The 144,179-nt window shown below is 35.4% G+C and overlaps 3 protein-coding genes across 5 annotated transcripts in view; 2 read left to right on the forward strand and 1 right to left on the reverse strand.

Moving 5' to 3' along the window:
• The first annotated feature begins 19,378 nt into the window (after positions 1 to 19,378).
• On the forward strand, positions 19,379 to 66,645 carry LOC126971767 (uncharacterized). 2 transcript variants are annotated; one of them, XM_050818163.1, is made up of 12 exons: positions 19,382 to 19,707; positions 29,683 to 29,839; positions 41,731 to 42,015; positions 42,730 to 42,847; positions 44,711 to 45,158; positions 46,111 to 46,353; positions 53,223 to 53,417; positions 54,574 to 54,763; positions 57,523 to 57,660; positions 62,611 to 62,797; positions 63,313 to 63,419; positions 64,000 to 66,645. In XM_050818163.1, the coding sequence occupies exons 1-12, from the start codon at positions 19,583 to 19,585 to the stop codon at positions 64,291 to 64,293; spliced, it is 2,487 nt and encodes an 828-aa protein (XP_050674120.1). In that variant the 5' UTR covers positions 19,382 to 19,582; the 3' UTR covers positions 64,294 to 66,645. The 2 variants fall into 2 exon arrangements, with proteins under 2 accessions (XP_050674122.1, XP_050674120.1); XM_050818165.1 differs by lacking the exons at positions 62,611 to 62,797; positions 63,313 to 63,419; positions 64,000 to 66,645 and adding an exon at positions 59,704 to 62,582 and having other exon boundaries at positions 19,379 to 19,707.
• Positions 66,646 to 67,889: 1,244 nt separating this feature from the next.
• On the reverse strand, positions 67,890 to 74,348 carry LOC126971811 (protein YIPF6). Its single transcript, XM_050818243.1, has 6 exons — positions 74,163 to 74,348; positions 73,852 to 73,971; positions 73,694 to 73,772; positions 71,577 to 71,754; positions 71,040 to 71,197; positions 67,890 to 69,520 (listed from the first exon to the last, which is right to left on the reverse strand). The coding sequence occupies exons 1-6, from the start codon at positions 74,187 to 74,189 to the stop codon at positions 69,402 to 69,404; spliced, it is 681 nt and encodes a 226-aa protein (XP_050674200.1). The 5' UTR covers positions 74,190 to 74,348; the 3' UTR covers positions 67,890 to 69,401.
• A 5,427-nt stretch (positions 74,349 to 79,775) lies between these two features.
• Positions 79,776 to 144,179, forward strand: part of LOC126971777 (anaphase-promoting complex subunit 11-like) — a 66,718-nt gene continuing 2,314 nt past the window's right edge. The window contains exons 1-3 of one of the 2 annotated variants that reach the window (XM_050818176.1): positions 79,776 to 79,944; positions 80,035 to 80,274; positions 90,635 to 90,784. In XM_050818176.1, the coding sequence (XP_050674133.1) occupies positions 79,926 to 79,944; positions 80,035 to 80,270 (255 nt within the window). In that variant the 5' untranslated portion in view covers positions 79,776 to 79,925 and the 3' untranslated portion in view covers positions 80,271 to 80,274; positions 90,635 to 90,784. Of the gene's footprint in view, positions 79,945 to 80,034; positions 80,275 to 82,808; positions 84,209 to 90,634; positions 90,819 to 144,179 lie in introns of those variants that run through there. The other variant, XM_050818174.1, reaches the window with a different exon arrangement.

Genomic DNA, 144,179 nt, shown 5'->3' on the forward strand with positions numbered 1-144,179 from the left:
AAATGGATGTAGGCAGGCAAAAGAGCTTACCGTGAGTAGACTTAAAACTCTCGTGCAGGCTGGTAAAATAATTAATGTGATAACGGGTCACGGCCCTTTTAACTAGCCTCTAATTAAAATAGGTGTCACCAATAGTCCCCAGTGCAGGGTTTGCATAAACGCAGAAGAGTCGGCCGTACATCATTCTATAATTTGCAAGTTGGCTACATAAAGGGTCAAACGCCTGGGGTCATCAAGTCACATCAGATTGATAAACTACCTTGAAAAGGTCGGACATTCGCCTACGCCACCACGCAAAATAGGCACACTGTGCTAGTGGAGTTGCGGAAGGTACCAATGATTTAAATAAAAAAAAGTGTGTGCGTGTAATCTTTACCCGTGATTGAAGTAAAACTTAATAATAAACCTTAGGAATAATTAACAGACGCATTAATATATTACATTAAATTTACATTAAATAAAGCCGTGTTACCAACTAAGCACTCACGTATTACTGAAGAGCTAGGAGCATTGTTACATCTTTTGCTATTTTTTTTCTCGGAATAGCTTACTATAACTTCTTCTTTTGAGCAAAGTTGGGATTCTCTCTACTTAAAATAAAAAAAATCCTTTATTAATATATAATATAATTAATGTTATTTTGTCAAGTGAGGTTTTATATATTTTACAAAGAATGATATTATGTTATATTTTGATATTATTATTCATCAGAATATAAAAACTTACACTTATTACAGGTCAGGTCATTGTCAGGTTCTTGATTTTCTCTTTTATTCTTATTAATTATTGATGAAAGAGTAAAATGTTCCTGGGATTCCGCCATTTTATTTGACTGATTATTATTTTCATTATTCTACTTATAAATCATTTCATTGTCCATTCGCACATTTTGAAATTTTAAATCATTTATAAAATAATTGATAATAAGAAATTGAAGGTTATATTTTTATTAGCACATATAGATGAATTCGTTGTTATTGAATATTAACAAATATGGCTGTATGCGCTCGAACCCTTTGCCTATCCTAATAATGAAAACGAAAAACAAAAACCAAGAACAAATTAATGAATGTGAAAATTTCTGAAAACTTATATATTTCTAATTCTAAGAATCTAATTCCGGAGGACGCTTCATACCAGGTGCAACTAACCAGAATTGAGAATATGCTGTCCCCTCTCACTTCACTCCCAGAACATGTCGAAAAATTACGCAATGAAATGTACGAACTAACCTCTAAGATAAATACGAGTGTAATTGAAGATATTAACACGAGGCTGGCAGATATTGATACAAAACTCTCTGTTGTTGAATCTCTAAGTCAAGAACTCGACCGGGTTAAGTCACAGATTCTCAACGTCGAGAATAGATTAAAAAGTTATGATACTGAACTTGCGAAGAAAGATGCTGCTATCTCTAATCTTCAAAAAAATATTGCTGCATTTGATTTAGAAAACAAACGCGAGCAGCAAAAATCCCGCCCGGCATACCGGAGAAATCGAAAGAAAATTTGGTTGAATTACTTCTTCTCTTAGCTACGGCTATTGGTTCCGACCTTAGAAGAGACGACATTGAATTTATAACAAGAGTTCACTCAATTCGTCAGAAACAAGGACACCCAAGGAAAATTGTGGCTAAACTTAAGGATAAGAGAGGTAAAGATTAACTCCTAGCTAACTTCAAAAAGCATAATAAACAAAAAGGGATAACCTCACGTGATCTTGGCTTTGATGACAATTCCATGAAAATCTTCATCAACGAAACACCTCACAGTTGCTAATAAGATGCTCCTTAATAAGTGCAAACTAAGAGCTAAGGAACGTAATATCAAATTTGTTTGGGTGAAGAACTGCGTAATTTATTTACGTCGCAATGAAAAATGTCCACCCAAGGCGATCAGGTCAGAAGAGGAATTGAACGATTTTTTAGACACTTCGCAGGTTTAATGCTCAGTTACCATTTTTTATTATTAGAGTTCATTGTACCAGAAATACGTATATTCATCACACACACACATATTCATCACACACACTTTTACCACTCAAAAAAAATCAAACTAATTATATTCATTCACACTTACACATTATTATTAATCTTAAGAAACAAAAACTTAAATTGTTTAAAACCTCTGACACTCAGTACTCACATCACTGCCGTACAATTTTTAGTAAATGATTTTATATCTACCCTCTTATCTGTTATTGTTTTTAGCCATGTTATGCATTTAATAAGTTATCAATTGCTTTTTATTGCAACAAATTTTTATATTAGAAATTATGTAATTGTATTTACATTATATTGCGTAATAGTGTTCTTTTTGACATTTCCTTATATTTTAAATATTTTTACTTCATAATAATTAGGTTTCTTTATGATGGATTTAAATAATCTCAAAATTTATTATCAAAATACTCGCGGGTTACGCACGAAATTACACTCACTTTATAATAATATAGAAACAAGCAATTATGATATAATAATTTTAACAGAAAGTTGGCTATGTGATGGAATTTTAAACACGGAAATATGTGACAGTCGTTATGATGTATTCAGATTTGACAGGAAACACAAGAGAAGGGGCGGGGGCGTTTTGATATGTATTAAGAAATTACTTGCTGCGTTTATTTCACATGACTCAAACTGCGAGCAAGTAGAATGTATATGGCTAACTATTCCGAAGGGTATATATTTAAGCAATCGCTCGCTACGTAGTGACAAGGATTTACATATTATAGCGGCATACATCCCCCCTAACTCGGATGCGAATAATTTATTACGTAACTTTAATAAGACCCTAATATCATTTTACGATAAACATTCGAATGATAATTTTCTCATAATAGGAGATTTTAATTTTTCTTTCATTTCATGGTATGGTAATGATAATAGTTACAGCATTACAAAATACTGTAACTCAGAATTATTAGAATCGGCATTGAGTTTACTAAATACTTACAATCTGATGGGATTAAAACAATATAATTTCAACAAAAATAGCTGTGGTAACATTCTTGATCTTGTCTTATCAAATATTTACTTACAGTGTAACATATGTAGCGATTCACTTGTAAATATTGACCACTTTCATAGTCCCCTGGTTATCGTCGTAAAAGACCTTTTTATGAAAGCCCTACAACCACATTTTTGCGTGATAAAGAAATTTTTTAAGGGTGACTATGAGACGATAAATTTAAAATTAAAAAATACAAACTGGTCCGACATCCTAAATGGCTCCGTTGAAGAGGCCGTGGATAATTTTTACAGAATTATTCATTCGCTCATAGAATCTCATATACCTGTTATAAAAATCTCCTCACGTCATCAATACCCGAAATGGTATACTCCAGCTCTAATTAATTCAATAAAAGAGAAGTACAAAGTTCACACTAGGTGGAAAAAGTTTAAAAATCCAGGAGACTATGCCATGTTCTCCTTGCTGAGAGCCCGAGTAAAGAGGTTGCAAATCGAATCATATACAAAATATATGAATCGTTGTCAGAGTAATATCAAAACTTCGCCTAAAGAATTCTGGAAATTTATTAAAAATAAACGCACTGATTCTGGTATTCCTCACAACATGTACTACGGAAGTAGTTTACTTACGAATGGACATGATATCTGCAATTCATTTAATGAATACTTTCAAAGTGTATTCCAACCTAGTGACCTAAATGATGAGACCCTGAACGAGGAATCAAATATTTCCGAAAATCTTCACACAATTGAGATCGATGAAAGAATACTTAGGAGGTTGTTTAGTAAATTGGATATCCGAAAGGGCGCCGGTACTGACGGTATACCAGCTATTTTTATAAAGAAATGTGAATCGGGCCTATTACCTCCGCTACTAACACTCTTTAAGCGCTCCATTAATGAAGGGACCTTCCCTAGATGTTGGAAGGAAGCCCGAATAGTACCAATACATAAAAAGGAATCAAAAACAAATATTAGTAACTATAGAGGTATCTCCATTTTGAATATATTTGGTAAAATGTTAGAAAAAATTGTATATGATCATATTTATAGAAATTGCCTACAATGCATCCCTATCAACCAACACGGTTTTATTAAATCTCGTAGTGTCCTTACTAACTTGCTTGAGTTCACTCATACCGTTAAGTGCGACATGAATGATAGATCACAAATAGATGTAATATACACAGATTTTGAAAAGGCTTTTGATAGAGTCAACCACAGTATACTATTAAAGAAGCTTTACGCAGTTGGAATCAGAGGGAACCTTCTTAGATGGACAGAATCGTATATAAGAAATCGCTGTCAGGCCGTCGTCCTCGGTGGTTTTAGATCAGACTTTGTTGAGGTGACTTCTGTTGTACCTCAGGGATCGCATCTGGGTCCTTTGTTATACAATATATATTTATATGACATCAGTAATTGTTTTGCTAGTTCAAACTTCTTGCTGTATGCTGACGACAAAAAGATTTATAAAAAGATTTCACAAATAGACGATTGCTTTATGTTACAAGATGACTTAAACAGACTGTCACAATATTATAAAATAAATAAAATAACAGTTAATATTGCTAAATGTCAAATTATTACATTTTCACGAAAGCATAATAACATAAAATTTGATTATACTTTAAATAACGAAATTATTCCAAAAATTACTCAAATAAGGGATTTAGGTGTGATCCATGATAGCAAACTAACCCATAATAACCACATCGAAATAATAACACAGAAGGCTTATAAAAATCTAGGGTTTATTCTTCGCACTTGCGAACCTTTCAATGACATCTTGTGCCTAAAAGTGCTATATTATGCTTACGTGCGAAGCATCCTTGAATTCGCAAGTCCTATCTGGAGGCCTACATATCAATGTTATATTGACCGCCTTGAAAAAATACAAAAGATATTTATAAAAAAATTGAATTTTAAATCTCAATTCATTCCTATAGACTACAAAGAAGCCTGTAATTATCATAAAATCGATACCTTGGAAGATAGAAGAGATGTAATTGATATGTTACTCCTTTATGATATATTACATAATAAATTTGACTGTCCAGATATCTTAAATAAAATATCATTCCAGGTACCAACATTACGTACTAGGCATACTAATTTATTTAACATTCCCTTTGCCTCTACTAAGTATCTTAAATATTCACCTCTATTTCGAATTCCTGACATATATAATAAGAAATTTTCTTCCGTCGACTTTTTCAACTTATCACGTCTGAGGTTCAAAAAACTGATATTAAACTGTTTAAATTGCAGGAGTTAATCATCAGTATATTCAGGATAAATTATTAGTCTCACATCGTAATTTAAACATTATATTCGAACACTCACATTCACTCACACCACTCACATTCACTCACACCAATCACATTCACTCACACCAATCACATTCACTCACATTCACTCACACTACTCACACCACACAACCTACTCACCGTTTCAGTTACTCAATATGGATACGATTCCTTCTTTTCTTTCTATGTAATTTTTTTCTTGTAAGTTTTTCTAGTATTTTTCGTTTTTGTCTTAAACTACTTTGTCACATACTTATTGTACTGTTAATAGTATTCCTTTTAATTGGCGTATCTATTCTGTATAATTTTTAATATACTCTTTTCATTTTGTTAGCTGTAAGGAATCATAAATAAATAAATAAATAAATAAATTATTTACTGCAATAGTAATAATAAATGAACAATAAGAACACTTGAGATTTTTAAAAAATATTAGTGAGCAGTCACGGACTACTAAAAAAAGGACTTTATGCTAGTGTGTGTGCGGTTACGGGGTATATCAGATACACAATTTTTTCTCCCTTAAAGAATCATATATACACAAATCGCGAAAAAACGCACGACGGCATTATTAAAATATTTTATTGCGACGCAAACTGATCTGTCACAGACGATGGCAATTCTCATAATGGCGATCGATCGGCTTGTATTAGTGTAAGTGTATGCGTGGGGCTATATATTTACACGTTTGCCGGCTTGTTTTGGTGCCTCACTGTTATGTAAGGTGACACGGAGTCCTTCTTATTTTACTCATCCGTGTGGGCAATTTGATATAATTTTCAGATGTAGAGCAATTATAATTGTCGAATGTGTTAATGCACATAATTCCATCAATGCTATGTTGTGGTCAAGGCTTGTATAGTAATTTTCTCTAATAATGAGCGGAAAATAAACTAAAGTTCTAAGTAAGTAAACTAGTAAGTTCATCACCCTCATTTTCATCACTCGAACCCCTTTTTGTCAAATACAATTACTTCATTAAGATCAATGATGCACAACGAAGAACAATAATTTTTGCTATGTCTTCATTTGTTATAAGCAGCTTTCTATTTGCAAGCCAGTTCGAAGTTGAAATAAAACTTCAGAGATGATTTATAAGTTACACGACAAATACGAGGTATAATTTAATTATGTTAACGGCCGTTTTCAATAACCTATCTATATTTAGTTTAACTAACTAGAGGTAGACAAATCTATCCTTTTACGCTTACTTGCATTCCAATTACCTATTGAGAGATAGCATTGGACTATAACTATATTGGACATGACTATGGATAGATAAGATCTTGTCATTAACCGGTGATAGCAATATATCCGTAACGGCCGTAAATGTTGTAATTGTAATTATCTTAGATTAAGGATTGGTCTCCGCGGCTCTCCTACTAGATACCGTACTACCTAAGAACGATTGCTTTTTTATTACGGCAATAATTAGATGCTTGTGTGCGTGGCATCTTGTAACATACGCCTCGTCTTTTTACAATAAAATTTATAAAATACAAAATACTTACTGATGATATGTGATCCCAGTGTCTTTCTTATTTCTTGTAGTATTATTTTTTCAAAGTTTTAATACTCCACCCGGTACTTTAGTTTCAACTATTAGAAAAGCTTAACAGAACATGTTGCAAGTCAACGTCACACATTGTTCGAGACTGGCTCGATTACTCCCATTTGGTCGAAGTATTAGTTTCCGCACTTTTGACTACGCCTGCGGTATCTAGTTGGAGCGCAGCGGACACCCATCCTTAATTTAAGGTAATTTATTTGTCCGCCAAACCACGATAGAAATGTATTTTTGAACAACTTTTGCCGGCTGTTTCTCGCATGTATTTGGCCAGAATAGAAATCTTAGATAATACTTTTATTATTAGGTCACACTTCTAGATAGACTATGACAACAGTGAAAACGTCGAAAAGACTTTAGAACTAAACCCTATTTTGAGCAATTCAGGCACACTGGCACACAAACAAAGTGTCATACAAACCTAGAGTGTAAGACGTACCTTGCCCACTAAAGTATTATTCCTGGCCTGTTTTTATCGGTCGGTAAGAGCCTCTATCTAGATGTATAAATCTAAGATCGAAAATTTGATTAATTTCGAAGTTCAAAAACACTATTTCATAACAATAGATATAATATGCACTAAAAAGTATAAAAATAATCTCACCTATAACTATGCATGTAGTTACAAACCTATCTTGGATGACACCGACTCCAAAAAATTACAATAATCGTAACTAGAATTAGATTAATTAATTAGATTGTATAAAAATACGCAATTTTTTTTTTACTTTTTTTTTGCATATTATATCTATTGTTTTGAAATAGTGTTTTCTAAGTCGGTTGTTTGTTTGTTAAAATATTTTTTGATTTTTAGTGAATTTGAAGTATACTAAGTAAAAATTTGTCTAAATATGTGTAGATGTACAACATTTTTCAATGATTCAATGAACGTAAGCGCTTTGCAGTTTGATTACAGACAGTAAGAATTTCTGCTACCGATCGCACCCTTACTGTCAGTCGTTAAGGAGTCTACGATATTATCTAGGATATTCGACTACGACAATTACTTGAGTACAAGTATGTTATGGTAGATGACTTAAATATCCGGATACCAAAAAAAAGATTCAGCCGAGTATCACCAAACTATCTTTGAAATATATCCTATCCAATAAAAAAAGAATCCTCGAAATCGGTTTGCGCGATATTGAGTTATTCGTAAATTTATCATCCACTTTGCTATACGTATGTATAGCAAATTTAAGACTTTTATGGTTAGTAGCCAAATTACAATGGGACCACACGGGAAGCACCAGCTTTCAAATAAAGAAAGAATTATAAAAGTCGGTTCACCCAGTCGAAAGTTTTGAGGAAAACAAAATACCGACGAATTGAGAACCTCCTCCTTTTTTGAAGTCGGTTAAAAATTATGCTCATATTTCTTAGCATTTTTGAGAAGAAATTATAATCGCTTTCAGTAATATTTATTGATTTTTATCTTATTGATTATTATTATTGATTTTTGATAATCTTAATATGAAGAACTGGTTTAGTTAAAAAGTGATTTCCCGGTATGCATTTAATATTTGTATGGTGAGTAAGAACTATTACAATTTAGAAAAAAAGTAAGTACAGATAACAATAGAAATGCAAATGCGTCATGCTAATAATACATTATTTCAAAGGTTCATTCAAGGTTTGGGGGAGTATTGCTGTCATCTCTGGTCTGGCGCACCCCAGTATCAGCTCGATCCATTTGACCGCGTGCAACGCAGATCAGCTCGAATTGCCGGCGACTCAGTGCTCTGTGAACGGCTGGATCACTTGGCGTTGCGTAGAGACGTCACTTCCTTGTGTGTCTTCTACCATATTTATCACGGGGAGTGTTCCGAAGAGCTGTTTTACCTGATTCCTGCCGCCGAATTCCACCTTCACACGACACGCGACAAATTAGGATATCATCCCCACATCTGGATGTGTGGCGGTCCTCCACAGTGCGGCTTTCAAGGAGCTTTCTTCCACGTACTACAAAGCTGTGGAATGAGCTTCCTTGTGCGGTGTTTCGGGTACGATACGACATGGGTACCTTCAAAAAAAGTGCATACACCTCCCTTAAAGGCCGGCAACGCTCCTGTGATTCCTCTGGTGTTGCAAGAGAATGTGATCGCTTAACACCAGTACGCTCATTTGTCCTCCTTTTCCATAAAATTTAGAAAAATGTTTGTTTTTAGATCTTCGAAGTTTATAAGTTTTTATTTTCTCGTTTATTTTAAGCGAACTGATTTATACCAACGAAACGTTTAGACGAATGTTGCTACTACTTACCAATGACGTTCTATACTGACTATAAAATAAAGTTAAATTAAAAAAATACTGACTTCAAACTAGATATCCCTCCTTCCGTAAATGTTAGTTTGTTTGTTACGCTTTCACACCTAAAACACTGAAATGATTTTGATGTAATTTAGTGCAGAGCTAAGGCAACTTAAAATTGACAAATAAATTTTCTCTTGGTACCAACTTAAATATAAAAATCACGACACCGTTTTTAAGATAACTTGGGAATTCACTTAGTAACACTTAATAATAATAATAATAATATAGCCTTTATTCAGATCCTTATATATCCATAGATAACTAACAATACTCAAACATAAAACATTAGAAACAAAATAACTTATTCTAGTATTTGTATTTTTTTTTATTTTTTGTGGATCTGTTTGCCAATCGGCAAAGGCCTCCTCCAACCGTTTCCATTCGTGTCTTTCTTGAGCCACTCTGTTCCAAGTTACTCCTGCCACTTCCCTGATATCGTCCTCCCATCTTTTCTGGGGTCTACCTCTTTTCCTTTTCCCTTCCCTGGGATACTATCTTGTCACTTTCTTACTCCATTTGTCATGTCCTCTTACCATGTGCCCAGCCCATCTCCATTTGAGTCTTCTAATTTTGGATTTGACATCGATGACTTTTGTTTTACTTCTGATGACGCGATTTTTTAGTCTGTCTGATCTTTTCACGTTCAGAATACTTCTCTCCATAGCATATTGGCAAGTTGCGAGTTTGGTAATAATTTCATGAGTTAAAGTCCATGATTGGCAGCCATACATCAGAACGGGTAAAATACAGGTGTTACACAATTTGCTCTTGATATTAATATAAAGTTTTTCGTCTTTCATAACCTCTCTCAAACTCCAATATCTTCTCCAGCTGTTCGTAATTCTTCTCTTTACTTCCTCGCGCATAGGTTCTTTTTGAGTTGTGAGCTGTCCCAGATATATGAATTCATCAGTATAGTTGATTTCAGTGTTTCCTAATTGTATCATGTATTTTTTCCCATTTGTCATCACTCTAGTTTTGTCTGGATTGAGTTTTAACCCTATTTTTTCACTTTCTCTTGCAAGTTCTTCTATCATAGTTTTCATATCTTCGGATGTTTTAGCGAATAGCACTATATCATCAGCGAATCTCAAATACGTCAATGATTCGCCATCTATATTGATCCCGAAATTTTGCCAATTGATTCGTCTGAAAATTGATTCTAAAACAGCTGAAAACATTTTTGGAGATAAAGGATCTCCCTGTCTAACGCCTTTTCCTACTTTGAATGGATGACTCTTCTTTTCTAGTTGTATTCTGGCTGTACTTTGACTGTATACGATTTTTATTAATCGTATGTATTTATGCTCAATCCCTTGTTCTGCTAATGCTTCCCATATATTTTTGTGTAGTAGGGAGTCAAATGCCTTACTGTTGTCGACGAATGCTATATAGTATGTAAGCTGGTATTCATTGTACTTCTCTAAAACTTGATGAACTACATGGATGTGGTCAATCACTGAGTAGTCCTTACGAAAACCAGCCTGCTCTATGGGTTGATTTTCGTCCAATGTCCTTTCAATACGCTTTAAAATGATCTTATCGAAGATTTTGTAAATATTTGACATTAGGCTGATAGGGCGATAGTTACCAATATCATGTTTATCTCCTTTTTTATAGAGCAGAATAATGTTAGACTCTGTCCATTGCTGAGGTATTATTTCAGTGTTTAAGATAGTGTTAAACATCTCTGTAACTTAAATTAAAACTTCCTTGTAATCTCTCAGGAATTCGTTGCTTATGCCATCAGGACCCGGTGTTTTATCTACTCTTTGGGTGACTATAGCTTTTTCGACTTCAGCTTGAAGAATGCTAGAAACGCTTGAAGTACCCACCAGAGTGTTTTCACATGTTGTTGGGTTGCTTTTGTACAATTTCTTGTAATAAGATGTTGCAATTCCCAATATGTCGGTTCGGCGATAATTCCATTTTCCAGTATCATCTTTCATTTTAACGATCCAATCATTTGAATTCTTCAATTCTTTGTATGCTTTTTTGACTCCACCCGTTTTACTTATATACGCTTCTATGATTTCCATTCTACATTTTTTCTTAACCTTCCTTATGCTATCTTTAATTTCTTTACTAATCTTCGTTAAATGTTTTCTTCTATCTTGTGTATCTTTGGCTTTGATTAAGTGATTTCTCTCTTCTAGCAGTCTTACGGTATCTTTTGTCAGCCATTTTCTTGGTTCATCTTTGGTATTTGCATTTAGTTGTATTTGGGTTTTTATTGTGTTTTCTATACAGTTGTATTTTTCTTGCGTACCCATCTCCTTTGCGTTAGATTGAAAGTCTATGAATTTCTCCCTTAGATTAATTGTTATTTGTTCTAACTGATATTTCCCGAGCTTTATATTTCCCGGGCCTCGTCTTGGTCTAGACTGTTTTGGTTGATTTGCTACCAGTTCTGTTCTAATTAATCTATGATTAGTGTTAAAGTTCAATTTGTTAATGACGGAGAAGTTAGTGAAGTAGCTATTTCTGTTAGTCATTATAAAATCAATTTGATTTTTTTTTACGATCAGGTGAGATCCAGGTCCACATGTTTTTATTGTTTTTCTTGAACAGAGTATTTAAGATGGTTAAATTGTTTTGTAGTGCAAAGTTAGTGATATGTTCTCCATTTCTACTTCTAGTTTTGTCACTGTACTGTATGGTCCTAGTACCTTTTCTTCTCCTGGGCGCCTATCTCCGATTTGACCATTACAGTCTCCCATTATTATGAGGTTTTTATGGCCATGCTCTTGGATTGCATTGTTTAGATCAAGGTAGAATGTGTTTATTGTTTCTGGATTAGATTGTTCGGTTGGAGAGTATATTTGTAGAATAGACCAAGGATTTTTATAACCAGGTAATTTTATATTCAGCATGGCAATACGTTCCGAAATACCTACAAATACCAACACGTAATTTGATATATGCTTTTTTACTATGAATCCAACCCCGTGAAGGCCCGGGGTCTCGCCTATATGGTAAAACAAGTGTAAGAAATGATATTTTCCCCCATTCTTCTCACTTCACTTAGGCTAATAATGTCCCATTTGATGTGTTTTAAAGCATACATTAGTTCTGTGAGATTTTCTTCATTTTTCAAGGTAAGTACATTGAGGGCTGCGATGTGTATTTTGTAATTATAATTTTTATTGTTATTTCTTATTGTTGGAGGGTTGTGGTCTCTATGCCCCACGAGGACGGCTTGGGGCAGTTTGATGAATTTTTGTTTTGTTGTTAGTTTTTTTGGTTGGTTTTGGTTTCCGTTTGCCGATTTTTAATTGTTATTGTTTTTTTATGTTAGATATAGTAGAAAGTGAGTTGGATCTCGACCTCATCATATCAAAGGCATTTGTCCTGTTTGACTTGATTGAGGAAGTAGTCTGTTGTTTTTTATAATCTTCATTATAAGCGGCGGGTGAAGCAGATAATTCTCTTTTTCTTTTCTCTTGGCCATGTATGTTCTGTTTCACTATTAGTTTGTCATACTTCAAATATGCTATATTGCCTCTTTTCCTCTCTTTAGCTAGCTCTGCTTGCAAAGTTTTCCTCTTTTCCAAAACTTCCTTTGAGTAATCTTCACTAATGTTAATTGACTTCAAGTTCTTTTTATTTTTAATTATTTCGTTCTTTTTCATGTTGCTTGTAAACTAACATAGTACCGGCCGCGGCTTGTTGTAATCTCTGTTCTTACTTCCTAAACGATAAATTTTGTTGACTTCGTAGTCTTCTATATTGATATTTAGATCATGTTTCAGGTTTTCCTTTATTTTTTGCAGTAATTCATAGGTTGACGTTTCTTTTTCTTCTAGGCCAAATACAATAATATTGTTTTTCTTCTCCGCTCTTTTCAGGAACTCTGTTTCTTTTTCTAGTTTTTCTACTTTTATTTTTAAGATTTTATTTTCTTCCACTAAAGGAATTAATTTCTCTTCCATTTTATCCATAATACTTTTTGTAACAGATTCCTTCAGTTCTGCTGTTTGGCTTTGCATCTCAATTTTAATTTTTTCAAATAATATTTGAAACTGATCTTCCATTGTATAGCTATGTAGTTGTGTTTGCGTATCTTAAAATGTAATAGTAAAGGTGGTAGAAAGATTGAAAGTTAATTTCGTAGTTGGTAACACTGATTACTAAACTAAACGCAGCACGGCGCGCGGTCGCGAGAAGCGAGCGGCGAGACGCGAGGCACGAACGAATGACTCACTGCGACGTTCTAGGCTCTAGCACTGTCACTGGTTTAAAACTTGTTATGGTTGTTTGCGTATCTTAAAATGTAATAGTAAAGGTGGTAGAAAGATTGAAAGTTAATTTCGTAGTTGGTAACACTGATTACTAAACTAACGGCAAGGTGTAAACGCAGCACGGCACGGTGTAAACGCAGCACGGCGCGCGGTCGCGAGAAGCGAGCGGCGAGACGCGAGGCACGAACGAATGACTCACTGCGACGTTCTAGGCTCTAGCACTGTCACTGGTTTAAAATTTGTTAACGTTGTCTTATAAAATTTTATATTTGTGATAAATTTTGTTTACGTTGAGTATATGAGTTGATTTTTCAAACACTGATAGAACTAACTATACACTTTATAGTAATGTTTAGATTTACACTTAATATCCACTTTGTACAGTATTCTTTATTTGTTATTTGCGGAGCAAAATAAAACACGTCTTCACTTTACTACAATCGGCAAGAATAGTAACACTTATGATAACAAAAAGAAATGCCTGATTTTAGGATTTGTTAAAAACATAGCTGTGCCCTTGCAGGGCGTCACATACCCATTAATATACCTACCACCCTATTGTAAAATGTGACATGCAATGAAATATTTTGATTTGATTTGATTAATCAGATACTTTGACAGAATTTCACACAGAGAGTTTTGTACAATTCAATGTAATACTTGGGCGCGGAGAACGACGCAACGACATTTTGGTTTCATCTCATGTCAAAGATACGTAAAGTACTGGGACTGTTGTTTCAACTGCCGGAACAGCAAATTGTCTTCCATATTTGTGCCGTATGGTGTCAAGACCCTTGGTCCGTGGGGCCAGAGGCACGGAGAATGTACAAAGTGCGCTTTAATAGGGCTACTGGAAACACATGCACTGGCAGCTATTTCAGCCAGCGGATAAACCTAGCTATCCATCGCGGAAATACTGCCAGTATTGTTGGTAATTCCCCGTAGTGAGAGTTTTAATTTAATGTTATCATAGTATTGTAAATATACACTGGCCTGCAAAAGTAAGTATCACACTTTTCAAATTAAATTTTTTTCTTAACTATAGAAGATTAAAAACCTTTTTTTGCAAATTTTATAGGCTTTAATTCTCAGAAACTAAAATTATACATTAGTAACATTTTTAACTTAAAAAAGATAAAACAATGAAAATAGACATTTTTAGTTTAGTGTAAAAAAATTCAACTAAAATGTATTACATGTTATTTAATTTTTAATAACTGGTATTGCCTCCTCGAGCTCTGATTACAGCTTCGAGCCGGTTTGGCATACTGAACACTAGGTTTCGGAGCTGATGTTAGGGAATATTCTCCCATTCTTCTACCAGGGCCTGCTTTAGTGCCCTGAGGGTAGTAGGTGGTGGTCTGCGATTTCTGCCTAGCCTCCCAAGCTCATCCCAGGCGTGTTCAATCGGGTTGAGATCAGGACTTCTTGATGGCCAAGCCATCACGCTGATATCGACCTCCTGAATATACTCTTGTACGATATGAGCCGTGTGTGGCCGGGCATTATCATGCATCAGCATCAATCCATCACCCATATTTGCTAAATACGGCCCTGCATACTCCTACGATTGAGAATCTCTTGAGCATATCTTTGCCCAGTGAGGGTGCCATTTTCTATGGCTACTAGCTCTGTGCGACCTTCTGAAGATATGCCAGCCCATACATGTACACTGCCTCCACCGTATTGGACTCTTTCTGAGATGCAGGCTTGAAGGGATCGCTCACCAGGTCGCCTGTAAACACTTCGCCTTCCATCAAAAGTGTAAAGGGAGAATCGAGACTCATCTGCAAACAAAATTCTTGACCATTCTTCTTCATCCCACTGCATGTGTTCACGGGCGTATCGCAGTCTCGCTTCTCGATGCTGTCTCTCGAGTTTTGGTCCACTCGCTGGTCTTCGGGGTTTCAAATTTGCTTCAGCAAGTCTTCTTCTCACTGTACTGTCACTAATGTAGTCCCTCCGGGTCTGAAGTAGCTGTTGATGGACTTCAACTGCATTTTGGTGGTGATTTCTAAACACAGTGAAAATAATATAACGATCTTCTCGGGCACTGGTACACCTGGGTCTGCCATTACAAGGTCTCCTCATATGGTGTCCAGTCTCTTCGTACCTTCGCTTTACCTTCTGGACCGTTCGTACCGTCACACCCACCATTCTTGCAGTGCGACGCATACTGATGCCTAGTTCCAGAAAAGACATGATCCTAGCACATTCTTCAACTGAAAGAGCCATGATAAATAAATGTTATGTGCTTTTTCGCATAAATTTTTAAAACAAGACCCATCGATCTTGAAAAAAATTTAAAACAGAAAGAAAAATGTGAATGGTAAAATTGTAATTCGGAAATGTCCACTTTGAAAAAGGAATGGTTTTATTTTTGAAGTTTTTTTCAGCCAATTCTTAAAAGAAGGTTACCGACTATAAAGTTTTTATGTACAAAATTGAAATCTCTTTGGGGTCTTTTTTATTTCGAAAGTATATCTTGTGAACTTAAAACGTTATCCCAATTTTAAAAGTGTGATACTTACTTTTGAAGGCCAGTGTAGTTATTACATTTGTATTGTTGGAATACATTTATATGGTTTTATGTTATAACACTTCAAATTTATCTCACTTCTGTGTTACTATGGTTCATGTGATAACAGCTCGTTGTGCTATAAAACAAAAATGTGCTTCTAAATTCAAAAGTCTTGTAAATGTTGTATAGCATAAATTGCGGTATAGTGCGACCGCCTTCAGGCTATCTACTAATAATCTAAAAGAGCACAGAAAAGAATGCTGGGAGATTGCTTGCTCCGCTTCTTCTCTCTCAGAGCGCCATTTGGTTCCAAAGCGGTAGTAGTAACTAGTATATTAGAAATGACATCAAAAAGAATTCTAAAGGAATCAATTTTGAGAAAATAAATGCCTTTATGCCTTTAATAGTAAACTATTAATTTTAAATCAAATGAGTTTCTTGTCAGTTCTGAAGCATAAATTTTCGAATGGGTGCTAGTTTTTAACGTCCAATAATTGTTTTAAAATCCTATTTTTAATAAATACATTTGAATCTGGAATTGTCGGGCAAACGGATCGCAGAGTCTTCATATTAGTGTTCCTATCGATTATTTTAGGTGCGGAGCCCTTATACATATGAGACATCTGATTTAACTAGAATGATTCATAGGGAACGTGCAGATAGGCGTGATAATGACCATCAGACATAGGACACGGATGGTTCATTCATAATAACACTTGGTCGTTTGTGTTGTCGTAACCGTTCATGTAACCGGCGCGTGCGCACCATGCACGCTGCACGCCGCCTTCGCATGGAGCGAGATATTGTGCGCATTGCTTGGATTAACCCATTTGGAACTTTACTGAACACATTATATTAACTTACACAGGAAACAGTTGTTTTGTAAATAATAATAATAACATTGAGACACTTTTACACAAATTATCTTGCCCCAAACAAGACAACGGTATATTTAATACAATACACTTACTTAAACATACATTAATACATGTAAGCTTAAATGACTCGGAAACAAACATCCATATTCATCATATAAATGTTTGCACCTACCGGGATTCGAACCCGGTACCTCTGGCTTAGTAGTCGGGTCACTAACCATTCGGCTATATGGGTCGTCAATAAATAAATCGTTAATTAATAAGCTCAATTGAACAACTTTTCACGTAGTATTTTCTTTGATTATCGCGAGTATTACACATTTAAATAAAACACTAAACATGTACCTAATTGTAATTGTGTTTTTACATTAGATTTTTGCGTAAAAGTTACATTTTTATTATTATTTTAGTTAATTCAAAGTTTCGAGGCTTTTCCAAATCCAGTTACAATTACTATCCAGTCCCTGTTAAAATACCACGCATTTTAATCCTTTAAAAGTGTTTTATTTAAACTTCACTTTCACATTAAAAATATTTCTTAGTTCCCCAGAACAGTCGGAAAAAGTAAATGCAAAATTTGCCTTCTAATTTCGTATAACTTTTGGTAAATATTTATATATTTTTTTTAATCATGCACAATATACATATTTACGTCTGTATTAACAATTTTCGACAACCTACATAGATATAACTAATCTTTACGTAACTTATCCAACCAAATTTCTTATCACACAAAATTTATTAATATTAAATAAATACCGCTGTTTCATTAAAACCTTCTTAGAAAGAATCTTATCAACCTCACCTCTACATAAAATGCCTTATTTTGAACACCTTACCCGACCAAAATATTTGGCATATCGCAAATTTTCTAATTCCTTTACACTCGCGAATTGTATGTCACTTTGTGTTAGTGTGTGTTCACTGATAAAATTAAAGGTTAAATGTCAATTTTTTGACGTTTTCACAGCTGTCACAGTCTATCTAGAGCTAGACAAATTAATGATCTAAGTGGAGAATGATGCAACAATAGATACCCTAACTTATGTGAGTAAACTTTTTATTGCCAACAAAAGCAGAGTTCTCTATCGCAGGATCTACCATTCACCGCAAGCAGGTCGGTTTTCCATCCATATTTTTTGAAGTTATACTTCTTTAGGCGCATTATGAAAAAATTATGAGAGTGTAAACACAAAAGTAACAAGGTGAAGTTGGTTCCTAAGATTTTGTGACGTTTACGACAGTCGTTATTTTTTTTTTTTGGTTTCTCTGTCAATTATTAGGGTAGGCAAAGGGTTCAAGCCCGTACAGCCATATTCGTTATTTAATAATTAATTGTCAAAGCCATCGTTGCAAGATTTTTACAGTATTGTTCTTTCTACACACTTAGAATAGCACGAAGAATAAATAATTTTAAGCATTTTTGCTTTGTTAGGCCAAAGAAGTATAACTTCTTGTGTGCATACATAATTACACACACTTTTTTTGAAATATATATTATAAGGTGGGCAGACGGGCAAAGGTTTACTATTATATTGTTAATATTTATTTAAGGAAAATTATCCCGCACAGTCACTTTTTCAATCAATAATTATCGGCCCCAGTTTTCCCCAACCGAACATAAAAAATCACGAAAATAATAATCGAAACGTGTAACTTGTCAAGATGAATGAAGGTGCCGATCTAACACTGACACATAGGCAGTAAGGCCCCTGGCTATAGCGTGTTCAGACACATCAGACATAGTTCTATCTATAGTTATTTATATGTGTCAGGTTGACGGGCGCAGAGGGGTGTTGCTACTCATGAACCTTAGTCGTTATATGATGCGATACCACACAGATCATTAGAACAGCTATCGGCAGATGATGCCGCCATCAGTACTAAAAGGCTGGATAAGCAAATAATATTAAAATGTCATCGCTAAATCATCCTAGAATACAGGAACTTATTCTTGTTGAAATATAGGCAATCAGTAATTTTCAAGTAAAATAAAAAAGTTCCCCAGATGACCGTGATACCTATGTGGAATCTACGATACGGCGTCAATGAAGTTTCGCAGTCAAATTAATTCGTCGGAATAAAAATACATCATATCTTTACAACTATCGATCGCCATTTTCTAAACACATTACTCGAACTAACAGCATAGATAAAACAAATATTGACAAGTTTTTGACTGAGAGAGATATTGAAACTTACATACAAATGTATTTTCCGAATATATCTATAGTATATTACTTGTATTTATGGTATAGTATGTACCTTTAATAATTATCATCCTCATTATAATATTTAAAACGACAAGGAATAATAGTTGTAGAGCAATAATTTAATTTCAATCGAACTGTCTTAACGAGGAAAACGTCAGTGATAATTTACGAAGCAGAGATATTATTTATTCAAAATAAAAAAAAGAAGAGCCGATTGGCTGAGAACGGAGACAAGCCTCGTTGGGTCAGTGGAGTGATAACCTCTCGACGTCTCGCAGACCTCCGACACACGCCGACGCAACTAGAACTTATCCTTCGATGATGCGCCACATGAGTCTATAAAGGCAATTGGCGCAAACAAAAGAAACAGTTCGCCTTCGATCTTCTTCGATGATGTTTAAGTCATAGTTGAAAATAATTATAAATATTCTTTATACACAGGCCCTTGCGAGCGATGACACATAAAACAAACGTAAATTAAACGCGACGTTTCAAATTTCCCGCTCTTTCTCGCGCATGCGTGTGGTTTGTGCTGTGATTGGCTGTGCGACGATACCTTCGAAAAAATCATGAGTGAATTCAGTGTCAGTCGATCTGCGTGCAATAGCAAAGGTAGCATGATTGTTGTATCGAACCGGTTGCCGTTTGTTTTGAAAAGAAATGAGAAAACCGGCGAATTGGAGCGGAAGGCCAGGTTAGTACGCTTCGTTGCTATAAATACCACACACATTTGCATCATAATATTTTTCAATCGTTTCGATATACAAATGGTAATTTACTTGAATGCTCTTTTATAGTACTTTTGAACCGTGCTTTTGAATAACCTTTTCATTCGAATCCTATAAAACTAAAAATACCATAACGGTCTTAGCTGGTCATTTCATTATAATCCGTAATTTGAATTGTCACGAGACTAAAATCGACAACAATTACCATAACAAATAAAAAATATATTGAAATATTAAACAAGATAACATAGCAACTAGCAAGGCTAGGCTTTGTAAATTTTATTAATAACAACTTTTGAATAATTTAAAGGGCGAGGGAGCCATACATTTTAGCCATTGTCGATAATAGGTATCTACTGTTATTAAGTGAAGCGCGCAATACGCTTTGCCTGAAGCATCGAGCCTTTTCGGGAACCTTCGCGATGTAGATACCTATACTTTAGATATATAAACTAAAATATGATAAATGATTAAATATTGTACCTACCACGAATCATTTTGTTAAGAAATTTATGCTGTGTAACGTTAAGTTATTGTAATGATCACTTCATGTTCTTTTGTTTATTCGTTGTATCGATTTTAAAAGACCCTGATCTTGAATTGAATTTGTGCCAAGGTCGCCATGTTATTGCAATGAGATTTCTGTATGTTTGCACTATTTATTGAAGTCGGTAAATATTGGGTTTGTTAGGTAGTAACCTAGTAGGGTACTGAGTGTTTAGTTAATTAATTTTTTCTCTTTTCTGGTGTTTTTATGTAGCGTGATATATATAGCTCAATACGTAATAGGTACATTATCGTAGTGGTCATAAAACAGACATCAATACTAATTTAAATAAAATACCTAATTTTTGAAAGATTATAATGCGTTTTTTTATCGTTTGGAAGACTGTTGGTCAACGGTGGGACCGTAAAATAAAGAAGTAACTTGTACGCAAAAACTTATTAAAAAAAATTGCGTCGATAGAGATTCATTACTAATGGATGTGGTTTTATTTTTCTTTTTGTGTAGGCATAATAAACAAATATTGAGTATTAAATTTGGCTGGTTTACTAATTGCCTACTTAAAAATGTACTTAAGTATATCAAAATTGATGTTTATAAATTAAAAATTTCATTCAGTAATGTCTTTTTTCTTCGTACCGTGGTTTTGTCTTACTATCCTTATCACCCGTTGTTTTTCTTGAAAATTAGGCATTTTTATTTCATAAGTCAGAAGTCATCGATTTCTTTAAAGATAGTGTAGTCATAACCGGACATATCTTTTGTTTTGTGATAATTACGTAAATACCTCCAAAAACAAAAATATACTATTTTATAAATTCTAATAATAATAATGGAGGTACCTGTAATGTATGATAAGATTATTCTGAGTATTAGCAAATTCCTTCCTTATTTTCACGGCGTCTTATTTCTCATTTAATATATATATAAAAGTAGCTGACCCAGCAAACGTCGTATTGCCATATAGGTAATATATTAAAAAAAAATTACTAAAATTTTGATGCAACCGAATCTCAGACATACCAAACCTACATCGGTTTGGTGGATGGGACAGAATAATATAAAAATCGTGATACAAAAATAGCTGTAGATCGTAGGAGGGCGAAAATTTAAATTTGTATGTATTTTTCAATGCTGAATCATAATAAAATAAAAAAAATTGTCAAAAAATAAAAATTTGGGGTGGACTACCCTAACATTTAGGTGGGATGAAAAATAGATAGTAGCCGATTCTCAGACTTACTGAATATGCATATAAAATTTGGTAAAAATCAGTAAAGCCGTTTCGGAGGAACATTGTGACATGAGAATTTTATGTATAAGATTGACTTGTGTCCTATGCATAATAGTAAGTATATATGTATAATAGTATATTAAAGCAAGATACTGGAAAAATAACTAATTAATTTTAATTTTCACACAATAACTTATACCTACATTCATTGCAAATAAAATATTTTCCAGAACGTGTGAGTTAAAATAAATGAAATGTAAACAAACCAAGCTATAATAGCCTAAAATAAAACCACATTTTCCTGACTGATGTATAAATGGTAAAGTATTTATTTGCAATGAACCACTAAGATTGAAAGATTATCAAGTTGAACAAAAGTTTTATACCAATATCTGTTGATTCAAATAAATGTTATCGGGCTACACATAATATCTTTATCTGTGGTATTGCGAATCGGCGTCGTTTTTACTTACAGTCCGGTAGGCCAAGTGTCCGTCAGCCGTGTCCAATATAAAAAAGGCAGTGCGTTTCTGCAGCAGCTTCTTTTTTTTAATGAAAATAAGGGACGAGACGAGCAGGACGTTCAGTTGATGGTTATTTATACGCCCTACCCATTACAATGCAGGATGCCCAGGATTCTTGATAAACTTAAAAATTCTGAGCGGCACTACAATTGCGCTCGTCACCTTGAGACATAAGATGTTGTCTCATTTGCCCAATTATTTCATGGGTACCCTTCAGGCCGAAACACAGTAATGTTTACATATTACTGCTTCACGGCAGAAATAGACGCCGTTGTGATACCCAATATCTAGCCGGCTTCCTGTGCAAAGGATCCTTCCACAGGTAAACTGGTACTTCCTGCAATCAGAGTAATGGAAAACAGGTCGATGAAGGAAAACGGATACTATCGCCGGCCACAGTAGCGGTGATCACAAACATCACATGACCAGCAAAGTTGTTTATCTACGTAATATATAAACAGAACCAAATCTCTATTATCATAACTAAAACCGAATGCTTTAGTTATAAATATTAACATACTTATCCTTTATATAGCGTCCTTCAAGATCTAATTAAATCTACATTGATCCAGTTAAATCGAGATGCAATATGATCAATGCTAAAGTACACAATTCTATGAATTTATCCCGGGTCAGAAGATTATCAGCCCAAACACTATCTATATTGTGAAGTTAATAAATTTTATAACATAATTTGAATATTAAATTCAGACCATATTCCCGTATATATAAAAATGAATTGCTGTTCGTTAGTCTCGCTAAAACTCGAGAACGGCTGGACCGATTTGGCTAATTTTGGTCTTGAATTATTTGTGGAAGTACAGGGAAGGTTTAAAAGGAAAATACTCGGAATTAAATAAAAACAAACAAATTTGTTTTTACTTTGATGCGTACCCCGTCGAATTTATTTACGCAACGTTTTGACAGTTATGCTGTGAAACAATTTTATTACAACAACAGGGTGCATTTTTACGAAGCAATTCTTGATTTTATGATAAATTAGATTGACAAATTCATAAAAAAAAACATTTTTTTTTTTATTATATACAGAACAACGTCTGTTGGGTCAGCTAGTAGAAAATAAATGTTTAAGATGTTGGATTATATAGATATGGATGTATTACATGTCATACAAAATAAATGCGACTCATTTAGAAAGTAAATTGATGAGGATATTTATTTATTAAAGCAAACCACATTATATACAATACAATTTTCTTAATCTAATGTTACAATTGGTAGTTCTAAAGTATAGAACAATTATGGTAAACATAAAAATTACGAAAACTACTCCCTAATTGCTTCTGAATAATAGAAATAATACTATCACTACAATTAAAACAAAATAAGAAATGAAAGTACAAAATATAAATTTAACTTATTTATTGAAATTCTGGAGACGAAAAACAAAGAAAAACTACTTCCAGAGTTCCAGCTAAGTGTTTTAACAACACTTTCTTTGAATTGCCCACTACCGAATATATCAAGTTCTGAATTGCTATCGTTTAACTTATTGTACTCGCGAAGAATTCGAGTGTGAGGTGCCTGAACGGATATTGATTTGAAAATTGAAATAAAGAGCACCAGGAAACTATGGAAAAGACAGCTTAAACTTTCCACTTAGAACCTACAAGCCTAATCAGAATAAGGCTATTGTAGATTAATTAATAGATTTAATAATATATATATAACAGGTGTTAAAAATTTCATCTGCTACCGCTTCAGCAGAGGCGTCGTACAGCAGATTTGCCAACTTTCCAAAGGTTACTTAGCATGCTTGGACTAGTAGCGCATGCCTTTCCAATTCGTAACCCTAGCCTTTTACATACTACCATGGCGAGGTGTAACTATCGTGCAAATAGCTTCATTACTAGATCCTGCAGAAGTTATAACGACTTGTCAAATGACGTAGATCTAGATTTATTTTCTAGAACTAAATTAAAAATAACCTTAACTAATAAGTTCTTACAATTTAAATAATTGTATTAAGATTAAGTTATATCAATAGTTCTTCATAAATGTGGAAACTTTTAAGTAGCCTTCATTAGTTTTAATTATTTCATAAGTTATTATTGGAAGCTACCTGTAAGTCTCTCAAATATTAATAAATAAAATAATTGGTAACGAGAATTATGCAACACCGAAGCCGCAAGTGGAGTCACTTACACTTAACTCTCGTTACATTTTTCTATTGAACGTCAGAGGACCATATAGTAGGCCACAAACTAGTGTAGAACCTACAAGAAATAATGTTGGGCAAGGACGGTTAGTGAAAAATCTGATACATTTCCTGGCAAATGCATTTACTCCAAACACGTAACATTCGTATTAAGTGGCGATGCTACCAAAATCTATTTATTCATTAGGCCCCTCACAAGAAGGACTGAATATCTGGTGATCGCCGCGCGCCGGAATAGCTTGGATGAGGGCAGCGCAAGACCGGTCTTTGGGGCCGCCCCCAAAAATCTCCACGACTCCTTTGTCCAGCAGTGGACGTCTTTCAGCTTCGTTAAAAACATAAATTCTAATTTATACGATTACAAGAAAAATTAAAGAAATTAGCCCACGAACAACAATTTTTCCTTGTACTCAAGGCTGTTTAGGTAAATATAAGTACAGAGTGGTGTATCACATCAAATTTCACAATGCTGCAAAGACTTCAAAATATGACTTTGGGAACAATAAGCAACCCGAACTGGTATCCATAATATGAGAAAAAGAAATACATAAGCACCTGCAGACGAGCAGTTGCTAGGACATATCAAAAGAGGCTGTCTATAATTGTCAAATCACTGGAATTGGCACCTACTCCCGTTGACACGCCAAAGAATAGATGAAAAATTAATAATATAATACAAATCAAACGAAAATGCACAGAACTCATTATAGTCAAAGAAGATCCGTTGCAGATTCATGAAGAATAAAATAAATAGTACCTAAAAGATGGTTTGCTTTTTAGTCGTTTATACTATCACTTTACCGAAATACGAAAAAATATTTTGAATAATCGTCAAAATAAGTTCGCTTAGAAAATTATTATTTTGATACATATTATGAATATATACAAAATACACCGACTAACACAGTGTTAGTTTCAATGTATTCAACGTTATCATACTTCAACCCGTTTTGTTTTTAATACATACATTTAATATTAGGTGATGAGGAACTTAAATGACGTACAAAAATATATCAATGCATTTATGAATTATTAGAAACTTTTAATTAAAAATATATATATATATTACTATAGCTCGTCAACGTGAATATCTGTTTTTCACAAATCCCGCGGGAACCAATAATTTTTCCGGGATCAAATGGCCTAGCTCTAGTCAAAATCGGTTCAGTAGATTTGGCGTAAAAGCGTAACAAACAGACTTACATTCATATCATTTATAATATTAAGTAGGGATGCTGAACATTTGCATAAATGAAATCATTTTTTTTTATCAAATCTATTTAAAAAGAGTTAGTTCCCTGCGTACTCCCTAGGGATTAAAATTGTGAATGAATGCATGGTTTCAAATACTTTATCTACACCCATGCTTTAAATCCTCTATTAAAGATTCTGAAACAGTTAGCTTATTGCCAACATTAAAACACCCAATGTTCTAATAACCATTACATCACCCAAAAGAGTGTTGTAATGTTGTACTGAATTTCACAACAACACTCCTATGTTTTTTTTTTATCCCTTCATGCGCAAAGAGTTTCAACATACAGCCACATTCTTATTGCTCGATGCGTGGTATCTGTATGAATTTCAAAAAAAGAAAATTTTCGTTTACGCGCACTCCACACTCCCAGAACGTCGCGCGCCGTAAAAAAAAGTAGTTTATTCGAATCCCCGCCATTTTTCTTCGATATTTTTATTGTTTTGTTTACAAAAAATGAGCGATTCATTTTAAACGCTGCAAAAGAACATTATATTCGAGTGAATTTTAATCATTGCACTATACAAAATGTAAATTACTACTAAAATAAATAATTGTTTCATTAATACTTATTTTATTTGTATATAATCAGTAACGAATGATATTAGGTTACTACTAGGACTGTTGTTTTAATGTTAGCAGTAAGCTAACTGTTCCAGAATCTTTTAGAGGATTCATATTCTGGGTGTAGATAAAGTCTCGTATGCAACTGTTGATAATTAGGTATTAAAACACTCATGTGATACTATTATCACACTCGGCTTCGCCTCGTGAGATAAATCCACATTTAATACCCCTTATTACACAACAGTTGCATAAATAACTATTACCAATCACAAACATTATATGGACCAAGCTGCTTGTTACCTTACAATTTTATGATTTTTTGTTGTATTAATAAGTTCCACAAATTTACAAGTGCTATGAAATCATAACGTCATTGAATTGTTTATAAAAACAGACGATAAAAATGTGCGTGTGGCCAACACTAAATTCACTAGTTTATCTCTGAATGGAAGGTCAAACGTGAAGTATAATCACCAAATATGTGGATCATTATTACATATTTTTCTCGACTTAAGTTTACTTAAGTTACTTACATATATACAATTTAGAAATATTTATAATATTGCGATAACCAAGTATGGAAATCACGAGTAAAGGCACAGACGAACATGGCTTGTCTAAATCGATAGAGTTTATTACCCAAATTAAACATTGTATTAGGGTGAATGACATGGCGACACTATATGTCTGGAATTTATTCTTAAGCTCATAATATAGTGAAAACTAGAGAAATGACGAACTTAACGACAACAACGTTTCAGCTTAAAATAATAATATATAGTTTTAAATAAATGAGAAAGTTGATGTTAAAGGGCTTAAAGGGAAGGATCAAACAATTTCTGGAGTAGGAGTACCAGTGGGAGGCTCCTTTGCACAGGATGCCTGCTAGATTATGAGTACCACAACGGTGAATATTTCTGCCGTGAAGCAGTAATGTGTAAGCATTACTGTGTTTCGGTTTGGAGGGCGCCGTAGCTAGCGAAATTACTGAGCAAATGAGACTTAACATCTTTATGTCTCAAGGCGAAGAGCGCAGTTTTAGTGCCGCTCAGAATTTTTGGGGCTTTTCAAGAATCCTGAGCGGCACTGCATTGTAATGGGCTGGGTGTATCACTTACCATTAGCTGAACGTCCGGCTCGTCTCGTCCTTTGCTTTCATAAAAAAAGTAGGTTCTCGACTTTTCGAGGTTCATCCCAATAATGTTCCTCAAGCGGTGGCAGTGTCATGATAAAGTATTCGAAATAAATCAGTTTTGAGGGAATAAATACCATTTAAAAAGCCTTTATATAATGCAACATGTCTAAATACAACAGTGAGTCCGATCTATCTTGAATGTGTCAATTAGGGGACAAATCAAGTTGTTGTTTCAATAATTAACAGTCAATTAACGATGCAGTATGCGCAATAACAGAGATACATCCGACATTGTTTATTTTCATCCCGATAATTTATGATATTGTCTGACTCGCAGTACTTCTGTCTCAAATACTAATATAAGCATTATAAAGAGGAAACATTTGTGTTTTTGTATGTATACTTGTAATGTTTTCACACAAAAAATACTGGACTTATTTAAAAAATTCTTTCACCATTAGAAAGCTGCACCTTTACTGAGTGACATAGACTATATTACATTTAAAAAAATAGGGATCCTAATAAAAAAGTTTAAAACACGCTGTGACAAAATTTGTCAGTAAAAATCGCGTGCGCTGCGGAAATCTTTTTTTTTTAACGCTGGTATATCCTCATGGATACCCGACAAGCGCGAGGGGGCGCTTTCGAGTTATGCCGGACTCTTAGCGGCTAAAAACCAGCGGTGTTCTTCCTCACCGTCTTCTGGTGGAGCTGCGGGAACGCTTTCGCACACATCCGCTGCTCCGCCGACGGTTGTCCGTACTCGGAACCATCTTGTGGGGCGCTCACCCGTTCATTCAACCTGGCGTGTTGGAACACGGGACACGCCAGCCGTCTCGGGGGTCTCCTCCAACTGGGCGATGGTACTCCCTGGTTCCACCGCCCGGAGACCCACATTAAGTACAGAGCGCCTCCGTCCCACTCTCTTGCGACGGATTGGGTTCGTCTTCACCCGCTCCGCCGGCTCCGTCCGTGGTAATTTTTTAGAGAGGTTTTCTTCCTCGCGGCCCCCACCGGAGTAGCGGCCCTCACCCCTGACGCCCACGGGTCAGGGAGCGAGTTGGCTGACGGTGGCCTAAGCCATGCTGCCAGTCTCGCGACCGACAGGATAGCGCCCCCATTCTAAATAACCTTTTATAGGGGATACCTATCCTAGTCCCATCCACAGTGCCCTCTGATAAATCAGAGGGTCACGCAGAGAGACACCACCCCTGTGCCGCTCTTAGTCTGGTCCCTCTCTCCAAACCTGTCCGTTATGGGTAACCCTGTACGGCATAGCCATGGAGATCATTGGGACACACAAGCCACCACGACAAGGTGGCAGCACGATCGGGGGGGGGGGGCGCTGCGGAAACCTAATCTAACCTAACCTAACCCAATGGTTCGAACCCAAGCGGGCAAGCACCTACAAACCCTATCAATAGATAGTATTTTATTAATTTTAAAGGTTTGCATAAGAGGTGTATTAAATTAAATCTTTATTAAGTGTTTTTGTACTTATCTGTTTTTGAAGTCGGTTTTATTAAACATAGTTTTTTTGCCATAAATATTTAATTCACAAATATTGACTCTATCATTTTGGAGACATCCTAAAATGGGGTGTTTTTTAAGATTTCACTTTTTTACGATAAAATGCATTTTATTGTTATTAAAAATTACTGTCTACTTTTAAGTTTAGCTTTTTTTAACAGCGTTTTTTAGTTTTCTAACTATTATTTAGTTTTGATTTTTGTTTTTGATTTGATTTTGTTTTTGTTCTAATCTGAAGCTGACCACGAAAGGAATATCTTCTACCTTATTTCAAGTCTCTCGGCTTTAAGCTTTATTTATTTATTGCTTCTTCTCAGGTGCATTTTATGCGCTGACAATCAAGAATCGTGAAAATACACAAACGTTTTTTTTTTTATTTCATAAAATCTACACCATATTACATCAGCTATTAGCTAGATAATCTTAATATATTAAATTAGGTGACACGTTGTTTGTCCGCGATGGACTCTTAAACTAATGAACGGATCTTAAAGTTAAGGGATTACTTCATGGAGTGCAGTTTAGTCCAACTTGAGAGATAGGATAGTTTTTATTTCGAGTAGGGATCCATAATTATTTATGTTTTTTAATATTTCGTTTGTATGGACATATTTTCTATGAGATAATTCAGTGACGCACGGATTGACAGTTCCGCTGTGAAACAGTTTCATTATAACAACAGGGAGCATTTTTTACAAAATAATTCTTGATGTTTTGAAATATTATTGGCAAATTCCTATAACACAGTATATTTTTTTTATTATCTACAGAACAACGCGAACGTCTGTCGGGTCAGCTAGTATAATAATATAAAATATTGACCAACAGTGGTTGGCATTCGACGAAGTTGAGTTTCAATTGATTGAACTCGGAATTTCCACGGAGGAACTAGGAACCAATAACTTGCCAAATTTTCGAAAATTTTTAATTTTCTTAGCGGGAAGTTAAAATTTTAAAGATTATGTCAACAACATGCTTCGCAAAAAAATTGCTGACCTCAATTTTTTTCCAGTGCTGGTGGACTGGTGACCGCAGTAGCGCCGGTTGTCATCAGGGGCAGTGGAATCTGGGTCGGATGGCCCGGCATCCACCTCGACAATCCTAATGAAAAAATACCTGAGTCAGATCCTTTGGATAAAACACCAACAGCTGGACTTCGATCAAATAAGGTAATTTAATGCATGGTAAATTTGGAAGACCCCACTATGTAGCAACCCTGCAGCAGAGTGTCGAATTGGTTCGAATTCAAATAAGATGTGATATCACTTATTGAAAGTCAAAAACTACCACCAATTCCAAAAAGAATACCTCAGACCTGAGAAGAACGGGTGCAACAAACTCAGCGGGCTTTTCTTTAAATAATATTACCATTAGGTAAATACTATTACCTACTGGTATGATACAATCAGTAGATTTCTCTACTATACTACTATAATCTACTGATTGTATCATAAGGGAGCAAAATAATATTTTAAGGTGAGGGCGGTTTTTTGAATCCAGAGCAAAGTGATCCCTATAGTTACCAGGTCTCTGTCGACGCCCCTCTCGGAACGTCCGACCATTGCCTGGTCAGGAGTGTAGTGGCTATCCGACGCCAACGTCGCAGACCACCAGCGACCCGCCGCGTTTGGCACTACAAGACAGCAGATTGGGATAGGATGCGTTCCTTTTTTGCATCCTACCCTTGGGGCAAGGTTTGTTTCCCTTCGGATGATCCTAGTGCCTGCGCCGTTGCAGTAGCCGATGTGATACTGCAGGGCATGGATATTTTTATACCAAGCTCTGTAGTACCGATCGGTGGCAGATCACAGCCCTGGTTCGATGCGTCAGTTAAAGCAGCATCTGACTGCAAAAAACAGGCGTATCGAACTGCAAAGTTCTTAAGAGGAAATATAACCGCGTATCGAACTGCAAAGTTCTTAAGAGGAAATATAAAAGACACCCTGGCCCATACGGCAAAAGAGAAAGCCGAGCTCCTTTGCGCTCTTTTCGCCTCCCAACTCGACTCTTGACGATACCTGAAAAACACCGCCGACCATCCCGCGGTGTCAGAGCTCTATGCCTGAAGTACAGTTCAGACAGAAAACTGTTAGGCGAGCTCTGTTTTCGTTGGACGTCAGGAAGTCGAGCGGGCCGGATGGCATTTCTCCAATCGTGCTTAGAACGTGTGCCCCTGAGTTGACGCCGGTGCTAACGCGTTTATTCCGGCACTCTTATTCTAAAGGCGTAGTCCCTGACTCATGGAAGTCAGCCCTGTCCATCCGATCCAAAAAAAAAGGGAGAGCCTATTGCTATTACCTCCCTGCTCTCCAAGATCATGGAGAGCATAATTAGCCGCCAGCTCTTGGTATACCTAGAGGGTCACCAGTTGATCAACGACCGACAGTACGGCTTTCGCCATGGTCGGTCGGCAGGTGATCTTCTGGTACACCTAACACATAGATGGGCGGCGGCTATTGAAAGCAAGGGGGAAGGCCTGGCAGTTAGCCTGGATATAGCGAAGGCCTTTGATCGTGTATGGCAAAGGCAATCCTCTCAAAACTTCCATCGTTTGGGCTTCCCGAGAGCTTATGCAAGTGGACCTCCAGCTTCCTCACTGGACGTAGCATACAGGTCGTTGTCGACGGATATCGCTCGAACCCGAAGCCCGTGAACGCTGGAGTAATACACTCTACTTTTCACTACCCACTATGAGGAAATATAAAGCCCCTCATATTTTATTGTAATATTATTATTTAATAAAACATAGGGTGCATGCATTTGAGACATTTTCGCAATATGAAAATTTATTTTTACAATTTTATAAGAATAGAGATTGTTGTAGATTTTATATTCTGCGTGTTTGAAATAATGTCCAAATCTTTAATAATTTTGAGGAAAATGTGACGGTGACTCTCGTTGTTTGAATGTAGATGGGCGCGACAGTGGCATAGATGGATTAACTGAAAGTTGCAATTTAATGTTTTCCACGATGCGTTCACGTTTTCGCCTTGTTATCAATGGAATCTTCTATATACCCCTCTGCTACAGCACTCGACTTCCACCATCCATGTCGCTTGAGAACAGTTAAGTCCGCTCCAGAATCTGCCAAAAGGGTAGCAGAAGTACGACGAAAAAATGTTCTGTATAGAGCTTGATATCTGGTAACTTCAAATAAGTAGCGAGTTCTTGTGGCATGTCCAGGTATTTCTGTACAATAGTTTTGTATTCTTCACGGATTACGAAGAATCGGTCAATTTTTGTTTTTGTGATTGTCAGTTTTACTAACAGTAAATCATCCGAGTGATTTTCGACATCATCAACAGTTATTTTTAAAAGTTCATTGCCACGGCAAGCTCCATGTTCTCCGAAAATTAAAGCCACCTCTAACAAAACCGAATGTGAATAAGACACGTATCTATCAAGGTTACGAAAAAATGCGCTTTTAAAAAAACACTATGATTATACTCAACTAACGTACCATATACATAGTTACTTACTTTTATGGCAAGAAATACTCTGTCGGGTGCCTGATAAAGGAAAGTCTCCACATTTTTGACTGAGAACACTTTGGATTTTTTAGGTTTAAATTTATCAGACATCCTCTTCAAATACGCCATTAATTTCGAATATGTGTCCAGTTTTACGTCGTTATTAGAACTGACTGTTGATTTTAGCATTGAGTAGGTACTCCAAAGAGTGGAAGGTTGTTTAGTTACGGCTAAGTACTGGTAGTAGGCCAAACCCATAGATTCTGAAAAATTCTTGGCGCTTTTTGCATTTCTTCATTCAATAAAATTACTATTTGCTTTCATATATATCTCCTGGGATTTTGCAGGTAATAGATTATCCATCACTTTCATTGTCACTTGAAGAACTCATTTTTCAAAACAAAACCATGAATTTCTAACAATCCGTGAAAATTGACGAAAACGCGGGCTGTACATCGTGCATTTTAATTTGATTTCCTTTTTTTTATCAGCCGTCGTACCAGCCAGTCCTTATTCAAACAATATTTGCGTTCGATTTCTTTGGCGCTGAACACTAAGAATGTTCCAAATTCAAAAATTGCGCGGCTAACATAATTGCGGCGCACTTTAGAGGATTAAAAACTCATTACTGTCCGCTAAAAGTTTCTTATAGAAAATACCATCGTTGGGTGCACTTAAAGGCGAACCAAGTCGTCCTTTTCGGATAGATGGGATGAAAACACATTTGTTGGGTGAATACGAATGTTTTGTCCCTGGCGATTATGTTTTAATGTACTGTATTCAAGTATGCATATTTTATTAAGTTCTGTCTGGCACCCATAATACAGTTTCAATGTTAGAACAATTCCATTCCGTACCTTTGTACATACAAACATTTCAATATGGTATTTGATTCATTATTTTTTGTTAAATCATTTATATAAAGGGTGGGCAATCTAGTCCATTTTAAATTTGAAGTACCTACCGCGGTTACTTTGACTTTGAAAGGTAGAATGACATTCATTTTTTGACAGGAAGTTAGTTTATTGTTTTATTTTTGACATTTGCAAAATGGGACACTATATGCTCGAACAAAATTGGGAAACCAATCAAATAACACACTATACTTGGTGGTCTACTGAAACGTGTCATTGGCTCAGTGGTGACCTTTCCACAAAAGCCACAATATAAAGAATAGAATAGAAAATTGGGAAATATTAAAAAATTACTTTACTTTTTCGGGTTGTTTTTGACTTTTAACATTATATCCTATTTTGAATAAAAATATATTAAATTTTTAATTGTCGCACTGTTTTTGAAAATCGAATAATCCAGAAAAGAGATTCCATCCGAAACAATCGAATGCTTAGTTCAACTCTCAGGTTGTGGCTTCATCTACAGGATCTACTTTAGAGTTGATAACCTGCTCATGCCCAATATTTGCATACTAGTAAAATTTACTTGAGATATCGCTTTTGCAAATCTAAACAATTTGTTATGTTTTAAAGGGATAACCCTAATGGACGTAGTATCTTGTAATTTCTTCTCTACTTTTTCTCGGCTGTACTTTTTCCGAGCATTTCCAAATTAAATGAAAACTGTACTCACCATAGAAATCTAAATAAGGAGTTAAATCCTTACAGTAAGTCTATCGCCTATTTTTACATACTTTAAGTTTGGCTACGGACGCTTGCAACGCTAGATAGGTATACGCATTTTCGTGTTCGGGTTTCGAACAATAAACTGGCACACACAATATATCTTTAACGTTCGGAAAATAAATCGAATCGAACTCTCCGAATGTGATATTTTTTTAACATGATGATGGATACGCAGGCCCAACACCGCTAAACCTGCATACGTTGCCACCACGTACCCCGACGTAGTGCTGATCGAGCACCCATTGTCTTTTAGATTTCATTAGTTTAATTATGATATTGTTTAATCAGTCTTGTTCAAATTTACCTGTGAGTAACATTAAATATTGTTAAATAAATTGATTTTTTAAAACTTAATTCCCGACGCCCGATACATAACTTGATCTATTCACATATTTGGTATAATGCACGTTTAATGCACGCGTAATATAATTCATTTACGCAATCCGTAATGTTTATTTTTTTAAATCATAATGAGGCCTAGGCATATACAGGTTTGTGTCAATTCACACGCAAACATTGGCCGAGCGCCCTGGTCCAACCGCTCGCCGAACATGAAGCCGAATATAAAATATTTACTTATTACACTTCTTTGACACCACATTAACAAAATATAACTCAATTATTAACATACATATTATCATAATTACATAATACACAAATTTTATGTTGTGCATTAATCCTAGAAGTGAGGGTTATCACTTTAATAACATAACAATTTGTTTGGATTTGCAAGAGCGACATCTCAAGTAAATTTCCTAATATGCAAATACTGGGTTTGAGCAGGTTATCAACTGTAAAGTAGATCCTATAGATGAAGCCACAACTTGAGAGTTGAACAAAGCACACAAGATTTTATGACGATACGTCACTCGAACGGTGAGCTCAGCTGGAAGAGCACTCGCACGGAACGCGAGAGGTCGTGGGTTCGAGTCCCGCATCGTTCATAACATTTTGTTTTCAAATTTTATTTTGTGTATTAGTCCTAGAAGTGAGGGTTATCACTTTAATAACATAACAAATTGTATACATATTATATATATATATTTACTGAATAATATTTTAAAGCCAAATATGATAAAGAAAAATATGAAAATTGCAAAAGAAACTAGCTTTCAATTTAGCCACTATGTTTGTTTTCGACATACGTATGTGAATTTCTGAATTTTATTTGAAACGATAGAGTGAATAGGTAGCAGTTAATTATTATCAGTTGTTTTTTTTTTCTGGAACTCGTTAAAATTTTCTCACAGTGTCAGTGTGACCCCACCTTTTATTACTTCTAGACACCTGATCTAGAAATATTAATTATCTATGTAATAACCGTAAAAAGAAATGAAATTATTTTATTTTTATGAATCGTGGTAATACAATTCGTCAATATATCGGCATACAAATATTTGATTGTCAATACTGGTATTTTTTATCTGTACGTCATTAATCACAAATCAATAATCTTAATATATATATAAATTACGTGTCACGTTGTTTGTCTGCGATGGACTCGTAACTAATGAACGGATTTTAATGGGGATTACTTCATGGAGTGCAGTTTAGTCCAACTTGAGAGATAGTTTTTATTTCGATTTGGGACCCATAATTATTTTTATTTTCAATATTTGTTTTGTATGGACATATTTTCTATGAGAGAATTAAGCGACGCACGTTTTGACAGTTCCACTGTGAAACAATTTCATTATAACAACAGGGACCATTTTTTACGAAATAATTATTGATGTTTTGAAATATTATTGGCAAATTCCTATAAAATAGTATTTTTTTATTATCTACAGAACAACGTCTGTCGGTTCAGCTAGTATAATATAAAATAAACATTAGTTTGCCTCTCAAATAATAACATTTAAATACTATTATTGTTGGATAAGGAATTCTTTTAAGAAGCATTTATCTATTAGCCATAATTTTAATTTTTTATGCATTATTGTTTTAGGTATCTCTCTAATATTTTTTGGAAGGAGGTTAAAGATCCCAATACACATAACATTTGCGTTATTTTGATGAAGCGCTGTTCTATACTATGGCAACAAAAGGCCAGTTGGATCTCTTAATAGTTAATCTTAATATGGAATAGTCCTTTGCTGGTTTAAAAAGTTGAACATGTTTTTAATGAACATACTAATTTCTAATATACATAGACCAGAAAGCGTTAACAGACGGTACTTTTGAATAATGGTCTACACGATTCTAGAGGAGACTGACATTGCATAATCTTATACAATTTATTTGTGCCAGAAAAACATTTGAAATCTTAGTGGAGTTTCTCCATAGTATTAACCCGTACCGTAAAACTGAAGCAATATAACCATGGTATCAGTAACCATAAGATAAATGAATAATATCGAGGTACATATATATACCATTGACCCAATGAGTACAACCGTAGTTCTAATCGACACCTGCAGTCGCCAAAGGTATACTCCATACTCATTCAATTAAGGTCAAAATGTTTTATTGTCATGACACTGAGCGCTCTGGACACTAGTTACTTTGTTTATATAACCTCTATAATGGTTTTCCATTGACTTACTTACTGTTAACGACATCACTGTAATGTTTATATAATTTATATCACAATTGATGCACATATAATCTAACCTCCTTATTCATAATGGTCCGCTAACTTTAAACAGCCGCTAAGGAGTGTTTTTTCTCATTCTGACTTAGGTCAGTAGAAGAAGACAGAGTGAGAATTAGCAATGCTTTAAGTTAGCAGACTATTATGAATAAGGGGGTAATCATATAAATATTATCTGTGATTAAGACCAAAATTGGCTTCGATTTACTGAGAATGGCTGAGATTAACGATCTTGAGATAAGGCCTATAATGTAAGCATAATCTTTAATTTCCTTTAAAGATGCAAAATTCAAGCTCGCGTTTTATTTACATTCAGCAAAGTTTTACCTTAAGTAGAGTCGGAGTACCACAGTGTCTGAAGACGAAGGATTCTGCGTACCGTGAGTCATCACTGGTTCGTGATGACTCACGGTACGCAGACGTGGTCGCTAACTTTGGGCCTCATGAGAAAGCTCATGGTCGCTCAGAGGGCAATAGAGACGGCTATGCTCGGAGTTTCCCTGCGAGGTAGTATCAGAAATGAGGAGATCCGTAGGAGAACCAAAGTCACCGACATAGCCCAAATGATTGCGAAACTGAAGTGGCAGTGGGCAGGGCACATGGTTAGACGGACAGATGGCCGTTGGGGCAATAAAGTCCTCGAATGGCGACCACGTACCGGAAGACGTTGAAGAATCTAGTGTTGGTTGGGCCCCTACTAGATGGACCGACGATCTGGTCAATATCGCCAGAATACGTTCGATGAGGGCAGCGCAGGACCGATCGTCGTGGAAATCTTTGGGGGAGGCCTTTGTCCAGCAGTGGACGTCTTCCGGCTGAAATGATGATGAAAATGATGATTTTTTTTTGTTTTTATGGAATAGCAGGACAAACGAGCGTACGGGTCACCTGGTGTTAAGTGATCACCGCCGCCCACATTCTCTTGCAACACCAGAGGAATCACAAGAGCGTTGCCGGCCTTTAAGGAAGGTGTACGCGCTTTTTTTGAAGGTACCCATGTCGTGTCGTTCCGGAAACATCGCACAAGGAAGCTCATTCCACAGCTTTGTAGTACGTGGAAGAAACCTCCTTGAAAACCGCACTGTGGAGGACCGCCACACATCCAGATGGTGGGGATGATATCCTAACTTGTGGCGTGTCGTGCGAAGGTGGAATTCGGCGGCGGGAATCAGGTTAAACAGCTCTTCGGAACACTCCCCGTGATAAATGCGGTAGAAGACACACAATGAAGCGACGTCTCTACGCAACGCCAAGTGATCCAGCCGTTCACAGAGCACTGGGTCCCCGACAATTCGAGCTGCTCTGCGTTGCACGCGGTCAAATGGATCGAGCTGATACTGGGGTGCGCCAGACAGATGATGGCAGGCTTATGCAAAAATCAAGTTGCGTTTTTATTTACATTCAGCAAAGTTTTACGTTAAGTACAGTCTGAGCTGAGTAAAGTCTAAGTAGCGCTGTCGCACTACGTCCGATCCGTATCCGTGAAAACACGGTCCGAAGTAGTCGTAGAACTATCTCTATGGTAGTTTACGCACTAGATCCGGCTACCGTCATCCGATTCCTTTCCGTCAACCGTAAGAAATTGTTCAACGAATACACCGGACCGTATTTTCACCGGTACGGATCGGATTCGGATCGGACGTAGTGCGAAAGCGCTCTTAAGGCGACACTAAATGCCGGCGACCTTGAGCGATATGAGTTCACAGCTCCTAGGTAACAAAGCCAATATTTTCAAAATTCTTGCGTCGAAAATGTTACGTTTTAACAGCCGCAAACAGTTTAATTGCTTATAATCCTCATTATTGATTACTAATCTGAATAAATCTACCAACACAAAAAAAAGTAAAAGCTATAAGAACAACTTTTATGAAAGTAGTATACTACTTTTTTAGTATACTAAACAAATTCATCATGCCGAGAAAAAACTTGTTAACTGCAAAGAAAACTGGTACGTCGTAATAGCTCTGAAGTATTAACTTTAACCAACAGCAAGCATTAGCAACCTACAAGTAAGATTTAAGGGTATGTGTAACAGGATAAAGTAGTGTTCATAGCTCCAAATGCTATATTTTCACCGCAAAACTTGTCTAAAAACACCTTGTTTGTGTGTTTTGTGTTTACCCTTCGCCTTAAAGCTCTATCTAAGCCTTATTGTCACACATAACGTATAAATAACCAAACCTTGAAACGCTGAAGATTCAAAGTTAAACGTTCCATGTCATTTCAGTAGTATTTGAATATCAGCTAGTAAGTTAAATAATCTCCTGAATCTAGTAGAATGAACAACATCATTTAGATTATTATCAGACGGTCCGTGCGTCACTGACAATAATGTTTATGGCGGTATTATGTCCTTCCAACTCCCATGGAGCAATTATGTTGAACTAGCTTCTATTATGAGATTTAAATGTCTTTAAAGTACAATTGTATATAAGTGACAGAATACAATAGAAAACATTAATAAAGATGAATATATTTGTGTTAATTAATAGATTTAAATTTCGTTTGCTATTGAATTGAATACATTAATGTGATATATTAGTTTGAGCTCCATGAACAATTTTTCATACATAATTTATACGATTTCATAGACATACTTGTTGCTAGATGTAAGCGGTAAACAAAATGGCGCATACCAGAATCCATCCACGGTGTAAAGTCCATTGTTAACAAAGTTTACGGCGACATTTAAAGTAATGGTATTTTAAATAGAAAAGATTCAACATCCAATTATAAATCAAAATGCATAGGTCGTAGCCAGATTCTTTCTAATTCTTTTTTTCCCGGTGTTTATTACCAAACTCCTCCAAAACGCCTGAACCGATTTGGAACTCGCTGAAAACAGGCCAGATTTACTACTTTAATGTTTTTTTATAATAAATATAACAATAATAGACGAGCAGGACGTTCAGCTGTTCCTATTACAATGCAGTGCCGCTCAGGATTTCTGTCAAACCCAAAAATTGTGAGCGGCACGACAATTGCGCTCGTCACCTTGAGACAAAAGATGTGAAGTACCATTTGCCCAGTAATTTCACTAGCTACGGCGCCCTTCAGACCGAAACACAGTAATGTTTACACATTACTACTTCATAGCAGAAATAGGCGCCGCTGTGTATCCATAATCTAGCCGGCATCCTGTGCAAAGGAGCCTCCCTAGCCTAGTGTGCGTGACAAGCTACGTCTTACATTCGCGATTCGTATGTCACTTATATTGTTAGTGTGTGTGCATTGCTCAAAATATAGGTCAACTGTCAACCTCAAATTTTTTTCGACGTTTTCACAGCTGTCACAGTCTATCTTGGCATATAAATTTTTTTTATCCTGGTTGTCAAAAATTTATAATACAACTAAAGTCCATACAATAACGCTTTACCCTCGAGAGGTATAACGAAGGCATGTCCGTTTATTCTTACTCTTACGGCCGTTCCCAATATACTATCTACAGCTAGAGATAAATTACTACTTTCTACTGTCCCAATATACCCGATAAGTCATTCTTATCGCCTTATATTGGGACGCGTGAATTGCAATTTCCATACAAACTTCTATCGCTAAGCAAAGCTATAAGTCGTCCCATTGACAGACAGAGTGTATGGATAAGGTGAGTTACCGTCAATTAGTTTATTGGGACAGAAAAGTCAACGATAGTTACGATTTTAATCTCAAGTAAGATATAGATTGAATATTGGGAACGGCCGTCAAACAAGCTTGCTAGTCACTCTTGGCGTCTTTACAGAAGGAGAAAAAATAGCTATTTGTGGATGACACTTCTCTCATATTCAAAGTGAAAAGAAGCCGCCTTGTCGTATGTCGACGAAGTAAATAATGCTCTATTTGATATTATTTACTGGTTAAATGCCAAGGAGGTGAAGGCTGAGACCTTTTCCCAGCAGTGGACTTTGTTGATGATGATGAGGAAGTGCCAAAAACCTAATAAGCGTTCTAATAACAGCCTCCGTTTGGTTACTCGGCTGCAGATACCGATGAATTTTCGGTTTTATTTCTTTATCTCATATGTACGTTTGCTCGACGCTTTATAAGGTCGGCAACGCTCCAGTGATTCCTCTGGTGTTACAATAAAGTCACAGGAAAAAAACCAAATAGGTCTTTAGAACATAATATCAAAATATATAGTCTGAATCCATTAGGTAACATTTTTCCTACCAACGGCCCCCAGTGTTTTCACACTAATATTAATAATGATGGTATTAACATACCATACCTACTGATATATTCCATATAGAGTGGTCGTTAATGCAAGTTTTTTTCTTAAGGCGCTATAGTCCTAAAAACTAACATTTTTGAAAATCTACAAAAAATACTTCTACAAACACTACGGTTCCAATTTTTTGACATGTTTATCTTCATTTCTTTATCTAAATTATAGCAGTTTTGAATACGATTACCAAAAAAATCTCGATAGATTTATCTATACTAATATTATAAAGCTGCAGTGTTTGTTTGTTTGTTTGAACGCGCTAATCTCTGGTACTACTGGTCCGATTTAAATGATTCTTTCAGTGTTGGGTAGTCCATTTATCGAGGAAGGCTATGTTTTCAAAATTAGGGATCCGTAATAAAATTGCTATTTTGTAACACAAGGTGTAAAATCGAAAACCTATTTTTGCGTGCGCTGCAAAAACTATTGACAATAGAACAAAATGATGTACAGGATATAATATAGGCAATATTTTATTACTTATAAAACTATCGCGTGAATTATACTTTATATGGCAAAACAACGTTTGCCGGGTCAGCTAGTAAAAATATAATACCGCACCCGCTCATTGTATTGATAACATACAATAAATATCCGGACGAACGAGCCTTGCTCGGATTTTTAAAAAGGTACAAAATTGAACAAAAAAAATAAACTAATAGGACATCTGGATTCAAACCGGGGTCTTCTGCTTTCCGGATCACCCAATGTCCCATCTGAGCTATTATAGTCTAGTATATAATGGCGAAATTTACCTTTATATTCTAATGTTATTGTAGTTGTTTCTCTTTAAAACACGGATAAAACTACTGTTTTTTAAATTGAAACCTAGCTAGATAGATTTATCGCCCCCGAAATCCCCTGCATACTAAATTTTATGGAAATCGTTGGATCCGTTTCCATATACGTATATGTGTATATACAAGAATTGCTCTTCTAAAGGTATAAGATATATCTCTAAGTAAAAAAATATACTTTCCGGATAAGTAATCACAAACATATACACTTAAACCTTCTCCGGAACACGCTGCATCTTATGGTATAAGAATTATTCCGATCGGTTTAGTAGTTTTTGCTAACCTAAGGAAAAAACAGGCTATCCATTCATTATTAGTAAAGATTATGCATCTTTCAGATCGTTGCCATCCACTCAGATCCGAAGCTATTCGACAGCTACTACAATGGCTGCTGTAACGGCACATTCTGGCCTCTGTTCCACTCCATGCCAGACCGGGCCACCTTCAACGCCGACCACTGGCGCGCCTATATGAAGATCAATGAAATATTTGCGGAGAAGGCCGTGTATGCCCTCAAACTACTCAATGAGAATAAGGAGGATAAGGAGAAGAATGGAAACTCGCCGCCCATTGTCTGGGTTCACGACTACCATCTTATGCTGGCAGCTAATTGGATCAGACAGGTAATCATAGGTTTATTGGTATAACAACATGTTGAGGCAGAAACCCCGCCATCTTAGTTAGTTGTAACGTAACGTAACGTTATGACGTCACATCAAGGAATACACTTCAAGATCACCAATCAAAAGCCGTTTGCAAACCACGGACTGCTAGTCACGCAGACGATAATATGACAGGGTTCCTTCCCTATGCGACGACGTGCAGATTAAGAGGCATAAAAGGCATTTATTTTCTCAAAATCGATTCCTTTAGAATTCTTTTTGATGTCATTTCTTATGTGTAAGATACTCTGCGCTCTGAGAGTGAAGAAGCGGCGCAAGAAACTCTTCCAGCATTCTTTTTTTGCGCTCTTTTTAATGAAATATACAATATTGTACTGTTATTGCTATCATAATCTAGTCCCAGGCTGTCGAATCACTCAGATATTCAGCTGTGTAGTAGAAATTACGACAGAAATTTAATTAACTTTGACTTTGAAAAAAATTATTTGCTTTACGCCCAGTAGCAAAACTATTGTTTATGCATACAATATTCTTGTAACAGTACCTCATTTTGATATGAATTATAGTTTTGAAAACTTAATAAGGTTTTTTTTTTATTTACAAATGGAAAATCTTTCATAATTGACCAGCATATTTATAAGGCCTTAAAAATCAATCGAGATCTTCTTTATTTTGTTCGGATTCACTGTTAATCATATATCATTTTTTTATTAGCGCGCTGAAGAAGACGGTATAAAATGCAAATTGGCGTTTTTCCTTCACATCCCCTTTCCTCCATGGGATATCTTCAGACTCCTGCCCTGGTCTGATGAAGTTCTTCAAGGTATTTTAGGTAAGTAGTTTACGAATGATTTATTTAATTTTAAACAGAATAAATTGAATTTTTCTTTATTTTTATTCTGTCATATTAAATCTTTTGAATGTTTTATTTGTTGCACGTATTATGTGTTTTTATTGTAATAATAATTATCATGCCAATGATTTCTGTCGCCCATATAACTATATAAATTATAGGAATATTTTATATTTAATTAACTTACACCTACATGTTAATAATACTTATTTACCTTCCTTATGCATTTATAAATGTATTATTTAATTTTGTTATTGAATATAAATACGACTGCGTATATCCGGGGTGCTCAAACGGTCGATCGCGAGTGCTTTTTGAGTCGATCTCCAGAAAAAAATCCGATATAGAACTATTCACAGATTTTGTTTTAGGTTACTAAAATCGGTAATTTCCGTACTATCTTATGAAAAGTATGCTCAGGACATGCAGATTCAACATCCAAAGTCAATCTTTAGTTAAGTTTAGAACTCTAGACACTAGAACGCGTTTCTTTTATAAGAACCTACAAACTCGCAATTTTGAATAATTATGAGTTTTTTCATTGATATTTTAGAGCAGCAAAACTAATATCTATGTCATCGTGACACTCTACATAGACGACAATTCTTCATCAGACATACTTGATGCCTCTCAGAATCGATCAATCGTAGTCTAACAATTTTGAGGTAGATCGCGAGAAGTTCAAGCTTGAGCACCCCTGGCGTATATTATCTGAGGTCTGCTCAGAAGAAGATCATTCTTGACACAAAACAATGAAAAAAATCAAGCTTCATGCAAACAAAGAGTACCTACATCTGTTTTTCTCCTCCAATTCATATCACACAAGAATGTTTTAGGATTTAGGAATGTTAGGTTATTGAAATGTAAGTAAGTGTAAAAGGATAGATTTGTCTACCTCTAGTAAGTTAAACTAAGGATAGATAGGTTATTGAAAACGGCCGTTAATCGAAACAAAAATAATGTTTGCCCTACTGATGGACGATAGAAAAGGGGCCTGGAAGACTGTGCCATAAAACCTACCACTCTGTAAAATACGCTAACTATATATTATTCAAATTACGATTCAAATGTTTTTATTCACTTGTAGATATTTTTATCACTTGGAGCATGAATTTTAAAAAATGTGTAAGGTAACGCCTCATTTCCCAAGTGTGGTATATGGTAAAAATATGTCTATGTCTATGGTAATGTTTATAGACTTTAATGTTTGTAGAATACATTTTGCTATAACCATACAACATTCTATGTGTCCTCCAGCTATTAATCTATGTGTGAATTTTCATTGAGATCCATTCAGCCGTTTTGGCGTGATTTTGTATCATACAAAGTTTTATAATATCAGTATAGATAACCTACAACTACTTATATAATATACTAGCTGACCCACCAAGCGTTGTATTGCCATATTATAATGTAATAAAAACAATTTTGGGGTATACAAAATAGATGACGATCGATTCCTATCAAACATATCAAAATATATGTACAATAATCATTACCTATATTCGATTGCCATCTTGCAACCCTATTGCCAATCTGTGGATGGAACAGAATAAAATAAAAATCATGATTAAAAAACAGTGGTAAGAATTTGAAATTGTATGTATTTCTTAATGCTGAATCATAATAGAATATAAAAACTGTTTTGTCAAAAAAAAAAAAAATTTAGGTCTCCCTTATCATTTAGGGTTATGAAAAATAGATGTTAGCCGATTCTCAGACCTACCCGATATACACACAAAATTTCGTACAAATCGGTTCAGCTGTTTCAGAGATGTTTGGTAACAAACACACGAGTATTTTATATGATTTTATAATCTAATGCATCGTTCTAATTTCCAGGATGCGACATGGTTGGTTTCCACATAACCGATTATTGCCTAAATTTCATTGACTGCTGTCAACGAAATCTGGGATGCCGTGTGGACAGAAAAAATCTTCTTGTAGAACTAGGTGGTCGTACCATCTGCATCAGACCACTCCCTATAGGAGTACCATTTGATAGATTCGTAACTTTAGCACAAAACGCAAAACCAGTACTTTCAACCATTCAAAAAGTAATTTTGGGCGTTGATAGATTAGATTATACCAAAGGTCTGGTGCACAGATTGAAAGCCTTCGAAAGATTGCTCGAAAAACATCCTGAACATATCGAGAAGGTTGTGTTACTCCAAATATCTGTGCCGTCAAGGACCGACGTTAAGGAATACCAGGATTTGAAGGAAGAAATGGATCAGTACGTTGGAAGGATCAATGGGAGATTCACAACACCAAATTGGTCTCCTATAAGGTAAGACTATTTTAGTGCAGCATAGTTATGTTGTTAGCGAATAGTTACCTTCCCAAATTAGTACTATATACAAAAAAAAACAGAAAAACATTTGTGCAATGCAATTCAGAAGTGAAATCTTCAAAAATTTTGGCTTCAAAATGGTCAGCACTTGTTTAATCATTTTAAGATGAGCATTGTGCATGAACCTCAAACTGCATATGAAGTCCTGGTACATGTTGCTAGGATGACACATGATTTCAACCGCTATGAAAGACATTACTATCACTGCTATCATATTTATGTTCTCCTGGTGTCTATGTAATAATTCGTCGTGTGCATGAATATATTAAGGTATATATACTCGCGTCAAACATAAGACAATCTCTTCTTCAGCTATGATCGCCTGGTACCAGAACACTATAATGCTTCCTGTCTCATTCTCTCGCTGGCTGAATCCTATAACATTTCTCTGATGGTGTCTCTATAGTCTCGCTTTTTCGTTTCATCAAGTTTCAAGTCACAACGATTCTAAAGAAGTTTCACTTCAAAAATGTTTATTGTTACATTGATTGTTACGAAAGTCCTGTACCTATTTTGTTGAAAACTTGCAGGCATTTTTTTATTCTGTGAAGTTTAGTAGCAGTGTAATCAAAACGCAATTATTGATTGGTTGGCTAAGTCTTAAAATTATAACGTGTTTACAAATTTTATGGAATAACTGCTAAAGTGCAATCTGCACTTAATGGCGATCAGTGGTTCGTAAACCCGTTGAAATTTATTAATTTAATGTTCCTACTTTTCTGTCTGTATGTCCCATAAAGCAATTAATTTATACTGGGTAATTTATATATATTTCACAATGTAATTGATAGTCAGTCTTGCTGGCTAAACTTTGTATTTTGTAAACCTCGCTGTACATCTCGAGCCAATGTGAAAGGAGCCCTATACTTTACTCTGTAATTAATTACAGATATATTTACGGCTGCGTCGGGCAAGATGAGCTCGCAGCTTTTTACCGAGACGCAGCCGTGGCGTTGGTTACGCCTCTACGCGACGGAATGAACTTAGTGGCGAAAGAATTTGTCGCCTGCCAAATAAACAAACCTCCGGGAGTGTTGATCCTGTCGCCGTTCGCCGGTGCTGGAGAGATGATGCACGAGGCTTTGATCTGCAACCCATATGAACTGGATGATGCTGCCGAAGTTATCCACAGGTACACAATAAATAACATACAAGTCTCATGTCCAAGTTACGTCAGTTGGTGCTGGGGCTGCTGCTTCGACTGCCGAAGACAGCAAGCGTCGCAAATATGTTGGTCTCAGTGAGTCATACATCTCTGTGCCGTTTGGTGTCGAGACACTTGGCCCGTGGGGCACAGAGGCGCGGAGAATGTTCAAAATACTATCTTCGCGCCTCAATAAGGCTACTGGAACCCCAAGCGCTGGCAGCTAATTTGGTCAACGGATCAGCCTTGCTATCCAACGCGGTAATGCTGCCAGTATTCTTGGTACGCTTCCACGTAATGATAGTTTTAATTTTATGTAGTCATAGTATTGTAATATAGACATACAAGTTATACATATGTTAGGTATATCTAATTAATTACAGGTCGACTATTACCTTAATTCACAATTTTGCTAACTCCGTAACAGTTAATTTTATGGGGGGAAAAAAAGTATTTTGAATTTGTAAAATTTAAAGATGCCATTTCAAACTTATATCATCGCGGAACTTAAAATTTCGGCAATTTCGGCATCAAATTAATAAAATATATATCGTGATCATTACAATGTTTAAAGATGCCGTTGGTAGATAATAATTCAATACACAGTTAAAACATTGAACGAAAAATAGTGTGCAGAAATTGCATAAAAACTTCTTCCAGAAAATACGTGGTTTTGAGTAATGCTTACATAAATAATTTTCATACAGAATCTCCACTACATGCACGAGGTTTCTATCGCAATGTTTTCTTTACTTTTACAATTTATGAGTACATCATGAACTGCCAAAATTCAGATAAAATTTGTCCAAATAAGCAGACATTTAGAGAGTTATACTGAATTTAAATAAAAAACTTTTAAGTGAACATAATGAGATCAATTAATTAATTAAAATAACTATTTTAATTGACCTGGATAGTTTAATCTCGACAGTTGGTACGAATAATATATAACAAAGAGTAACATCATTTTACAATTCAATGCTTAAGATTACCACAGAATATCTAAGTAAAAGTTTGACAGGCGTTAACAACGCGTGTAATTGTAACTGTTGATCTTGAACTGTTGAACAAAAACTAGCCGAATTGGTCGAGTCGTTCTTGAGTTTTGCGCTAAGCAACATTCATTTTTATTTATATTTAAATAGATAAGCCAAATATATGCTTTGTTTAATAAATACTGTCAAGCAGTAATCTACGTATGCGCCGACAAACTTATTTTTTTGGGTAACAAGCAGTGTGCAAACTCTATTTAAAATAAGTGTAAAGAGAGCCGTAGCCAGTGATATCTGTTATTACTGAGCTCATGAGTAAGAGCGGCCAATCCATCATATTTTTCAAACCAACACTCGTGATTATGGCATTTTAACGTACCTTTGTTAAAAAAAAAAGGTAACTTGTGCTTAGTATTTAGGTTTAATATAATATGTATAATACAAATTTCAAGAAACAAATTCGGTATATAGTATTTTATTTAGATTAACGCCAGTTGCATATTTAAATAAAACACTTTTTTAAATGCTGAGATGGGTTGGACATGTCGAGAGAATGAATGAAGAACGATTGACGAAGAAAGTGTATAAGGCCAGTGTGAATGAAAGTGTTGGAAGGGGTAGACCTAGGCGGACGTTTCAAGATCAAATCAGGGACGTCTTGAAAAAAGGCCAGGTCAAGAGTACCCTAAACCGGAGAGCATGTATGAAAGGAATAATGATAGTGGACGAAGCGAAACTAGTATGTAAGGATCGTAGCAAGTGGAAAGAAGTGGTCTGTGCCTACCCCTACAGGAAAGAGGCGTGATTTTATGTATGTTAGACTCAAGTTTGCGCGTTTACCACTAAAAAAAACCCCATTTGTCGCATCACCGCTCTTCGACAACACTTCCCTAAAAGCCTCGCCTAGTATCGGAATACTGGGTCTCGAAATCTCGAGCGATTGCCAATTCCGTGGCGATCTGGAGGGCAAAGCCAAATTGGCTTCAAAGAAACTGGGCGTCATTAATAGAGCACGGCAATACTTCAAGCCGGCCCACATTCTAGCGCTGTACAAAGCGCAGGTCCGGCCACACATGAAGTATTGCTGTCATCTCTGGTCTGGCGCACCCCAGTATCAGCTCGATCCAATTGACCGCGTGCAACGCAGAGCAGCGCGAATTGTCGGGGACACAGTACTCTGTGAACGGCTGGATCACTTGGCGTTGCGTAGAGACGTCGCTTCATTGTGTGTCTTCTACCGCATTTATCACGGGAAGTGTTCGGAAGAGCTGTTTTACCTAATTCCTGCCGCCGAATTCCACCTTCGCACGACACGCCGCAAGTTAGGATATCATCCTCACCATCTGGATGTGTGGCGGTCCTCCACAGTGCGGTTTACAAGGAGCTTTCTTCCACGTACTGCAAAGCTGTGGAATGAACTTCCTTGTGCGGTGTTTCCGGGACGATACGACATGGGTACCTTCAAAAAAAGCGCGTACACCTTCCTTAAAGGCCGGCAACGCTCCTGTGATTCCTCTGGTGTTGCAAGAGAGTATGGGCGGCGGTGATCACTTAACAACAGGTACGCTCGTTTGTCCTCCTATTCCATAAAAAAAAAATGTACTTTTTTATAGGATTAAAACGTATGTAATAGTAAAAATATCACTGTTATTTTCAAACCAATTTTAAATAAATATATATGCTTATCCTAGCTTCTGTACATAAGTATGGATAGCGTTGTGTAGCTCCTATGACACAGTTTGTGTCAACATTAAATAGGACCGATAACATTAACAGAAGTAACTATTTACGTGGATGTTTACATAGTAACAATAATTATGGCGCCACACAATATAGGCATTCGTTTGTTTGCGAACTAATTACCTACTGATATATAATTGTTTTGTTGCTAGAAGTAAATATTTTGTTATGTTTATACTTGCCTACCTGCAATGAGGTAGCATAGATTAATTCTTATTAAAAATACTTTTTTTGTTTGACTGAATCAGAATTTTATACTTAAAACTAGTTGACCCGACAGACGTTGTTCTGTATATAATAAATAAAATAATGATTTTTATGAATTTGTCAATAAAATATCATAACATCAAGAATTCTTTCGTAAAATATGCTCCCTGTTTGTTGTATTGAAATTGTTTCACAGCAGAACTGTCAAACCGTGCGTCAATAAATTTCTCTCATAGAAAATATGTCCATACAAAACAAATATCGGGCGACGGGGGACACATCAAAGGAAAAACAAAATTGTTGGTTTTATTTAATTCCGAACACTTTCATATTTATTCACCTTTTAAACCTTCCCTGGACTTCCACAAATAATTCAAGATCAAAATTAGCCAAATCGGTCCAGCCGTTCTCGAGTTTTAGCGAGACTAACGAACAGCAATTCATTTTTATATATATAGATAACGGCGCTGGACAAGTGCGAGTTGGCCTCGCCGACCAAGGGCTCCGTACATATTATAATTATTAGTAGGTAAAATTCGTACATATACTTATAACAAGGGATTTTTTTTTCATTCTTCAATTTATTGAAGTAGACGTTATTTTGCGGAAATGTATACCTAAGTATCCACATGTTTTCAGTTTTCTTTAGTGTTCATTCCGCCGATAGTCTTCAAACAATTCGACACAAAAAACTCCAGTGTGGCGAGTTAATATCTCATGTGTTGCATCCAAAATACCTATGAATCGAGTATTCATATATTGGATGCAACATCTTACAAACTAATTTGTTATGTATTAAAGCTATTGTAAGCACATAAAATATTCATTGATTAGAAGGGTGACCGTTGAGTTTTTCTATGAAAATAAAGGACGAGGCGAGCAGGACGTTCAGCTGAGAGTAATTGATACGCCCTGCCCATTACAATGCAGTGCTGATGGGATTATTGAAAGACAGCCAAGTAATTTCACTAGCTACGGAGTTATGTGTTTCTAGTATGTTCTTCACACGAGCTCCACTTTTCCAAACATATGCTAGATTCAGTAATTTAAATGATATGTACCTAAAATGCGCTTCATTTACAATACCAAATTCTCTTGTATCAATCTACGAACTTCATTCCAGTTTGTACGTGGAATTAAGTTCCTTGGAAACCACACTGGAAAGGAAGAGCCAGCCATTCAGGTGGTGAGAATGATAATATAATAGACGATGCTATTAATTCAGAATATCCAACAAAAATGAAGTCAAAAATGAAAAAGCATTAATTTTGTGTAATAAATACCAGATCTCCTGATCTTTGTTAGTTTATAAAAAAAAACGGATAACTTCCTAAATGGTCGCATCGAGTTGGATGTGGTTCATGACTCTTTATATAGTTTTAAGCAAAAGATTTGGGAGCATTTCAAAATTTAGTAATATTATTGTTATTAATTATTTAAAACTATTTAGTATTTTTAGTATCTCATAGTTATTTGGCAAAGTTATGTACACCGTAATTGTTACACATATCAGACACAATACCCTGTAATATATTAAACTACACTGCCCTTCAAAAGTAAGTATCACACTTTTAAAATTGGGATAACGCTTTAAGTTCACAAGATTTACTTTTGAAATAAAAAGGACTCTAAAGAGAATTTAATTTTGTACATAAAAACTTTATAGTCGGTAACCTTCTTTTAAGAATTGGCTGAAAAAAAACTTCAAAAACAAAACCATTCCTTTTTCAAAGTGGACGTTTCCGAATTACAATTTTACCATTCACATTTTTCTTTCTGTTTTAAATTTTTTTCAAGATCGATGGGTCTTGTTTTAAAAATTTATGCTAAAAAGCACATAACATTTATTTATCATGCCTCTTTCAGTTGAAGAATGTGCTAGGATCGTGGCTTTTCTGGAACTAGGCATCAGTATGCGTAGCACTGCAAGAATGGTGGGTGTGACGGTACGAACGGTCCAGAAGGTAAAGCGAAGGTACGAAGAGACTGGGCACCATCTGAGGAGACCTTGTAATGGCAGACCCAGGTGTACCAGTGCCCGAGTTATGTTATTTCCACTGTGTTAAGAAATCGCCACCAAAATGCAGTTGAAGTCCAGCAACAGCTACTTCAGACCCGGAGGGACTACATTAGTGACAGTACAGTGAGAAGAAGACTTGCTGAAGCAAATTTGAAACCCCGAAGACCAGCGAGTGGCCCAAAACTCGAGACAGCATCGAGTAGCGAGACTGCGATACGCCCGTGAACACATGCAGTGGGATGAAGAAGAATTGTCAAGAATTTTGTTTGCAGATGAGTCTCGATTCTCCCTTTACACTTCTGATGGAAGGCGAAGTGTTATAGGCGACCTGGTGAGCGATACCTTCAAGCCTGCATCTCAGAAAGAGTCCAATACGGTGGAGGCAGTGTATATGTATGGGCTGGCATATCTTCAGAAGGTCGCACAGAGCTAGTAGCCATAGAAAATGGCACCCTCACTGGGCAAAGATATGCTCAAGAGATTCTCAATGAGTATGCACGGCCGTATTTAGCAAATATGGGTGATGGATCGATGCTGATGCATGATAATGCCCGGCCACACACGGCTCATATCGTACAAGAGTATATTCAGGAGGTCGGTATCAGCGTGATGGCTTGGGCATCAAGAAGTCCTGATCTGAACCCGATACACACACGAACACATGAACACGCCTGGGATGAGCTTTGGAGGCTAGTCAGAAATCGCAGACCACCACCTACTACCCTCAGGGCACTAAAGCAGGCCCTGGTAGAAGAATGGGAGAATATTCCCCAACATCAGCTCCGAAACCTAGTGTTCAGTATGCCAAACCGGCTCGAAGCTGTAATCAGAGCTCGAAGAGGCAATACCAGTTATTAAAAATTAAATAACATATAATACATTTTAGATGAATTTTTTACACTAAAATAAAAATGTCCATTTTCATTGTTTTATATTTTTTAAGTTAAAAATGCTACTAATGTATAATTTTAGTTTCTAAGAATTAAAGCCTATAAAATTTGCAACAAAACGTTTTTAATCTTAAATCTCTACCTTCTATAGTCAAGAAAAAAATTTAATTTGACAAGTGTGATACTTACTTTTGCAGGCCAGTGTAGTTGGTAAGGATAATGTGTGTAATGTGGTTGTACTTATTAAATAAATAAATCATATAGTATAAATATCAAAGTGTTAAACTGCATAGTTACTAAGAAAAACTGCGGATCGGACGTAGTGCGAAAGCGCTCTTAATGCTAGCATGGCTGACTGCTTAAAATCGAATGCAGTAACAATGGAGTCGCTTTCCTTTTCTATTTCTTGCTGTATGCCAGTTAAGAGATTTATCTAATCATTTTCCAATTAACACGGCAGTGCCACTTACACTAATTAGACGAAACACATAAAGGAAAAAGTTACAAGCAAAAAAAGGAATATTAAATAATAATTGAATTAATTATACAATTTCAATGCTCTCCGTGTACCTTAGTATTTCAGAAACTAGGGAAGTCCACACATCATTGTATGGATCCCATTGAGCATTCTTGTCCAAGAGCGAGTTGAAACATGCCAATGAATGCGGTTTGGGTGGCATGGCTCGGGCAAACGGTGCGATGAGGCAGCACCACGAAAAGTCTATTTTTTCGTCGTGAAGATTATTGAATTGTTATTGAAATCTATGTGTAACTTTTCCAGCGTTTAACAATAAGACAATGTAAATGGAGAAACACGCAGTTGAACTGCAATTATCTTATTATTGTTACTTGTACTATTATATATTCCATGTCATCTCCATATTTATCTATGTGACTTTGTGTCTGTGGAATTCGGTAATGACGCGCACCCCGGGGCATGTTTTAAAGTTAGGACCGTCCCTTAAACTAATTTATTACGACAAGTAAACAGCTAACTCGATTTTTCAGAGCGCTTATAATGCCCGAGGACGAAAGGACTGTGCGTATGAACCACCTGAGACGACGTGAACAGCTAAATGACGTCGACAGTTGGATGAAGGCGTTCCTCAAAGCGATGGACTCCCTGGAGGAGGAAACTGATGATATTGGAGCGACATCCATGCAGCCTGTCACCATAGATGACTTTGATGAATATTTGTCCAAGTATGTTGGTTGCCATTAGTATTTTTTTGATTAACGCGAGTCTCAGGGCTACATGCCACCGTGGTGTCCGGTGACTACCAAACTTGACACCAGGAGGTCGAAAGCCGAAGTTTCGGTCCGAAACGAAAGAACGACGTACTTCGAAATATATCCTATTATCAAAGTATTTTGGATCCGACTAGTGCGGACGTATTTCGTTTCGGAACCATAGGCATAACCATAAAAGGTGAGGACGACGGAAAAACAAAATATCTAATCGCGAACTTCGTATCAATCTTCGGATTGGGAACACTTTCGTAATAGGAAAATGTGCAATCTGTCAACCGAATCTTCGTATTTCCATTTTGATAATAGGGCTCCAGAGTCATGACGCGTCTGATCTGGTCGCGCCACCAAATTGGTGCCAGCGGCGACTGGTTGTGCCACCGTGGTTGTAGCTCACATTTCACTGGGACACCACGATTTCAAATGTAGCCCTTATACATTTATTTAAGTAAAATACTTTTTAAAAGATTAAAACGCGTGTATTAAATAGCTGTGTTTTCACATAAGGTTTTTTCGTAAAAGTTTAATTTTTAAAACTATTCAACTAACCCGACGTTTCGTGACCTTTGCAGGCTCACATTTTCAGTTTCACTATAACAACTACTATGTTGACTCCTATCAACCATAGTTTCTTTGAAGACATATTATGGCATCCCTTTACTTTTAAAACCAGACAATTTTCAGATATAAATATAAAATAAGCCCTATTGCTGTTCACAAATATTATAAATGATATTTTACTAAAAATAAACTTAAATCTAAATTATATGTTCTGTTAAACAGCTTGTCTTTCGACAAAGGCCTGCTTTAAAGATTTCCACGGCTCTCCATCCATTAAGGTCCAGCGACTCTTTTAACTTCGTCTTTCCAACATTTTTTTTTTCATCTACCATCTCTTGGATACCAATCTTTTATTCTTATTATATTTTATAATTATTATTTTAGTTCATTTTTATTGTTTCTTTTATCGTTTTTCTCTTAACATTTGTCCTATCCATCGTCATTCAGTATTCTGCCTATTGATTTTGCGTCCTCCACATATAGGTACTGGAGAAGTATAGGTATGACAAAGACTCTTAGCATTAACATATACTAACTTGTTTTTTTTTAGATACATAGGCTATACACAGAAATTGGCTCTCCTGTTGGACTATGACGGGACTCTGGCTCCTATAGCGCCGCACCCAGACCTGGCTACTCTTCCACTTGAAACAAAGCACACCCTTCAACGTCTTTCTAATATGTCCGACGTTTACATTGCAATCATATCTGGGAGAAACGTCAATAACGTCAAGGAAATGGTGAGTGTTTGGTTTGATATCACCGAGTGGGATGTGACCTTTTGGAACTGAATCACCCGTTAATATAACCTCGGCATAGCAAGCTCGCATCAAAGCTTGTGAAGCGATTATACTTTAATCGGTTTTAGATTTTCCTTTTTTATACTTTCAAGACTTTTTTGCTGACGCTACTTCACTCGAATTTTATTTTTAATTACTTTGACAATAATAATTATTATGAGAGAAAGTTTTCGGGACGATGTGGATTGCAAACTACCAGTGGGAAGCTCCTTTGCACAGGATGCAGGCTAGATTATGGGTACCCCTACTGTGTTTCGTTCTGAAGGGCACCGTAGCTAGTGAAATTACTGGGCAAATGAGACTTAACATCTTATGTCTCAAGGTGACAAGCGCAACTGGAGTGCCGCTCAGAATTTTTGTGTTTTCATGAATCCTAAGCGGCACTGCATTGTAATGGGAAGGGCGTATCAATTACCACAACCAAAACGTCCTGCTCGTCTCGTCCCATTTTCTCATTAAAAAAAACTTTCACGCTGAAACTTTTCATAAAAATTTATGCCTGAAAAACTTTTTATTTAGTTTCACTTTATTGCCGAGTGTAAAACTTTCCAAAATAGCCGGAATTACGAGATCAAAGATGAGAGCAAATTGGTAAATAACCTGATGACATTTTTGTTCACAGTTTTAACAAGTGTCATTTGCCAATAAATATTATTACATAAGCGGTTAAAACAACAACATCGTTAAAATTATTAGCGAGTATAAACAAAATGAAAGATAGCGGCCTATCAATGAACTCATACTAATAATTATCAATGTTAATATTTTGATGACCCTATATAGGACTCACGCAGCCCAAATAATTATTTTGTACGTTCGTACATTATAAGGCATAGAATTATAATACATTTCCATGGAATTCCAGACGATATATTCGATTTATTTTCCTAAATAGGATTCAAAATGACTTATTGAACGTCAAAAAACTACCACTCATTCAACATAGAATGCCTCAGACCTGAGAAGAACGGGCGCAAGAAACTCAGCGGGCTTTTCTTATATGTATGGATAACAATGTAATATTGTACAATAAAAATTTATAATTAAATAGCCTGAGGTGTCATTAAGAATTCATTCCCAGTCTGTGGTGTCATTAAGAAAATAGTTTATGCTATAGTAATCTTTCCCCACACAAACGTTTTTTAACAATTCTTTTAAATTTCGAAATACATTTGTTTTGTACATTTTCTAGGATCAAATTGTAGAAGCATATACATCGCCAAAGAAAAGACTTACTAACTCGATTTAACCGAGTAGTTCGCAAAACAAGTATATGTTTGTTCCTCGTGCTAACGTTATGATTGTCACAGGTTGTAGTAATTCTTCAATGTGCTTATCAACATACATAACATTATCAAGAATATATTGAGAAGCAACAGTCAAAATGTTTATTTCTTAAAAAAATTCTCGTAACAATTCTAGCTATCCTTTCTCTCAAGTTGGATCAAAATCCACACATAGTGCAAAATTTGATTAAAATCGGTTCAGTAGTACGATGTTCATCGTGGATAAACATTGACACGATATTTTTATATACATACTAGCTGACCCGACAGACGTTGTTCTGTACATAATAAATAAAATGCTTTTTTTATCAATTTGTCAATAATATTTCATAAAATCAAGAAAAATTTCGTAAAATACGCTCCCTGTTGTTATAATGAAATTGTTTCACAGCAGAACTGTCAAACCGTGCGTCAATAAATTCTCTCATAGAAAATTTGTTTATATTTTATATGGAAATAAAACTAATCATGGATCCCAAATCGATATAAAAACTATCCTATCTCTCAAGTTGGACTAAACTGCACTCCATGAAGTTATGCCCATTAAAATCCGTTCATTAGTTTAGGAGTTCACTGGAAACAAACATCAGGACACTAGATTTATATATATTAAGGCGACACTAAATGCCGGCGACCTTGAGCGATATGAGATCACGGCTCCTAGGTAACAAAGCCAATATTTAACAAAATTCTTGCGTCGAAAATGTTACGTTTTAACAAGCGCAAACAGTTTAATTGCTTATAATCCTCATTATTGATTACTAATCTGAATAAATGTACCAACACAAAAAAAGTAAAAGCCATAAGAACAACTTTTATGAAAGTAGTATACTAAACAAATGCATCATGCCGAGAAAAAACTTGTTTAACTGAGAAAACTGGTACTTCATAATAGCTCTGAATTATTAACTTTAACCAACAGCAAGCATTAGCAACCTACAAGTAAGATTTAAGGGTATGTGTAACAGGATAAAGTAGTGTTCATAGCTCCAAATGCTGTATTTTCACCACAAAACTTGTCTAAAAACACCTTGTTTGTGTGTTTTGTGTTTACCCTTCGCCTTAAAATTAAGATTAATCGGTACTGAAGTATATATAATATGCTCACACTTAGGTATATATATTACACGTGTCTTAAATGCCTTAATGTAGGAATTGTGTATTTACTTTGACAATCAATTATCAGCACAAATATTTACCATCGTGTATAGCCCTGTTTATTTTTATATATACATAATTATTTTAATTTTTGCCCTAAATTATCTATTTGATTAGTCACCTACTTTATTAAAGCAGTTATTAGGATAATTTCTAGGTTCTGCACTACATTTTAAGGTCTAAAAATGAGAAATATAATGTCCTATTGTGGCCACGACAGTTATTCAATATTAACATATTATTAATATGTTTCAGGTTGGCATTGAAGGCATCACATATGCTGGGAACCATGGCCTGGAGATTCTTCACCCCGATGGAAGTAAATTTGTTCATCCCATGCCCATGGAACTGCAGGATAAAGTAGTCGAATTACTGAAGGCATTGCAAGAGCAGGTATATATCTTTACCACTTTCTAGAAAGGTAAATATAGCATGATAAACAGAAAATTTATCATGGACTAATTTTTGTATTAATTTTTTTTATCAGTTTTCCGCTTGATGTATATTTTTCTATGCTTGTAGGGAGACGCGATGTCACAAAGCGACAAATTATACCAAAATGTCATAATAACTATTATTATTGTTGTTCTTCTATCTTTTTTAAAGCGTAAGAGGACAAACTAACAGCCATTACATCATATTTTATGCGTCTAGATTGACTGTGACAGCTGTGAAAACGTTAAGTTGACAGATAACCTCTATATTGAGCAAGACACGCAGACTAACACAAAGTGACATACAGCGAGTGTAAGACGGAACTTGTCGCGCATACAAAAATATTAAACCTGGCCTGTTTTCATCAGCTCTCTAGACGTATAAATTATATTAAAGCGTCAACCACACGGAATAGAAAATAGTTACACACACCACTACAAGTGGTAGTGCCACGCAGCTTTTACAAATGTGTCAGAAGCATGTGTGGTCCGTAAGTCGCAACATTTACTCAGTCGCAAGCCTAGCGAAACTCTCTAAGAAAGAAATCGATTCACTCGATTGTATGAAACGTGCAGTCACTTATAAATGGACAGATGACGGAAATAATCTTGTAATGAACGGTGATAGCCGAAATCCACTACGTTTTACGCAACTTTTCGCTTTCATACTTAGCCCAGGGGTGGGACAGACGCCTTAAAGTGACGTTTTCAGAAGACTGTAGTGCCATCTGTTAGTTGGCCCGAAAATGAAAGCTCTGGCAGCTGTCACTTTGCTTTGAAACCTTTCAACTTTTCTTTGTGTCACTGCCCACTGGTTATAAAATGGCGGCTACGTCTAGCGTTTGCACATGTATGTAGCTCTCGTGTTCCATTTTGCATATTTACACTGCTAAATCTATCCTTTATGTTCTATGTTGTGACAAAATTAGATAACTAACTCTACGCGCAATTTCAACATGGTAAAAAATTGCAATACCTACATTAAAAAGTAGTAAGTTATTTAATTGCGTCAGAACATTAAAAATGAATTTTATAATTTCGAGCTTCTATATAGTTATTTTCGGGGCCAATCTCCAGATGGCGCCAGTATTCAAATAGACAGCTCATAATGCGTAGAGAGGGCTCTCTTTTCCCTATATATTACTCTATATATACTCTTTTATTTAGCCGGATTATACTTCGTCGCGATTCGCTATACCGTAATTACTACTATTTCAAACTTAGGTATGTCAAATGACTGCACGTTTCCTACTAAACTAAATTTCAATTTTTATTTAGGCAGCCCCGCCTCTTATTACGTAGTATTTACATCCTCTTTGTCATATTCATACTTGTTTATTTGTCAGTCACGATTAGCTACTTTCTGTGACAACACGTGTCGAACGTAACCAGAAATTTTAATATCGTGGTTGTGCAATTTTTGCATGCATAAAATATGATAGCTAGAAAAAATAAAAATTTAATATATTTAACTATAACTTTAAAACAAACAAAAGACTACATTATATCCATACTTCAAAGTCTTAATCAATTTGCTGGCTGTCTTGACTATTACGATTATTATTGTTGAAATTTTCAGTATTTTCTATGCCACACGATTAGGGGTGGGCACATCCACATATCGATAAAATAATAAAATGTCTAATATTATTTGACGACTAATTTATTGTAACAAAATAAATAAAAGTTCATTAAAATGAGTACCAAATTATACTATAGAATATCGCAATTAATCATTCGTAAGTAGCGCTTCGACGTACGCCTCATAATTTGTAATAGAAATAGTTCTGCATGTAAATATTTCAGTTTTTGAAATGACTGCATGCATGAACATAAATTTATTGTTGTTTACCACATTTACAAAAATTAAAAAAGTAGTACTCAAAAGTGGGTGGAGATTCTGATTCCTTTACTGTTTTGAAATGTAAATAGCCCTTTGAACCATGACATTATTGCTATATCAGTATAACTTATTGATGAAATGAAGCTTTGGTGTTTTCAGTTCCTGGTGTAAACCACAAAGACCCCGTGGCTTATATTCTTATCGATGGCATTACGACAGGCTTACAGCACGCCGAACTACTTAAAAATGCTTGGAAATTACGCTGGCGTTAAAATAGTAGCACTGACCTTTGATGGGTGTACAGCAAATATTTCTCTGACTGAATTTTAAGCCTGGTTTTGTAACGTGTAGGTAATACTTAATTTGAGCGTCCTGTAACCAAAGACTATATTGTGTCTATACTTGACTATTTATGCTAAAACTATTACCCGGCATGTGTTAAACTATTAAGAGAGTCATTTGAGAATTATAAAACATTTATAGAAAAAGCTGTGCGCATGACAGAATTTGGTAGATATAAATAGCTTGCAGAACCAGAAAACTTTTTACATATCCATTTTTAAAATGAAAGTAAAACTTACATTACAACTTTTATTTAGCCGAAGTGTAGCAATAAAATTATGTAGAAAAAATGAGCAATACAATCTTTTTAATATCATATTGGAGTGGTTTAAAAGCGTTTTATAATAATAACGCTTCACTTTTTTTTATATCAAGCGAAGCTGGAGATTATCTGTCTATAAAAATGTCTTTTAATTTGTCTCTATCATGTGATAGAAGGAAGATTGTTATATCGATCAGATGATGTCAAATAGATACGCCCACGCGACAGAGATAATTTTAAGAGGTAAACGCGTAATTAAAACGAAATACTTAGTTGTCTAAAATTATGCGCCAATTCATTGGGACATCAATATTTCAAATAATCACTTATCACCAGCTCGGAGAATTTATTCTAGCTACATCCAATCATATCACAGGCTAGATGAAAGCCATTGCAGAAAAATATGTCAGTGTACGCACATATTTTCATACACATACATAAACAAATAAATTTTATTCAATTAGGCTTTAACTAAGTGCTTTTGAAACGTCACTACAAATATTTCTTTTAAATTACTGAATTATCATATGTTCAATCATCTATCATATGTAAAAAGTTGAGCTCGTGAGAAGAACATTTAAGAAACTATACGATAACTCTTTATAAACATTTCATACACAAACAAATATGTTTAATTTTAAGCACAATAAATATTTCCATATTATTGCTTTATCATTTCTCTTAACCATTTCACCTTTTATTCTAATAAAACTTTGATCCATAACATACGATAATTTTTTTAAGCTATTGCATAGCTTCTATCGCGGGCCTTGAGCGTGGAGACCGAATCCAGAAATTCCGTAACGAAAATAACCTAACACTTAGGTACGTACTTACTAGATGTATATAGATATTTCGGCACGAAACAGCGGTTATCACGTATGCTTTTTGTGCAGAAGGTCCAAGGTTCGAGCCTGGGGTACATCTTGATTTTTTAATTTCTTAATTTTTTAGTATCACGTTTTTTTAATTTTTATTATTATGACAAGCATTTTTATTTAGTTTCACCTGTCCCGTTCTGTCTGTAATCAAATCTTGCAAGTTAAATTTTACTCACGTCCCGTTTGCTTTATTTAAAATTAATTTTTTCAAAAAAAAAATACTGCATAAATAAAATAAATAAATAATTATAATTGCATAAGTTGATAAAAAATGCTATGCAATAGCTTTACCGCGGCAGTCCCCGAGTGCCACACGTCCTTTTTTAATAATAATATAATAACCAACCATTGATGGGCTCCTTTCCTTGGCTCTTAATATGCTACAGGCAGGTGAGTTACCACAGCAGTGCCTTTTTCTGCCAGGAATCAGTAAGTATAATGATTATTGTGCCTGTTGCATATTGAAGGGCGCCGTAGCTACTGAAATTATGGGGCTAATGTTACTTAACATCTTATGTCTCAAGGTGACGAGCGTAATTATTGCCATGCCGTTCAAAATATTCGGTTCAATGTAGAACCCTGAGTGACAGTCTCTGTAAGGTGAACGTCTCACTATTTAGTCACTTTTTCCATAAAAAATATTACTATGCATAAAATTGGCATTTTATTATCGACAACGAGCTCCACGTCCTTAGCTAAGTAGAAAAATAGATACAGTTGCATGCGAATATGACACCTATTTCAAAGAATTGAAAATTGAGGTAATTTGGTGTCAGTGTCCTCTAGCGTTGAGTATAAATAATTCTTCAATGAGATTAGAGACAGATTTAACAGTTTCATTCGAATATGAGATCTATTTCAAAGCTGTTAAATATGGTACCTAATTGTAGAGTAAATTTGGTTACTGCACCCTAGCGTTCACATAAAATAATAACAAATTTCGTGAGTTTTCATACGACTTAAATTTGAACGACAATAATAAAGCTTATCGCCAAAGTGACATTCATGATTTGAAGCCAATTTTATCATTTTTTCTTTGTATTGCAATATATATTTTAATTTTCAAACGTGTGAGTTTTGATGTTCGTCCCTATACTACCTATTTAAAAGGGCACTACCACTTGTATTTTCTATTCCGTGATTTACCAAAACTTCGCAAAGGCTTGTTGAGCTTTAGAGAGTGGCAAGAAACTCATTGCCACTACAAATGTCGAATACTCAATGGCTAACATGAGTACCTAAACAATTTGTTGTTTTTAAGTGATATCCCTCTCTTCTGGGATTATTATACAAATTAAATTTGTAACCAAAATTTATGAACGATGCGGGACTTAAACCCGCACCTCTCGGGTTCCGTCCGAGCGCTTTTACCAACCAACCGTTCGAGTGACGCATGGATCGTAAATCTAGGCAGGTATGTGTTGTTAACTTGAAGCGAACAAGACCCGAGAGGCGAGGGTTCATTTCTTTAACATAAAAAAAAAGTTATTGAGTACAATACAACTATTGTCAATCAACATGCATCAATTCAGACACACTATCTGAATACAAGGTAAATTAGGTGTTCTCGTTGATGTGCAGGTATGTAGGGACGGCGCGTGGGTTGAAAACAAAGGCGCTCTTCTGACTTTCCACTACCGTGAGACGCCGATATCAAAGCGCGCTGATCTGGCGGAGACCGCGCGGCGCCTGATCAAGGAAGCTGGCTTCACTCCCGCGCCTGCGCACTGCGCCATCGAGGCCAAACCACCCGTGCAGTGGAACAAAGGTAGTTTAATCGACTCATAGTGATTTTATGTCAGTTTCTTACGGCTAATCCATAACAAGTGGATCAATTTATTTGTTTCACTGGAAGGTACCCCATGCTTTATGTAATTTGTATGTATCAAAACGGTGCCTATTTCGGCCGTGAAGAAACATTAGGTACTGTGTTTTTGCCTGAAGGACGCCGTAGCTAGTGAAATTAATGGCAAATGAGACTTAACATCTTATGTCTCAAGTGACGAGCGCAATTATTCTAGTGCCACTCCGAATTTTTGGGTTTTTTAAGAATCCTGAGCAGCACTGCTCGAGTATATTTTCATTAAAAAAATATTGAGGTGAGGGTTTCATGAGAAAGATTAAAACCTGGGATATGTGAACATAATTCCATTAAGGTCAGATTTTCGTGTTATACGCGTAATAAAGGCGGGCAGTCACGGGTGCCTCAAGTTGATAATACTACTAGTCACAGTAGAACACTACCTATCACTAACCAATAATTTACGACATTGACTTTTGCAGGTCGCGCATCTATTTACATCTTGAGAACGGCGTTCGGTCTGGACTGGAGCGAAAGGATCAAAATTATATACGCAGGAGATGACAACACAGACGAAGATGCTATGCTGGTGAGTTTTGCATCATCTGAGAGCACTGCGGAGATAAACGCACTAGTCTCACTAGCTAATAAAAGTGCAGAAAGAACTACTTAAAACATTTTGTGGGATTAAGAGCTCTTCCAGAATTAAGTAGCAAAACTGAGCCAGTCACAGAAAGCTAGCTCTGGGCGAGGACCAAAGGACAACGACACGTTACATAAAAACTTTGATTAAAGAGTTGAGAAGTGGCTCTCTTTAAACACAGATCAGATACGGGAGCAGAACTATTTCTGGTCACTGACTAAATCAACATCTACATACCTGGGGCCCAATGAGTTGATGATTTTGCTAAAAGGATAAAATATCTTGCCACATCTTAATCTAATGTAGTGCGCTCCATACTAACAAGAGCTTAGCATCTAGAATGGCATGAACTCCTAAGTAATCCCTCCTATATTATCCCCGGGGATATTATTAGCTTCATAGAAGAAAACTTTATATATTTCTACGCAATACGAATGCATTGAATTAAAATTGTTTTCCTTTCTTGTCTACAGATAACAAATTGCTAAGTGTTCTTTAATATTTGTATTTTAAACTATCCCCACAGGCTTTGAAGGGAATGGCGGCAACATTCCGCATCGCATCATCCAACATCACGAAGACATCGGCGGAGCGTCGTCTGTCCTCAACCGACTCGGTCCTGGCCATGCTCAAGTGGGTAGAACGACATTTCTCCAGACGCAAGCCGAGAGCTAACTCTCTCACTTACAAGAGCGCAAGAATGGCTAGAGACACCATACAGATGCACGTCTCTTATCAGCTCCCGGCGATGGCGAAGAACACACCCCCGCGAACTCCGGAAGTATCCTCTGATAAATCTAGCGGAACTGAGTCCAGCTAAATGCACAAGAATCCATACCCTGTAGTTTATTATCACTTCTCATCATTATTGAGACGACAATCACACTAGATATATTTCTAAGCGTCCTATCTTTGATAAAAAAAGTAGAAAAACTTTGATACAATAAAATAAAAATTGATTTATTACTTGTCAAGAAATAGACAAAGGTATCAACATAACATTATTACGAATACAATTTAATTTATACGGAGTTACCTATCCATCCTAATATTGGAGTTGTAATCTTATAGTTCATTAATTTCATTCACCAAGAGACAACATGTGTTTCTTTCATTGTGGTTAAAACAAACCTCATATCATGAATCCATTTTTTAAGCCAATATTTTGATACACGAAATATTGAAATTTTTGATTATATGATGAATATGGAACTTTTTTAATCTTTACACTATACCAAATCATACCTATTTAAGTAACTGATTCATATATAGAGACATATAACGCTCAAATTGTGACTGTACTTGTACTACTAAATTACAATATTATGTAAATATAATACAAGGTACCTATTTATAACCAATTATAATATTTTTAAACAAGCCACTAATTAGTTACCATTTTTAGCTAAACATTCTATGGTTGTGTGTTCAAATTAAGTCTGCAAATTACCGATTACATATCCATTTCTTTTTATAAATTTCTGTGTTACCCCTGCCCGTTGGAAGAGGGACGGAACCTTGTCATATTAACGTCTGACGTCATCAAGAAAGTGGTACTTTTGATTGGTAATTTTTGAAGTGTCTGTCTGAAACGTTGTGTAACTACGTCACTAACATGGCGGCGTCAGTCAAAGGTCAAAGCGCGGGGATTAGGCTATATTTCCTTTTTTACATTCGTGAAAACATAGAAACTCAAAAGATAAAAGTAAATAATATTTCTGCACATAACGGCGACTCCACACGCCCCAAATATCAATCACATAACGTCTGCACGCAATACAAATTTAAACAAGCGTGTGGATAATCTCCAACATTTTAGTCGGACAACTTTTGGTTTGTGCATAAAACCAACAACATTGCTGATTACTAGAGAACATGAAAAGTCAATCACCCACCCATACATTCTTGCTTGATTTTTGTGTGTACTGTTTAGACGAAGTTGGCCAAGCGTGTGAAGACGGCTTAAGTTTTTGTTTTTTACTGTTACCTGGATGAACTGCATACAATTCCACTCGTTTTCAACATACAAACCACGCAAATTGGTACATTTATGTTAGTAGCTTTAGTATGTGTATCTACTCATACATAATATATGCCTTCATTTTTGGTGTATCTACGTAATGTTAAAAATACTTTGTAAGGGATTACATAATTAATGGTTTAAAAAGTATGTAGTGATTATAGAATTAAATAAGAGTACTGTTATATGTCAATCTCTTTGAGTTCCTAAGTGCATTAATGCTAAATTGAGTGTTGTGCACAATATCTTGTTAATGTATTTGTCTTTAACATTTTATATCTTTTTGTGGGTTAAACTTGGGTACTGTCTATTCTTATGGCAACACCATTTCATCAAATAATTATTTATTTGCTCACGCTCATATAACTGAATGCGGTCAGTTGGAATCTGTAACTATTTACTATACGGATATGTAATTATCCAAGAATCACGTAAAGTCTCAAAAAATCTCTAGTCAAACACACGGATGAGTAAAAAAATAAGGACAACGTGTCACCTTACATAGCAGTGAGGTACCAAAACAAGCCTGTAAACGTGTAAATACATAGCCCCACGCACACACTTACACTAATATAAGCCGATCAGCCGCCATTATGAGATTTGCCATCGTCTGTGACAGATCAGTTTGCGTCGCATTAAAATATTTTAAAAATGTAAAAACATTACTATAAAAGTATTTGTGGATATATAATTATTAAAAGGTGAAAAAATTATGTAACTGGTATACCCCGTAACCGCACACACACTAGCATAAAGGTGCTTCACTTGCTAATATCACGGCGCGGAGTCCTTCTTTTTTTACTAGTCCGTTGTCAAACATGACATATTGTAACTTCTAGAGAATGTTGAACTGTGCCAGTCAAAATCATTGAATAACTATTTCACAGGCCATTAAAAACCACAGAGTAAATATATTCATCTAGAACTTGAACTTCAAAAACTGTTCAAATGACAATTTGAAATATATAACCTACTCACTTAATCGGCTTTTTATATTATGTATATAATGATTTAAGAGTGTTTAAAATTACCTAGTCTAGCCATATTAGGGATTATTGTACTGAATGTCTCGAATTGTAGTAAATTATGTATTTTTAGAGCAATGTATGTTTGTAATTTTAAATTAAAGAAAATGCTTCAATGGACAACAAATTGTTTTATTTAAGAATTATATAAATATTTGCAAAACTATTTTCATTAACTTTATAGATTTAGGGTACTACTTAATGTAGTTTTCAATCCTTAATTTATTCATATGACATTTTCATTTCTTTAAGTCTTAGATTAAGGATTGATCTCCGCTGCGCTCCAACTAGATACCGCACTACCTAAGGACTATAGCGCTTTATTACGGCAACTATTAGATGCTTATGTGTGTGGCATCTTGACACTCAATGGCATCTTTGAAATTTTGTAACTTATATACGCTTCCTGTTATTTTACTTTGAAATTAATAAAATACAAAATAATTACGGATGATATGTGATTACAGTGTCTTTCTTAGTATCTTGTAGTATTATTTTTACAAAGTTTTACTACGGAACCCGACATTTGAGTTTCAGTTATCAGCAAAATTTAACAGAACATGTGGCACGTCAACGTCACACATTGTTCGAGACTGGCTTGAGTATGCCCACTTGAGCGTAGTATTAGTTAGCGCACTTTGCGACTACGTCTGCGGTATCTAGTTGGAGCACAGCGGAGACCAATCTTTAATATAAGGTTGAAGTCATCATGTATTATGTCAACAAAATAGGTCGCCAGTCCATATAAGTTTTTCACCTATAATCTATATATATAAAAATGAATTGCTGTTCGTTAGTCTCGTTAAAACTCGAGAACGGCTGGACCGATTTGGCTAATTTTGGTCTTCAATTATTTGTGGAAGTCCAGGGAAGGTTTAAAAGGTGAATAAATATGCAAATGCTCTGAATTAAATAAAATCGTCGTCGTCATATAGAAATCAAATTGAAAGAATAGTTTAAAATGAATAACTGATTAGAATTTTTATATATTTCGTATTTTCTCAGGAGGTAAAAAGTAAAGTTATTTTTGGCTTACTATAGTTGGTAGATTAACTACTTGGTTTTGACTATTTGGTTGTTAACTATCTCTCAGATTATGTTTATGTAGATTGATATATTTCAAGTTTAGTCGCAAATTAAATTTTTAGAACGCAAACAATACTATTTGACGTACATATCAGAGTTGAGGTCGATTATTTATCTATTTATAAATAAAATAATCCATTTTTTTTCCGCGTAACAATGCCAATATTTAAGTATGTAGGAGAATACAAGACTTCCTTATTTGACTATCATGGAGTTTATTATATAGGATATAAAGATACAAAGTAATGAAACTCGGGCTTGAATAGTAATGATAAAAAGCACATATTATTAACAAAATATACTTACAGATTTAAAATTTTAATAAAATAAAATCTTTGAAAATACAATATTTTTTTGAATAAGTCAAGTTTCAGTTGATAATATTATGTAGAAGAAATATCAGTATGTAATACAATGGAATACATGCATGTCCATTTTGAATGTATTATACTAATTTTGACCTTCGAACAAAAATTTCATATAACATAATAAAAACTAAGTACATTAATATTTACAATTAATACGGTAATACTTAATGACAATACCGTTGTATCACAAAAATGCTGCTGTCACACTAAAAACATTGATTACAAGTTACATTTATATATTATATGTAATACAAATTACATTTGTAACCAAAAAATAATGAACGATGCGGAACATCGTACCCGCGACCTCTCAGGTTCCGTCACAGCGCTCTTCCACTGAGCCAACCGCTCGATTGACGTATGGTTCGTCAATCTTGGTATGTCTTGTTTAACTCTCAGGTTGTGGTTTCATCTATAGGATCTACTTTACAGTTGATAACCTGCTCAACCCCAATAATTGCATTTTAGCAAATTGACTTGAGATGTCGCTCTTTCAAATCTGAGAGTTGAACAAAATATACCAAAATTAACGATCCATGCGTACTCGAACGGTTGGCTCAGTTAGTAAAAGCACTCGGACGGAACCCGAGAGGTCGCGGGTTCAAGCCCCGCATCGTTCATAAATGTTGGTAACATATTTGATTTGTATAATAAATCCCATAAGTGAGGGTTATCACTTTAAAAATAACAAATTGTTTATATTATAATTATATATTATAAATAACTTAATTAAAATATTATTCACAGATTATCCTACTAGTCTTAAATTATCATCAACCTTATAACACAGTAGGCTTCTAATAGATATCCGCAATGCAGCAATACAGTCCACTTATTGAGGTGAGAGAGAACATATCGCAATCTATTGCTTCAGGTTCTGTGGATTCATATAAGATCTGTGTTGCTAATTTTGTATCTAAATGTCTTAGATAATTAATATGTCTAGATAGAGTATCTTGCTGTTAGACAACCGATAAAAACATTCCAAGTATAATAGTTTAGTGTGTGTGACAAGCTACGTCTTACACTCGCGATTTGTATGACACTGTCCATTCCTGAAAATAGAGGGTAGTTCGAAAAAAAATTTTTCGACGTTTTCACAGCTGTCTATCTAGACCATAGTTTCTCAACCTTATTTTGCTCACCGCCCACTTTGAGAATATGTTTTTTGTAGAGTATTTTCGTGGATTTTTTTGCCTTTTTAGACTATATTTTTTAATCTACCCACGCCCCATCTGCGCCATCTCAATGCCCCCTAATTTTCTCTGGGTGTTCTACTGCCCCCCCGAAAGACTCAAACGCCCACAAGGGGGCGTTATCGCCCACGTTGAGAACCTATGATCTAGACGTATAAATCTAAGCTAAAAGTGTTCACTGTGTATTAGTCGTCTATAGTGAATAAAGTTGATGTTACTGATATACTGTGCATTCAGGCAGCGTTGTGAGACAATACCAGCCATGATAATATGAAATAGAATAAACATATGGGATATACTGCGAGCCCCTTTTTACCCTCCGGCTGGCTATCTCCTAGAAATTTCGTAGCAGCTGAAACAAATACCATTTATTAATGTTCATAATAAAAGCAACTTAAAAAGGCCAAACAATTAAATTGTGCCATTTAACACTTATTTGGAAAAATTTAAAGTCAGCACTATAAACTTGATTCATATGGTTAGGGTCATGTCATCATCATCAGCCGTAAGACGTCCACTGCTGGACAAAGGCCTCCCCAAAGATTTCCACGAAGATTGGTTCTGCGCTGCCCTCATCCAACGTAATACGGTGATCTTGACCAGATCATCGGTCCATCTTGTGGGGGGCCTACCAACATGGCGTCGTCCAGTACGTGGTCGCCATTCGAGGACTTTACTGCTCCAACGGCCATCTGTCCGTCGAACTATGTGCCCTGCCCACTGCTACTTCAGTTTCGCAATCATTTGGGCAATGTCCGTGACTTAGAAGGTCATTAACTTCGCTTAAATATGGTATAGACGAAAGATGGCTGGTTCTCATTCATAATCGTGAACAGACGCTAGTTGTGTTGGCTGGACGATACTGTCATCGGAAACCCTGTTCTTGGTGTTAAATTTAAAGCTGGGTAAATGTGAATGGTGAGCGAGGATTACACCGGCACCTCACAGATAAGAGGCAACGACACCAACCATTTAAAATTATTCTTTAACTATTTCAAATAATGTTTAAAATATTCGCATACTATCTTTATTTATTTACAGTGTGATTCCATTTATCCATCTTGAAGGTTTTAACATTTAGCTTGTAACATTTGAGTGTTTCGTTGCATCAACATGCATAATTAAAATATTGTATTAAAAAAATTAAAAAAATATATAATGTATATTTGCTAGTTGAAATAATAATCTAATCTGAATATTATTGTTATAATTATTATCATCAATATTACCCGTTAAAACTAAAACTCGGTTTTTCCATATCCATCTGGTAACCGTGCCAGCCTAACCAAGAATGATTTCCTCTTGCCAACTTTTTCCGCAAAATGTCAAACTGTCATAGATTTGATTTAGCTTTAAATTTAGGTTTAAATCTTGAATAATTTATACAACCGATAAAAACATGGCAGGAATATTAGTGTAGTGTACGTGACAAGCTACGTCTTACACTCGGGATTTGTATGACACTTTGTGTTAGTGTGCGTGTGAATTGGTTTAGACCAATAGAGGGTAGTTCTAAAGTCTATATTCTTCGACGTTTTTACAGCTGTCGTAGTTTATTTAGACGTATAAATGATCTAAGGTTTAAATGTCAAACACTGTGTTCATTTCCTGTTTCATAACTGTGATGCTAATAGTATGAAATACAATTTCATTTAAAAGAACTTTATTTCTCATTAAGACAGTCGGCACATACATGAGAACATAAAATCAGTGAATGAGAGGCGAATTTGCTCATTCCTGCTTTCCGGTTTTAAGGTGGTGGTCCAAATAACAAGATATGGTTTATTGTTATTATATTAATAAAATGTTTTTATTCATTTGTTTGTATATGATAAAGCAGCCTTTTAGTATACAAATATGTGTATTCTCACCTAATGTTGCCCACATGAACCCAGTCATGGATATGACGAATCGCAGGAAGAACAGGAAAGTATTCTGGGTTGCAAACAGTATTATCCGGCAGATGACTAGAGACAATGCAACTGGTAAAAGGCAGTAGCCTAACACACACACAGACTGGAAAAATGACCTGAAAATCATACATACATTACAATTGACAATTGATTTATAAAACAGTAAACATTACCACAATAATAAAACTATGGTGGGGAGCATCCCTTTCACATAAGACTTTTTACAAATCGGTCTAAAAACAGTTGAATTCAGAACCACTTCATTTTTGAAACTATCTAGAACATTGAGAGAGAAGAATTAATTTCTCTTAACCTAGTTAAATAAGAAACTATCCTCAAATATTATATTACGAAAAGTACTTGTTATTATCTACTATTTGACATTAATAAATATTATATTATGCAAAATAGTATTTATAGCAACATCTTTGAAGTTCCAGATTTGAAATATTTAATCAAGAGAATTGAGATGAGACATTATCAATCAACACTTACATATTTCCTCCCAATAACTTAGAATTTAATGTAACAATCCCTGCTCCTATCCAAACTAAAACAAAAACTTCTGCAAATTCTGGACCTCCATCGCCAATTTTTGTATTTGCTGTGTCCGATGACCCTTGCAGTATGGTAGCCATGAAAGTACATAGCAATAATGGGCCCCACAAATCCCCTGGAAATTAAAAGATTTAATTAAAGTAACTTAAAGTACAAATTAAGTTTGAAAAAATAATAAATCATCATTTATTTGAGACTTGAACCCACACAGACTGTTCACTTTATTTCTCAATTACTGAATACATTTATGATGATTGTGTGGCTTTTACCAGTAAGGATCATTCTAGAATGATGTCAAACAGTATAGTAGGCTGTACCAGTAAAAAAATAACGGCTTGCACTCCTTGAGTGCTGGCAGAAGTTAAATCTTGATCAATAATGTTGTGCATTTTTGAATATTTTGAAATGGTTAGGGAATAATTTTGCATGATTTGCTTTATTCATCAGCATAAAAATTTAGCATTTATGTGGTTAAATACAAAATTCATTTGATATCTTTCAATATCATACACAAAAAAAATAATTTATATTACAAAATTCTACTTTGAAATTATATTATATATAGTTCATAATTTTCAAAAGACTCAAGTCCCTCCATCTTACGAATTTTCAATCAAGCCACGTGTCCTGACGCGAGTTTAACATTTTATACCCATCCCAAGAAAAGTGCTCAATGTTGCTAAAGAAGTTTTCACTTTGAAAAACATTTTTTTGTTAACAACACAAAGTAAACATTGAATGAAACAATATGTGTACTACAATTCTAATGGCTGTCAAAACTCTTGTTGAGTTGACAGCATAATCTATGGTGATTCCTTGGATATAGGCACAATTAACTCTAGAACCACAATTTTTTAGGAAAGTAAAACCAGAGCATTTTATTTATTAGCATTGGCAATGCAATAATGGTATACAATAAAATGAAGATTAATAATCACAAACAATAATATAAGAATAGAATAGAGAGAGTCCAGAAGAAGTTCTTACGGCACCTAGAATACATGGATAAAATACATAAAAAGGTTAACACCTACACTGATCTTCTAAAATTTTATAAAGCATCGTCACTGTCTGATCGCAGGGACTTAATTGATCTCTCTTTCCTAAAAAATATTATAGATGGAGGGGTTGATTGCCCAAATCTGTTGAGTAGGGTTCAATTGGCGGTACCAAAGCGTAATGCTAGGTCACATGTTATCAAATACTAACATTCAGGCTTAGATTAACTAGATCGAATCTTGGCCGATCCGCCCCCTTGTGTAGAATAGTTATCACCTACAACAACTTGGTTTAAAGAGCTGGTATAGATATTTTTCAGCACTCTGCCCCATGTTTTAAAAAAGAAGTCAAAAAATTATGAAAGTACTGGAAGATGGTTAGTCATTGTTCGTAGTTATTGTTTTATTCTTTAGTTTTTCTTGGTTATTAAGTAAGAACATATTATTTATTTTATCAGCCTTTTGCTTATGGCTTTGATTTGTTAATTTTTTTCAAAAGTTTTAGTTTAACAAAGAATGTATATAATACTATTAAGCATGTCGGGTTAGCCTGTAAGTGGAGTATACAACATTATAAAAGAATTTTTAAATGTATCTATAGATTAAGATAGTTGTATGCACATTGGCTTCCTAATAAATAAATAAATAAATTACTAACTGTAGAACATCAAATTGTAAGGGGTTTTATAGGTCTAAAAATAAATTCTCAATCCATAACCACTCTTCTTCATGTACAGACATAAATTTGATTTTATAAATCTAAGAAAAGATAAATCAATTAGATACTGTGAAATGATTTGGGAATGGAGTGACCACCCTTAGGCTATTTAATTATAAGTTTAATTGTACAATATTACTTTGTAAATATATTTTTATGAAAATAAAAAAAGTCAGCTGAGTTTGATGCACCCATTCTTCTCAGGTCTGAGGCATTCTTGTTGGTTTGGGTGGTAGTTTTTGACTTTCAAGAAATGATGTCACATCCTATTTTGAATAAAAAATTTTGAATTTGTGCTCTGCCCTATGAAAGGCTAAACTTATTACATTGTAACTTACATTCTTTTAATAAACTTGTCTTCTCCCTAGGTATAAGAACATGAAAAAATTTGCTGCCCACTGCTCTTAAGTCCCTCATCTGTAGAAGAAAAGTAGTGTTCATGACTTTCATTTTTAAATACTTGATTTGAAATATTATATTTTATCAAAAAACATACAAATGTCTCTTTGATGGGTTCATCAAGAGTGTTAAATTCCATGCTATTCCCAGATGGAACTCCTTGATTTGGAATGTTCATTTCCCCTTCTACTACGCCCACATCACCAGCTGGATACATCTAAAAGATTTCCCAAATTTTATAATTAACACTGATAAGGATATCAGTCTTATGTTAATGCCTATTTATTTTCCTTTCAATAAATATAAAAAAAAATTGTACAATTTAAAGAATTATATACCTATTAACAATCTGACAAAAAAAGAGTTAAAAGTTATTGAATAATTACTTGACTCAAAGTGTACACTTACATCGTACTTGGCATCAAACGAAGTCATGTTTTTCTCAACAATAACACAACATACAACTTAAAAACTTCAATAATCTATAAAGATTTTTGTATGCTAAACTTGAAATGGGAATAAAATCATATTCCCTAAGTATATTCTATAAATTTAATCTATAAAACCAATCAAAATTATAATTTTGAACTTCTTTTAAATGTTGATGATTGTATAGGTATTTCTGAATTATTGTCATAACTCATAGGTGTATTGACGTCTTATGACGTGAATACGGGACGTGACATTTTCGTGACATTGACGCAAGAGTGATGACTCTTGAGTTCTATCAGCTCATTGAACTGAAATACAAACAAGAATATTTCATTTTTATGCACATACTCGATTTGCCCTGTACTTTTCCCGGGACGTAAAAAGAATAGGGGAGTCCCAGGCCCATGGGTGTCGTAAGAGGCGACTAAGGGCTTTTTAGAAGTGGGAGAGTCACGCTGCCGACTTTTGACGTCAGCACAATTGGGCCAGACTCGTCCGGGTTAATTACCACACTCGCACAGAATAGCGGCGTGAAGTAGCGGCCTAGTGCCGCTATATTTCGCATAGGGTAGTGTCAAGGACCGGTGGCCATTCCCCACGAATGGCTTGGATCACGTACCACAGACTACGCAGGGAGATCTGTGCATAATTTTGCATTGGCGTATGGTCTGTCCCAATTGGTTGAGTCGCCAACGCGGCTCCCGGATGTGGATAGCCACATGCCGTCCTTATTGGATCTTCTGCTGACTACACATCCCGATGGTTACCAGGTCTTTGTCGACGCCCCTCTCGGAACGTCCGACCATTGCCTGGTCAGGAGTGTAGTGCCTATCCGGCGCCAACGTCGCAGACCACCAGCGACCCGCCACGTTTGGCACTACAAGTCAGCAGATTGGGATAGGATGCGATCCTTTTTTGCATCCTACCCATGGGGCAGGGTTTGTTTCCCTTCGGATGATCCTAGTGCCTGCGCCGTTGCAGTAGCCGATGTGATACTGCAGGGTTGGATATTTTTATACTAAACTCTGTAGTACCCATCGGTGGCAGATCACAGCCCTGGTTCGATGCGTCAGTTAAAGCAGCATCTGACTGCAAAAAACAGGCGTATCGAACTTGGGTTGCGGCGCTGGGCACTAAGGATCCGAACTGCACAGTTCTTAAGAGGAAATACAACCGTGCCTCCAGATTTTTTAAGCGGCAAATCGCCCGTGCAAAGTCAAAACACGTCGTCAAAATCGGCGAGCAACTTTAAAGTTACCCGACTGGAACACGAAAGTTCTGGTCGTTGTCGAAAGCTGCTCTTGGTAACTTCAGCCAGCCGTCCATGCCGCCGTTGCACATGAGGAATGACACCCTGGCCCATACGGCAACAGAGAAAGCCGATCTCTTGTGCACTCTTTTCGCCTCACACTCGACTTTTGACGACAACGGAAAAACACCGCCGACCATCCCGCGCTGTCAGAGCTCTATGCCTGAAGTACAGTTCAGACAGAAAACTGTTAGGTGAGCTCTGTTTTCGTTGGACGTCAGGAAGTCGAGCGGGCTGAATGGCATTTCTCCAATCGTGCTTAGAACGTGAGCCCCTGAGTTGACGCCGGTGCTAACGCGTTTATTCCGGCACTCTTATTCTAAAGGCGTAGTCCCTGACTCATGGAAGTCTGCCCTTGTCCATCCGATCCAAAAAAAAAGAAAACAGTTCGGATCCGGCAAACTACAGGCCTATTGCTATTACCTCCCTGCTCTCCAAATTCATGTAGAGCATAATTAGCCGTCAGCTCTTGGTATACCTAGAGGGTCACCAGTTGATCAACGACCGACAATACGGGTTTCGCCATGGTCGGTCGGCAGGTGATCTTCTGGTATACCTGACACATAGATGGGCTGCGGCTATTGAAAGCAAGGGGGGGGGGCTGGCAGTTAGCCTGGATATAGCGAAGGCCTTTGATCGTGTATGGCACAAGGCGCTCCTCTCCAAACTTCCATCATTTGGGCTTCCCGAGAGCTTGTGCAAGTGGACCTCCAGCTTCCTCACTGGGCATAGCATACAGGTCGTTGTCGGCGGATATTGCTCGAACCCGAAGCCCGTGAATGCTGGAGTGCCCCAAGGCTGTGTGCTGTCTCCCACGCTGTTTCTTCTGCATATCAATGATATGTTGGACATTCTGATGTTGATCTCATTGAACATTCATTGCTATGCAGACGACAGCACTGGTGATGCCATATACACGGGCCATGTAGGTCTCTCTCGGGAAATCGTCGACCAGTGCCGGGAGAAACTTGTGTCTTCTATCGAGTCCTCTCTTGAGAAGGTCGCGGAATGGGGAAAATTGAACCTTGTCCAATTTAACCCCCAGAAGACTCAAGTTTGCGCGTTTACCACTAAAAAAACCCCATTTGTCGTATCACCGCTCTTCGACAACACTTCCCTCAAAGCCTCGCCTAGTATCGGAATACTGGGTCTCGAAATCTCGAGCGATTGCCAATTTCGTGGTCATCTGGAAGGCAAAGCCAAATTGGCTTCAAAGAAAACAGGTGACCCGTACGCTCGTTTGTCCTCCTATTCCATAAAAAAAAAACTAATGGCGGTTGGTAAGGGGGTAGGGGACAAAAAATGTTGGTGTAGGTTAGATCCCCATTCTACGACTCTTGAGTTTTCACGTCGTTAGGTATTCTGTGGTTTTCACTATCAGACCATAGATTTAGAATTTTAGTAGACTTTGTTTCATGAAAGAAGTCCCGCGGCGAGTAGTGTACTAAAACGTAAAAATTAACAATGGAAGTAGGATCAGACTATTAAAGTAGGAAATCAATTAAATACGTATTATTTAATAACTAATAATATAATATACTTAATCTGATATTGTTTCTGTAAAAAGAGGTATCATAGAAAAATATTAAAAATCAAGTAATTTTATTTTGTGACAATAGCGCCATACCCACGGCACTTCTTTCATGAAACAGAATATACGCTACTAAGTGATAACTAAACATGGCGCCGTTATGATATTGTAACGGAGGAGGGAGAAGATGCGGTGAGAGAGTGTCACGTAACAAGGCCTGATAATACGAATAAATACGGGTTTCACAGTTAATTTATAACTATTCTTTCTGTATTTAGTTTATTATAGTTATTTCATCATTTGCTGTCTAAAAATGTGGTAAAAGAACTATTGAAATCCCGGATAAATTGTATCCCTTCTATGATTAACGTACATTGTATGAAGAATTGTTGGATATTTTTGCATAAATATTACGAAAGGGATTGACAAAGTGCTGACGTCATAAGTATCGATAATGTTGTCCAGTCGACAGCTCCAATCTGACGTGCTTTTACTGAGGAGTATTATTGTTCTGTGGTATGACGTGAATGCTTAATTATATATTTTGTATTTAGCAATAGCAATTAGCACTTCTTATATATACTTACACTACTACCCCAGAAGACTTAAGTTAGCGCGTTTACCACCAAAAAAGCCCCATTTGTCGTATCACCGCTCTTTGAAATCACTTCCCTTAAAGCCTCGCATAGTATCGGAATACTGGGTCTCGAAATCTCGAGCGATTGCCAATTCCGTGGCCATCTGGAGGGCAAAGCCAAATTGGCTTCGAAGAAGCTGGGCCTCATTAATAGAGCACGGCAATACTTCAAGCCGGCTCACATTATAGCGCTCTACAAAGCGCAGTTCCGGCCACACATGGAGTATTGCTGTCATCTCTGGTCTGGCGCACCCCAGTATCGGCTCGATCCATTTGACCGCGTACAACGCAGAGCAGCTTGAATTGTCGGGGACCCAGTGCTCTGTGAACGGCTGGTTCACTTGGCATTGCGTAGAGACGTCGCTTCATTATGTGTCTTTTACCGCATTTATCACGGGGAGTGTTCCAAAGAGCTGTTTAACCTGATTCCTGCCGCCGAATTCCACCTTCGCACGACACGCCACAAGTTAGGATATTATCCACACCATCTGGATGTTTGGCGAACCTCCACAGTGCGGTTTTCAAGGAGCTTTCTTCCTCGTACTACAAAACTGTGGTATGGTCTTCCTTGTGCGGTGTTTCCGGGACGATACGACATAGGTACCTTCAAAAAAAGCGCGTACACCTTCCTTAAAGGCCGGCAACGCTCTTGTGATTCCTCTGGTACTTCGTGTTAGATTAGACTCTGATTGCAACAGCAAGAGAATGTGGACGGCGGTGATCACTTAACACCAGGTGTCCCGTACGCTCGTTTGTCCTCCTATTCCATAAAAAAGAAATACATATATTTATTTCGAGGCAGTTTTAACTTTGATAGAAAGTTTTAGCCCAGCCTTTGGCCAACAAACAACTGCTAGTACTACTCTCTATTGAGAGTGACTAATGGTTATGATGAACAAATAAAATAAATCAATACGGTGACATATAGAAAATCCAAAAGGATTGTGTGATTTTATGAAACCACGGTAAAAGTGGGACTTTTTTTCACATTATAGACATATACCTAAAAAGTTTTGGAATAATATTCCATTAAGGGTACTTATAAAAATCGCTTTATCAATCTTAATTTTATAATAATAAATAACAACATTAAACACTGACAAACAACATTTACATTAAACACTGACAAAAACAAACAAAAAGTGTGGAGCACTGGCACAAATGAGTAATAGTCTATATACTACACGGCCAGCTGCTGCGAACTAAAGGCGCCGCGCGACCGTCACGCGACATGCAACGCAGACGAAAAAGTTTGAGAAGATGTAATAAAAGTTTCACTTTAATAGTTTATTGTTGTTTCGATCTTTTATACGTCTAGATAGACTTTGACAATTATGAAAACGTCGAAGAAATTTGAGGTTGACGGTTTACCTATACATTGAGCAATGCACGCACTTTAACACGAAGTACCATACAATTTGCGAGCGAAAGACGTCACTTGTCACGCACACTAAAGTAACAAACCTGGCCTGTTTTCATCGGTTGTCTTACATCAAGAGGCTGTATCTAGATGGATAAATTATCTAAGGTTTAATTCTTCCCCTTATAATTATAATCTCGTTATGAGTACTATAGTTAGAGTAAATATATATTCTCTGTTGATAACTGACATGACAAATGATAGAAGCGATTTATAATTACTCACCTTGTAACTTTTTTAGAATCTTTTATTTTATGGAATAGGAGGACAAACGAGCGTACGGGTCACCTGTTGTTAAGTGATCACCGCCGCCCACAAAATCTTGAATCTATGATCTGGATTTAGTCTTTCAAATATTTTTCAGTCTAGCGAAACTTTGAAAAAGCGATTGTATGAAACATGCAGCAAAAGATAGGTTAACAGATAACGGCTATAATCTTCTCTATTTTAAACTTATGTCAAATCTCACTGCACGTTTCATACTTTCAATTTTTAGGCAGTCCCACCTCCTTAGTCTTTTATATTTACAATTTACATCCTCTTTGTGTTTTCTACGGGCTGCGGCTTTAGTATTTACCACAGAGTACCTTTGTTTAGAAATTAGTGTGCACCTTTTATTATGTGTATTATCTATGGTTTTTACTAAACAGTTAACAGATTTGGCCTAAAGGTCTAGATACCAGGCCATAAACTCCAAAAAAAAAAGTTAACAGATAAACAACACTAAAATACATATTACAATAAAAATTAAGTCAGTTGAAGAAGTGGTTACCGGTGTTAAATAGAATTATAGGTGTTGAATAGTCATAATATTATGATATGATCAAGTATGTCAGAGTAAAATGAAAGTTACTGTTAAAGGTATGTAACTATAAAATATAGGTACCTACATGAAATGTGAAAATTATTGCCAATGCAGAACGGCTTCATTAATTTTATTGCTTTTCATAGGCTGGACAGGGGTGGCGACTTGGCGGTGGACAGCGAATGACGAAAACTGTGGTATCTGTCGTATGCCCTTTGATGGTTGTTGCCCAGATTGCAAGCTACCTGGTGACGATTGCCCATTAGTGTGGGGTGCCTGTTCCCATTGTTTCCACATACATTGCATAGTCAAGTGGGTTCATTCACAGCCCCAGCAACTGTGTCCTATGTGCAGACAAGATTGGAAGTTCAATAATAAATAGATTGGTAAGTAGATTTTCTTTTTTTTGTATGTATAATGTACCTCACACTTACTAGAAATTGCTCTATAAAGTTCCTAGATAATGTTACATTAGAAATACTACTTCAGCATTGTTATCAATGAAATTTTTAAATAATATTTATTAAAGCGATTTAATCACTAATTAATAAACCCTGGCATTATTGTAATTGCATAAGTAAATGCTAAACATTTTCTCGGTGTACTATTAACGTTAATGGGAGTCAATAACTGTATTCTACAAAAAATTAAACTGAATGCTATGGGAGGGTATATATTGGAAAGATTTTTTTATTCAGATCAACTACTATTTAAACTAAATATCTGAAACCAAGGAAAGAAAAAAAATTCAATATAATATACAGAATTTAAAGACTTACAAATTTTTAAATTATTTACATTTGAATTTCATAATCAGCAAATTTCACAACATCTATGTTGCTTGTAACTCACTTCCTTTCATATTTAATTAATTATGTAATTACTATCGATATACAAGATGCTTTATAATTTTCATATCCTAGATCTGAATTTTTGAAGGTTAAAGTCTTGAAAGATATCTGGGTCTTCTAAAAGATGGTCATTTGACTTGGAAACCTCACATCAATAAGATAAAGTTTAAAATCCCTTTTCAGGAACACTATGTGGTATATGTCTTAATAGTTTAAATTATTATTTATAAGTCCCTTGTAAAACTGCATTTCTTGATAATCATTTTTATAGAAAGTAATAAATTGACAAGTATTGCTTAAAATTAGACCTGGAGTTTCGTTATGGTATTAGTAATAGTGAGTATATAAATCATAATAACAAGTTACGAAAATTAAACAATCATCATATAATAAATATGAATTGACCACTAAATTTAGTGAAAACATCTGCTAATGCTATTTAAAAACTTTTATTACAGTTAAACAAACTGAAGTTTCTCATTTTTGTTGAACCATTTGCAAGCACACCTTACAAATTTTCTTTAAATAAGTAAAAAAAAAAGTGTCCATCAAGAAAATAGAATATTAAAAGATAATATTTCAACAAATAAAAAAAACATCTTGTAGTAATTAAATGTATCCCGCATATACTTTTAGTTTACATGATCTATTATGAATCAACGACACATCCGTTTTTAATTATATTATTTTATTCTATGAACAATACTTTTCACAACATACACAACGCAATCAATATTTTGATGATCTAGGATATGAATAGTGAAAATAGCCCTCTTCTGCAGCACATATATTGTATTAATATTGCCCCATAGCAATATACCATAGGACATACTACCATGGAAATAACTAAGGTAAACTGGTCGCGTCATATCTATGTCAGTAATTCATCTAATATTTTTAACTGCATGATAGTGTAGCTTCTCAACAGTGAAAGAATTTTTCAAATCGGTTCAGTAGTTTCGGAGCCTATTCAATGCAAACAAATCTTTTCTCCTCATAATATTAGTATAGACTAGAATCTAGTTACTAGATGATAACCCGTGACTTTGTCTGCATACACACAGGATTGAGCACATAGTAGAGACATATCAATTATAAAATTTAAAATAAAAGAACACTTAATATGCTGTCACGATGATATGATATAATAATAATAATAATATTGACACACTTTTTACACAAATTATCTTGCCCCAAGTTAAGCATATATAGCCTGTGTTATGTGTTACAAGACAATGATATATTTAATACAATATACTTACTTAAACATACATAAATTCATTTAAACATACATAAATACCCTTAAACATCCATGACTCTTCATGTACAGCACATGATAGTGACAATATATTTTATTAATTACAACACCATCTGGATGTGTGGCGGTCTCCCACAGTGTGGTTTTCAAGGAGCTTTCTTTGACATACTTACTACAAAGCTGTGGAATGAGCTTCATTGTGCGGTGTTTCTGGGACGATATGACATCGGTACCTTCAAAAAAGCGCGTACACCTTCCGTAAATGCCAGCAACTTTCCTGTGATTCCTCTGGTGTTGCAAGAGAATTAGTGTGGCAGTGATCACATATCGCTCGTTTGTCCTCCTTTTCAAAAAAAAAATTAATAGCATAGTAAAAAAAGTAATGGTGTTAAAGTTTTATTACCAAATGATATCAGTTCTTAAATTCATAAATTGGTAAAGTTAAAGAAAATAAAACTTAAGTGAAATACTTAAATATAGTAACATTTCCTAAGTGTCTAATTGCTTCGCGTGCTAAAGCCAATACCTATGTTGTTAAGTGACTGTTAAATGGCCCGCATAAGCAATCGATGATGTTCAACTCAAAAAAGCTTTCAATAAAAAAGGGTTCTATTCATCAAATCAGCTTTCGGTTATTGTTCTGCAAAAAACGATTCTATATAAATTACATGCCTTACAATTTGTAATTATGTATTTGATGACGGGCGCTAATTGGCAAGTTACATAGAACTCCGAGGTGCTCGTATAACCGCTAACGCTTCAGCCTTAGGTTTGAACTTTGAGTGGCCGGCGGTAGGCGTTAGGCCGATAGCGCGTGAGCCTCAGTCCGTGTAGAACTCGCGCGGGAGCGGTCGTGTACAACGATTTCACTTTCCATTGCTCGTATGTGTCGTGCGTGTGTGACTTACGTGATGCCAGTGTAATCGCGCTCATTATACTATAAAGCCTGCATTATAGTATTGTCCGAGTGACGTCTCGCTTAAGCATGCTGATGGTACAGACTAATAGTCAACCCATGAAAACAACGAAAATAAAGGGCCCACCGCCTGTACCCCCGCGACCCAGTCAGAGTATGGTCGCTGAAGCTCTAGCGAAGACGAGGAAAGCCGTCGCCGATTCCAAAGCCAGTCTTATTAAAACACGAACATATACCAAACAAGAGAGTCACCATGTTTCGTCAAAAGCTAAAACTTTAGACAGGACTAGTGCAACAACTAAACCTTCGGTGTTACCGAGACAAAATGGACTCGCGCGTGTTAAATCTTTTATTAGGGACGTTATCAGTGATCGAAGTTCATCAGATGAAAAAAAGTCTAGTGGAGGGAACTCTAGAAGAAGTTCCAGTGACAGTAGCTCTATTCATTCACCCTCATCTGCAAAGAAGTCGAACGAATCTCTTAATTCTAGAGCTGTGAAAACATGCAAGCAAATATTAGTAAGATCTCTATCCACTTCAAATAAATTAGACCTAGATTCTAAATGCAAGGTTTCTAAGTCTTCTAGTTTCGCAGAAAAGACGCTACCTCTGCGTAAAGCTCCGCCTCCACCATTGTCACCTAAGCCTAAGATTAAACCATTGAAACAAGCACCTTTACAAAATTCATCGCTTCCAAAGAGACCACCAAAACCACCAGAACCGGAAGTAGATCCTTATTCATTACCTGTAGACGCAAAGACCACAGAAAACCCGGTACAAGAAGCTCCGTATGCTACTGTCGATGAAGTAATCCAAATTGAAAATAGATTAGAACCTATACCCGTACAAGATAATAATATCGATAACAAGAAAGACGTAAACGACAACACTGAAGATGAAAGTGTTAATACAAACAATAATTCATTAGAACGTAAAACCTCACGTGTTACTGAAATGCTTATTTCGGAAATACTTGCCAGTAGAAGCAATAACAACGACGAGGTAAACACAGTGATAGATAAAGGTAAAGATTCGCCGAAGTTAGCCGATTGTTGTTCGACTGATATGGAAATAATGAAAGATATGAATAATCACGAAATGTTAATATATGAACTGCAGAGTATGCGCTCTCAATCAAACGTACCGGACGGATTATCTGATCAGGAAGCCCTAGAAAAAATGGATAATTACGATTCTGATTGCGAGCAAAATTACGCGATGTCGTCCGCTAGTCATACCGGTGAGGACCTGGATCAGTCCTACGCGTATATAGCTGACACCGATCTCAAATCTAGGTATGTTTTTCAACTATTAACTGTTATTTCCTCGTGCCCGTCTAATAATTCTACAATATAAGAGCTAACTGTTCTGATTCTATTTCTTTTTTTTTAAAGTATTTACTTATTTTATTATTTATTCCATTTATTTTTGTATAAGTACATACTTGTGTTAACTCCGTTTGTGTTATGGTTCGGAATCAAAAGCTTACTTAAGTAGAAATTAGGAACCAATTCTATTATTGAAAAGATATATAATGTGTCTGTTTGTAATATTGAAATTACCGTTTTCTACTACATCTATATACATATATACGGTACATACACCAAAGATTTTTTTTATATAATTTTTGTCTGTCTGTCTGTTTGTTCCGGCTAATCTCTCAAATGGGTTTACCGATTTTGACGGGACTTTTATTGGCAAGTAGCTGATGTAATAAAGAGTAACTTAGGCTACGTTTATTTTAGAGAAATAAGGTAAGTAATGTTGCAATGTCCAAGAAACGGTCAAACTCTAAAAAATATTTATATAGAAAAACAACGTTTGCCGGCTCAGCTAGTGTATGTATTATTTAAATCCAGTATCCTGATATTTGTTTCCAGTGAACTCCAAACTAATGAACGGATTTAAATGGGGATTACTTCATGGAGTTCGGTTTAGTCCAACGTGAGAGATAGGATAGTTTTTATTTCGATTATCACCCATAATTAGTTTTATTTCCAATATGTGGTTTGTATGGACAAATTTACTACGAGAGAATTAATTGACGCACGGTTTGACAGTTCTGCTGTGACACAATAGAGCATAATTTACGAAATAATTCTTGATGTTACGAAATATTATTTACAAATTCTTAAAAAACAGTAGGTATTTTATTTATTATTTGCAGAACAACGTCCGTCAGCTAGTAATATATATATAAATATGCTATGACTTATAACCTGCCTCACACGTGACATTCGGATATAAACAAATACCGCTTTAAAATGTTAATTTCGATTGTGACTCAGCGTGCCACGTGCGTACAATAACAGAATCCACTTAAAATATCGTCTTATTATGAAGAGTACAAGCGATGCAGCTGTTTGGTGTCAGTTTTTGCAGGTGTCTCTTAAGATCACCCGTGTACGTTTTTTTTTCTTAGATCATTTTATATCTCAGTGCAAAGCGATGCTTTCAAACGGGCCGGAAGGCAGGTACTAAATCTTAATGCTGTTTTTTTTAATTCAAGTAGCCCAAGGAGGTTGCGTTTAATTATTGTTTTTACAAACAATATGTTTTTTTATAAAGCATTTATATTGGTTTTAATATTTAGGAGTTCTTGACTAAAGCGAATCTGAATGAACAATGAACCTTATATTGTTCACCTTTATACAATTAAAATAGCTAAAAATCTTCTTAAGTAGTTAATTTATAATAATTTTAATTAATAAGGGGGATATAAAGTTATTCCTTTATATATTATATTTTATCCTCAATAATACAGTGTAAATAGATAGTACTTCATAAGCAAAAATATTTTATTGACTCAGCACGATGTCTCTGAAACCAAAAGGCGTAGAGACTTGAAATTTGGTAGGATTTTCTTTCGACGAGTAGTGGGCAGCTAATATAGATAGGATATATTTATGAAATTTCACCCGCAAGAGTTTTTTTTTATTATTAATAGAACAACGTCTGTCGGGTTAGCCTAGTGTATAAGATTATGCGTTCCTTATATTATATTCTAAATTTATTGATTTATCATATATATAAGATTCTCGTGTCGCGGTGTTTGTTAGCAAACTCCTCCGAAACGGCTGACCCGATTTTATGGGCAAAAATTTATTTTCTCACATTTTTTTATTAATTTGTATGGCAACACAACGTTTGCTGGGTCAACTAGTAAAATATATACGTTAATTATATACATTCTAAAAAAAATTGATTTAAGAGAAGTTATCAATATTTATAGTTACAAGCAACAATTAAATACTCATTAACGATTATATTGAGTATAAGATGCCTTGAAGTTACTTAATAAAAGTAGAAGAAGAACTAGAAGACGATTAAAATGACGTTTAAATGATAATCTTTATTAGACTTTTGCTATCATTCATCACCATCTCCATTATCGTTTCAGCCGGAAGACGTCCACTGCTAGACAAAGGCCTCCCCCAAAAATCGACATGACGATCGGTCCTGCGCTGCTCTCGTCCAACGTATTCCGGCGATCTTGACCAGATCCACGGTCCATCTTGTGGGGTGCCTACTAACACTACGTCTTCCGGTCTGTGGTCGCCACAGCTATATGTGCCTTGCCCAGTGCCACTTCATTTTTGCAACCACAGGGCTATTACGGTGACTTATGGTCTCCTATGGATCTTCTCATTTCTGATTCGAGCTCGCATTGAAACTCCGATATTACTTTTACTAAACACTATTTAATCGTAATTTTATTATTTACGTGCTTGTGGCATGTTCGTTGAAACCTTAGTAAACATAAAAAAATCATAAAACTTTAAAATCCATCGTTTTTCACACGGTAACTCACGTTGAACGGAACAAATATATACAGTAGTGGGCATTTATATGGCATCGTGCCTTGAAGGCTATGCAAATTCAATTAGCAGTGATTGTCGTCGTATGGAGGCCTTCTGAGAACATATTTTCTTGTAATTTCTCTACTTAAAACTGTTAGGCTTACTATTGTATAGCAGATTATATGCAAGATAATAAATAATCCATTGTTCTTGACTGGTTCTGCGCAGGCCACCTAAAATTGTATATTATGTTAAGCTAAGCAATCTTGTTATTATTTTGTTGAGAGTTGAACAAAGCAAACAGAATTTTATAACGAGGCGGTACTCGAACGGTTAGCTTAGTTGGTTAGAGCACCGGCACGGAACGCAGGAAGTCGTGGGTTCGAATCCCGCATCGTTCATAAAATTTTATTTGTGAATCTTGTTATTGTATAATTTAAATGATGTCCTGGGAGTTTATTAGCAGTTCTTCTCTCCATGTCAAACCCCCTTTACGAACGGATGTAGCTTCATAAAGTTTACCGTGTGTTGTTGTAATATGTTATGTTGTTGTCACTCCCCATGGTAAATAAAAAAAAAATGTTCGTCTTGACTCTCGGGATGCCTGACAGAGCTGATAACTTAAACTAATCTAAGTTGAACTATTTAATATTGAAATTATTATTACTATTTTTTTTTATTTATTTATTTTTTTATTTAGATTCACCAGTGGTAATTACAATAATACATTTATAATTATTATTCTAATTTACAAGGGTCTTATTACTTAATGCATTACCTTTTAAGGTGACTACCGCATGCTAAATTATGTGTGAAATAGTTACATAAAATAAGTATAAGTTATAAAACTAACTAAAAATAATTTTATTTATATTGATATGATAATGTAAGAAAAGGTTATTTATTAATTATATCTTTACTATATTATAAAATATAGTTTATTTTAAGTTACAATTCTTGAATATGTTCATTAGAATGTTGTGTATGTACATTATTTATTTCATTCTATAAAAGTAACAATTGGTTAGAGTGAGAGGGGACGAGTCTGCCTATCGCTGCCGTATGCGTGAGAGAAAGAGAAACCAGACAGACTGGCGCCGTTACGCGTTACGTTAGAAGTAACGAGGCGAACCCAACTATGCCTTATAGATTGCCCACTAAGAGATGATCGTCATTGAGAGTCGTTTTCAATAACCTATCTAAAGTGATTGATAGCCATGCCCACTACCGGCCGTTTTCAATAACCTATCTATCCTTAGTGTAACTTACTACAGGTAGACAAATCTATCCTTTAACGCTTACTTACATTTCAATAATCTATTGACAGATAGCATTGGACTATAACTATATTGGACATAACTATGGATAGATAGGATCTTGTCATTAAACGGTGACAGCAATGTAACCGTAAGTTAAACTAAGGGTAGATAGGTTATTGAAAACGGCCGTTAGTATGTATTATCGCTATAGATTCTGAATAGCTCAGTGCAACCGCCATTGTGCTTGTCATCTTGCAACAAACGGTAGCTGCGAAACCCTTCAAAGGAAAACTCAATTAGTGCATACACATAATATAGGCATACCTAATTGTGCACTTCCTTTTTGCCCTAGCTTGGGGTGATCACTTATTAACTTATTATTTATTGTGGGATCGTTTGTTTCACATTCCATAGATAATCATATAAAATAACACATTTACCAGTGGGAAGCTCCTTTGCACTTGATGCCGGCTAGATTATGGGTATCACAAAGGCGCCTATTACTGCCGTGAAACACTAATGTGTAAACATTACTGTGTTTCAGTCTGAAGTGCGCCGTAGCTAGTGAAATCACTGGGCAAATGAGAATTAACATCTTGTCTCAAGGTGACGAGCGCAGTTGTAGTGCCGCTCAGAAATTTTAGGGGTTTCTAGAATCCTGAGCGGCACTGCATTGTAATGGGCAGGGCGTATCAATTACCATCAACTGGACGTCCTGCTCGTGTTGCCCTTATTTTCATAAAAAAAAAACAAAGGTATCACGTGACATCCATTCACTTACATAATAATTTAACATTTGAAAATAGCTTAAACGAGTTTTCGTTTCGACTCTTGCCAAGAAGAATTTCTTACATATGGCTCAATAGCGTCGTTGCCTTGTTAATTAATGCATCAAGTTACAGAAATTAAATGTTCTAACGAAAGAAACATCTGCTTACACCAAAGTTTTGTAGGTTATTTCGTATAATTTGATGAGATTTTTATCGCTGACTGTAATCACCGTGTTGATAAAATTATATTTGTCTACTTTTCATTTATTTATTTCACATAGCACATATGTACATTTATTGATGTTACAGAAGACTTTAAATTAAGTAAAGACATATTTAAAAAATGTAATTTTTTTTTATTATGAAATCCGTTACTAGCGTGGTTCAGCGGGCGGAAAATATGTATGAAAATTCATTAGCGTTTTTCAAGTGTTCTTTTGATATTAAATATTTTGAGCTCGAAGAGCTGTATAAGTCTTTTTTTTATGAAAATACGGGATGAGACGAGCAGGACGTTCAGTTGATGGTAACTGATATGCCCAAAAATTCTGAGCGGTGCTACAATTGCGCTCCTCACCTTGAGTCATAAGATGATAAGTCTCGTTTGCCCAGTAATTTCACTAGCTACGGCGCCCTTCAGACCGAAACAAAGTAATGTTTAAACATTACTGCTTGACGGCAGAAATAGGCGCCGTTGTGGGCATAATCTAGCCGGCATCAAGTGCAAAGGAGCCTCCCACTGGTAAAAAGTTCAGTTTAGGTATGGAATTAGCGGGTTGCAGAGATGGCGTTTAGGGTCAACCGTTTTCCTAATTTTTTTTTGTTGTTTGATGTTCAATAATTTTGAATATGAATGTTTTAATATAATTATTTTTGGTTATTAGTAATTATTATTAATTCAAGTTGTTTTCACAATTTTTTAAATAGTATTATAGTAGGTATTATTGAGGTTAAACTAAGGTGTTGTCTTAGTTATTGTTGGTTTGTAACGTCAAAGGAGTAGATATATTATAACAGAGCCTCATTTATGTACATAAAAGTACAAAGTGTATATTGTTCGATAGAACGGTACGAGTCCGCCTCGCACTTGAGAGGTTTTTTATATTCAAATTCATTTGGATTTAAAATCATTTAATGAACATCAAACCCTACCTACTACCCACTACCCACCCATTCGAAATGGTATGCCACAGACCTGAGAAGAACGGGCTCAAGAAACTCAGCGGGCTTTTTTATTTAAGTAAAGTTACAATATATTTAGTGATACACCTGAGTTTCAGTCTTAGATAGTTTATGTGTCTAGATAGTCTCTCGCTATTAGACAACCGATAAAAACAGGCCCGTTTTAATATTTTAGTGTGCGTGACAGCATTTGTTGACAAATTCAAATAATTTTATTCAAAATAGGATGTAACATCAGTTATTGAAAGTCAAAAAACTACCACCCATTCTAAAACGAATGACCTGAGAAGAATGAGCGCAACAAACTCAGCGGGTTTTTTTTTCATCAAAAAATATGTTTACAAAGTAATATTGTATAATTAAACATATTATTTAATAGCCTGAGGGCGGTCGCTCCATTCCCAATCTATTGGAATGGAATAATTAAGAAAGTCATTCATGTTATAGTAACTTTACCACACAAATGCTTTTTAACAATTCTTTTGAATATCGCAATACTTTTGTTTTGAACATTTTCTGGGATCTTGTTGTAAAAGCATATACATCGCCCCACAAAAGACTTACTTACTCGACTTAGACGAGTAGTAGGCATAACATGTTTATGTTTGTACCTGACACTTTGTGTTAGTGTGCGTGCATAGCTGCTATCTAGACGTATGAATGATCTAAGGTTTCAGTAGTAAATAGTAGTAAAGTAGAAATATTTACAGATTACGGAAACAGTTCCGTGCTATCAGCACTATGTCGCTACACGGGCTGCCGCCTCTGCCGAAGAGTTTGAGCGGGTTTGCTGACGGAGAGCCGGCAGAGGAAGCGAACAGTCGCGGCGCTGACGAGTCCCGTCCTCCTCCCACCGACCTCGACGGACAGCTTACTTACTTGAAGAAGGAAATGGTAAGTGTTGATTATGGGTACCACAACGGCGCCTATTTCTGCCGTGTTTCGGTCAAAAAGGCGCCGTAGCTTGTGAAATTACTGGGCAAATGAGACTTGTCTCAAGGAGACGAGAGCAATATTGTAGCGCCGCTTAGAAATTTTGGGTTATTCAAGAATCCTGAGCGGCACTGCAATGTAATGGGCAGGACGTATCAATTACCATCAGCTGAACCGTCCTGCTCGTCGCATCGTCAGGTTGATAATTATTTTATTTATATCAATGCTTTATGTATTATTATAAGTCACCCGTCAACTCGCTGCTGTATCTGATGTGCAAATTTTGCGCTCGCGTCAATCAAGTACTCGAATGAAGAATATTTCAACATGCTCATGTGCCTTGGGCGAAATAAATATAAGTACTTACGCCGCAGTAATTCTTTTAGAACTCTTAGAACTTTTTTATTTCTCAATGGTGATTTAACATACATCACAAATAATTTCAATGGAATTAATTTTGACGAATTGTATGAATTAAATTTATCCTTATGTATAGAGAGATTAATTGATGGCAAAGTGTTCCAATACACTCATACTCTTAGGGCTATATTACAACGGGACACCATACGGACACCAGAGTCATGTCGCGCCCGATCTGGTCGCAGCACCAAATTGGTTGCGCCACCAAACGGACACCAGGCGAGTAACTCTCTATAGTATAGAGCTGTATAATATATTTTGTTGGTAACGCCGCCGTGGTGTCCCGATGAAACATAGCCCTTAAGGCGAAAAGTAAGCAGAAAACACGCAAACATGGTGTTTTTAGACAAGTTTTGTGGTGAAAGTATAGCATTTCGAGCTATGAACACTACTTAATCTTGTTACACAAATCCTTAAGTCTTATTTGTAGGTTGCTAATGCTTGCTGTTGGTTATAGTTAACACTGCCTTTTTCAACTACCTTTTTCTTTGAAGGTAAACAAGTTTTTTGGCATGGCGTGACGCATTTTTATGGTACTTCTCTCAGAAAAGTTATTCTTATAGCTTGGACTTTTTTGTGTAGGTTCATTTATTGAGATTAGTAGTGAATAACGAGAATTGTAAGCATATAAACTGTTTTCCACGCAAGAATTTTGAAAATATTGGCTTTGTTGCATAGATGGCGGGCCGGCAGCCGTGAACTCATATCGCTCAAGGTCGCTGGCATTTAGTGTCGCCTTAAGGATACGAGCTGTAGAGTGCTACAGCTTCGTTGTGCCTGGAACGTATTCAATTGAAAATAAGTAAATTATTGTGTGTTAATAAGATATCATGAACACGACTTTACTATTTCAAACGAATATAATTTAACGTACGATAAAAGCGAAAAATAAATAGCACGATGCGCAGGCGCAGCGCTAGTGCAGTTTGAAAGCCAGATGTGGCCCATACCTTACGATTTATCGGCTTTATCAACGTTTCAGTAATGTTATAGCGGAAGAGCTGGATTTTATTAATATATCATCGTGTGCTGAATTTTATTTTTACCCACTTTTTGTATGTATATTTGTTTGTAACCGACTCATTTGGGCGTGATTTAGACCAATTTTAAACGGCCGGATTTCGTTTAAACTTCGTAGATTTATCGACAACCGATGACAATACATTAAAATTGTTCTATTTTTCAATTTGCCTAATAAAATTTTTGTTAATTTTAAATTTCAACCATTATCTAATATTGAGAAATTTTCGAATACCAAAGAGAATTTTGTGCTTTTTTTGCGTTTTTTTTTTTTGAACAATTTTTTAATATTATATTTGTTTTAAATACTTTTAAATGATTGTTACATAATTCGAGAAGGTCTCATTTGGAATGATTAGATAGATGATTGTGTGTTTTCTATCGTATTTATCACGGTGAGTGTTACGAAGAGTGTTTTGATCTGATTCGTGCCGCCGAATTCTACCTTTGCACGACACGCCACAACAATACGGTTTACAGGGAACTTCTACACACAACCAAACTATGGAATGAGTTCCCTTGCACGATGTTTCCAGAAAGATAATATCGTATCGTTTAGAAAATACGCGTACATCTTTAAAAAATTAAACAAAAATTTTACAAATTAATATAGAACATTTTTAAACAATATTATCAGATATTTCATCTATAATAATAATAATAATTATTATTATAATTTATAAATAATAACTATTTGATACTGATTAATGTATGGGTTAATTCTAAAATAGCTCTTTTTTCAACTAAACAAACATTTTCATTATACGCTCCATAACTATTTCCGTAATAAAATGCTTTCGACATATATTCAGTTATTAAACAAAATATTTTACTTACTGCGGGTATTTGTATATATAATTAACATAGTTGAAACTTACTGCTTAGACTTAGATCTATAAAGCGTACTAAGACTTTGCTCAGAATTTGCTTACGTTAAACTTGTGGATTTTCATTGTGCTTTCTTACGTTAATCTCAGCATAATTTCAGCTGTCAAATCTCTATAAAACGAAAAAAAAAAACATTATTGTAAGACTACCCTCAGCTACGTTGTAAGTAAGTAAAATCCTTAGTCCTTGGTACATTTCTAATCATTTTCTGGACAATAAACATAATGTTGTTAACATTATTTAAGCATACGTGGATGGATCATTTGATATACATCTTCAAAGTATTGCGTACAGTACTACATAAGTATTTAAAAGTCTAAAGAATGCCTGCAAAGAAATATCTGTCAACGGAGTTTATCACCGATTATTAAAAGTGCCACAAACACGCGAATGCAGAAATTATAGTTTTTTTTACATTGTCTGATAATGATTGTAGCCATCTCTGTGGGAAATATTATAATCGGGTTTTTATACAATGGACCGTTTGCAGGTAAACTTGCTTCGTAAAAATGCTTCGTAAAAGATATGACATGCGTAATATGAACTAAAATATTATAAACGTGAATAACGCGCGGTAGCATAATATTATGTTGTCTAAAAATATTCAATTCCCTTCGAAATACTAAAGAATTTGTCAATAATTTTAGTTATTTGCACTCGTTTTAACTCTTTAGAAAGGTTTATATAGAACTTCATATTTCGTATATAAGAAAGCTGCTGTGGAGCGGTAATCCCGATGTCGCTCTCTCGCTTACACATCCGCGTATAATATAATAAGCGACAAAATAATATGTTGTTTTTCTTATAGAGTGCTTTAAGACGAATCCGCGGTGTGGGAATTGTGTGCCACGGAATTATTTGATGAAAATCCGCAGCTTCTGGAAAGAAGACTCACCCGGTCGGAAAACCGTAAAACAAGCCTAGGTCGAGGCTCGCGAAATGGGTGGTCCATTTAACAGTTACGAAAAATATATTTTGATTTATACCAGTTTCAAAGCTCGCGAACTAAATAAGAACACTTTGAACTGGCCCGTTTGTAACCAATATGTAAGTTATAAGACTAATATATTGGTTCCAACTGGGCGACGATAGCTTATTAATAAAAAAAAATTAAGCATTATAGAATCATTTTTAAACGCTTTTTATTAGCTTCACCTGTCACGTATGTTTGTTTGTAACCGACTCATTTGGGTATTATTTTGACCCACTTTAAACGGCCAGATTTCTTTCAAACTTCGTAGATTTATCGAGAACCGATGACAATACATTAATTTGATAAAATTATTCCATTTTTCAATTTACAAAATAATATTAAGGCAGGAATTGATGATAATTTAAAATTTCTGTTCTATTTTTTAGTTCAGTTTTCTATAAAAAGCGTATTGTTTAGTTTTTTCAACTACAATTTATTTCCTTTAATCTTAATTGTCAGTAAGTTACAATAAACTGTGTCTGCGTGTCGTAAATTTTGTATTTAAGAAGGATTCATTGCATTGTTAAACATAGGTAAATCCTGTTGGTGGAAGCTTATCGTTATCTGAATGATTTAGTGCGCATGTCATTACCTCATTTCTATAAACCCTGATATAACTTCCACCTATTTGCAGACTGTTCCTCTGAAATAAAATTACTCTGTTGTACGCACTTCTCTTTTTACGAAGTGATGGTAATCGAAATTCGAAAAGTACTTTTACATTTTACTTCTTCTATATTTCGTAATCTCTTAAAATTTATTTTCACAATTAAACATAACGATTTTTAGTGTTAAAACTGATAATCAAAGATGATGTAAATACTACATAATAAGGACTGCCTAAGTAAATATTGAAATTAAGTTTAGTATGAAACGTGCAATGATTTGAGATAAGTATTGAATCCGGCTAAGTTTGAAAGCTAACCGTTGCTTATACGTAGTGGATTTCTGCTATGATCTCCGTTCTTTACAAGATTATACCCGTCATCTGTCAGTGTTTAAATTGACATTGTAATTAAAGAGGACGTAAATACTACGTAATAAGAGGCAGGACTGCCTAAGTAAACATTGAAATTAAGTTTAGTATGAAACGTGCAGTGATTTGAGATAAGTATTGAATCCGGCTAAGTTTGAAAGCTAACCGTTGCTTATACGTAGTGGATTTCTGCTATGATCTCCGTTCTTTACAAGATTATACCCGTCATCTGTCAGTGTTTAAATTGACATTGTAATTAAAGAGGACGTAAATACTACGTAATAAGAGGCAGGACTGCCTAAGTAAACATTGAAATTAAGTTTAGTATGAAACGTGCAGTGATTTGAGATAAGTATTGAATCCGGCTAAGTTTGAAAGCGAACTGTTGCTTATACGTAGTGGATTTCTGCTATGATCTCCGTTCTTTACAAGATTATACCCGTCATCTGTCAGTGTTTAAATTGACATTGTAATTAAAGAGGACGTAAATACTACGTAATAAGAGGCAGGACTGCCTAAGTAAACATTGAAATTAAGTTTAGTATGAAACGTGCAGTGATTTGAGATAAGTATTGAATCCGGCTAAGTTTGAAAGCGAACTGTTGCTTATACGTAGTGGATTTCTGCTATGATCTCCGTTCTTTACAAGATTATACCCGTCATCTGTCAGTGTTTAAATTGACATTGTAATCAAAGAGGACGTAAATACTACGTAATAAGAGGCAGGACTGCCTAAGTAAACATTGAAATTAAGTTTAGTATGAAACGTGCAGTGATTTGAGATAAGTATTGAATCCGGCTAAGTTTGAAAGCGAACTGTTGCTTATACGTAGTGGATTTCTGCTATGATCTCCGTTCTTTACAAGATTATACCCGTCATCTGTCAGTGTTTAAATTGACATTGTAATCAAAGAGGACGTAAATACTACGTAATAAGAGGCAGGACTGCCTAAGTAAACATTGAAATTAAGTTTAGTATGAAACGTGCAGTGATTTGACATAAGTATTGAATCCGGCTAAGTTTGAAAGCGAACTGTTGCTTATACGTAGTGGATTTCTGCTATGATCTCCGTTCTTTACAAGATTATACCCGTCATCTGTCAGTGTTTAAATTGACATTGTAATTAAAGAGGACGTAAATACTACGTAATAAGAGGCAGGACTGCCTAAGTAAACATTGAAATTTAGTTTTGTATGAAACGTGCAGTGATTTGAGATAAGTATTGAATCCGGCTAAGTTTGAAAGCTAACCGTTGCTTATACGTAGTGGATTTCTGCTATGATCTCCGTTCTTTACAAGATTATACCCGTCATCTGTCAGTGTTTAAATTGACATTGTAATCAAAGAGGACGTAAATACTACGTAATAAGAGGCAGGACTGCCTAAGTAAACATTGAAATTAAGTTTAGTATGAAACGTGCAGTGATTTGAGATAAGTATTGTATCCGGCTAAGTTTGAAAGCGAACTGTTGCTTATACGTAGTGGATTTCTGCTATGATCTCCGTTCTTTACAAGATTATACCCGTCATCTGTCAGTGTTTAAATTGACATTGTAATTAAAGAGGACGTAAATACTACGTAATAAGGGGCAGGACTGCCTAAGTAAACATTGAAATTTAGTTTTGTATGAAACGTGCAATGATTTGAGATAAGTATTGAATCCGGCTAAGTTTGAAAGCGAACTGTTGCTTATACGTAGTGGATTTCTGCTATGATCTCCGTTCTTTACAAGATTATACCCGTCATCTGTCAATCTATCAAACACTGCACGTTTCATACAATGGAGTGAATCGATTTTTTTTAGAGATTTTCGCTAGGCTGAAGAATAATTCGATAATAAAACAAAAGTAACTTGTTGTTCGCTATTTAATAATATTAATAATGATGATAATAATGTTGTGATCGGTAATAATTGTTTTGTATTTGCAAGTGACCCATTCAAATAACTTTTACTTGTTTTATAATATGAGCTAGATAGACTGTTACATCAAATAGGAATGCATGTGCCGTTCTAATAGAACCAGTTTTAAGCACAATGCGTCGGTGGCCTTGAAACCTCAGTATAAATAATTCATATCCTGCATCACGAATGCTTGTAATTTCCATTAAGAAGCGATATATTATTTAAATTATTCTAGTAATAGATTGCCAATAGATTTAGCGGTGGGAGGCTCATTTGCACAGGATGCCGGCTAGATTATGGGTACCACAACGGCGCCTATTTCTGCCGTGAAGCAGTAATGTGTAAACATTACTGTGTTTTGGTCTGAATGGCGCCGTAGCTAGACTTAACATGTTATGTCACAAGGTGACGAGCGCAATTGTAGTGCCGTTCAGAATTTTTGGGTTTTTCAAGAATCCTGAGCAGCACTGTATTGTAATGGGCAGGGCGTACCTGCACATCATTTACCATCAGCTAAACGTCCTGCTCGTCTCGTCCGTTATTTTCATAAAAAAAATACGCGCTGCCCATTATGCAGTACCTCTCACGATTCTCGAAAAATCCAAAAATTTCTGAGCGGCACTACAATTACACTCGTCACCTTGAGACATAAGATTCGCGTTTTATGACACTCAGTAAAATTGTTCGTAAGTAAAGTCTGAGCAAAGTCTAAGTACGCTCTATAGATTTCAGCCTAAGTCCATGGTCCGTACCATCGTTTAATCCAAAAGTTTTCTAATATTATATCACAGCAATACCTGAGGGATCATTTATACGTCTAAATAGATCGTGACAGCTGTGAAAAACGTCGAAAAAATTGAATTTAGAACAAACCTCCATTTTGAGCAATTCACGCACACTAACACAAAGTGTACATACAAATCGCGAGTGTAGGACGTAGCTTGTCACGCACACTAAACTAATATTCCTGGCCTGCTTTTATCGGTTGTCTAACAGCAACACACTCGAGACCAGGGGTGCTCAAACAGTCGATATCGTCGATCTCGAATAAATCCGATATAGAACTATTCACAGACTTTGTTTTAGGTAACTGAAAACGCGAATTACGTACCATCTTATGTAAAGTATGCTCAGGACATGCGGTGCCATGCAGATTCAACATCCAAAGTCACTCTTTAGTTAGTTTGTTTTGTAAGAACCAATAATTTCGTTATTTTAAATAATTATGAGTTTTTTCATAGACATTTTAGAGCAGACCTACACTTACCATGACTAAAATAATGCATATTTTTGTGCACATAACTATTATCTATGTCATCGTGACAATCTATCTTCATCACACATACTTGCATACTCTCAGAGTCGATCGATCGTAGTCTAACAGTTTTGAGGTAGATCGCCAGCAGCTCGAGCTTGAGCATCCCTGATCTAGTCGTATAAATTATCTGAGAGCAATCCTTTATTCCGTCCATTCATAGCTATTATTAATGTCGTCTATGCATGTGTATACATTACGAAATCTGTGCGGTAATGTCTCAAACTAAAATAGTAGAGGTAACTTTCCACTTAACCTCTTTGGTGTGTTGCATGCTCTTCCCACGCAATTGTTTATCCGTACAAAAATAGTGTTACGTGAAAGGGTCATGTTGTTTTCGATGGCGTTGTATTCTTTACCGTTATCCACGGATCGTCTCCGCTTTCTATGGAAATGTACATGTAGAGAATTTTTAAATAATTCTAATACAGGATGTACAAAAATACTCATGTTTATGGCTGTATGTTGTATCGAATTATATATTTATTCTTTACTAGCTGACCCAACAGACGTTGTAATGTACATAGTTAATAAAATACCGTTTTTATGAATTTGTTAATAATATTTCATAGAATCAAGAATTATTTCGTAAAATATGCTGTTATAATGAAATTGTTTCACAGCAGAATATTGTCAAACCGTGCGTCAATAAATTATCTCATAGAAAATATGTCCATACAAAAATATTGGAAATACATAATTATAACAATATGGGTCCCAAATCGAAATAAATACTGTCCTATCTTTTAAGTTGATTTTTCTGAGAGAGAAACTTTTTAATATAAAATAATTGTAATTGTCATTTTTGTTTACAATAGTGCAATAAATGATTATTGTATTTAAATGATAATTAAAGCAATTCGTGCGAAATTATTGCCTAACCATTAAAAAATGCACAACGATAATGTTCAAGTTTTCACTTCAGCCAGCACTCCCGGAGTGCAGCCCGTATTTTTTTTTGAACAAAATTTTATGTACAACACGTTTAATTAGACACGACAAACTTACAATTTTATTACAATATGTAAATAGGCGAATAGCGAACATCTGTTCCTACTTAATTAATAGGTATATAGTATGAAATCAGTTATGATTGCATGTTTACATATTTCTTTGATTGATGAATGGCAATTGGATTCGAACCGGGGTCTTCTGCTTTCCAGATCACCCAATGTCGCATCTGAGTTATCTTAGTCTTTTATATAGTGGCGAAATTTAGCTTCTTTGCTACTTGGCCTTTAGATAAACTTTTATCTATTTTGAGAATAGGTTACATTAATTTGATTTTCAAGAGAATGGTGTGTTACATTTTCATGGGAGTGGGGGAATGAGCCAGGGGACAGAGGACATCTCCCTCCCCCCTACCCCGCTCACCCCCCTCCACCTGCGACACGATACTGAATTCTTACCAAATTATGTCTTAGTCTTACCAAATAAACCTTTTTAATACCAAATAAAAGACTTTGTCTTTTCACGGAACCAACTCTGGCATTTGGTCAAATCACTAGATTTGTTTCGAGAAATGGTAAAACCGTGTTGTTATTTTAACATCCTCCGAGATATGACCGAATCACTGTTTTTATCATATCCTTGCGACATATATATACAAGAATTGCTCGTTTAAAGATCGAATAACTTTGACAATTAACTACATTTAGCGCCGATTTTTCATTCCTCAGTTAAACAACTGGACAAGAGAAATTCGACGAATAGCGCAATTTCGATCAAATATTTGTATGCCGATATATTGGCGAATTGTGCTGTACACCAATTAATTGTTAACAACTATGTTACTACTATCGGGTGATTATATTTATCGGCCCCTTTGGGAGCCGGTTAAGAGCTATCGCTGGGATAATTAGGACGAGTTTTTAAGTTTTTTAGGCTATTTTGTAGATAACTAATAAGTGTTTAATCTATTCTTAATTCTATGTTCTAATAACTATCAAATATAGTAGAAATTATAATATTATAATGGATATTTTGAGACAATTGACGACTTCGCGATTGAAGAAGAAATCTATTGCCTCAAGGAGAAAGGACCACGAAAACAATTTTAAATTGAATATTAACTGAACAAATAAACGAGTGAATTAGAGGTTTGTTGTGATCAATGTCTAATGTCAAACAAGCATCCTTTGACCTTTCTCTGTCTTATGCGTTAAATAATATATATGTCCATCTCGCTTGCACGTATGAAGTGTGAAGTTGCTTCGACAATACCACAGACAACTATTCTTTGGATAAAAAGCGATTGAAAAATTGAAAAATTTTAAACGTTAGATAAACAGTAAGTTAATTTTATTCTCTCGATAGTTATCTGTTGATTTATCTGAGGATTGAAAAATCGGCCCTTAAAGAAGTAATTTAAAGGTATCTAAGACTTGTCTGCTAAATGTTAAACACTACAGTAACTGTTACATGAATAATGCAACAGTCAAAGCAGTAATTTAGAATGTATGTAAAACGGTCAGAGGTTTTTGTCCACTGCATCTTGGCAAGGAATTGAGGTAACCTATTTCATACGAAACTGTCTCTTTTGGCATCGTCTCCGCCATACGTGACCTGTATTATAAATGTTTTCTAAATGCCAATCGCTACACCTACCGCATGTTTTGTACGTTCTGATAAACATTAATATTATATGCTTATAGATGCACATTGTTATTTAAATTGGGAAACTTACCGGCCTGTTATTTTTTTTTGGATTGCTACGCCATCGAGTTTAAAAATGGCAGACTCCTCATAGCTGTAGTATTTTTTTTATGAAAATAAGGGTCGACACGAGCAGGACGTTCAGCTGATGGTAATTGATACGCAATGCCCATTACAATGTAGCGCCGCTCAAGATGATTGAAAAACCCAAAAATTCTGAGCGGCACTACGATTTCGCTCGTCACCTTGAGACATAAGATATTCCCCCTTATTCATAATGGTCCGATAACTTTAAACAGCCGCTTAGGAGTGTTTTTTCTCATTCTGACTTAGGTCAATAGAAGAAGACAGAGTGAAAATTAGCGATGCTTTAAGTTAGCAGACTATTATGAATAAGGAGGATTAAGTCTTATTTGCCCAGTAATTTCACTAGCTACGGCGTCCTTCAGAACGAAACAAATGAAATCGCGAGTGTAAGACGTAGCTTTTCACGCACACTAAACCTTTCCTGGCCTGTTTTTAACAGCTGTCTACCAGCAAGAGACTAGCTAGCTAGATGTATAAATTATCTAAGGTTTATTCTTATATCCGAACGTTCATGAATCGAGCTGCAATTGGTTGCATTCACGAACCCATTATTATTTCAACATGTTCAACATACAAAGTTGACAGTTTAACCGGCAGGCTGCCTGTAGAATGCATTACGATCTGATCTGAGCGATTGTTCCACAGACCGAATTCCGGCGACTTGTCCGGTACATCTACTAACTCGCATTGTCTTTAGTCTTTTAATGTCACTCGGCCACATCCGCGTTGTTTTAGGCGCCCTTACATAACATATTATTCGCTGCACAACTCGCGTGATGATTAACGAGTGAAGCAAACATGAATCGATTATAATTAATCGATAGATCGAGAGATATCGAGATGTCGACAATCTATGTGTTTTATTAATGTTTCTCTGCAGTCCCTTAGGTTTAATTAAAACTTTCGCGAGGCCGTCAATAACTTTAACATGTAAATTTAATTGAGTGCTGAATAACTTCCCATTTGAGTAATTGGTTTTCGAAACATACCGATTCCTGGCTCAATTAGTATCATCGATTTATTTAATTTTAATGTTTATTTATTTTCTCTCACAATTACACGATACACTGTATTCTTATTTTGTCCTTGTTGATAAGTACATTTCACTTAAATATTCTTTTTTCTTCTTCGTCGGATTACTCTTGACAGAGCAGTCGTGGTCACGTCGAACGACGAACGATTCTACGCTAGTTATCCCTGGCTATTGCTTCTCTGGCACATGTGTTGAGGGGAGTATTGGTTAAGGCTTTGATCTGGTCTGTCCAGCGCATAGGGGAGCGTCCTCTTGACCTACTGCCGTTGACCCTTCCCTGAACAACAAGTCTCTCTATGGCATGCTCTCCACGTCGCGTGATATGTCCGAAGTATCTGAGGATTAACTTAACACTTAAATATAACTGGTCATAATTCCACCGTACTTTAAGATCTGGCCAAAGAGTATATTATATATGCATATCTAATGCGCACGCATTTCCTGTGAATACGTCATTTATAATTACACTAGCTGACCCGACAGACGTTGTTCTGTACATAATATAAAATTCTGTTTTTTTTTTATGAATTTGTCAATAATATTTCATAACATCAAGAATTATTTCGTAAAATATTCTTCCTGGTGTTATACGGCCGTTCCCAATATACTATCTACAGATAGAGATAAATTACTACCTTCTACTGGCAGTAATAAGCTGTCAATAATCTGAAATTGCCTTATATTGGGACGCGTGAATTGCAATTTCCATACAAACTTTATATCGCTGGTATAGCTAAACGTCGTCCCACCGTTACCGTCGATAAGTTTATTGGGACAGAAAAGTCATCGATAGTTACGATTTTTATCTCACGTAAGAGATAGACTGAATATTGGGAACGGTCGTTAATGAAATTGTTTCACAGCAGAACTGTCTAACCGTGCGTCAATAAATTCTCTCATAGAAAATATGTCGATATAAATATAGGAAATAAAAATTTTTTTAATACATTGTTTGTATAAGTATCTGTTTATTTTTCTAGAACATATTTTGTCCGTTGTAAAATGTATATTTGTGATACAGTGACATAGCTCTATATATTCTCTCTCAGAGCGCCATTTGTTTCCGGAGCGGTATTAGTATCTAGTAGTTATTAGAAATGACATCAAAAAGAATTCTTAAGGAATCAATTTTGAGAAAAATTATTTAAGAAGCTTTTGAGGTGTAACTAATTATAGATATTCTGTACTACTCCATTATATACAAAAAATATTATTCCAATCCGACTAGTAAATCCCGAGATAAGCGCATTCAAACAAAAAAAACTCTTGAGCTTTATCATTTACGTCGACTTTAGAACCAGTAAGAGGTTCTTTGTACAGGATGCCGGCTAGATTATGGGTACCACAACGGCGCCTATTTCTGCCGTGAAACAGTAATGTGTAAACATTACTGTGTTTCAGTCTGAAAGGCGCCGTAAGCTAGTGAAATTACTGGGCAAATGGGACTTAACATTTTGTCTCAAGATGACAAGGGCAAAATTCTTAGTGCAATTACTAAGAATTTTTGGGTTTTTCAAGAATCGTGAGCGGTATTGCATTGTAATGAGCAGGGTGTATCAATTAGTTGAACGTCCTGCTCATCTCGTCTCTTATTCTCATTAAAAAAAAACATTGACGCTTATAAAGGGCGAAGGTTTTCGGGATCACTGATTTTGTAAAAATCCACATTAGCCTGTAGCGTTAATATGTTGTGATTATAACTAGATCTATTACGATATGATCTGCTGATTAGATGACCAATGAGCATTTAGTAACCCGTGCCCGCTCACCACTCTAGTTGACTGACTTGTTTGCAATGCGAAGGTATATTAACTAGAAGTCCTTTTTTATGATAATAAGGGACGAGACGAGCAGGACGTTCAGCTGAGGGTAATTGATACGCCCTACCCATTACAATGCAGTGCCGCTCAGGATTCTTCAAAAATTCTGAGCGGCGCTACTATTGCGCTTGTTGATACCTTGAGACAATGTTAAGTCTCATTTGCCCAGTAATGTCACTAGCTACGGCGCCCTTCAGACTGAAACACAGTAATTTTTACACATTACTACTTCACGGCAGAAATAGGCGCCGTTGTGCCGTGGTACCCATAATCTAGCCGGCTTCCTGTCTAAAGAAGCCTCCCACTGGTAAACTGTTTATAAGGTCCATAATAGGTATAAGTAATAGATACCATAAATTTTTATGTGTGATAACATTAATCAGGTTAGTGATCTTTAACGGGCAATAATACCAGCTATTACAGGATACGTTGGTCGGTCGGGCACGTGTTGCGGTATTTATAGTCGCAGCGACACCCGGGGCTGCTTGCGTCATTCTCCAGATCAAACGGGATCAACTCGCGGAGGAACCATCACTCCTTCACGGTCATAGACAAATATTGAAGTATGAAATTAGAAGTTTACACGATCCAGCTGTCGGTCGAATAGATTTACTCGGAAAGGCTGTCAGAATATTTGTGTTTTATACGCCACGTTATACACTGTCTGGTTTAAGTATTATTTATATCAGGCGTGTGTTATTCATTCATTCATTCATTCATATTCATTTATTTGCTATTAAATAGGGTGGTACAAATTTGATCTTACAATAGCTTAAAGTATCTCCTATTTAGCCATTACCAATAGCATGCAAACTTGGTCTTGGGCAAAAATTTTATTACAATATAAATTAATTTATTTTATATAATACAAAATTATAATTCTATACAATACAAAAAAAAATATTAAAGTCAAGATAAAAATAATCCACTTACAATGCAATGTCAAAATCCTTTACTCTTTGTGGTCAAAAAACTCTTCTATTGAATAAAATGTGTTTTGAAGAAGCCAACTGTGTAAGGATACTTTAAATCTTGAAAAAGGGAAACAACTTAAATGAAAAGGTAACAACTTAAATATTACGTTTTACGTACGTAATCATACCTACGGGTGCAATGATACCTCAAGGTAGATATGTAGTATCTTGTATGTCAAAATAGATATAGAATAGATAAATAGATAAAAAAAACATTTTATAAATCTATTTATTTTTTAAACAAAATTGTACAGTCGAAGAGATTTTATTATGAGTTTAGGTATATACATACTGTATGCGAAAAGATTATTAAACAATATGTTATAAGTTTTAAAATAATTTTGTGTAAAGTTGCAGAATATTAAAGAATTAAACAAAAAACAGCCGACTTCAAAAACACTATTCCAAAACAATAGTTATATTATGCACTAAAAAGTATGAAAATAATTGCGTATTTTTATACAATCTAATAAATGAATATAATTCTAATAAAGATTATTGTTATTTTTGAAATGGGACCACACGGGAAGTACCAGCTTTCAAATAAAAAAAAATAATTATCAAAATCGCACCCAGTAAAAAGTTTTGAGGTAACAAACATAAAAAAAAACAAACCGAGGAATTGAGAACCTGCTCCTTTTTTGAAGTCGGTTAAAAAGCAATCATTGCGTTATCTCGCTCATTAGACACCGTTTCACACAAACGCGGGTATCTTGAAATCATTCACACTTGCATCGAATTCCGCTCCACATGCTTGCCCAAGCGCATCTTGATTAATACAATTTCTCACAGTTGCAATTATCTTATGGCCTTTGTGTTACTTTGAGTACAGACTAGTGTGACTATTATATGACTCGTGACCACAAGCGAATAAAACTTCCTGGTTTTGTAAACTTTGCCATTAAATAGGGTAGTACAAATTTGGTCTTACACTAGCTTAAAGGCTCTCCTATTTAGACATTACCAATAAGCATGCAATTTCTTCTTATCAATATAACACACACACACATACTCACGCCTTGTTCCCGTCGGGGTAGGCAGAGACAACAGAATGCCACTTGCTTCTATCCTAAAAAATCTCATGCGCTTCCTCTACATTCATTTCTCTTTTCATAAATGCTCGCCGGTTGCGGGTGCTTCGGAGCTTTCCTTTTCTCAAAACGCCCCCAATTTGGTCGACGAATGTTCTACGAGGTCTCCCGCGACCGACTTGCCCACACACACTTGCCTTATATGTTTGATGCCTCATTCTTTCTTCACTAATTTTTCAAACGTCTATTTGATAAATTATTATATATAAATAATCAAAGGTCCTTTAGTAGTTAAAAAAAATCTTGAACTAAATAAAATTAACGCCAATAATAACCAACCTGTAATTGAATAGCCAACTGTGTCCTTGTAATCTTGAACATGGTAACCTTCTTAACACAATCCAGGATATAATTGAGAATTTTCATGCCCATCCACAATTTGTCTGAATAATACAAAAATGATTCTTTTGCTTCAAAAATTTTTTCCATCTCGTAGTTACCCCATCACTCTTGTGAAGAACCAATTTTGACGGTTCAGCGAATAACAAAACAAGCAAATGTCAGCTTTTTCCTTATGTTTCCTGTCTTTGGTAGTCTGTTGACTATGTCTCCTGAAACACCAGAGGAATCACGGGAGAGTTGCGTTGTTTAAAAGGAACTTGTACGCGCTTTTCATCTGGCTTTTATATACAAAGGAATTGTTCCCGGAACGGAAAAGTTAATTCAAAAAAGACGAGAGCGTTCAAACAAAAATACTCCTTAACAATTATTCAATTATTAAATTTACTATGTATCCCACCTTACACCTTAGGGAAATGGAAATGGCTGAAAACCAGCGCTGCATGAAAATATTATTTCAAGCAGCATAAGCTGAGCCTACTCCCTTTTGTCTTAATGTATGTTTGTAATAAGTTGATATTGTGTACTTAAATTAAGTTCAAGGCAATAAATTTTATTATTATTATTCTATGTACCTGCTATGTGTACGCTTCTTTATATATATCAAGAAAAGTCGTGAACGTAGTGAAAGATCAATAACCTAAGCGCTATGTGGTGACATAACCGCGTGAGCTACCCAATCGACTCGGACAATTTAACAACTCCTCAATTACCCGCACAGCTCTTTTCTTCACACGCGAGAGGTCAATTTTAACCAATACATAATGGGCCAAGAGAAATGCCGTCTTGGTTGCTACTTACCTCATTATTGTTACTTAATTGGTGCTAAGAATTTATAGGAATCTGAAGCGGTGCCAATTAACCGCTTCATCGATTTGTCGCTTGATTGCTACTATGGTTATATAAATTTAATTTGTACAAAATTTTATGAATGACGCGGGATTCGAATCGGCGCCTTTCGGTGTTCGTCCCTAAGCAGTTTATTCAACTCTCCTATTGTAGCCACAACCCGAGAGTTGGACAAACATACCAAGATTTACGGATGTACCTGGGAGAGAAATTTGTGTATTTATTCCCTGTAGTGAGGGATATTACTTAAAAATAATGTAATATTTAGATTTGTAATTCGAATTTGTGATCGTAAATCAAATACAGCCAAAATTCAGTCAGAACACGAGTCGAGAGTCTGATAAAGACCATCACTACGAATCCTGGGCTTGTCTATGATTCTATAGAAGTCTTAGGGTCTTGCTAAAAGGAGGAAAGAGATGGGTCCCGTGCGTAGATGAGGCCGTTGCGCAATGCAATATGAATGCACGGGATTCTACATCTGCGCATTAATTTCCGTTACCGCTCAAAACCCGTGCCTGGGCGCATCCAACGAACGAATCGGCGGAGTCCTCTGCTTTGCGATTACAACACATTTTTGTTAATGCAGTGGCACTCATTAACTTAATGGGCTCTAAACAATTTAGTACATTCCTCACTTCCAGTAATATATTATGAATATATTTTTTTGGTGTCTGAAATATAAAATAGCGAAATCTCCAGACGCAATTGTTGAGGATGAGCTGGACAGCAAAGTAAATCATGTGGAAAGAGTTATGACTGAAGAGTTGAACGAATATACCAAGATCTATGAATTACACTATATTCGACGGTTGGCTTAGCGGTAGCAGCCATTGGAATAGAAATCACTCACGGCAACCATTGAAGGAGCCGTCAGAAATAACTATATAAAAGACTAATAATTGACGCCCTGCCCATTACAATGCCGTGCCGCAATGAAATACCCAAAATTCTGAGCGTTATCGCAATTATTGCGCTCGTCACTTTACCATCATTATTATAATTATTTGCGTCACACGTCATTAGACCAGTAATTTACTGAAATTACTGGTCTAATGACTTACTTAGTAGGCACTAGTAGGCAGTAGGCACTGAGGCACGGTACCCTTTAAACCTAAACGAGATAACGCTCGCACATTGCCGCTTTACAGCAGAAAATGGCGCCGCTGTGATACTCATAACCCACCTAACCGTCATCCCAGGCAAAGAAACCTTCCACTTGTAAAATGGTGGGCGAGCTATTATCTCTGCAACCTTTAATATTACATGAGCCATATTATCGTACATTCATTTAAGTTCCTGTAACCCCTAATTGGGGCAGAGGGCATCCACGATGCATCTCCTTCGCGATCGGTCCTGAGCATATCTCATGATTTCAATCCAGGTCTTTCCGACAGACCATCGCCAGGTTTGCTTTGAACGGCCGCGTTTGCGTTTTCGGTATGGGTTCCAGTTGGCTTGGCATGGTTTGCCTCGATATATGGTTGGAATCCCTTCGGAGTGTGTAGTCTATCCAGTTAGATTGCACACTGCAGTAAAATAATTTCAATTAGGAAGAACCAAAACCGCCACTTTGTTCCAATTTATATACGAAAAATTTAAAAAAACCAGCCAATCATTGTTGTGCACAACAAAAGTATTTTCCTAATGTATGCCAATGTAATTAAGAGATTATTCATAAACTAACAATACTTGATTTCAATCTGGGTTAATATAGAATCTATTCTTCAGTAAATGCAGGTGCTTTGATATAATTGGATTTGTGTTGAGTACTGCGACGACCCAATTCTTGCATGATACCTACCATACCATACCAAAGTGTTTCCGCTAGGCATGGAAAATTGGAAACCCTTTAAGTGTAGTAAATGCAATTCGCTGGCGTGGGGTGACTCTTCGGCTCTAGACGGTTAACGATGTTATCTTTAATTGTGTTATTGCCGTCTCTACACTTGCACGCGACACAACTATACCCGAAAATATAACACTACATTCGCAATTTTAGAAGGCCGAGATTAAAGCGCGGAACGGAATACTGACAAGAATCGGAAAACGACGCGAAGCTTCAGATACCATCAACAATTGCTTTTTACTCTAAGCTTTTTGATTTTTATACTGTGACTAACATAGAGTTAAAAGCAATACAGTGTCACCAACTTATCTGTGAACTTATGGGTGTCGCCATTTTCGTTTCATTGTTGCTAATTAATTCCAACGTGCACAAAAGTCTGGAAAGTCACACATTTTTATTTAAATAATAATAATAAATAAATAAAACACACGGAACACTCGAAAGTAGTAGACACTGACACTCGAATGAAATTTCAACATGATCCCAGTTCCTATATTTGCAACTTTACAGATAAGTTGGTATTACTATACAGAAGTTTCACATAGTAACACAACTTTTAAAGATATAGCTACATCAGGTGCCCGCTAGTAAAATTCATTTTAAATCGTACTCAGTTCGTAGCTACATTAGATTTATAGAACATTGATGAATCTGCCTAGTGCATAGGTTCTCAACGTGGGCGATAACGCCCCCTTGTGGGCGTTTCAGACTTTCGGGGAGGCAGTAGAAGACCCAGAGAAAATTAGGGGGCATTGAGATGGCGCAGATGGGTCGTGGGTAGATTAAAAAATATAGTCTAAAAAGGCAAAAAAATATACGAAAATACTCTAGAAAAAAACATATTCTCAAAGTGGGCGGTGAGCAAAATAAAGTTGAGAAACTATGGCCTAGTGCGTACGCACCTTACAATCTACTCGTACTTACATATTGGGAAACTATTCAGGGCTGAAGCAGGCAAATAAGACAGAAGGAGCCATTTACTTGGCGCTACTTAGATATTTGCTCGTGACTGTATGATCGAGGACCAATCTGTTAAGGCCAAATTTACTAAACAACTCGCACGATGTAGGCGCAAAGAACTACCTTCTTACTTTGCCTATTTATGCACCTCGATAAAATGTTTATAAAAAAAAATAATGTTTCTCCAAGTTTGAAAGGACTTTTCCTCCAATCAAATAAACAAAGAAAGGAAAATATAATCTAAAAGAAGTACGCACAGGTAATTAAACACACCTTACTTTCTGCTGTGTATAACTAAATTGTTTGAAGATGAATGAAGACGCTGAAGCTTTCTTGCTCGATACTTTCAGGACGATACGACATCGGTACAAGTAAAAAAAAAGGTTAACCTTGTGTTGCACGAAAATGTGGGTATATTCTTTTTACCTCTTCTTCCATTATAAAAATTTACTAAGTCTCATTGGGCTTACATAATAAAATATTTAACAACTTGAACCTTGGATAGATTGCATAAATTTGTTAATTCTATTGCTATAGATTTGACCCAGAACGGTTGTATATGTTGTAAAAATAATTATTTCTTCGGCGATTGATATTTTTATGAAATCTTTAATTTAAAACAACCTATAATATATTCGTAGAACTAGTAAAACGGTAGAAACTGACAAGTTCGCTATAAGCAGGCATTCCTCACAGATCAATCCGACCAAATGAACAAAGTTTGGAATTTTTTACATTATTTTTTTTAAATAAAAAAAAATGTAAAACAAACGTAGCCTATGTTATTCCTTATTACATCAGCTACCTGCGAATAAAAGTCCCGTCAAAATCGTTCTAGCCATTTCAGAGATTAGCCGGAACAAACAGACAGACAGAGAGACAAAAATTGTAAAAAATGTTTTTTTGGTGTATGTATCGTATATATATCTATACTAATATATAAAGCTGCAGTGTTTGTTTGTTTGTTTGAACGCGCTAATCTCTGGTACTTCGGGTCCGATTTGAATGATTCTTTCAGTGTTGGGTAGTCCATTTATCGGGGAAGGCTATAGGCTATGTTTTTTTTTTCAAAATTAGGGATCCGTAATAAAATTGCTATTTTGTAACACAAGGTGTAAAATCGAAAACCTATTTTTGCGTGCTCTGCAAAAACTATTGACAATAGAACAAAATGATGTACAGGCTATAATATAGGCAATATTTTATTACTTATAAAACTATCGCGTGAATTATACTTTATATGGTAAAACAACGTTTGCCGGGTCAGCTAGTTCATATATACATGTAGTAAAAAACGGTTATTTCAATATCACAAACAGTCACTCCAATTTTATTTATATGTATAGATTGATTATTCCCGTATAACAGTACTTACTCTAAGCGCAGAGTGTCATACGCTTAACTTTGTGTCGTATGTATCGCAAATACACGTGACATTATCTCGTCTAACATTAACCTGCTACGACTAATTATTGTCGCCAGTAGACGTTGCAAAACTTGCATCATTACGATCATTAGCTAACTCACCTGTGCAAACTTAACACCTGTTACTATTACGCAGGTGATGCTACTGTATATGAAATTTCTATTTACAGAGTTAATGTCAGTATTAACTATTCGAAGATAAGTCTTTTGTTTCTGCCTTGACAGCACTGACCTGTATAAATGCCACTGGAGAGGCTGTTCCATATGTTTGGCAGCAAATTTTTTGTGCCTATTAAAAGCGCCACTCGCGAGCGTCCAGAGAACTAATTTTGAAGTATAATACAAATGGCTGCGAAGGAACGTACAATATTCTGAAGTATTTTTACATTTTGAATTAATTTCGTTCTTTTTCCGTGTTATTTATACTTCAAGAATCAACGTAATAAAGTACACAATTTCTTTTTTGTAGTTTCCCACCATCTATGTTGTCCACTTGCTTGTTATCACTAGTTTTAGTACCGCAGACTCTCGCTACAAGGCCAACAGCGCCAAAATGGCCAGTATCAAACAGGCACAAAAGCACTTTGACAGTCGCCAGTCCAGTGTATATAGTAGAGGTCAGTGCTTGACAGGGTTAGTCACAATATGCATAAGGGGAAATATTACTGAGTCATCCCCGGTCAAAATGGAATTAGGTGTGTAGTACCACGCCTCTTTCATTTTGTGACCGTCGTTAAAGCTATTTATTCCTTGCTGCACTTAAGCTTGGTGCAATTTGAGTTTTGTCGTATTTTAACTATAATTAAAACTCTTTCACTATCTATTTAATTACAAACAAAATATTGCAAGTTTTGTGTTCGCAATATCAATCTTTTTTTTTAATGCCATTAAGGGATGAGACGAACAGGACGTTCAGATGGTGGTGATTAATACGTCCTGCCTATTACAGTGCAGTGCCGCTCTGGATTCGTGAAAAACCTAAAAATTCTGAGCGGCACTACAATTGCGCTCGTCACCTGGAAACATAAGATGTTAAGTCTCATTTGCCTTGTCTCACTCAACTTTAAGTCAACTTTTGCAGTGTTTTTTGGTTTTATTTTTGGGCACATTACAGACAGTTATATAAAGATCTCTTTTAACCTTCCAAATTTCAAATGTGGTCCTATATCAAAATAATACAATAAATCCCGTCACAATAATTTCAGAAAAATTGCCTATAATAGCTGATTTGGATATGATTTGGATGGAGAGTAATGGGTATCATTTGGAAGACCAGTGCCACATTTAGTATCGCTTTTTTTGTATTAAGTTGATATTAAGATTAAACATATATTTTGTTTTCTTTAACTTTTTTGTGGGAATGTGTCAGTGTTTCATCTAAAATAAATTTAATTGAAATTTATTTATTTTCATTCATTAATTTCATTCAAATTATTAGTATGAAGTTGCGGGCAAAGTTCGTCAAGATTAAAAGAAACGTATTTATTATACAATTATATATTTTTTGAAACTATGTGGGTAGTTGTAAATAGCTGATTAGTATCACAAAAACTGTGGAGTCGCGATGTGTGATGGAGCGAGACCGTCGCGCACGAGGGCTGCCCGACTGCTCCGGAACGCTATAGTATTACTTTCACACGTAACGTGTGTGTCTGTATAAAGTATGATAATTTCACCTATATATTTGTATTAATTATTCATGTTGCCCACTTCTAGGCTAAGCAAAATCGATTAATCGTTTATCGGCATTAGAGTTCTATTACACATAGAAAAATGTCTCTCAACGCGTTCACAGCTTGCTCAAAATGAAAACTTATGGAATAATCCTATAATCTTAATATAATAAAATTACGTGACACGTTGTTTGTCCTCGATGGACTCCTAAACTAATGAACGAATTTTAATGGGGATTACTTCATGGAGTGCAAGTTGGTCCAACTTGAGAGATAGGGTAGTTTTTATTTCGATTTGGGATCCATAATTATTTTTATTTTCAATATTTGTTTTGTATGGACATATTTTCTGTGAGAGAATTTATTGACGCACGGTTTGACAGTGTTGCTGTGAAACAATTTCATTATAACAACAGGGATTTAACATGGAGCATATTTTACGAAATAATTCTTGATATTATGAAATATTATTGACAAATTAATAAAAAACAGTATGTTCTTTATTATGTACAGAGCAACGTCTGTCTGTAGCTGACCAGCTAGTAATAATATAAAAATGTTTAGAAAGCATATATATGAGTTATATTGCTCTAAAGACTAACGACTTCTTATAAATAACTCTTTGTTATAATATTGAAATATCAATATTTGTGGCTCAAGTGTAAATGCAGTGATGAAAAAGTAAAATGAAAGAACAAGTTTTATTTTAACAAGTGTCTTTTTTTCACCTTAGTGGATAAATGATGTTCTTACATTTTACTTTTTGCTCAAAAAAACTTGTAGAAAATGAAATTGAAGTGCCTTTTTCTCATAAAAATCCAAAATTTCTCCAAAATCCTTTAATGTTTCTATTCAGATAGCCTAGTTGAGCAAACTTGCAGGTCCATAATTCGAATTATTTTTGTATTTCATTGACAGAGCTAACACTATAATATGATCTGAAACTATTATTTTACTAGCTTTTACCCGCGACTTCGTCCACGTTGAATAGTTACTTTGGGCAGTTTTTTATTTATCTTTTAGGATACTTATCAAATAATACACATACAAACTGTTCTTTCTGTTGCTGGTAGCGCTCTTCTATGATACAGCGCATATCCCTTGTCATTGTGGACAGTCTCTTTTCCCCTGTGAATTTCATCTCCACGTAGGTTAATGTTTCAAAAATGCAGAAACAAATGTTTATAAATTGTTTCTTATCAAGTGCACAAATATAAAGTTTCATGACTTATCTTCGATTATGACGAATTTCCATACAAATTGCCAACCCCTATCACAACCTCTCCATTTATTTTTTTGCAATAAAAGGATGCCTTTGTCCTTTTTCAAGCTCTAATCTATCTCGGTACTAAATTTTATCAAAATCGGTTCGGTGGCTTAGGCGTGAAAGCGCTACAAACAAATTTACATTCACATTTATAATTTTAATAGGCATTACAGCACACAATTTTATTATAGGCAAAGACAACCCGTAGAAAGTGATTGGTTTTAACAATTTATTTATATGAATAATAATTTTAAATTGTAAAATGTCTATGGTAAAACTCATTGATCAATTAAATTAATAGTTAAACCCAGCGAGCGCTGCCAATATGAATTATACCTCTTACAATCATATAATAAAATTAAGTAATAGTAATTGTCACTGCAATATAAAACTTTTACTTATTAGTTTACGGCCGTGACAACTGTGCTTGAGCTATTTGCGTTACTCTGCTCCACGTGGACTCTAAAAATAGCAGTTCCCTATGTAATATTGTGTTTAATAATATAATGTTACCTACATTTTTATAATGTATACATCTACTGTGTTATTATTAAACGAGAAGTTAAGTTATACCAAATTTAAAACTATTCGTTTTTATCTTACCTTTGTCACTACATGGCATTGAGAGAGAAACTTGCCGTAACACAGAGATCAATGGAGAGGAGTATGGCCGGTTATAAACTACAGGATATGATAAGAAACACTGACCTAAGGAAAATTACGAAACTTTCAGACATAATCAAACGAATCGACCAGCAAAAGTTAAAATGGGCAGGGCTCATGATGTGAGATAAAGTGGGGAATTGGAGTAAAAGACTTACAGAATGGTACCCAAGAGAAGGCAAAAGAAAACGAGGAAGACAGCACAAGGTGGGGAGATGCAATAAAATTGACAGCAAGACCTGACTGGAGAAGAGTTGCCTAAAACGGAAAAGAGTGAAAATCGTTATAGGAGGCCTTTGCCAATCGGCACGCCGAACTAAGAGACATTTTATAGTTTATACTTTATAGCTTAAGATTATTGGTTATTCAAATATTAAATGTTTTTTAGTTCGGAATAAAATGGCTTTATTATTTTTTTCACTACAGAATTAAATGACAGGGAGAAGTAATTCTAAACTTGGAGTAACTTTTCACTGCATTTATTAATAAGACAACTTAGGCTTTATAATAATCGCTATTTCAATCTTTTTTTACACGAAATAAGTTATGTAAAAGGAGTTGATCCAAAATTGGCCAAGTCCTTTTACGTTTACTAGATATAGCGTCGGATTACGCAAAAAATCTTATGATCACTACTTGTTCGATATTTGTCGTCCTCTAATTCACTAGTTGAATTGTTTTTGGCAATACTGACAGCTGTTACATTATTTTTTTAACGGGAGTAGTCGCTTTAAAAAAGTCGGTTTATTTTTACTTCTTTAAGGTACCACAATGACGCCTATTTCTGCTGTGAAGCAGTAATGTGCAATCATTACTGTGTTTCGGTCTGAAGGGAGCCGTGTGTGCTAGTGAAATTACTGGGCAAATGGGACTACATCTTATGTCTCAAGATGACGAGCGCAGTTGTTGTGCCGTTCAGAATTTTTGGGTTTTTCAATCATCTTGAGCGGCACTGCATTGTAATGGGCAGCGTATCAATTACCATCAGCTGAACGTCCTGCTCGTCTCGTCCCTTATTTTCATAAAAAATTGTCAATTGTCACACTCGTACCTGTTTGACGTGACAGTGACAACTGATGATCATCAACGCTATTATAAATAATTAATCTTCTATTACACACATATTCTTACTTACATCCACACATTTCTCCCTTAAATTTTGTTTTAATACTAATGAATTATTGGTGTTTAATACTAACCGTACTTAGTCTTGTTGCCTTTTCTTCAGTTCACAAAAGGAAACCACAGCAATATCATCCGATCATTTCTTTTTACTTAGTTCTTTCTTTACTTCAATCAGCTAAATAAAAATAAAAAATCTCTGCACTGTGCCGTTGGCCGAATCATCGACACTCAGTCGACGGAGCCATTTAAAAAAGAAACCGTTTTAAAAAAGATGAACCCAGAAACAAGGTGTATTTTAGTAAAATTCCGTGTCATTTATATTCATTTCAAAGTTGATCTTTCTAGGGCCCGGCGTATAAGGTTGTGGCCCACGGCCCATACTAATAGTCTGGAACAACTCCTTTAATGTGAAAACCTTTGTTTGAAAATAAGTTCAGTTGGAGTTAAATTTAATTCTAGAATGCTCAGCCCGTGATAATGACGTCACTCCTTTTGTACTTCGCGTAATGACTGTCGTCTATTAAAAATGCACTTTTACTGTCATCTCGTTTCAGCTTCGTTACGCTTTCGATGTTCGCCGTATAATTATTCGAATAACAGCTGCGAATCAGTCATTTGGGCGTGTCGTTCTGAATATATATTATCAATCACATTTTAATTTGATAATCTCTTTTTTCTTTTGTATCTAATTTTTTGGTTTATAAACAATAAATACCTTATTGATATTTGTTTCAATTAGTGTCAATATTTGACGACCTGTATAGCCGAGTGGTTAGCGATCCTACCTACTAAGCTACAGGTCCCGGGTTCGAATCCCGGTAGGTGCAAGCATTTATATGATGAATATGGATGTTTGTTACCGAGTCATGGATGTTTAAATGTATTTATGTATGTTTATATGAATTTATGTATGTTTAAGTAAATATATTGTATTAAATATATCATTGTCTTGTAACCCATAACACAGGCTATATATGCTTAACTTGGGGCAAGATAATTTGTGTAAAAAGTGTCAATATTATTATAAAAAAAAAAATAGGCTTAATTAAGTTATGAAAATGTGAAACCGTAAAATACTATTATAAATAACCTGCAAACGCACATGAAGTATATAGCTATGTATACAACCTTAGAATTTTTTCATACAAAATTTTCGGTTAACGAGCTTAAGAAGACTTTAAAAATAATGTAATTTTAGAAAAAAGTTAATAATAATGAAGCCTCATTTATTCCGTAACTCTTTTTACACAAAACTAATTATTAGTAGCATTAGTAGGTAACTTAAAATTCTGATTATGTTTGGTGTTAGTAACGTTAGTTGCTTAAGCTTCTATTTACGTGAGTTGTGAATCTCGTAAGAGTAAAGGCCTCCTCCAATTTTTTTCCAGAATATTCTATTTTTGCTAGAATATGGAAAATGCATTAGAAATTGCCAAGTGAATTACCTTGCCAGATGTTTATGCTAGAAATAACTCAGTTTAGGTCATATCGAATTTCATTCTGTGTTTGATCAACGGGGTCGATCGCCTAAGCTGCCTTTCTTGTGGTTATAAGCTCAACCACATAAAGTACACGGTGATAACTATAATGTGGGAAAGCTAATACTACACGACCCATTTTATATACTTCGCTATAGTATATCCGACCTATAAGATTATCAGCCTTATCAAATATTCATTAAACTCATTGAATAAGAGTACTCAATGTAGAGACATTCGTGCTATTTTATGTTAAAATTTTAGTTTTTCTTCTTTGTTTACTTGTGTTCTTTAATTAATCGTATAACGAACAGTACTAAGGTCTGGTCAGTCGCAATATCGTCCTTATTTCATAAATCACTCGAAACATGTTCAACAGCAAAGAGAATGTAAATACTACGTAATAAGAGCAGGACTAGCAAACGTGCAGTGAGATTTGACATAAGTTTGAAATAGTTATTACAATTGGACGACGAAGTATATTCCGGCAAAGTTTTAATGCGAACAGTTGCTGAAAACGTAGTGGATTTCGGCTATCTCCGTTTTTTACAAGATTATAGCCGTCATCTGTCCATCTATCCATATATCGAATGCCGGTAGGTGCAAGCATTTATATGATGAATATGGATGTTTGTTTCCGAGTCATGGATGTTTAAATGTATTTATGTATGTTTATATGAATTTATGTATGTTTAAGTAAGTATATTGTATTAAATATATCATTGTCTTGTAACCCATAACACAGGCTATATATGCTTAACTTGGCAAGATAATTTGTGTAAAAAGTGTGTCAATATTATTATTATTATTATCTATCAATCACTGCACGTTTCATACAATCGAGTGAATCGCTTTTTTCTTAGAGAGTTTCGCTAGGCCGTTTAACAGCTTCTCTATATTATACGTACATATGGTACCATGTTTTAGACCAGTTAAATAAACTGTCTTAAATCTAAGGCCTCAAAGATAGCCTTAACCACTACAAAGAAATTACAATAAAAATACTGAAAATATTTTTATGCCTTGTATTTAATTTGTCCCACATCTATACTAATATTATAAAGCTGCAGTGTTTGTTTGTTTGAACGCGCTAATCTCTGGTACTACTGGTCCGATTTGAATGATTCTTTCAGTGTTGGGTAGTCCATTTATCGAGGAAGGCTATAGGTTATGTTTTTTTTTTCAAAATTAGGGATCCGTAATAAAATTGTTATTTTCTAACACAAGGTGTAAAATCGAAAACCTATTTTTGCGTGCGCTGCAAAAACTATTGACAATAGAACAAAATGATGTACAGGCTATAATATAGGCAATATTTTATTACTTATAAAACTATCGCGTGAATTATACTTTATATGGTAAAACAACGTTTGCCGGGTCAGCTAGTACATAATAAATGTTAAAAACCGTCTTAAGTTGTCACACTAACACACATATCCCACTGACACATAAATATCAATTAATATTTCATGAAGTAACATTAATGAGCAACAATATTATGGTATCTATATTTGTACAGTCTTCAAAATTTGAAGTAACAATCAAATTATGACATATACACACTCACGCCATATTCCCGTCGGGGTAGGCAGAGACAATAGAATGCCATTTGCTTCTATCCTTACAAACCTCACGCGCTTCCTCTACATGCAATATGCATTACTCTTTTCATACATGCTAGCCGGTGGCGGGTGCTTCGGACCTCTCCTTTTTCTCAAAACGTCCCCAATTTGGTCGACGAATGTTCAACGAGGTCTCCCGCGACCGACTTGCCCACACACACTTGCCTTACATATTTGATGCGTCATTCTTTCTTCACTCATTCGCTCCACGTGTCCAAACCATTTCAGCATTCCTTTTTCAGTCCTTGTCACAACATCCTCTTTCAAACCACAGCGCGCTCGTATTACCGCATTCGGAATTCTATCAGACAGTCTTACCCCACACATACTACGCAGTGATCGCATCTCAACTGCGTTTATTCTGTTTTTATGCTTCTTCTGCCATACCCAACTCTCACTTCCATACATTAACGTGGCGACAAGCACTCCATTATGTACAGCCATTCGCGCTTCTATTGGCACAGTCTGACCGTTTATTAAATGATGACTGCCATGTTAAATGGTTTTTAGGTAAATGACAGCATTACCTGATCCCAAGCTACAGTCTCCGACAATTGTAAGGAATCACTGACAAACTGGATACAGTCTTATATCAATCTTAAATTATAGTTTTAAATAAATTTATTCTTATTCTTACAAATACAAGAGATAAATCCGCAGACGAATATGAAATTTGTGTCATAAATGAACAGCTTATGTGATGTACTTATGTGTAACACACCACTTTGGAGATTATGTTGCAATTTGAGCTAGTAGTAATAAAAGAATGACGAAATAACTACGGACCGTAAGTTGCCTATTGTTATTTTCCGCTACAGCAGTTAGCAGAGCGCGACTGCATGTCTTCAACTAAAGCACCCGGACAATGATCAAATATGTTTTACCAACCACTGACGTATTTAACCTCTATCTGGCTCTCTATATTTTGTCTTTTAACTGAGAATAAAAGAATTACAATAATTTGAGCAACATTGTCAAGCAATTTTGTCAGTGATCGATAAAAATAGTCTATTATGACTTGTTTACTGGTCGCTAATACTGGTGGCTCGGAAGACGAAATTAGAAGGCGAATTGGTATTACCAGATCTGCAATGCAGAAGTTGACGAGGATATGGCGGGACAGAAATATCACCAAAGCTACTAAAGTACAGTTAGTAAGATCTCTAGTGTTTCCTATACTACTATATGGTGCCGAAACATGGACAGTCAAAGAACGAGAGAGACAAAGGATTGACGCACTAGAAATGTGGTGTTGGAGACGAATGCTACGAGTATCTTGGACACAAGGCCGCACAAACGTCTCGATACTTGAAGAGATCAAGGTGAAAGAAAGGCTTTCATCTATAGTCAGAGCCCGTATCCTCAGATACTTCGGACATATCACGCGACGTGGAGAGCATGCCATAGAGAGACTTGTTGTTCAAGGCAGGGTCAACGGCAGTAGGTCAAGAGGACGTTCCCCTATGCGCTGGACAGACCAGATCAAGCCCTAACCAATACTCCCCTCAACCCATGTGCCAGAGAAGCAACAGCCAGGGATAACTGGCGTAGAATCGTTCGTCGTTCGACGTGACCACGACTGCTCTGTCAAGAGTAATCCGACGAAGAAGAAGAATGACTTGTTTAAGACGAGTATACAACGCTTTTATATTGAACTTTAGGGTTATAATGTATAGCTAAAAAGAAAAAGAAAATTCCAAGAAACTTTGTTCTAAAATGCATATTATGGGTGTCACAAATGTTTTTAAATGTGCATTGTGTTTTGATTGTAACCAGTAGGCCAAGTCCTTATCTTAGCGACGTCGCCAAACTTACACTTACATAGTTAGTCAAAAGACAAAATATTCAATGAAAGTACTAGTAGGTACTATTATATAGTCTTTGATGAAAGTAAGATCGTGACATAGTTTTCATTGATAAGTAGATAAGTACAATCATTCATAATTTGAAGCCCTTCGTATGCAGCGTTGCCAATTTTATTGTAAAGGTGTGTGTACATTAGTGTTTGATAATTATTTCAATTATTTTGTATGAAGATAAGAAACGCAAAAAAAAAACATAATTACAAAAAAAATTAACACCATTCGATTATAATAAACGGTGTCTCTCCTTCTTAGCTTTCTTTCAAAGTCGTTGGTAACATCTGGATCGGATTTATATATATAAAAATAAAGATGACTTGGTTTCCGCTGGTATATTTTTTATTATGAAGTTGTTTCTTGTTTATCCACTGCATAAAGCTTAAGGCTTGTGACTAAGCGCTGCGCAGTTACCAACCAACACTATTCGTTTTTTACCGACGAATATTACCCCGGCATTATAATCGAATCAAGTGGAAACACTTCCATCCTTGGATGACAATGGAGCCTCACGAACAATAGAATACCGTTCCCCAAAATTAAAACAATTGTTCGGCGTTTCTTTCTGAAAACTTATATTTACCTTAACGTCATTAATTATGTTACTGACCTTTGAAAAATATCTAACGGCCGTTCCCAATATTCAGTCTATCTCTTACTTGAGATAAAAATCGTAACTATCGTTGACTTTTCTGTCCCAATAAACTTATCGACGGTAACTCACCTTATCCGTACACGCTCTCGACGTAGCTTACCACCGATAGAAATTTGTATGGAAATTTCAATTCACGCGTCTCAATATAAGGCGATAAGAATGACTTATCGGGTATATTGGGGCAGCTTCAGATTATTGACAGCTAATTACTGACAGTAGAAGGTAGTAATTTATCTCTATCTGCAGATAGTATATTGGGAACGGCCGTTAGTCTTTTTAAAACGTTGTTCATTCACTGTTCAGAAAAGATACATGCGAAAAACTCAATTAGAACTTTTTTTTTATAAGTCAAGATTTATTGACGAAAACTTCAACATAATATAATTATGTTGACTATATCAAGCCTGAGAGAACACAATATTAATATAAAATGAATCATCAAGTCGACCCTTTTGCGTCTCAATTTGCGCTGGCAACGACCTGTATTAGCAAGATTATCTAATACAGTACATAATTGGTTACTAAGATTATTTTTATAACAACATTACTTATTTTAGAGCTCTTGAATGAAGATTCAGTGTCTATATGTTTTGATGTCAATTTTGTATACTATAATATTGTACTTTTTATTGCTATAGGATTTTTTTGTGATATTTCATGTTAATTCTACTATTTGTATATGATTTATTAAAATTAGGGACGAGGCCTGCCCATTACAATGCAGTGCCGATCAGGATTCTTAAAAAACCCAAAAATTCTGAGCGGCACTACAATTGCGCTCGTCACCTTGAGACATAAGATGTTAAGTCTCATTTGCCCATTTATTTCACTAGCTACGGCGCCCTTCAGACCGAAACACAGTAATGTTTACACATTACTGCTTCACGGCAGAAATAGGCGTCGTTGTGGTACCCATAATCTAGCCGGCATCCTGTGCAAAGGAGCCTCCCACTGTTAATTATTTGTTGTTAGTTACTTGATTTTCAATTACATTAAATCTGTAATCTTGTAATCTTTAAATAGTATTAATAATAATTTATATGTAAAGATAGTTAAATTCGTATTTTTAGTAAATTCATAAGAATTTATAAAACGTTTATGTGGTAAAGCTTACTATAACATTAATGACTTTCTTAATGATACCACAGATTGGGAATGGAGCGGGCATTTTTTTTTTAAAAAGAAGCTCTCTGAGTTTCTTTCGCCCGTTCTTCGTTCGATTGTTACTTCTGAGACATATTTTTTTAAATGTCTGGGGGTTTTTGACGTTCAATAAGTAATTATAAATCCTATTTTGTATGAACATATTTGAATTCGAACTTAAGCATCAATTTCAACTTTTATCAAAATTTTGTTTAAGTCTAATCTGCTAAAATGTTCGGCTGGAAAAGAAATATCTTTTATTTTTATAATATTATAATCACACTATAAAATATTAACAAATAACTAATAATTTGGATATTATATATACTATACCAACCCCCTTATTCATAATGGTCCGCTAACTTTAAACAACCGCTTAGGAGTGTTTTTTCTCATTCTGACTTAGGTCAATAGAAGAAGACAAAGCGAGAATTAGCAATGCTTTAAGTTAGCAGACTATTATGAATAAGGGGGTAAATGTTCACCAAAATGTTGTAAATGATGGACGCGGGACATGCTTTACCAAAATTTTTTAGTGTCCACGGCAGCGCGGTATAACCAATTTCCACAAACGAGCGAGCAGAAACTATAATAAAGAAATAAAAGTCTGACCCGATTTCAGACAGACATCATCCTCTATATCCGCGCTCAATGAGAGTCGATTTATGCATAAAACACAAAACGATAAAATTGGGTCTACAGACCCAACCTTACACTTACTATATAGGTATCTACTAGCGTATAGAACATAAAGCGTAGGAGCGAAGAATATATCTAACGGAGATACAGCAAGACAGAAAAGGAAAGCGAATCTATAGTTACTGTAACCGATTTGGTTGACTAGTCATAAACAGTCAGCTACGTAATTCCAAATTAGCTCTTTAGTATTTTGAATATTAAACTTAGCAAACGTACACATTGACTAATAAAAATTGGTCACGCATTGTCAGACTGTCAAGGGGTCCATACACTTGTATATTAATATATCTAAGTGTATGGTTTGTGCATAGAAGTTTATACAGGACAATTTTATTAGCATTAGCCGCCCAATCAATAATGTCACGGCATTTAATGAAAATGTTGATGGCCAAGCGTTCGTGTCAAGGCGATTAAGTGCAGCTAGATCTAAGACCAATGCCGTTGTCAATTTTATGCGACTATTAACGTCAATATGACTTTGCTATCTGTATTTAAATTTAGAATATATGTAACTCTAAATACCACAATTTATGTAGTTAGTAGTTATAACTTGATATTGTAGTTATAAAGGTAAAGGCTGGTTTTAGTAAGAAAGGTAGACCGCTCACTCGTTGGAATAACGATACAATAAAAATAGCTGGTAAAAACTGGAAGACAGTTGCCAAAGATGGAAAGCCTGCACGTTATAGGTCTTAAATCTTACCTACCGTACCTATCTCAATGTAAATAATCTAAAATAAATATGTTTGTAATTTTACTTTTGCTTGAAATGAAAGGCTTTTTATTTTATTTTATTATTTGTAATTGTAGCTAGAAACCAGAGCCGTCCTCTTAAAAAAAAAGGAAAAGAGTGAGAGTTATAATCTATTTTATAAATAGACATAATTGAAACTATTGACGTAAATGTAGAGAATCTCATCATTAATGCGCATATATACAGAGAACAGCTTAGCTATTGGCGCAATCTCACATAACAATTACGTTATTCTTTTTGTGTGCGCTAACTTGCCACATTAGTCATTCCTTGTTAACGATAGCAGGAAAAATACGATCTGCGTCAGTTCACCGCATTATTTTATGATTATGATAAATGGTTCATGTTCGTTCTTGATAAAGTTTTTCTTGAACGTTTTATTCACTTCACTGTTAATGTTACGCCTAACAATTGAGTTAAGGTCATAGTACGCCGGATGACCCACCAAATCCGAGAGGTACGTGCCTCCAATACTAAATGTTCCATTGTCCGTTTATTCGATTACAAGGTACCAGCCAGCTTGGCACTTTCGCGAGCCTGTTTGAATCATACACGTCGCGTTGACGCATTTTTTACTACGCACTGAATGGACTATCTGCAATATTTCTGAGGCGTCATATTATGCTAGTTTTTTGTTTTAATTTTAAATACTAGGTATCTCTATTTCATCTTTCAATGTAATTTAAATATCTATGTCCGATTTAGCAGCTGTATAAATAACTGTTGATTCAGAAGGTGAATCATTTCACGTATCCAAGGCTATTTCCCGCGAAATGCACATCCAGAAACCAGTACATAATCCAATTTCATTACCTATCTCATGAATCATCATCCTCTTTGATCGTGCTCATATTAGTTTTATTTGGTCCATTAACTAAATAGATGTTATTATTTAATGCCATATTATATCGTCATTCATTTCTTGTCGTTACTCTGAGCATATTGAGAGTGATAGGAATATAAAATATCAATTTGTAACTGTATATCAATGAATCATTACGATCTTACATTCTATGATGCAATTCAATAGTAATTTTAATATTTGCCTATGATAAAAAAATCAAATTACTCACTTTACTTTATCTAGAAAACAGTGTTGGTGTAACTTCCCATCAAAATGCAGTTGTAAATAGAAATTGTGGTTCCAACGTGCCCGTAAAAGTTGTAAATGAATATCTAATCAAACGTGCTGTACTCAATGTTGTAATGGTTATGAGTTATGACGTCAAAGCCTCACCTATCGACGGTGACGGCCTTCCTATCGCTGTGCGCAAGGATCGATAACGTTACTAATGTCTAAACACCCAGAAGTACTCGGCCTAGCCTTTTAATACTTCAATAATTTATTTGTTCTATTGTTTCCTTGATTGATTGGGTGTTCGCTTGATGTGTGTTTAAGTGATCGACAACTTGGTTATCCGGCTATCCGGAAAATTCATGAAATATTTTTTTTATAATTTATAATGCGTTATTTTTCTTTCAAGTCCCATTCAATTTCTTCTGCCCATTCTCAAGACTTCAGCGGTTTCTTCCTAGCGTGGCGTCTTTTGTTTACAGTTCCTGCCAGTTCATTATTTATTTGTAAATGGAAAATTCCTGGCTTGTCTTTGATGTGGCAAATTGTATTTTCATTTCAAGGCAGACTTATTTAATGCCAAGACCAACAATCAGATTGAAAACAGTTTCACTGGGACAGTTTTAATTTAAAATCAACAAAGCCCGTACTCAATCGCTCGTAGGTACTTGCAGTGTTTAGCTTCAACGTTGTTTGTTTCTTGTTTAGATTGATATCATCCTACACCTATTAATCCAATATGGTAGTGTTAATGTTTCAATTTGCATTTATAATTAATTAATGTTTTCATTGCTAGCAACATTATCCGGTTTTTCGTTGATAAATGCATGATTTACTAGCTTTTGTTCTGCGACGTCGTCGTCCGCATAGAATCCAGTTTCTCCAGTTATTACCTGTTTTGTTTTCGATACATTCTTGTGCATCATTCGTTACTCGCTAAATGACGCTATTTCTATTCGATATTTGCTAGTTGTTAATTCTGAGGGTTCCGAATCTGTAAAAGGAAAATTAACCCCTAGTTTTAAAAGGATCATTTTGTTATCCGTTACGATACTCTTGTTCTCAGGAACGAATGAATCGATCCATTTACATCAAATACTTATTTATGTTGCTACAGCATGTGGCCATTCATTTAAACAAAATAATTTTATCTTCAAGTAAATCAAAATCTATAGGGTACATCCCATTGACCTAGAATTATTAAATTTGACTTTGTTGTTTGTTGTGTGATAAGTTTTCTGGGGGTAGAAGCCCTGCGCCTTAAAACATTGCTGTTTTAAATTGTTTTTGTACTTTTACAATGTCTAGCATGAGAAACATAGAATGTTAAATATAGCAGCTGATGAAACAAGATTCAGAAAGTATTCAACTATCAAAAAAGTTTTTTTTTTCAGCTATTGCGAAGTAAAATACTCTAATATAATTAAAATTTTTGTTATGATCTATGGGTAAATGTGCAATAGGTACGTGGTAACGTATGGGCGTGGCGATCTCTAGTTTTGCTTGTGTTACGTTTAGAATGATAAATTAATATATATTTAGCTTTCCTTGTTGCGTGCTATTAAATTATAAGGAAAGTAACTGTACAATATTGTAAAATTGTTTTTTTTTTTTAAAGCGCAAATTACGAATAGGTGGGTAAAGTTTCTTTCCACGTTTCTTCTCTATCAGGGCGCCATTTATTGACATAAAATAAAATTCCAATGAAATCAATTTTGAGAAAAAGATTGCCTTTTATGTATAAAAAATAGTAGGTACATAGTTTTGGAACTAACTAACTCTATGGCATAAAAATACTATTATTATGATTAAATAATATTATGTGATTTGGGACGTTCATTGTTAAAAGGCTATTTAAAAAAATATTTTAACGTAGTGCTGTGGATTTTCAACATAAATCATCTTTTACAACATGTGCCGTATTGGCTATTGAGTGTTAGGCTCAAGCAGATGTGTGACACACGTGCTGACTCTGTAGGGTTGCCAAGCGTACTCTAAAATAGGGTCTTATACTCTATCTCAGGTATGTCTACTTTTTAATCTATAATTTATGAGAGTAAAGGACGAGACGAACAGGACGTTCAGCTGATGGTAATTGATACGCCGTGCACATTACAATGCAGTTCCGCTCAGGATTCTTGAAAAATTCTGAGCGGCACTACAATTGCGCTCGTCACCTTGAGACAAGACGTTAAATCTCATTTGTCCAGTAATTTCACAAGATACGGCGCCCTTCAGACCGAAACATAATAATGCTTACGCATTGAAATAGGCGCCGTACCCATAATCTAGCCGGCATCCTAAGCAAAGGTGCCTCCCACTGGTGAAGATTACTACTAGATTATTGACGCAAAAAAACCTTTTTAAATGGTTTTTACTGAACCAAATAAAGTGGTTGGTGGTACCCTTAATAATATTTAAATAAATTTATTCAAGAAAGTTACACAGTCGCTAAAAATTGTTAATAGGTATAGGTATGTAGTAAAATACTTAATAAAAAAAATTATCATACTGTACTCCGTATTTGTCCCCTCTGAAATCAGAAAATACTCCACTTCTTCCAGAATAAATTGGCAACCCTATAGCTATGTCTATACAGGCACGTGCGACTACCTGCTTTTACAACTTACGCTGGTCGGAACGACTTACTTACATACGATAGGACTTATGTCTGTATTCCAGAAGGCGTGATCTATACGTGAAAGAGACAGCAATACACTTGATGATGGATTAAGTATTGAGACGTTTTATGGATCAAGTGCTTAAATATATCGTATCTTTAAAACTGGAGTATCCTATTAAATTTTGTGCATTTTTTTTAGTTTGTTAAACTATGACACTATCAAACCTGGTTAAATAATACCAATGAACTTCGTTGCGTGGTGTTTTCAAGACGATACGAATACGTGACGATACCTTCAAAATATGAGAGCTAACACTAAAAAGCGAGCGTTCGTGTGATTACTCTGAAGTTGCAAAAGAGTATGAGCGGATGTGGTTATTTACCAGTGGAAGACTCCTTTGCACAGGATGACGGCTAGATTATAGGTACTACAACGGCGCCTATTTCTACCGTGAAACAGTAATGTGTAAACATTACCGTGTTTCGGTCTGAAGGGCGCCGTAGCTAGTGAAATTACTGGATAAATGAGACTTAATCTTATGCTTTTCAATCCTCATATAAATTCAAATAACATCATGATATCCTAAGACTTCCGATTTCGGACACAAAATTTTTGTTAGCTGTCATTTGTAAGAAACTTTGGATGATATGTTTTATTGATGATATTCTCAATGTTTTATTTATGTGTTTTCTTTCGTAAAGTGTTGGCGTTTTTTGTAAAATTTGTGTTGTTTATTGGAAAATATCCGGACGACAGAATGTATAAAACTAATAGGACATCTGGATTCGATCCGGGATCTTCTGCTTTCCGGATCACCCAATGTCCCATCTGAGCTGTTATAGTCTTGCATATAGTGGCGAAATTTACCTTTGTATTCTGATGTTATTGAAGCTGTTTCTCATTAAAACACGGACAAAACTACATATTTTAATTGAAATTTAAAAAAAAATTAAAAAGAAAGATATATCGCCCCCAAAACTACCTGTATACTAAATTTCATTAAAATCGTCGGTGCCGTGTCCGAGATATATATAATCTATATATACAAGAATTGCTCGTTTAAAGGTATAAGGTTTGCTTCAATTAATGATAAGTTAGGACATCTTTAAAATCTATCTATTACGTCGATACCCGCGCCGCGCCGTCGAGGCTTGTTCGCGGCTTCAAAATGTGTATTTTTGTTCCCAAGCGTGTCCGCAAACCGGATCCAATACGTGCGTAGTGCGACACGCGGCCGCGCGCGCTCCACTCTTTTCGCTTTCAACTTGAGTTGTTGTCATTTTATTTCACTCCAGTTTGATAAGTTAGTGTGCGAATGCGCGTCCCAATGTGGACTAGACAATTTCGGCCCAACTTCTTTATGATTAATTTGAAGAACAAAATGAGTAGTCAAAAACTACCACCCATTCCAATAGGTGTGCCTCAGACCTGAAAAGAACGGGCGCAACAAACTCATGCTTTTTTTTATATAAAAATATGGTTACAATGTTAAATCGTACAATAAAATTTATTATTTCATCATTAAATATCATCAAATTAGACTGTGGGCGGTCGCTCAATTCCCAACCAGTGGTATCACTAAGAAAGTCATTTATGTTATAGTAACCTTTACCACACAAAGGCTTTTTAACAATTCTTTTGAATTTCGTACTACATTTGTTTTGAACATTACCTGGGATCTTGTTCTAAAAGCATATAAACACCCTACAAAAGACTAACTCGACTTAGCCGAGTAGTAGGCGTTATAAGTTTATTTTTAATTTAAATAATAGAGAAAAGTGAATAAAATGAGAATGATTCTCTGATCGAATCCCTTGGTGTATAAATTGTGCTCTACCTGTCGTTTTTCAATTAATATATATCATACTTAAAATTTAGAACGTAATCAAAGTCCTTAACAACTGGAAGGAAGAAAGCGTTAACCACATCCCTAGCCGAACAATGATATTGTTTACCGAGTGTGGAACACGACATTATAATAAACTTTTGACTTCCGCTTAGTTACGGAATATCCAGTCATAACATCTACAGGTATGGATCCGATATATGTTTTTAAGCATTCAAATATTTTTATTCAAAGTAGGATGTGACATCACTTATTGAAAGTCAAAAACTACCACCCATTCCAAAACGAATGCCTCGGACAACGCAACAAACTCAGCGGGCTTTTTCCATCGAAAAAATATGTTTACAAAGTAATATTGTACAATTAAACTTACTATTTAATAGTCTGAGGGCCATCGCTCCATTCCCAATCTATGGTATCATTAAGAAAGTCATTTATTTATACCTTTACAACACAAACGTTTTTAAAAATTGTTTTGAATAACGTAATACTTTTGCTTTGAACATTTTCTGGGATCTTGTTGTAAAAGCATATATAACGCCCCACAAAAGACTTACTAACTCGACTTAAGTATAAGGTGTTAACATTATGGTTATGAGAGTTTCTAGCAAATTCACTTACGTGACATTCAATTACAATGGTAGAAAATTAAATCTAAACGCAAAGTTAGTGGATACCGGCAGGTACCGTTTGAGCTAGTCGTCGGTAATGAGTTTGTTCGATCCAATCTGTGAATAGTAATATTGGTAGTTGAGACAAGTTTACAAACATGGCTAAAATATCCGGAGCGGATCGAGGTCGTGGGTGGACTGGTCACACGGGACTTTTTCTACGCCCCCGTCTATAACTGTACATAATACTCGCGTCTATTAGTTGCCGATACTAATCCGGTCGCACTATGATTTTTTGTGCTTATAAACATTGTGTACAAGAACACATAAGTAATATAACTGCATTCGGAAATTGGCTTCGGTTTTACTTACTATTTGGAGGTTACGTCATCAATATGCATCTCATAGAGATCAGATTATCTTGAACTAAACTGTTTTGTTGCTATGAATTTTATTTTGTCCAAAAATGCGTATTTCTAGCTTGCATATTCTCCACAACCAAGTAAGTAAAAAGTAAAATATAAATTTCCTCTACAACATTATGAAAAGCTCTTTTTTGAAGTCGGTTGAAAAAATATAATATATATTTTTGCTAAACATGTGTAACCAGTGGGAGGCTTCTTTGCATAGGATGCCGGCTAGATTATGGGTACCACAACGGCGCTTATTTCTGCCGTGATGCTGAAATGTATAAGCATTATTGTGTTTCGGCCTGAAGGGCGCCGTAGCCAGTGAAATTATTGGGCAAACGAGACTTAACATCTTATGTTTCAAGGAGAAGAGCGCAATTGTGGTGCCGATCAGAATTTTTGGTAATTTCAAGAATCCTGAGCGGTACTACAATATAATGGGCAGGGCGTATTAATTACTATCAGATGAACGTACTGCTCGTCTTGTCCCTTTTTGTCATAAAAAAACAAACAATAACAAGAATTATAGACATTTAAAGCTAAGTTATTGAATATAAAGATTATACAACAAATTGTTAATCTGAAATGTTTGAAAGAAAGAAATTTACATAATGTGTTTTAATGTGTTTTATGTTTCCTGATGTTTAGGAAGTTATCTATATTTGGTAAAGTAAGCTTCACAACGTTTGATGTTAATACATTTTGTTTGAATTAGTTCTATTGAATAATAAATGTACATCTAAATAAAAGGATTTTATTTATATCAATAATAAATGCTTAAATTGAATTTATACTTACTTTTACGGAGAGTTCCTTAGTTATAATGAATTCTTCTCGGTCCTTTCGATCTTGATATAGTATCGGTCTTGGTTGTCTTGAGGTCCCTGTGAGACAGGGGCGTGCATTGCTTTCCTAGTAAGGTAGGCACTGTAGATACAAGCACCTACCGTAATAATGTAATATTTAAATATTGCACACATATCGTGAAGAGGTTGACATTAAAGTTTACTCTCCACGTGTTCATTTTGCGGTTTTAAAAGTCAGCTAAAACTTACTGGGTGGATGTTCAATAGATATTTTCTCATAGAATAATGGAACTAAATTACCTAAAACAAGTGGTATATATTACTTTAGGTTCATATTAAGGTAGGCATTGCCTTAATACCTATATAGAATGTACGCCCCTACTGTGAGATATTAGAATTGCATGACAATTCTCTTGGGAAGGATAGTTGCTCGATGCCTTCTACACCAGACAGTTATGGATTCTAGGGATATTTAATTCGTCGCTCGATTTGGTGTGTTTTTATACTGCCACTACTTGGTCGACAGTAGTTTAGTAGTTCGTTAGGTGGAGTTAGACACGCAGAAAGACTGGCACGAATCTTTCGCATGTGCAGATGGTTACTGGGGCCGGAATCTAGTAGATCCGTTCTCCGCATATCACCCTCTGATTTTAATCAAAACATATGTAGGCAGTTGAACCAGCCCCCTCTTTTAGTAATTCTGAATAGTTTCTTGTAATGCAGCAGATTCATGACTCGTAAACATAGCCTGTCTATGCTCGTACTTTTATGAAAAAAAGAGAAGTCCCACGTTACGCGGTTAGGGCTGTATGTATGGTATCCTTATTAGTATTTCTACATGTATAGCTTCCAAATAAGTATACTATTCCGCTACCTTTACTGAACGTGGTACACCCGTTATCTATACTTCTATACTATCTATACTTATATTATAAAGAGGAAAGATTTGATTGTTTGTTTGTTCGTTTGCACTGAATAGGCTCCGAAACTACAGAACCGATTTGAAAAATTCTTTCACTGTTGGAAAGCTACACTCTCCTTAATAAAACTCCGATAATGTAACCCAAAGTGTGAAAAAAATATCTAAAACTAGCACTTTACCCAGGCTTCGCTCGGGTATTTAACAATTTAAAATATAACATAGCCTATGTCACCCGGGGATAGTGTAGCTTGTGGAAGAATTTTTCAAATCGGTTCAGTAGTTGCGGAGGCTATACCGATTTTGAAAATTCTGTTACCAATAGAAATTCAAATTTTTGTGAGTATCATATATATACTATATATACCCCAAAAAATTAAATACTTGTTCATAGTAGTTGTATTTGTAAAATACGTCGGAGAAAAAGCCGTCGAACACTAAAATAATTTATATGGCAAAATAACGTTTACCGGGTCAGCTAGTTATTGATAAAGGGCGATTATCTTTTCTGTGGACTACGTTTTGCCGATAAATAAAGCTACCATTTTCTTAGCAATATGTCGACTATTATTAAATTCGAAGTTTCGAAAAGGCAAAACCCATTTCACCGATTGTCTTTTTCCTTCTATACTATTACTATCGTATTATGAGCTAAACCTAATCACGTAAACTTCATTATCGACTTAATCGGATATGTACTTCCTAATGTCACTAGGTTCTACTTGTAAGTAGCCAATACATTATCGTAATCGTATTTCACATTGTAAGCTGTAAGTTATTTGATACTCATCGGCCACATCAACAAATTACATTGTAATAATGTTCATATGTGTGCTTGTGTCTAGAAGGACGCACGTGGCACATGGTTATGGTTATGTTTTGTAAAGTGGCTTTGGTTCAGTTCAGTGCAGCCCTGTTTCACTGCGACCAATGTGATCTATTGTGATAGCCACTGTTAACTATAGCTCACTGCTAAGATTGATTCTTTTCACGAATCTTATTATATCTTTTGCAGTGAGCTGACGTATTTCAAGCGGTTGAAGAATTGCATTTCCCAGAGAGATGCTACGTTTACGCATTAAAGGACCACATTCAGAGAGAATGTGTAACGGGGTTTAATCTGCACTATTACAGAATCTACACGCTCTGCAATCTTTGAGACCTAAGATTGAGAGGTGTTTGTTTAATCTGCAGTGCACCGTTAGAAAAAAACGTAGTTTAAACTTACGCATTCTAACCATGTCTTGGTTTTTTTCTCTACTTAGCCCTAGTGGCTCTGCGCAGCCTTCTTGTTGAACGCTTGGATTAGTGTTTCGGAATGGGTTAAACCCGGAGTGTTGCTCCAGAGTTTAATGCACTCTTGTGAACAAGATGTACGAATATCAAGGGTTGATTTAACAAGACTCCTTGGGACACCACAGAAGGGTGCTTTTAGCACCAATTTACCACCACGTGGCACATACACCTACATATTATATTATTTTCTTCAACACGCGACTATTATACACATTTAAATGAAATGTATAATAATATTATATATTATCTGAATTTGAAAATTATTTATTTCGTAAAATTAACATTATTTATCTCGATGATTTCAATTAATGTGGTCACTAGCGACTTTATAAAAAAAGTGAAGACTTAATCAAGGCTAGGTTATTAATACGAAATACATCTATAATTTTTCTTCTTGAAGTTGTAAACATTTACATTTGGATGAACGTTACATAGCTGAGTATGACGCTCAGTCTTATTTAGTACCTACGAATCTGGTCGGAGTGCCTAAAGAAGTTGTATTGTTATTGAAGTATATTATTTTTATTGCTAGTGTGGTACAGGTGTGCTTTGCATGTCAGAAATGTTATAGTTATGTCTAAAGATTCGAAGCAAAACTTACCTACAGGTACATCACGTAGTATGAAACAAGAGCCTTATGACGTCGGTTAAGAACCTAATTAATTTTTTTTTATGGAAAAGGAGGACAAACGAGCGTACGGGTCACCTGGTGTTAAGTGATCACCGCCGCCCAGATTCTCTTGCAACACCAGAGGAATCACAAGAGCGTTGCCGGCCTTTAAGGAAGGTGTACGCGCTTAGTTTTACTAATTAATATAAAAATATTGATCTTACAATGTTTTGCGAATGAAACAAACGTTTAGCTTAGTTTCAAACGGAAAGTGCTCCAACTATAGATTGGTATACAATAGGGCGGACGTTGTGAACACTAATAAGGGTTTCCTTTGAACTAGTTACAACAACAATAACTACTCATAACAACTCACATGCAATGTTTGCTTCACTTTCATTCGAAACCGCCGCTCATGTCTATTTAGGGGTTTGTGATAGAATAATAATAATTGCATCATCGGACATGTGTAAGGAAAAAGCTATGGAATCATTTCTATACGAGGACTTAGGCATACAATTCTTATTATGATGACTTTACTATTAAGTAACTTCTGGTCCTTTTTAAACAAACAAACAAGATAAAATTCTGTTTGGTCATAAAGTGACACTTATGAATGATATATATGTTGAGGTTTTGATGAGCAGAAGTGGCGCGAAACTCATTCTCAGGGTACTCTACTAAAATCAATAGTTATAGCGTAAGCATTTTATATTATATTTGTTTGCATACATGTATACCTTATGCAAGAATGCAACAAAAATACTTAAACGCAAACAAAACTTGATTCTTAAGTTGATCCCGTTTGTAAAAAGATTCACAATGCCTTCCAGGATATTGCTGAGATAGGGTGCGAAAAACACTAGAATTTATAAATAAAAATTCGGATGAGACATTATAAAAGGTTTGCCATCTGAAAGTGAAATTTCTTAATGTGTTAGATACCTGGAAGAACCTTCCAAAAGGCGTATTATTTTAAATCACTCTCATCTCATGACTTGACTAATGAACTTTGAATGTCAAGAGTCCACGGTGTTATGGCTTCAGGAAACAGGAACTACATATCCAAGTCTACAGTCACATCTACATCAGCAAACAAGAGGAATAAAATTATATATATTGAAGGGTGCTGTAGCTAATGAAATTACTGGGCAAATGAGACTTAACATCTTATGTCTCAAGGTGACGAGCGCATTTGTAGTGCCGTTCAGTATTTTTAGGGTTTTACTTTAGAATCCTGAGCGGTACCGCATTGTAATGGGGAGCGCGTATCAATTACCATCAGCTGAACGTCCTGCTCGTCTCGTCCTTTATTTTCATAAAAATTTCACTAGAAAGAAAACGTACTATTATCTACTGAAATAGTGTAGATGAATCTAAACAAGTTCACTTCCGTCACGATATTCTATACTTGTACGGCTATACTTGTATCTACGTATACTAATCTTTCTTGTGCGTCATTGGTACCGCGTGCATCATGCTATCTCACCAATCCTCCTTCCATAACGGGATCGCCACGATCCCGAATCATGATGCTTGTGCGTCTATAATAACATTTTGGTCTCTTCTACGTGATTTTAAAGGAAATGTATTATTTTTCACGTAATATATGGAAAGTTTAATATAAATTGCAGCTATTAAAATTTTCAATTAGTGTACGTAACTAACGTATAAAATTAAACAACTATCTGTCGTATTCATCTTAATCGATTCGCTTCGATTCGCCGATTAGTTAATCGGAGGCTTAAAATAGACGTTTGTTAAAAATCGTAATGGTATACATAATCGCATATTAAGAAAGAAAGAGAAAGAAAGAAAAAATGTTTATTGACGTCATTATACATTCTGATAATAGTTCTTAAAGTTATACTAATCTAATTAACATCTAATGACGCCAATGGGCCCCCAACTCAGCATAGTTGTGGTTTCGAAAGAATCCACAACGCTGGTCTTCCGTGGAAACCCAGAGACCGCTACTAACACACAGTCCTGTCACACGAAGGTGTACAAACTATTAATTCTCTATGAGCACAAAGCACAAAAAATTAGAGCTAAAACCATAATTATCTCTTCGATACAGTTGATGGTGGAAGCCTTCTATAGACTTCAAACAACACTCGATACCAAAAAAATGGCCGACATTGATCAGCTGTTTCGTATTTGACGTTTGATTTTCGATGTCAGGTTTATAATATTAAGCTAGAGCCACATACCCCCTTATTCATAATGGTCCGCTAACTTTAAACAGCTGCTTAGGAGTGTTTTTTCTCATTCTGACTTAGGTCAATAGAAGAAGACAGAGTGAGAATTAGCAATGCTTTAAGTTAGCAGACTATTATGAATAAGGGGGATAGGATTTAACGACTTATGTTCTTTAATGTGTTAAAATTTGCGTGCTTAATTTGATCGCATTAATTAATATAAATATAGGCAAATGTGAATCTTACGCCTGCAACTAAGGCCTCGTTCTGATTGCATACTTGCATCCAATTTGTACTGTCTGAACAATTTGAACTAAATCAAATCAATGAATATGATTGTTTAATGAAATTGGATTCTGAATTCAACGACTTGAATCTATTTGCTTCCGTTTTTACTAAAACAGAACCACCTGAACCGAACGAATAGAAGAACCTCATAACGCGTTTATAACATCGGCAATAAGTACTCCCTAGTGGCCACAGGATTACATAATTGTAATTTCCTGCGTAACTTTGAAATTCTTTGCTTTGTTTATATTTTGAATTTTTATCTGTTTTTACAACCTTTTGACACTGAGTGTTGTTTATTTTCAAAAACGATACCTCGATACATAGACTTGAATCACGTATGGTAACAGAAATGGTAACCTGGTATGCGATAGAGGCATATTAGTTATCGGATGTTTGATAAAAGATTATATGTATTATGAATAAAGATATTTTCGATTTTAACATATATAGCTTTATACTTTCGATAAACGTTTTATTATGAATAAGGCAGTTAGTAATAATAAATTTTTATCCAAAGAAATTTCAGGCAAAATTGATGCGTATTGGTGGTAATTTATCTTATCAACGTTGTATTTCATAATATAATATTATGTTAATACAGCAAATTGGTTAATTTAAGGAAAGTTGGAAAATTTAAGGTACAGCATCTCACTGAAAGTCAGAATTGATCCGATATATTCAGTACTTAACATTAAAATAACTCACAGCTCCTCCAGAAACACAATAATAGAATCAATGGCCTGGTTTCTCTGTACATTAATCAGCTCAGTTTATTTTTATTAGAATTATTTTATTTTAGGTGTCGTTTCCTTGTCATGTCGGTTCGAATCGACACTGTTTATTTGTTCTAACGTTGCCAATGTGATTGCGCGAGGCACTCGGCCATTTCGTATTCTGAAATAATATAATTTCCTAATATCTTTGTGCTTGTTCATTTTTTCATTGTTTCATATATATTATTATTGCCAAATGAATTACTGAAGTAGCAATTAAAAAGACGCATTGCATTAATTATATGTTTCTTTTTATTATATTATTTTAAAATTAATGTTTTAAATGTGTGTCACACGGATGCTCTGAGCTACATTCGTATTCTTGTTGATATTGTTAGTAATTTTTTTTTAATTTACCTTTATATTTTCGCACGATATAAAACTCAAACTAAAAAACCCAAAATCACTTTGTAGGTCACGGAAATGACACTTATGAATGTCAAAAAAATATTTTTCTTAATGAATCTACCTCTACTTCGTAAAGGGTTGTGCGAAAGAGAAGTAGCAAGAAACTCATTGCCACTCTTTTATATTAAGACTAGCTGACCCGGCAAACGTTGTTTTGCCATATAAAGTATAATTCACGCGATAGTTTTATCAGTAATAAAATATTGCCTATATTATAGCCTGTACATCATTTTGTTCTATTGTCAATAGTTTTTGCAGCGCACGCAAAAATAGGTTTTCGATTTTAGACCTTGTGTTACAAAATAGCAATTTTATTACGGATCCCTAATTTTGAAAAAAAAAACATAGCCTATAGCCTTCCTCGATAAATGGACTACCCAACACTGAAATAATCATTCAAATCGGACCAGTAGTACCAGAGATTAGCGCGTTCAAACAAACAAACAAACAAACACTGCGGCTTTATAATATTAGTATAGATTTACATTTCCATTGATGTATAAATATATAATATGTAAAATGGTGCAAATAAAACTCATATAACGTCAAATAGTCAAAGCCTTACACGAGTAAGTCAAAAAAGTAAATGTAAATTAATACAAAAGTTATTGAGTACAGTAGCTGCATCATCCACAAACACCATAAATAAATAAAGCTATTCTGAGAGCATTTTATAAGCAATTATAAATAAATATATACATATATATATATATTAAGAATCTGAAACCAAGTCTACGGCAACAGGATCATCCTGCCACCACAATCAGCGCCCGTTAAATTGTTTATTATAGTGATATTCTCGTTAGTACTAACTACTTTGAAAAGGAATAATCGTCTACCTTAATAAGGTATAGACAATAAAGAGCGAACGCTCTCAAGTTCCACAGGAAAATTCATTTTCACAGGAGCCAGTAGCGATTGTTTACGATATGTTGTGATCATATCTGACCAATTAGCTTTCAATACCCGGGCCCACACACCTCGGTTGACCGAATTGTTTCTGTTTTACCTAGTAGCGAATTTGATTGAACTAGCGTGCTGAAGATTGCGTCGTATCGTCTAAAGATGTGATTATATGAAAATATAAGAAATAAATAATTTTCATCGTCAACGGTGCGAGGAGACTTTCCCTCTTCGGTGTTTTCTCTCAGCTTGCGAGGACTGCACAAGTAAAACATGTTGCTTTATTTGATTTGAAAATCTTGACTTTTTCTATACAGATATCGAATAACTTTGAAGGTATGTAAAAGGATAGGCAATGAGTTACTTGGTACTTCTGGAGCGCTAAATTCAATAAGATATTTTTTTGATATTCGTAAGTGTAATTTTCGTGACCTACATGAATAAAGTGAATCCTGATTCAACATCCCTTTTCTTCTTACTTTATGCCATTCCCCTTTCATAAAGATTCTTTACAAATTTATTTCCCGCAATAATATTACATTGTAATTTCTATCCTCCATACTTTCTACGCTATTAGACACATATTCCCATTTACATTCACACATTTCTCCCTTAAACTAAGGTTAGATACTAACAAGGTAGTTAATATTATGGGTGTTTATTACGAACCGTACTAACTCTTGTTGCCTATTCTTCAGTTCACAAAAAAAAACCACAGCTATTTCAACCGATCATTTACTTTTAAATCAGCTCTCTATATACTTCAATCAGCTAAATTAAAATAAAAAATCTCTCCACCTTGACGTTGGCCGAATCGTCGATATTCACTCGACGGAGCCAGTTAATATAAAAAAAAAGTGAATTTGAATTTGATACTGCGTATGTAAAACAGCTGGGAAGTTTATTTCCAATAAAGTTCTATTAGAATATATCAATAGATAATAATTGGAATGGTAGTGTTGGTAACGTAATTAAATTCGCTCGCCGCCTACTTCGTGCCTAACTTATTCAGTTTTGTGTCCTACATCGTTCGTGAATGTGCTGTGGCCGCATACCATAGCGACGCAAAACGCACTCAGATCGTATATAATGAAGGTCGGTTAGTTTGCAATATGAGAATCTATAGCTATTTTAATTAATCCTAATCGATAGTATCGAGCATGGATTTTTTAAAGTGAAACTTTTATTACGTCGTCTCAGACTTTTTCGTCTGTGTGTTGCATTTCGCGTGACGGTCGGGCGGCGCCTTTAGTTCGCAGCAGCTGACCGTGTAGTGTATAGACTTACCCCCTTATTCATAATAGTCAGCTAACTTAAAGCATTGCTAATTCACACTCTGTCTTCTTCTATTGACCTAAGTCAGAATGAGAAAAAACACTCCTTAGCGGCTGTTTTAAGTTAGCGGACCATTATGAATAAGGGGGTTACTCATTTAGTTGGAGACTTAGTCTACTTTTATTATTTCCCAATATCATTCCAATTTTCCAAGTATAAAATTAAGATTGATAAAGCGATTTTTGTACCCTTAATGGAATATTATTCCAAAAATTTTTAGTTAAATGTCTATAATGTGAAAAAAAAGTTTCACTTTTACCGTGGTTTCATAAAACCACACAATCTTTTTTTATGTTTTAATGAAAACTGATTTGGCCTTGGCAAACCTAATTGTAATCAGTATAACGTTACACCAAATCATGGCCTTGCCAAATATATGTGAATACCCATACCACTTGTATTTTGACTATTAGTTCCACTCGTCAGCTTCAGCATAGGTTTCCTAACCAGTGGAAGGCTCCTTTGCACAGGATGCCGGCTAGATTATGGGTACCACAAAGGCTCCTATTTCTGCCGTGAAGTAGTAATGTGTAAGCATTACTGTGTTTCGGTCTGAAGGGCGCCGTAGCTAGAGAAATTACTGGGCAAATGAGACTTAACATCTTATGTCTCAAGGTGACGAGCGCAGTTGTAATTCCGCTCAGAATTTTTGGGGTTTTTCAAGAATCCTGAACGGCACTGCATTGTAATGGGCAGGGTGTATCAATTACCATCAGCTGAACGTCCTGCTCGTCTCGTCCCTTATTTTCACAAAAAAATAACAGTTAGGGTTATTGTAAATTTCTTTAAATACATTACAAAATGTGGCAAGTGGTAATTAATTTTAAAAATTTCTAGTGTTGCAACATTTGTATGGGCGTCTTACACAACTTTCTATCAGTACCTGCCTAATTTTTGATTAGATCACCATAATCTCCCATAAGTCGTATCCACGGCACCTCAACTATGTGTTTATTTAGCATCTTAAGGCCACTATCCCAATAATTAGCCAAAATAGCGCATACGTCAAACCATTTCTGAACAGTTTATGTAAAGCTTTTATTTCTACAAAAATAATTTAATATCTACGGAGTATGAGAAGAAAATTCATTCAAAAAAAGTACCCCTAACTTTTACAGTTGGCTCCAACTTATATTCATTAAATCTAGATAAAAATTGTACGAAAAATTATTCAATATCTACTATTTAACATGACACTGTTTTTTTATATTTGTAAAGAATATTGTATTACGTTTGTAATAAATAAAAAATGCTTCTAATTATGAATTATAAAACAATAGCGATCTTGTGCGAGAGAGGTAACCTAGCACCACTCGATTCCACAAGGCTCGGTCCCCAGGCTTAAAGCGAAAAGTCATTTTGAAAAACTGACGGTTAATTTAATGTGGGTTCTAGCTTAGGACTGCATTTTTACCGTCCAAATCCGACAAATATATTGCTAATATATAATTTAAAAGTACTTCAGTATACATATGAAGAAAAATAATCTGCTTTTCATTTGTTTTATTGTCAGATATCGTATTATGGGTATCAAGGTTAGCGACGTTTTAGCGACGCTTTAATTAAAGGGTTATTGGGTTTCCACGGAAGACCAGCGTTGTGGATTCTTTCGAAACCACAACTATGCTGAGTTGGGGGCCCATTGGCGTCATTAGTTCATAATTAGATTAGTATAACTTTAAGAACTATTATCAGAATGTATAATGACGTCAATAATCATTTTTTCTTTCTTTCTTTCTAAAGGTGAAGTGTCGTTGTGAGGTCCAATTTGCAGAAGATGAAACTGGTAGCAGTGGAGAGAGATATGCCCCGTATCATTATTGGCTTCTTTACAATCGCTTTTTCAATCTCGTGATTTCGTACGCACGGTTGCGAAACCGATCGCTTTCCAATTTGAAAATATGCTTCAATATTAACGTGATGTTATTTGCATGTTTGATTTGTAAATTGATGTTATTTTACGTTATACTTTATAACATTTTTATGTTATCTTGGAATACTGCGTCTCCTTTTCACTTATTTGTACTGTGTTTATGCGATCTTTATATTTATATAATTATCATTCTTTGCCCACTTTTAGGGTTCCGTAGCCAAATGGTAAAAAACGGAACCCTTATGGATTCGTCATGTCTGTCCGTCCGTACGTCACAGCCACTTTTTTCCAAAACTATAACCCCTCAAACCCCTTCCTATATACCCCTCCCCCCCTGTAACTTATAAGTTACAAAATAAGATAAAAATAAAAAATATATGATGTACCATGCAAACTTCCGCCGAAAATTGGTTTGTACGAGATCTAGTTCGTAGTTTTTTTTTAATACGTCATAAATCGTTACAACGACCTACAAGAACTCTTATATTATGTTACTTGCTGCTACGGAACCCTTCATGGGCGAGTCCGACTCGCACTTGGCTGCTTTTTTTGTTTTTACTTTAATAATTTAGCTGATCCGCACGTGATCTTTATGTTCTTTATCTTGCATGTGAGCTTTAGACTTCATAATCTTGATTGAGTTCTTTTAGTTTATATTATTATCAATTTATTAAATAAAACATATTGAATTACTACGTTTTATTCTATCTTTTATATCCGCTATGAAAACACTGAATTAGAATTAGAATTATGGTGACGCAATTGGTAGAACCTAGGGCTTTTTAATCCCGCGACCTGTATTCAATCTCGGCATTTGCGGGACTACGAATTTTCAATCCCGCTGGATCTCGATACTTGCAGGATCCCACATATTGAAAATATGCACATTTTAAAACAATGAATTTATCAACCCCTCAGTTATTTACGTACATATTACTATTAAAATGAGATCAATCAAATAATACTGTTTTTTTATAAAAAAATCTGAATAAAAAGCAAAACAAAACAAATCGTTTTCAAAAAAACTACAACGCAAAATTACAAAATCAACCAAACAAAACAAAACACATTTAATGTAAAATTATTACTTAATTATTAAGTTTTTCAGCTTTTAATATTAACTGAAAATGTTTTGCGAAGGAAATACAACATTTCCAAACTGTCGTCTGCCAAACTACTGCGTATTTTACTCTATTGCCTGGCCAGAAAATGCTCTTTCTGCTTCCACACTTGTGGGCGGTATTCCTTTTAAGGGCTTGTACGTGAATGAATCTTGCATTCACGTACACACCCTTCAATTTTTATTCTATTCTTAAAGGATGTATCAATAAACATCACAAAAATACGAAACAGTTAATAACTTGAGTTATTAAGAATAATAATTCACGCAGATTATCCTATTTTGCATCGCATGCACGCTTTTTTTCAGTCCCGCAAATCCCGCGGATCCCACGCCCGTAATCCCGCTTCTCGCGGGATGGGAAAATGGTGCGGGATCCTTAGTAGAATCTTTGTCTCTCGGCGCGGTGACCCCGGTTCGATCCTCTCCCTCCATCATCGTCATTATGTTTTTGAATCCATACTATGTGCTTACGTTTATTCGATGCTTTAGAAGGTTGGCAACGCTCTTTTCTGTAACAAGATTGTTTGGTTCGCGCTGATCGCATACCACCACGTGACCCGTTTGTAGGCACTATAATGTTTGTATTATGGCAATAGTGTTAGCTTTAAGGCGAAGGGTATACAGAAAACACGCATTCAAGGTGTTTTTAGACAAGTATTGTGGTGAAAATATAGCATTTGAAGCTATGAACACGACTTTAT

This window comes from Leptidea sinapis, chromosome 24, assembly GCF_905404315.1.
Source record: "Leptidea sinapis chromosome 24, ilLepSina1.1, whole genome shotgun sequence".
Classification (NCBI taxonomy): domain Eukaryota; kingdom Metazoa; phylum Arthropoda; class Insecta; order Lepidoptera; family Pieridae; genus Leptidea; species Leptidea sinapis.

What these genes read in the sequence shown, in the direction of transcription:
- LOC126971767 (XM_050818163.1), top strand. Translation starts at nt 19,583, where the DNA reads ATGAGTGAATTCAGTGTCAGTCGATCTGCGTGCAATAGCAAAGGTAGC. An exon ending in AGTTCTTCAAGGTATTTTAG is followed by an intron (nt 42,848 to 44,710) that starts GTAAGTAGTTTA and finishes TCTAATTTCCAG; the next exon opens with GATGCGACATGGTTGGTTTC. An exon ending in ACCCGTGCAGTGGAACAAAG is followed by an intron (nt 62,798 to 63,312) that starts GTAGTTTAATCG and finishes TGACTTTTGCAG; the next exon opens with GTCGCGCATCTATTTACATC.
- LOC126971811 (XM_050818243.1), bottom strand. Translation starts at nt 74,189, where the DNA reads ATGACTTCGTTTGATGCCAAGTACGAT. An exon ending in AAGTTATTGGGAGGAAATAT is followed by an intron (nt 71,198 to 71,576) that starts GTAAGTGTTGAT and finishes TATGATTTTCAG; the next exon opens with GTCATTTTTCCAGTCTGTGT. An exon ending in GTTCATGTGGGCAACATTAG is followed by an intron (nt 69,521 to 71,039) that starts GTGAGAATACAC and finishes TATTTGTTTCAG; the next exon opens with CTGCTACGAAATTTCTAGGA.